The following is a 121,896-nucleotide window of genomic DNA, read 5'->3' as shown; positions in this document are numbered from 1 at the left end:
AACTTCTTTTTTCCTTTAGAATATTGAGGTCACTGGTAAATTTCAATGTTGTCATCAAGAATAAAATGCAAGGACCTTGCAATAATTTTCAATGTAAGGTACATAATGAGTTGGATTGTATGAACCTCGTTTGAAGGAAGGCATTGAACAGAAGCTGGTAAGGGATGGTAAAATGGCTTGATAATGTACTTTCCCAAGGCTTGATACAGTGGTCATAGTTTGATTATTCTCCTAGATTAGAGACCCCAATAAAGGAAATGTTGGGGATGTAGATGATTTTTGATGTCGATGGTCTTCCCACCTCCATTCCCAATAGATGAACATTTTTGTTGCTTGTTAGATTTATTTTTACAGCTTATCACGCATTCTCTGTTCTTTAGTAACAGCCCATCTTTTGGCCTTTGGAAGGAAATCCTCCTTAACTTAGTCCATAAAGTTTATGTAGGATTGAACCTACTCACTGTACCAGCAGTAATCCTATGACTAAGGCATGTCCAATCAGAGCATTTCTTTTACCTGGATACCACGTGTGGTTCAGGAATGTACACAAGCCAGACCAATAAGACACAACTTTAAGATTCTGATGAAATCATCATGAAAAAAGAAATTCTTTTTATGGTGGGGTTGCTATTCTAATAGGATGTATATCTAGAACTGCTGGAGGCCATTTTGCTATGATGACTCAAGAGCCTGACCAAAGCTGAAATAGAATAAAGCAAAGAGAAGAGACAAAGGTAAATGCCTAATGAAAAAGTCTGAGCACCTGAATTCAGCCATGCCTGAAGATGACTCTGAACTTTTCCGTTACATCAGCCAATAAATTATCACTGAAAATAGTTTGAGTCATACTTTTGTCTTTTGAAACTGCCAGCATACTGACAAATATAAAACATGGCTGTCTGATCATCACTGGCCCAACTTTTGGAATCCAGGAATAGGCCAGGCAATTCTCACATTAAGTGCTCTAAGCAAGGATTTCCATGCTGTTCACCCAGCGCCAAGGGATTTTTCAGGAAGATCTATTAAGAAATTAGCCTTTTAAAAAAGATCTAGTCTTGTAAGAGAGCACTAACAGGACACTGTCTATTTTCCTTCTGGTTGTATTCTTGGTAGACATTCAAAAGAAAAATGTAAGTTTAGAAGTAGTAGTTTTCCAGTCCATGTTCAATTCTATTTATTTTCTTTGCTTTTTTTTTCCCCTGAATTTCTGCTGTAGGTTCAAGTCAACCTTGCCAGAAGGCCAGATTGGAATATTGATTTAGCACACAGATAACTTTTTGCCAGCATGGCCAAAGCACCATCTGTGGCAAATGAAATCTGATTGCTTTGCACAGTCTTCTGGATCCCAGTTGCAGACAAGATACAGAGCCTGTGAGGGTGAAAATGAATCCAGAAGCTTGTCTCTCCTTAAATCACCCACATTCTTGGGACAATGAGGAAAAGGGAAGAAAAAGTCCACCTACAAGTGACAAATGATCAACACTGCTTGCTTGCTAAGTGAAGCTGACTAATCTATTACCTCTGAAATGATTTCAAGGTATTACAAAATGAGCTTGCCTATATTTCACATTTGCTAGGACATAAGGCAATAAATTTCTAAGCATGCTTCATTGCCCTGTAATAAGTAACTCACATCATCTTCACTCTAGTTGATTACTGATCAAATCATCAGGTGACCATGATTGAGACTGCAAGCACACTTTTGCCAAAGCATATATACTGCAAAATGTTTTCATAGCATTTTGAAATGCATGGGAATGCATCTTCTTTGCATGGGAAGATGCAAGGAAATTCTTATTTAGAAGTTCCTGAACTCTGATTTCAGTTGAATAACAACGCTTGATTTATTCAATCATAGCACATTATTTGCAACCTGTGTAATTTGCATGTACTTATTTCTAAGGAATCCAAGAACATTCACATTGTAACTTCATTTATCTCCATAGTTTCCCTAGGTAGAAAAAGGACGGGATTGGTTGGCAAACCTGACCCAAATCATCATGTTTTGCAAATGAAGACCTCACACGGTAAAAAGTTGGATTTGTTTACCCCAGGGTACTCACACACAAAATCTAAATTATCAAGGCTATATTGATTTGTCTCTCTCATCATTGGGTCTCAAAGACCCAGAAGTAGAAAATGAAACTAAACCTATTGGTCATGGTGGTAATTACCAAGCAACCCCTCTCCCTTCACTCCACATGTAACCTTTTTGCTCAGAGATCTCTCAACAGTGCAGTTAACTCAACACACAGGATTTCTCACTATCCCCGTGCCTCTATCTGGAAGATGAATGTACGGGGACTCCTGCCCTCCAGAACCTCTTAATCTGATGCGAGACAGAGTTAAACATATCAACACTTCGGTACTATATCAAACACTGTCTCTTCCTCATTGATTTAAGAAACAAAAACGAATGAATGAAAAGCTAGCAACCTCCATCTACTCACCTAATTCTAAACCCTGAAGCAATAATGTAAACAAAACTGGTATGGCATCTTCCCATTTTTTTCTTTTGGCTTATCAACAACAGAAATTTATTTTTTCCAGCTCTGGAAGCTGGAAGTCTGAGATCAGGGTTGGATGAGGACCTTCTTTTGGGGGGCAGATTTCTCACCGTGTCCTCACATGGTGAAAGGCCCCCACCATTTTTTTATGCTTGTGTAAACTTACACAAACCTATGTGGGCTTTTTTATTTTCCAGATGGAATCATACTACATAACATACACTGCAACTTGTGCTTTTTTGGTTTAGTAATATCATATATATGCTTTTAAGCATATATGGAGAAATCTAACTTTGTAAAACAACTGCGTAGTATTCTATTTATGGATATGCCACACCTTATTCAACTATCCCATAATTGGTGGACATTTCACGTTAAATTTTTTCCAGTGATTTTTCTCCTCTTTCCTCCTTTCTCCTCCCCTCCTCCTCCTCTTCTGAAGGAAAGAGTCACAAAAATGGGATTTCCAGGACAAGAAAAGTTTTAATGTCAGTATATACAATTGTTACTTCATCTGAAGTCTTTTGTACTTTTGTTAAAGTAGTCACATTGTAGTCAACCTATTTGCTTATATTTATATCTCTTCTTTATTGAATGATTTTTATGATAATAGGGGCCTGTTGTAACAGTCCTGTGATTTTTTAAATTATGCTTATTAGCCTAGTAACTCCATCAGCACAGATGCTGTTCTAAAAGCTTTATTTCTGTCAACTCATCTGACCTTACAACAATCTATGTGCCATTAGGGTCCCCAGTTTACAGAGAAGGAAACTGAGGCAGAGAAAGGCTAACTCATGTGCTGATGGTTACACAGTTCCAAGGGGAAGGGCTAGGATTTGATAGCAGGAAGTCTGGCTGGAGCCCAAATGCCTGTCCACCACCTTTCAGTGAGCAAAGAAGGGCCTGGGAACTAGAAGGCAGATGACTTGGGTTCAACTGTTGACTCTGTTACTGATAGTCTCAGAGCCTGGAGAGACTACTTGTTGTTTCTGAATCTCTGTTTTCTCATCTTTAAAATGGGTCTAATATCAAAGTCTTGGAAGGGGCGTCATGAGAACCAACTGAAGTAATGAGATAGAGTGTCTGGCATACAGTTCACTAAGTCTTTCTCTTCACCCCTCTTTCCCTTTCCTTTCCTTCATTTTTTCATTTTATTCTTTCTTTGTATTTCTAGCCACTCGTTAATTGTCTGGCCTGCAATATTCTCTTCTTTCTTTCTCTTCCTTGTTCACATCTGCTCAACCTACTGCTTTTTCACTTAAAAGATATTCAATAATTGAAGGTTGAAGTTAGCAAACTTTGGTCTAGCATTGAAATCCACTTGGACATTTAAAAAATATGTATTTATGTACATATATAGAGAGAGAGGCACATACCCCAACCCTTGAGAGTTGATTGAGTCTGAGCATCAAGGAATTTAAAATTTCCCCAGGTGATTCCAACGTGCAGCCAGAACTGAGATCCACTGGTCTAATAGGAAAGCCTGAACTCTTGGCCAATTTGATGTATCAATGACTCAAACTTGAGACGCATCAGAATTACTCACCTGGAGAGCTTATTAGAACACAGATTGCTGGGTCCCTTCCCCAGAGTTTCTGATTCAGTAGGTCTGGAGGAGGACGCAGACTTTGCATTTACAAAAGTTTCCAGTGAGGCTTATGATGCTGATTAGCGGATCATATTTTGAAAACCCCTGTGCTATACTTTTGTCTTCCAGGAACTCTGTGTTTAAATCCCAAATTGGGCTATGAGCCTATTCTATGCTTCCACAGCACCCAAGACATACCTACCTTGTGCTTCCATCATAACACTTGGCATATTTGTTTCCCTAACTAGACTCTTCTCCAGTGTTGAAACCATGATTTTTTTTCATTCCTGTAACTCCCCAGGGTTAGTCTAGCCCTTGACACACAGTAGGCACTCATCAAATGTTGAATGAATGGAAGACTTCTACCTAAGAGTAGAAGCAGTAAAGGAAGTTCTTAATTAATCATCAAATAGTACCTCACTTGCATGGCATTAAACTCATTGAACATTAGAGAGGCAAACGAAGTGGGTAAAATAGAAGTACTTCATTCCACATCACATCCACCCAATTGCTAGTTTTCCTGGAATAGAGGCGTAGATAGACAACTCTGGCTGGGCTTTTCATATAATGAAAATCAATTTCACATCCCCACAATGGTAACATTCAACTACTCCATATTCCTTGCTTCTGCCACCCACCTCATTTTAATTTAGCAGGTGTTTAATAGTACAGAATTATATCTCACTACTGTTTGGGATAGAGAAATCAGAAATCCAATTTGCATTTTAAGAATAATTTGAAAAAAAAAAAAAGAATAATTTGGACACATAAAAGCTAATTATCTAAGATCAGATTTGTCCAAATAGAATAAGCTGGTTCTCATTTGATATTTATCTGAATAAATTCAAGAATTGGGCATGAACCCATTTATAAATTGATGGGTTTTAGGTAATATTCTTAGTAGGGGTCACTTCATTTTTTGCCTGCCCATTCTATGTCTATTTTTTGCAGGGGCGGGGATCCTCTCTCCCCATTTTTATGCAGTCTTGGTAGTAGGATAATCCTAAGGGTTGTCTCTTCCTAGGGAAGCTAGCGTGGGAAAAAAATACTTTATTTTCTTGGCATGAGAAAGGGACTTACTTGTGAATAAAACTGCACAATCAGGCACTCCCTCCCAGGACTTTAACAACTGATAAAAAGAGAGACGAAAATGTTGCTGGCATCTTCAACCAGGTCATTCCAGATATACTAACGTTCCTGTAGCCTTGGTTCTGGGTCATTCCCAAGCCTAGTGTACCAGTTTCCTTTTAATTCTGTGGGTCTTCCAACTCTATGGCTCCACACTGTTCTAATAAATTCTCTGTGGTTTACATTTGCCATTTTCGGTTGCTGTTGCGTGCAACCATACAGCTCCTGAACAGATTGGCCCTAGCACAAATATATATTTTTTTAGTTGCTTCCTGCTCACTAACCTAGTCGAGCTTATTTTTGGCATTAGCTGGAACTTTGTTTTCAACACTCAAGTTCAAATTAAATATTTCAGTTCTTCCATAGCTTTTTCCTTTTAAATGAAATCCCCCACCCAGAATTCCGGAGATTTTTATTAGCTACATTACTACATAGAAGAGTTAAGGGTTATATTCAAGCCCCGTGAACCACAGTACGTTTTAATGAGAGTATCTTTGTCCTTAAGTATATCCTGTGTTCTGTAAGAAATAAGTTTCTTATTTCTACAAAGAAAACTCTATGGAAAAATATCTGTGTCACCAGAATTTAGCAATGCTCAGGAAATGCTTAATCTTTGAGTGACTAAATATTATTTCAAACAAGGATACTTGAAGGGATATTAAGTTCAATGAGATCAACCTTTTACTTACTCATTTAGAAACAGAGATGAGGAATTGTTGATTTGCTTGTTCAGGGACACCCAAAGCCCAGCTATCATGATCTCTTAGACTTCATGTTCAGACATATATGGGCACTACACACATCACTTAAAATCTTAGATATTCTATTCCCTCAAATATATAATGAGGATAAATAACATCCATCACTTTTAAGGTACAAAGGTTTAGTAGAGCCAATCCCATAATGAGTGCTAAATAAATAGTACCATTATCATTGCTGCAATTAAAGTTTTAATCTTTCCAACATTTGATACCCCAGCTAAGAGTCCTTAATGCCACTGCTGAATTTTTCAAAGTGAGAATTTATTATTTCATTATTGATGTCTTAATTAAAGAATTCTTTATAGGAGTGTTGGTAGTTCTTGGAAATATGGAAGGATTGCATGCCAAGGAAAATCAAGGCAAACTTGGCAATTTCAGAATAGTACAATGAGCTGAGTTACTTTAAAAGACGGTATTAAAAGACACAAAGATGACAGGCTACTGATCAAATTTGAGTAGGTAGATATGGAAGGTATACATTTTTCAGGTTGGGGGATAAAACAAATATCTTCTGCTTTATATGAAATATATAAAATAGATCAGACGTCAGCCGAGTACAGTCCGTGGGCCAAATCTGGCCTAGCACCTGCTGTTGTAAATAAAGTTTTACTGGAACACAGCTGCACCCACCTACTTGTGTGTTGTCTGTGGCTGTTTTCCTGCTACAATGGCAGAGTAGAGTAGGTGGAACAGAGACTATGTGGCCTCTAAAATACGCATTAGCTGTCCCTTTACTGGAAAAGTTTGAAGATCTTTGAGCTAGATGATGTGCCGCCCCTCCCTTACTGGTTGAGTGAAATTCCAATAGCTGCAAAATTCGATTTCTGTGAAATATTTCCAGGCCTGATTGAAATGCGTGCCTTTTCCTTAGGTCTGCCTTCTGTCTTCTACACAGCATGTACACAAGCTCACTCTCACCTACAGTTAATCTGCCTTCTGATTTATATCTATATTTACAGTTCCACATGCCTGTTGAAACACCCCATAATGATGGCTGGAGAAAAAGAAGTCGATTTGCAAAAAGAAATAAGTAGAGAATGCCTTTGGTTTGGGGATACTTCTCTAATAGAAAATGTTGGTCAAAGTCATCATACACATGTAACACAAAACTCTGAGAGTGGAAAAAGCCAGGTCTCAGAAGAACTGGGCAAATCAGATAAACCAATCTTATGTCCACCTCAGGCTGTGTGTGTTTCAAGAGGGCTATGGCCATTTCACAATAGTTGCACGCACAGACCATTCACTGAAAGGAATTATCTGGATGCTAATTACAAGGGTGTGATAGTTGGAAAGGGGACTCTTTCCTGCTTCTCCTGGAGTGAAAGAGAAAAGACCTTGCACGATACCAACATGGAGCGAAGAGGGGTTTTTTGTTTTGTTTTTTAATTTATTTATTTTTAATTTATTTATTTTTGGCTCTGTTGGGTCTTCACTGCTGCGTGTGGGTTTTCTCTAGTTGCGGCGAGCAGGGGCTACTCTTTGTTGCGGTGCGCGGGCTTCTCATTGCGGTGGCTTCTCTTGTTGCGGAGCATGGGCTCTAGGCGCGCAGGCTTCAGTAGTTGTGGCTCACGGGCTCAGTAGTTGTGGCTCGCGGGGTCTAGAGCGCAGGCTCAGTAGTTGTGACACACGGGCTTAGTTGCTCCGTGGCATGTGGGATATTCCCGGACCAGGGCTTGAACCCGGGTCTCCTGGATTGGCAGGTGGATTCTTAACCACTGCACCACCAGGGAAGTCCCAGAGAAGAGTTTTAACAGGAGAAGCAGCAACCAGATGACAGAGGAAATGGGACACGCCAGAAGTGGGGAAAGGGGACAACTTCAGGTCCATAACACTGAAAATCAATTTGCCAAACATTCAACTTGCTGAATGACCAACCTGTGCCAAACTAGGAGAAGAAATCACAAGATAACTTCGGTAGTATTTACAGCAGCTCTTTCGACAAAGAACCTAGAGTAGGGGGGACCACTCTTCCCGTCCACCCTGTGGGAGTGAGTTCAGAGAGCGGGGAGAGCGGGGTAGGGAGTTCTCAGGAGAGTCCTAGGGCCTCTCAGTTATCTGTGGGCATGTCCACGGTGATCACGTGGAAGGCAAGTCCAGGAGTTTGTTCCCTAGTGTTCACGAGGACTGAGCCGAAGTGCAGTTGTGAGGGCAGGTACACTGTGGTAGGAGGTACCCACCACTCACAGACAGCAGCCCCGTGCCCACTGTGGAGAAACTACGGCACACCCACGGCAGAACACACCACTTTAGGGGAAAAAACAAACGGGGCTAAAACCATCCTGTATGACACAAATTGCCATGAACTTTAATTAATAATAGAAACACATTTTGGCAGCTGAGAACTACTTCCAAAGCAGGACAGCCAAGGCCGCCATTCATGAGGAGGGCGGGAGATTCCACCGAGCTCCTGGGACCCTGAGTGAGTGACGTGGAGTGGGAATCCCAGCAATTCTGCAGGTGGAAGCTGACCTTGGGAGCAGAGTTTCTAAAGCTTCGTGACTGTGCCTACTTGCTCGACGAGATGCATTCCTTGGCAAATCACATTGGAGAGAGCTTCTTAAAGGCCTCCATCAGTCCATCCCTCTTTGGCTCAAACACCAGTTTTATCCTACTTTTGGTTGAGTGCCTGTATGGCCATGCAAACATCTATTTGTTGGAGTGTGGGCAAATGATTCAGCTCCCGGGCTCTGCAGCTCTAAGCAAACAAATGGCCAGCCCAGCTTCAAGGATGTGAGTCAAGAGCTGTAGTGCAAAAACTCTGAGAGGCTATTAAGCAGCCAGATGGCTGCAACATTTTACAGAGACCTTGAGTGTCTGTAGTCGGCCACGGTGACCTTCACTCCTTTGTATACCCCCTTGATGAATATACCCCTTTGTAAACCCCTTTGATGGGTTGATAAGGCCCAGCCGATGCTTATCAACATAAGGTACACAGAACTCACAAGCCTCCTCTGTTTCCAAGCCTCCCTAAAGTCAGTGGTCCTTTTGATAGGGGTTGAGTAGGATAATCAAATATTATTTGGGGTTTATTATTTCAGCTTAGAAACCCCATTAGGGGATTGTAGGTAGAGAGGGAACTTTAAGGGGGCTTTGAGAGACCGCAGTAAGATTAATGATCGCTCAAGAAAGTAATGGGAAAATCCTGAAACAACGTGGGCTTGCGTGACTCACAAAGCAGAACAAGCTGCTTAGCATCAAAGCCAGATTGGCTTGCTTAACAACAATATCAAGCTAACCTGATTAGCAACAAAATCATGCAACAGAAGCACGAGACATGCCCCAAAACAATAACACAATGATTGCATGAGACCTACATCCTGCCCAGTGAGCTCAATAAGTTAATGACTCCAAAAAACACACTCTTTGACCCCTAGGACATGCTCTTGGCACAATGCCCTAAAAACAATGAATCAATAGTGGAGAATAAGACCTACAACCTGCCCAGTGGTGTTATCAAGTTAATGACCCCCAGGACATGCTCTGTGCACACAAAAAAACAATCACTTATGGAAAGGTGACATTTCAAAGTGAAAGACCCTCATTGTCTGAGATCTGAAATAATTTTTCCAAAGTGCCCTGACAATCCTGACCTGACCGTGAAGGGACAAAAAACCCAAGCTGGAGGAGGAACTGATGATGAAAGCGTGACGTCCAGTCAAGAAAGACCAAGGTCTTCTCCCCCTCCCTTCTCTTCCTTTGATTATAAAAATGTAACCCACTCAGTACTCGGGGCAGAGGAATGCTTGCCTACCCGCTTGTAAGCCTCACAAGCGTCCTATCCTAATAAATCACTTCTTATCTATCACTTTGCCTCTTGCTGAATTCTTTCTGCACTGAGACATAAAGCACCCGGCTCCTCAGAGCCCCCCAAAACGACACCTAACAGTTTCACTCTAGCTAAAGCTGGCTATGCTAGGCGTGTGGGAAATGGATACAGGCTGCATATTCCACTCTACCGAAACCATCGGAACATAACTGACAAATTTATTCCAGTAACCATTTGACCTGGTGGACACCATAGTCCAGGTTTGGTCCATGAGATCTCCACGATGCCTTCTTCCCACCCAAGCTCAATTTCAACACACAGGCTTCCAATGAACAAACATTCCCTGCGTGTCAGGCACTGTGCTGTTTCTTACATGTATTACACTTACTGAGTCTTTACAACAATGCTACAAGTTAGTTAAGTACTATCAACATCCCCATTTTACAGATGAGGAGACTGAGTTTAGGTAGGTTAAATAACTGACCCAAGGTCACACGACTTATAAAGGGCAACAGCAAGGAAATAGTGCTGCTCTAACCCCAGTGAAGGGGTCCTGACAACTATACAACACTCAGCCTCCATAATAGTTTTTGACAAAAGGCTAACCAATGAATACCACCATCCTGGGATTGGCAAACTATGGGTTGTGGGCCAAATCTGGGTTTCTACCTGATACAGCTCAGGAGTTAAGAAAGCATGTTTATTTTACATTTTAAATGGTTGGGGGAAAAGAAATCAAAAGAAGAACGTGACACATGTAAATGATATGAAATTGAAATTTCAGCAACCATAAATAAAGTTTTACTGGAATACATGCTCATTCATTTACTTATTGTCTGTGGCTGTTTTGTGAGGCCATAGCAGACTGGAGGAATTTTGACAGAGACCGTCTGGCCAGCAATGCATCAAATATTTACCCTCTGGCTCTTGCAGAAAGTGTGCGGACCCGTGCCTGCATCTGATCTGTGGAGGACAGTAAGCCGCCGTAAACTGCTTACAACAATCAGAACTTTGTGAAATAAAAGGTCAAAAATGATTAAAAACAAAGACCGTGTGTTTTGTCCTTCTTAGACTCAAAAATCATAACAGCTGTAGGTGCCTATTGTTTGAGGCAGAGCTGGAGTTGCCATTTTCTCGCTTTAGGTTTAAAAATATCACTCGCTTCTGTTCAGAGCCAAGATAGACAGCAAGGCTGCCATTCCCTGCTCCTCCTCTCCGAGGTCTGCTGCGTGAGTAGACGCTACGTCCACACTGTTGCTGCTGAATTTCAGCCCAGCAGCGCAGTTAGGAGAGAAACATAATGAACTGCCACAGTAATGAGCCCGACTCATTCAACAGCAACAGTGGCCCCAACGATAGATGCAGCTGCTGGGCACGATATTGATCATTTCCGATATATGAGCGTAAAAATATATCTTAAAAATTATCTTCCAGCCCGGAATTGCAGTTTTTCTTTTTTTTCTCATCTTGTGTTTCCATGGATAAGACTGCTTAACACATAGAGTCTTAATCCCTTAAGAAAGTTATCCCTTTAAGAGCGACTGAGATAAAGGCTGACACATCCCACGAGGAGCATCCCTTTCCCACACTCCCTACTTCCATCTCTTCTTACATCATGCCCATTAACCAACGTGCCAGAGCGAAGTCTCATTACCCAGCACTTGGCTAAGTGAATTACCACTGATAAGCTAAGCAGATTGGAGCTCAGGCTCTAATGAGTAGGAGTTGATGGGTTACCTTTTCCAGATAACTGTTCTCTCTGTTGAATTTGCATTACTTCAATAACCAGGACTCTCCTTTATTCCTGTTTTATTTTATGTCCCTCTGAAAAGTTTTGCTTTCTTAAAAATTTGGTCCTGCATTTAAAAAAATGTATTCCCAGGTGTGTGTGCTTGTGTGTGTGTGTGTGTGTGTGTGTGTGTATAAATATATATATATATATTTTTTATTACTGCGAATGTGACCTTATATTGCATCATATTTTCTAACTGATGATTTTTTTAGCACGTGGAAAAGCTACTGATTTTTTTGCAAATTTATTTTACTGGCCATCTTTGGAACTAACTTATTTTAAGTTTGTTTGTTTGTTTTTTCACTTGGATTTTTAGGAAGAGAAAGAATGAATCTGAATATAATTATAATTTTATCTTCTACATTCTAATACTTATAAACTGTACTCTTTTTCTTGTCCTATTGCAAATGTGGACATCCTGAAAATTGATCTTTATTATATGAAGCCTACATGTATGAACTTTTGGTAGTGACCTATGTTCTTTCTTAAAAGTTAAGTCATATATAAACAAATTCATACATTCTGATCTGCAGAGTCATTTTGCAGAAGTTATTTTTCCGTGTCTCAGATTCCTCATCTGTGAACTGGAAATGAAAATTTCTGATGCTCTTATTTCACAGGATTATTGGGTAAGTAAAATAAAATAATACATATAGCTTTGCTTAATAAAGTTATCAAAACACTAATTCTATAGGAAAGTGTGACATTTATGAATATTAAAATGAGGCTATTGAGGTGATATCATTAAGATGGTGACATAGGTCATTCCTGACTTCAGTCCCCCTCATAAGAAGACCAGCTAGTAACTATCCATAGACAAGACGCCATTGTGCAAATCCCAGAACCTGGGGATGAGGCTAAAGTACCCCTGGTAGACCTAGAAGAACCACAGTACGAGGCTCAGACGAACAGCTACACTCTGACTACATTGCCCCCCGACCCCCAGGCTGGCATAGCATTGCACCTAGAGGGGCCCCCTGGAACTAGTTTTCTCCTGTGGGAGAAGAGAGACCAAGGTGGACATCCAGCTCCCCCAATGTGGCAGGCCACTTCCTGGGAGGCCCCCTCTATGGTCCTGCCCAACTGCTGACCACAGCCTGCAGTTGTGCCCAATCATGGAGCGTAGCCTATAGCCCCACCCAATAAGGTAGCCAGGACAGCAACGCCACCCTACTTTGGAAAATCGTCTCTAGCCCCACCCAACTGTAGGATATAGCGGGAGCCCTCTGGACCAGAAAGCCCAGCCAGCAAACTTGTCCAACAGCAGATCACAACCAGCGGCTTACGTAACTATAAAGCCTAGCTTGTGGCCCTACCCAACTCCGCAGCCTAGCCTGTGACCCCACCTGATCACAGAGCGTGGCCTGGGGCCCTGTGCAACCACGGAACCCTGCGTCTTGCCCTGCCTAGACCTGGAGTCCAGCCAGCAGCACCGTCCAGTTGGGAAGCACAGCCTGAGTCTCCATCCGATGAGCAGAAAGTGAGGAGACAGTTGTTTTGGCTTTCCCAGGTTCTTTGTATTTCCATATACATTTTCTAACAGATGGTCAATTTCTACTCCCCCCCCCCCAAAAAAAGTCTGCTGGAATTTTGATTGGGATTGCATTTAATGTATAGATAAATCTTAGAGAATGTTCATCTTAACTATATTTAGCCTTCCCATCCATGAACCTGGTATACCTATTCCCCATTTAGATGCTCTCTAATTTCTCTCCGCATTGTTTTGTGTACAAGTCTTGCATATCTTCCGGACATGAAGAGTACCTATTGTATGATTCTATTGGTACAAAGTTCTAGAACAGCCAAGACTCATCTATGGTGATGGAAGTCAGATAGTGGATGCTCTTGGCAGATAAAAGTGGGAGGGCAGTGACTGACTGGGAAGGGGCACAGGGATACTTTTTGGGGTGATAGAAATAGTCCAGATTCTAGATAAATTGATAGGTTTGTGGGTTATATGAATGTATGTATTGAATTTTACACTTAAGATCTGTGCATTTTATAATATAGTCTATTAAAAAATAACTCATGTAGTTGCATAAATGTAACATATACTTCCTAGGTGTCGGCTACTATTGTTAATGATGATGCAGTCTCTTGCTAATACACACATATATAATACGTAATAGATACATAGGGTACCTATTATATACATTATTTATAATAGTTTATATATTACACTAAGTTAATTTAATCGCATTTAACCCTTTAAAATATATGGATTGTTACTTTATGTTACTAACATTGCCTAAGTTCACCAGCAGCCTGCATAGTTTTGCTCAGCTTTACACACACTGAAGAAAATACCTAATATCGTATGAAAGACATATGCATTGAAATGCAATTCATGCCATACAGTTTTCCATAAGATCAACAGAATCCTGTTTATCTAGCTCTTAACTGAATATTCCTTTTGCAAAATCCTATCAGTTAATTTAATGTCAGATACGTGTTATTCCATATTTTAGCATCAGTGCGGTCCACTTTTTAGTAGTGGCTTGGATGCTAAGGCCAGACCAGAGGCCTGGAGCAAAGAGCTCCGTCATCAATTAAGGATGCAGCCACCGGCACGTGGGCAGGGCCAGGGCCCACAGTATGCCTGAAGGGAGCAGTTGGCATCCTGGACTTAAATAGTTCAAACTTAGGAAATAATTCAAATACATGTGCAAAATACTAAACATATACTCAACTGAATTTAATCTCTCTTTGATGATTGAAAAGAAATGTAAAGATACTTTAAGACAGCAGGTTCATCATTATGAAAATTCATTGCTGGACTAACTACAAATTTTTTGTTTGGCTGCAGTCTGGGTAAGCAATCATTTATTGTATATCGAATGGCTGTGTGTTTAAATAAAAGTACCTTTAATTGAGAAAGCATATACAGAGGAAAACATCACCCCTATTTTAGACAGTGCTCTTTTATGAGATTTTGGTAACATGAGGCAATACTTCCACAAGATAGGCATTCTCACAGTCAAACTGAATCCCTGGACATCACTCTAAGCCTTAATGAGCATTACTTTATCTGCCGGAACAGCAGGAGAATAGCTTTCTTACTCCCCGCATTCACAACAGTTTGAATTCCAGATGTTGGGGGCTGCTCAGCAGGGCTCTGGCAGCTCCACACATTTCTTAACAGGTAGTTCTACTTTCACTACCTGGGGAAAAAAAAATGAGTTGGCAAATTTGCAATGCCATCTTTTCAAAAGAAATAAGAAGGAAAAATGACCTGCATATTTACTAAGCTGTTGGTTACATTTTTCACCATCTTTGCTCTGTTTTCAGGACCATGCATCACTGGGGAGAGAAAAGAAGAGAGGGGCTGAATCCACAAAGCCCCAACAAAAATCTTGCATTTGGTTTCCTGATTTCAAGCCATCAAATGTAAAACTACACTATTGTATGGCTCTTCAGAGAGAAATCAGAGCTCGTTGTTTATCTGGAGGGGCCACATGTCTACTGTAATAAAGCCACATGCCTGCTTTATCAGAGCGCTATTTCACTTTTCTTTTCAGAAACTCATCCCAATACAAAGCGGGGTTTGGCGCATTCATAAAATCCCACCTCCTCGCCCTCTCTTTTCTCTACCTGGCTCACCATTTGGGAATAAAATTATAGATAGAAAATCTTCTTTTCTTTCAAACACAGCTTTGTGCAGCATTAAGACGCTGCTGAAAAATGATCAAATATCGTTGTACCTAAAATCCCTGGATGTGAAAGATCATAAAGTAAACCTTCTTCGTGGGTGATGGGGAAGAAGACACACAAACTTGAAAGACAAGCCAGCTGGTTATAGACTTGATTCTGACACCGATTTAATGAACCAAAGATACATCATAGGTTCATATTCGGGGCTCTGGAATCAGAGACCCTGGGATAAGAGCCCAGCTCTGTCACATCAGCTCTGTGAGCTAATCCATAGTTTCTTCCTCTGTGAATTAGGAATACGCTATGCCTACTTCCAAGGATTTTCACAAGGATTAAAGAAGATCACACCTGGGAAGTGCTCGCACAGTGGCTGGCCCAGAGTCAATAGTGAGTAAATGTTAGCCACTGTTTCTAGAAATTGAGTAAATTATTTCTCCTTTCAGGGCTTCGTTGTGTGTGTGTGCGTGTATGAATATACACAAATGTCAATATTCTTTCCAAATGTGTCTTGACGATGTCTAGGGACCCTGTTGAACGTCTTAATGGCTAGTAAGGTTGGGGGTATGGTGCATGGGGATGTGAGACTCCCAAAAGGAAGGGACACTTCTGATTGAGAGAATCTGGGACAAATTCACGATGGAGGTGACGTTACAAGTGCCCATGATTAATAATAATACATAACAACAATCACTGAGGGCTTACTATTGTGCCAGACACTGAGCTTCGTGCTTTACATAAATTATCTTGTTTAATTCTCCAAGAACTTAATCACTAACCTCAACATAAGCATTTAGAAAAGGGGGCACCACTGCTCTAAGTGGGGAGGTAGTGTTTGAGCAAAGTCACCAGCTCTGTGTCTGGATCGTAGTTACTCAGGTATACAGGCTCAAGGCAGCCTGACTTTGACATGCGAAGACCAGATTCACCGTTCTCAATGCACATTTCTGTTCACGTTTTCTACCTCAGAAATCGGGATGCATCTTACATTCAATGGCATGCCATAGATTTCTTGGCAGCATTTTTCTTTCCTGGTGGCACAAATAATGGTGCACCATAGATGTCAAAGGCATTTCCGATTTGATGAAATGGGAAGACATTTTGGTAGGAAGCTAAGGAAGTGGGACACCCCAGAGAGAGGAACCGGCATGTAGAGAAGTACAGGGGCAAGAGCTGGCATGCTGTACTCAGGGAGCAATGAACTGACTTAGGGGATTAGTGGGCAACAGTAGGAGTTGAAGCTGCAAATGCGGAATTGGGCTACAATGGGGCTTCTTGGCAAGCATTGGTGCTTTCCTGGAGGAAACTGTGGAAATACATAAGGGCATTTCTCAGTTGTCCTGGTAATGGGGGTTCTATACACATTTAGTGAAGACAGGAGGCAGCTTCAGATACAAGTGTCTTGCAATGCACAAGACAGTCCTGCCCAAGGAAGAACTGTCTTACCTTCTGCCTAACTTTCAAATGCCATTCAAAAGTGAAAGACCTGTTTACAATGAACTGAGATTAGAACCTAAACTTCATTTACATAGGAAAACAATGTAGTTTTGTGGGATTCTAATATTCAGTGACTTTCCCAAATATAAAACTATTGTGTCAATCAAGAGAAGCCTGTACTCTGTTTTGTTGGAACTTTACTAACTTTTCCTCTTTTGTAAAATCCTATCTATCCCCTGATAATCATGGTATCTGAATTGCTGTCCACACACCTGAATTAACCTGTATTGGAAGCTGCCAAATCCATGAGGCTTCTATCTATGGTACAAGCATCAAGGAATTTCATTGTGACCTAAGTTCAAGCGTTTAAACTTTAAAATGCATGTTATTTTATCAAGATTTATTTTGCTTTTATTTCTCCCTTATTATAGTTACAGCATTGAATTTATCTTCTGTGTATAGTTAGATTATATTATTTATGAATTTAATTTCACAATAATGAAGAGGATTTTACAAATATTTGTTCTAAAAAGGTGGGAAGAAGCTTGGGTCTGCACGGTTGAGATCAAGTTTTGGACATTTGACGAAGATTCAAAGCTGAGGGGTAATGAGAAGGAATCAAAGAAATTTTGACAGATTTTAGAAATTTTGAAAAGTACAGAAAAAATTTTGGGAATAAAATAAGAATCATCCATAAGTTAAGCATCCAGAAATAAGTACTGTTAAAATTTTTGTCCCACTTTTCCTACCCATGTATATTTTCTTTTTTTTTTTTTTTTTAAAAAGTTGGGATTATATTGTTTTTAGAATTTTTTTCCTACACAATGATCCATGTCATTAATTATTCTTTTAAAACCCCTCTTTTAGTGGCTCCATAATATCTCATCAAAAGTAATTTTATCCGGGCTTCCCTGGTGGCGCAGTGGTTGAGAGTCTGCCTGCCAATGCAGGGGACACGGGTTCGAGCCCTGGTCTGGGAAGATCCCACATGCCGCGTGAGCCACAACTACTGAGCCTGAGCGTCTGGAGCCTGTGCTCCGCAACAAGAGAGGCCGCGATAGTGAGAGGCCCGCGCACCGCGATGAAGAGTGGCCCCCGCTTGCCGCAATTAGAGAAAGCCCTCGCACAGAAACGAAGACCCAACACAGCCATAAATAAATAAATAAAAGAACGTGAATTTCTTAAAAAAAAAAAAAAAAAGAAAAGTTTCACTGCCCTAATAATCTTCTGTGCTCTACCTATTCATCCCTCCCCACCCCCCGTGCCCCCAACTCCTGGCAACCACTTATCTTTAAAAAAAAAAAAAAAAAAAAGTAATTTTATCTATTTATTTTTGGATGCATTCAGCAGGGCTGGTTAATTTCCCAATATGTTTTGTAAATTGTATATAATAACAGAATTTTCGTGATAAAAGGGGCTTTCGAGTTTGCCAGATTTTCTCCATATAAAACAGATGAGAAAATGGAGGCACAGAAGAGAACAAGTCACGGAGTCACTTGCTGCACAGCGAGAGCTAGAATCCTGGGTCTCCTGATTCTCAGACTAATGTTTTCTTTGTATTATTCCAGAGCTGTCTTCCTCACTGCCCCCTGTTTAACGAATTGAGCCATGGCTGGCATCTCCATGCTGTATTTAGTCACTTGTTGTAACTATTTTGGCTTTCCACCCAAACAAGAGCTGGACCTTTCCAGCGTGTGCAGCTAAAAGGCATTGCTTGCTGCACCAGAAGCAGAACATATACAGATAAACAAGTCACCCTCTCATTCTCAGTGCCCAGCAGGCCACAGCAGGAATTCTTCACCGTGGAGACTGAAATACTATATGACTCCAAGAAAGCTTATTACCAGAAACATGTGGGAGGACGGATTTAATGCCAGATCATTTTGAGCTATAATAAAGATGATAAATAGCTTGACTTCAGACATGATATGTAAACATATGATTCTGCAAATTACAGTCAGCTTACCTGTTCAATGTAATGAATCCCGTCATGCACATGTATGATGCAGATTCAAAACAGAATATTGACGGCATTACATTTAACTGTGGGATATGTACATATAGTCCACTAAGCAGATGCAAAAAAAGACCTGTTCTGGAAATGGTCAAGGGTAGCTCTCAGTAAGGGATAAATACACAGCCCAAGTCACATGCTGGGAATTGGGTGGGGGTGGGGAGAGGCAGGAAGTGAGGCCAAAGGAAAGGGGCAATTAGTATTATCTCAGGCAGAAGTGAGAATGATTCCTGGTAATGGCAGTCAACAAACCCAGGAAAAGTCTGGGGCACTGGTTGCAGGTCAAGCCTTCTAACACCATCGTATCTGCCTTAGTGACTGCAATAGAGTCCCTGCTGCCACCCTTGGCCCCCAGAACAGTATGCATGGTCCTATTAAAACCTAAGGCATGGTCCTTGGCGTTGGGTTGGGGTGAAAGTAGAAGTGATGTATACAGCCTCCAGGCCAATGCGGTTCCAAGCCAGTGTGCCCCCTCCATCTCCCTCTTTCTCTGCCTCAGCCACCTTGGAACCCTATGATCCGGATGGAGGAGGGCTGCCTGACCAGCATTAGACTGTGACACGAGTAACACATAAACTTGCATTTCGTTAAGTCACTGACATTTGGGATGGGGAGTGTTTGTTACTCTAGCATAACATAGCCTGTCTTGACTAATACAACTATTATTTTAATAAAGTCATAGAAAGCCTTGCTGAAAAAGATAGTCACATCTCACAAGGAAAGCTGAATTTATTTTTCAATTTATATTTTGTTCTGTAAGAAATTAAATGCATTGGGACTTCCCTGGTGGTCCAGTGGTTAAGAATCTGCCTTCCAACACAGGGGATGCGGGTTCCATCCCTGGTTGGGGAACGAAGATCCCACATGCCGTGGGGCAGCTAGGCCCACACGCCGCAACTACTGAGCCCACATGCCACAACTAGAGAAAAGCCCGTGCGCCGCAATGAAGATCCCAAGGGCTGCAACTAAGACCCGATGCAGCCAAGAATAAAATAAGTAAATAAATAAATATTCTTTTTTAAAAAAAGAAGTTAAATGCATTATGTACAATCCGAGGAGCTGAAGTCAATCACCGCATCTCCCCAAACACATTATTCGTCTTGGCGATCTTGTAGATACTCATTCAAAGTCCCTTTGAAATGCAGCTTTGAAGGATAAGTGACTTTCATTAGACTGTTTCATTAAGCGCTTTCCCCCTCTAGGAATTAAAAAGAGAGTCCAAAGATGCAGGTCTGTGAGATACTTTACATAATTACTGATGGGTGCAGTCGAGGCCAGGATCAAACAAATGAGCTCAGCTCTGCTGACAGAGAAAATAGCTCACTGAAAAACAAAACAGAAACTTCTCTACAAATCTTAACGTGCATTGGCTATGAGCACCGGGTGATCTCAACTCCGGTGAAAAATTTGTGTTTAGATGTGCTCACGGTTAGGGCAGCGCTGATACCGTTGAGAGACTGGTGACTGAGAAATGGGTCAGGCTGGGCATCTGCCAGGATCGAAAAGTGGAAATAAAGATGATGACAGTTTTCAGTTTAGGAAGAACAGATATAACAGTCACGTCACCACATTAATGAGAGTTTGGCATCACAGTAAGAGAAATGTCATGTCGAAAAGGAACAGAGTCTGTGAAAATGGAATCTGATCCGCAACAGGAGTGGAGGGTACAGGGGTGTCAGGAAAGATTTCCTTGAGGAAGTGATGCTTGAGGTGAGATGTTTGAGTGATGCTGAAGGGTCAGGAAGGGGAAGAGTGCTCTGACAGAGGGAAGATGGTGTGTAAACACCCAGAAGTACAGGGGAGCATGCAGCATTTGAAGAACTAAAAGAAAAGCACTTAGGAAGTCATGGGATTTGTAGCAAGAGGTGTGGGTGGAGATTCAGGAGTGGGGGGAACAGGACACGCGGGGCCTTGAGGCCGTGTTAAGAAATGTGATTGCTGTTCTCAGAGCGACAGGAAACAATGTAAGGGCTTCAAGGGGCAACAGGAAGGGGAAGGGCCTGGCTGTGCTGCTGATGCCAGGCTTTCAGTCCGAGCTACTTCTGGCCTAAAGTCCAGGCAAAACGGGTGGACACAGGAGGGTCATGCTTGTATTTTATTTCATTTTTTAATATAAAATTAACCATTTTATTTTATTGACAATAAATTTTTTATTATTACAACTTTTCAATTTAATGTTTGTGTGTGTGTGTGTGTGTGTATATATATATATATATATATATATATACATACACATACATACATCAAAATGGTGATCCTTTTTATTGAAGTATCGTTGATATACAATATTATATGTTACAGGTGTACAATATAGTGATCCACAATTTTTAAAGGTTGTACTCCATTTATAGTTATTATAAAATATTGGCTATATTCCCGTGTTGTACAATATATCCTTGTTGCTCATTTTATACCTAACAGTTTGTACCTCTTAATCCCCTACCGCTGTCTTGCCCCTCCCCGCTTCCCTCTCCCCACTGGTAACCACTAGTTTGTCCTCTATACCTGTGAGTCTGCTTCTTTTTTGTTATATTCACTAGTTTGTTGTATTTTTTAGATTCCACATATAAGTGATATCATACAGTATTTGTCTTTCTCCATCTGACTTATTTCACCAAGCACAATGCTCTCCAAGTCCAACCATGCTGTTGCAAATGGCAAAAATCTCATTCTTTTTTATGGCTGAGTAGTATTCCATTGTATATATTACCACATCTTCTTTATCCATTCATCTGTTGATGGACACTTAGGTTGCTTCTGTATACTGGCAACTGTAAATAATGCTGCCATGAACGTTGGGGTGCATGTATGTTTTCAAACTAGTGTTTTTGGGTTTTTTTTCCAGATATATACCCAGGAGTGGAATTGCTTGTTCATATGGTAGTTCTATTTTTAGTTTTTTGGGGAAACCTCCATACTGTGTTCCACAGTGGCTGCACCAATTTACATCCAGGAGGGTCATGCTTTTAAATGGGATGGTTCTGAAGTCCGTAGTGAGAGGCACTATCTGAATAAAGACCTGAAGCAAATGAAGAGAAGAGCCATGCAGATATTTGGAGGGGAAAAAAAAGACATTTTGAGGAAAAAAATCGAAGAAGAGAAGTATTTGTTATAAGGATGAGATCTGGAAATGGTACCTGTTCTAAGGATGAGATCTGGAAATCTTGGACGGTATTTGTGCTAAGGATGAGATCTGGAAATCTCGGATGGCTCTTGGAGAGGGTGAGGGGCAGACAATATACATTTGTGTGTGTGCACTGGCCGTGGGATGCAGTGGTTACAGAGCTGACCAATGGCAATGTGGCCTTAGGAGAGGTGGTTACCTGCAGGGGCTTAGGAATCAGACAGCCTTAAATCTGAGTCACGACGCTGCCACTCTTGTGCAGATCACAGCAATCCCCAGTCTTGGTTTATCTGTCTGTAAAATGGTGGAAATACAACGAACCTCATAGTCACTGGGAAGATGAAGGAAGGTGATGTTGGAAAGGAGCCGAGCAGGTACCACCCAAGCCCCACCCACGTCACCCCAGCTACTCCACAGGCCAGCGAAGGCTACTGCAATCCACACCTACAGCTGACTGTCTTCTCTCTGCCGGATGGAGGTCATCTGCTCCATCTGTGCTTAGCGTGCACAAGACAGAGCAGGACTAGGGAGGGATTCCCCAGGAACGACCCTCAAACAATACCTCTGCTTCCTGGCCTCTCGGGGCACAGCCTTGGGTTGTGTTCTGCATAGTCTCCCACGGGGTCCCAGCAGAATCGGACCCCAGTGGCCCACAATGGTAACCGCCCTTCAATGCACAGGTCACACCCTCTCCTGCCTTCCCGGTCTCACGTCACCACTGTCTTGCAGAACTTCCCAGGAGAGCTCCCAAAGGAAGTGCTTGCACGCCACTGTTTCCCTCAGGAGTAAGTAAGTCTGTGCCTGTGCAGAGAGCCTGGCCAACAAAGCATTCAAGCAACGTGGGTATTTACAAGTATAGTTATAGGGGTGAACAGAATTGGCGAAACTGCCCTCAGAATTATGAGGCCAGAGAAAGGAGAGCCTAGTTCAGGGCAGATTCTAGAATCTAGAGACCTTCCAGGTGCTGTCTCAGTAAACTCGCCTACACCAGGCTTGAGCACGACAGAAATGATCTTGCCAATGGAGATGGAAAGGAGTGCTGATCTGACAAGGGGGATGGCAAACCACCCAAAAGGCAGAATCTGTAAGAATCATTGGGAAAACAAATTTATTTATTTATCTTATAAATTTATTTATTTTATTTATTTTTGGCTGTGTTGGGTCTTTGTTGCAGCGCACAGGCTTTCTCTAGTTGTGGCGAGCGGGGTCTACTCTTTGTTGCGGTGCGCGGGCTTCTCATTGCGGTGGCTTCTCTTGTTGTGGAACACGGGCTCTAGGCGCGCGGGCTGCAGTAGTTGTGGCACAAGGGCTCAGTAGTTGTGGCGAGCAGGGTCTACTCTTCGTTGCGGTGCACGGGCTTCTCATTGTGGTGGCTTCTCTTGTTGTGGAACACGGGCTCTAGGTGCACGGGCTTCAGTAGTTGTGGCACAAGGGTTCAGTAGTTGTGGCTCACGGGCTCTAGAGCTCAGGCTCAGTAGTTGTGGCACACAGGCTTAGTTGCTCCGCGGCATGTGGAATCTTCCCAGACCAGGGCTCAACCCGTGTCCCCTGCATTGGCAGGCAGATTCTTAACCACTGTGCCACCAGGGAAGCCCTGGGAAGACAAATTTAATACGAAACACTATCTTCATCATTTAACTCCTCTATAAAAAAACTATCTACCAACGTTCTCTCTCGATATACAGTAAATAGATGGCACCATCACAACATGTGCACGTGTGTTTAGTGTATATTCAGGCACTGACACAACAAATATTAATTGAGCATCTACTATGGGCCAGGCAAAAAGGAAATCATTAAAAACTTCTGACCTCATAGAACTTGCAGTCTCTACTGTGGAGACAAACAATAAACAAAATAATGAAGTGAAAATTTGAGAATGTCCATTGAGACAAGTTTTGGAAACAAATTACAAAAGGAGGGTTGCACTTTTATTTTATTTTTTAATATTTATTTATTTAATTAGTTATTTATTTGGCTGCACTAGGTCGTTTTTTTTTCTAATACATCTTTACTGGAATATAATTGCTTCACAATGCTGTTAGTTTCTGCTGTATAACAAAATGAATCACCCATATGGATACCTATATGCCCACATCCCCTCCCTCTTGAGCCTCCCTCCCACCCTCCCTACCCCACCCCTCTAGGTCATCGCAAAGCACCGAGCTGATCTCCCTGTGCTATGCTGCTGCTTCCCACTAGCTATCTATTTTACATTTGGTAGTGTATGTATGTCGATGCTCCTCTCACTTCGCCCCAGCTTCCCCCTCCCACCCCCATGTCCTCAAGTCCATTCTCTATGTCTGCGTATTTATTCCTGCCCTGCCACTAGGTTCATCCGTACCATTTTTTTTTAGATTCCATATATATGTGTTAACATACAGTATTTGTTTTTCTCTTTCTGACTTACTTCACTCTGTATGACAGACTCTAGGTCCATCCACCTCACTACAAATAACTCAATTTCATTTCTTTTTATGGCTGAGTAATACTCCATTGTATATATGTGCCACATCTTCTTTATCCATTCATCTGTTGATGGACACTTAGGTTGCTTCCACATCCTGGCTATTGTAAATAGTGCTGCAATGAACATTGTGGTACATGACTCTTTGAATTATGGTTTTCTCAGGGTATATGCCCAGTAGTGGGATTGCTGGGTCATATGCTAGTTCTATTTTTAGTTTTTTAAAGAACCTCCATACTGTTCTCCATAGTGGCTATATCAATTTACATTCCCACCAACAGTGCAGGAGGGTTCCCTTTTCTCCACACCCTCTCCAGCATTTTTAAAGAGGATGATTCACAAGGGCTTAGGGAGAAGGTGATATCTGAATAAAGACCTAAAGCAAATGAGGAGGAAAAGCATGAAGACGTTTGCTGGAAAAAAAATAATAACATTTTAAGCCAATGGAGGAGTAATGCCAAGGCCCTGAGCAGAGGGCATGCAAGGATCAAAGAAGAGCCCCGAGGAGAACGTGGCTGAAGCTGCACGGTGTCTGGGCAGGAGAGGAGGGTGACCTCTGAGTGGTGTCGTGGCAGATACGGGGCAGGGGTCTGCACTTTTTTTTTTTTCTGTAAAGAGCCAGACAGTAAATACTTCTGGCTATACTGGGCTATTCAGTCTGTATTAACAGCTACTCAACTCTGCTACTGTAGCACCAAAGCAGCCACAGAAAACATGTAAGTGAATGGGTATGGCTGTGTTTAAATAAATCTTTATGGACTTTGAAATGTGAATTTCATATAACTTTCACATGCCCACCAAATATTATTCTTTTTCAACCACTTGAAGATGTAAAAAAAAAAAAAGCAAAGAAACCAACATTTTTAGCTCACTGGCTGTAGAAAAATAGGAATGGGCTCAGTTTGGCTCTCAGGTATAGTTCGCCAACCCCTATCATAGGGCCTTGTGGATCTTAAGAAACCACTGGCTTTTACTCTGAGATGAGAAGGGGTGTGAACAGAAGAGTAGCATGACCTGACTTACACTGGAGCAGAAATGGCTCTGCCTGCTGTGTTGAGAGCAGGTGACAAAGGTACAAGAGTTTAAAGAGGGGACTGAAGCACAGAGACTTGTTAAGAGGCTTGGCACAGAAATAATAACTCTATTTTTAATTAAGATTGTTGTGTATTATATATAGAATGGATAAACAACAACATCCTACTGTAGAGCACAGAGAACTATATTCAATATCCTGTGATAAACCATAATGGCAAAGAACATGAAAAAGAATGCATAGGTATGTATAACTGAATCACTTAGCTGTACAGTAGAAATTAACACAACACTGTAAATCAACTATACTTCAATAAAATAAATTTTTTTAAAAAGACTGTGTGGTTGGAATTATCATTTGTAATTCCAAATCCATACTTGCAATTTCCACTCATGGACGATGAGTCCTTGTGTTTTCAACCCATTATTTCATAGAACGTTATTACCCATTATTAAAATAAACATGTGCTATCAAGAAACACATCAATAGATCAAATGAGCTATAGGGTAAAAATTTCATTTATACTTTCAATCGTCCCTCCGTATCCCCCGGGGAATTGGTTCCAGGGCCCTCCTCGGATACCAAAATACACAGATGCTCAAGTTCCTTATATAAAATGGCTTAGCACAGTTGGCCCTCCAGGTCCAAGGGTGCAGAACCTGCAGTTCAGCCAACCACGGATCGTAAACAGGCTCCACGGCTGGTTGAATCCGCGCATGCGGAACCCACGGATACCAAGAGCCAACCATAAATTGCACAGCATTGAGCGGTGTTATCAGTGAGAAAAGGAGCTCATCTCTTATTTCGCATGTGCTTTTTACCTCTGACTTCAAAGGCAATGCTCTTTGGTTATGTTTTTAATATCATCATGCTTGCCTTTAACTCAAAATCAAAGCTGACGCAAAAGCTCCAGATTCATTGAAAATGCATCCCCCAGCCACCTCACTCTCTCCCGAGTGCCTTCTTGATTCTGGATTTTGTATTGAAAACAGGGAGAACTGTTACAAACACGGATGATCTATAACTGAATGACTGCAGTCTGAAAACAGATTTTACCAGAGAGCTATAAAAATGGAACTATTAGGGCAGGCTGTCAAGAAATGATTAATACTTGGAACTGGCCACCATTTCTTTTCGTCTTTGTACTAGAGTAGGCCATTAATCTGAAATTGCTACCACCACCATGTGTCACTTCCCCTGTTTGTCCACAGGGACGAAGATGTCTTCTTCACAAAGGAGAAGGATCAGATGAAGGTTCAGGCTTAGGTTTCTGCTTCGGTATACAGGTAACGTGCGTGTGTATGTGGGTGTGTGATGTTCCATGGGCGAGCATGGGGCCATTTCTGGGCAATTTAGTGATGTAACATTTTGTTAGTGCACTGTTGTGGTAAATGATTTCTATTTCTGTTCCACTGGACCATGAATTGAAAAATACCCATAAAAACTAAGCCTGGGGTCATAAACATTATTTTTAAATCCACTGTGAGTTAAGAAAAAAGATCAGTTTGTCTAAATATTTATGCTTACTTCCATTAAGAACTTGATTAACAAGGATTTATATTAAAGACTTAACCCAAATATGAAATTAAGAAAAGCAAGCACTGTTTTTTCACCCTCCCCATGTTTTTAATTTTTGTGGTGTGTGTGGTACTTTTTAGGGGTTACAGCCAAAGAACTATCATCATCACACTACTACTGAATGTCTCAGAGGCATAATCCCCACAGCAGACACTATGACGAGGAATAAACTGACAAAGACGTGTACGCACCTGAAGAAACGTCAAACTTACAACAGTTCTAATCCAAACGCAAGAAAGTTCATAGAGAAAAAAATGTCTAAGGTAAACCAATTTCCTTACTGAAATATAATAAAAATGATAACAACAATGACATAATAAAATTAGGTTCCATGTTTGTTTTTACCACCATGAACTTTGATTTTTTTTAATGCTGTATATTTGAATGGCTTCTCAATGATGCAGAAATGAGTGTATGTGATCCAGGATATTTGCTGAAAAGAATCACATCTTCATCATCTCTGACAATAGAGCAGGAAGAATCAGCCGATTCTCAGCTCTGTGCTGACAGGCACACGCTGGACTGAAGTTCAAGAAGGGAAGATGCAAAAAGCATGGTGATCTCACTGAGCTGAGAAGATAGAGATTGAAGTTCAGGGAGGCTGAGGCTGCTAGAAGACACAGGGTAGAGTTCCAGAAAAGAAACAGCTATGGGGAAAAGAACTCCAGATATCTGCACAGGGGTCCCAGTCGTCTCTTCTGAATAATAAGCTGTGCGAGCGTACAGCAAAACTCCACAAGGCTGAGCAAAGAATGACCAGGAGCTGTAGGATGAACAATGCTAAAAGCCAACTCAAGAGGCCCTACACACACCTCTGCTCTTTCTAGGAGTCCTGCCTCCATGATGTGAACAAGCCTGGGCCAGCACCAGCAGATGAGACATGACATTAAAGAGAACCCAACTGTTCTGGCCAATGCCATTCTGGACCAACAAACCTCTCTACAGCTGACAGAGTCCATCTAATCAGCAGAGCCACTGACTTGGTCTGTAGTTGACACAGCAATAAGTTCTGCTGAAATCAGACAAATCCTACACGGATCAGAACCACCCCTCTGGGGACTTCCCTGGTGGCGCAGTGGTTAAGAATCCACCTGCCAATGCAGGGGGCACGGGTTTGAGCCCTAGTCCGGGAATATCCCACATGCCGTGGAGCAACTAAGCCCGTGCGCCACAACTACTGAGCCTGCGCTCTAGAGCCCGTGAGCCACAACTACTGAGCGCGGGTGCCACAACTACTGAAGCCCGTGCACCTAGAGCCCATGCTCCGCAACAAGACAAGCCACCGCAATGAGAAGCTGGCTCACTGCAACGAAGAGTAGCCCCCACTTGCCACAACTAGAGAAAGCCCGCACGCAGCAATGAAGACCCAACACAGCCATAAATAAATAAATAAAATTTATTTTAAAAAAAAAGAACCACCCCTCTGACCCACAGACTCATAATCAATAATAAATGCTCATTGAGTCACTGCGTTTGGGGGAGGAGAGTTGTTACACAACAATAGCTAACTGATAATATAATTGATACTTAATGAATTCTAATGAAATGATTTTAATATGACATATTTACTTAAATATAAAAAGTTTTCTTAACTACCCAAAAGAAGTGAGGGGAGATATGACTGTTAGGGTGAATCTTTCCAATTATTTTCTTTTCCATGACATTTAATAACATTAACAAATGATGCTTGGAAATTACCTCCTTTCTCTCCCTCCTGGCTATTTGCATAACATTGTAAGCAATCTTCCTTGTGTCTGGGGAATGGTGTGACTGACATAGTATAAATGCTTCAAAGTCTTCCAAGTTTAGGCCTGAAAACTTGGCATCTTGCATCACAACCAACACTTACTAGACCAAGATGTTTTTTCTGAATAGCAACTCCGAGAAATGCTTTCTTACTTGGAGCGCGTTGCTACGACAACAGTCCCACATGGTTCTTTAGCTCAAGCTCATTCTTTCAATTAGCAGACTGAGATTCCTCCTCCTCCCCAACCTCTTCCCCTAGGAAAATTTCCCAAACTTCTCTGGCTCTTCTCTTTCCTTTGGGAGTTTGCATGACGCCAGGAGGAATTTGCTAATTAGAAAATCTTAGTGGTTGGTGATGGCTTTTGTAATGTTGAGAAAGCTTTTGTAGGGTAGATTTTTCCTAAGAGGTACTTTTTCCCCCAAAGGGATAATCCCATGGTGTGTATCTGTACAACTCTCATTTCTGCAAAGAGGGAATTAGGAGTAGGTCTCTGATAGGGTGTCAGGTATTTATGTTGGCAAGATGCGGTTAAGAATGTAGACTCATCCTGAACTGGGATTCTTCCTTAACTTTGCAAGACCTTTATTAATTCATCTAACAATTTTTTGAGCATATCCCAGATATATCACCAGGTATAATGGGGATGAATTATGATGAACTCTGATGAGACCGGGATGAACAAGGCCCCCTCTTCATGCAGTTTAAACTATGAACTATAGAATGTGATACCTTCTAGGAAGACGGTATACAGAAAAACTAACTTACCCATCTAGATTTCCTTTTTCTGACCTCTAGAATGGGTATAATCTCACTATATCCATCTCTCTGCATTATGTGAGATTTCAGTGAGGAAATGCATGTAAATGTCAGTTGGGATTGCCTCCAGCTATGAGTACAGAGAGCCTAAATTGAAGTTTATGGTTCTTAGGTAACCAGAAGTCTGGAACTAGACAGTTGCTGGTGTTATTCCAGTGGCTCCACATGATAAAGTCTCTTGGCTTTTCCCTCAGACTCAAAATACAGCTGCTGTGATTCCAGCTATTACCCCTCTATTCACAGCAAGAAGTGGGAAATGGCCAGACTAAGATATCAGTTTCATTAATAAAGCAATGGGTGTTCCAGAACCCATCCAAAATGACTTCAGATTAGGTCTGATGGGCCAGCCTGCAGCACAGGGTCACAGCTAGCTGGAGGGGAAGCTGTGAATGTGGGTACTTAGCTTTCCCAGCCACTAAAGAGGAGTAGGTTGGAAATAGGTACTGGATCCATCAGCCCTGAGAGCTGGCCACAAACACTTAACTCAAGTATGGGGTAGAATGAGAACTCAGTGCCTGGTCATTATCTGCCTCTTCGTGTTCTCCTGAAGTTCTAGACACAAAAGGATTTTCTAGATGAAGTGGGCTGATGTAGCCAGCCAGGAAAATGAATTTTCTTTGACCCAGTCAATTTAGAGTCAGCCAGAAATTTCCTGGGTCTGAGTATAACTGCGCAGAGAATTTTAAGTAAAAAGGCAGCTATATCCAGGTGGCATCAGAAAATGGAATTTACAAGAGAAGGAGTAATACTCTATAGAGAGTAACAGTTTACAAACTGCAGACTGAGGAACTCTGGGGAAACCTTGAGAATACGCTGGGATGCTGAGAATGACCCCAAGTGATCTTTTAAATTTCATGTTTTCATTTAAATAATAACACCCCCTCCAAGTTAACATCAGGGCATTCTGGATTATGTGGATGATTCCCACATTAATCGAGTTAGATTAAGTTATGTTGTTATAATGAACAACTTCTAAAGCTCGGTGATTAACACAATCAGGGCCTATTTCTCACTGCAGGACCATGGGTTGGCTGAGTGATGGAGGCTGCTTCAGATGGATGGAAATATCAAAACGTGACTAAAGCTGGGAAAGAGCACTTGGAGTGCTGTGCGCCGGCTCTTACTGTGTCCACTCACTTTTCCTTGGCCAAAGCATGCCCATCGCTACACCTAGCTTCATGCAAATGGGAACATGTAATCTTCCTGTATGTTTCAGAAAGGGGGGAAGGGATTGAGAACGTAGCAGTAATATCTATACTCGTTTTTGTGCCTCTGAGGATTGTCACTCCTTTTCACTATGAAAAGTATGAGTGTATGATTGAGTTGAGGTCATTATGCTACTATAATTTAACTTCTCCTTTACAAAGAGAAGAATAGAAGTGAACCTGATGGTAAATGATTCATTCATACCAATGGATGGTATAAATGCCACAGTCCACCAAAGAAATGAGCAGATCAACAAATAGAGAAAAAATGGTAGGAGAAGATTACCTGGCAGGAACTACTATAACCAAACAAAACTGAAAAAAAACCTTGGGTCTAGCAGCTAGTACATTTTTACCTTGTGAGCAAAAATTTGGATTCAGCAACCTAATGACATCTATTATGTTGATGTTTTCAACTTCAGCTTCATTGGTTTTAGAGTTTCATTTGAAATTAACTTGTAAATCTGTTGTGGTTTTATGGTTGTATATGAGAAATTAGAATAAGAAGACTGTCGTAGTTTGGCTTGTTTATTAAATAACATTATAATAGAAGCAATTTAAGCCAACACAGGGGGTCTGCAAGAATGTTTTTCCTTTAAATAGTTCCTGAACTTTATAAAAGTTGGAGACATACTGTGTAAATTGTTAGAAAATCACTCAAAATCACCTGACCAAAATCTTCTGGATTACAGTGAAATCCCTGTCTGATTATACAATATAAGGTCACAGGCTGTGTACTGTGTACCAAGCTCTGAGGATAAAAACTGTTTAAATGCTGGCAACTCCATCTATTAACTATGGAAACTATGGAAAATGTTACACCTTCTCTGAGCACAAATTTTCTCATTCCTAAAATGGGGTATCAACATAGTACCTACCTCGTGTTGGGGCAAAGATTAAATGAGATGACACACATAACCACTGGCATATTGTGAACACTATATAAATGGTCGCAGTTATTATGATTATTGTTGTTGCTATTGTTACAAGTCTCAGAGAAGGGTAAAGCCTATCAGTGAGCTTTCCCTCGAATGAACTGAAAGAGCAGCCTTCTAAATGGCTGAATCCCATACCCTCAAACCTCAGAAACACATCATCTGGTTTTAACCAAATAGATGAACTTGGCCGGAAGTGAGTTGGAAATCTGGCAGTTTTCTGAGGTACTTAATTAAAGGAGTGAGTCACGTCAGATAATTAACATGCAACATTCATAAGCAATAATCATTACAGGAGTGGAAATATTAGCCCCAGGAATTACACGGAAAGCATAACAGCCATTTTGATGTTTCTGAAAGTTGGTTTTCAGATCAGATCTTCATGACACTGTGCATAATATATTACTGAGCAAAGCTATGGTAGTTGAAGACTTTAATTTCACTGCTATCTTAAAATTTGCTTTGTCCACTTCTACTTTCTGGGGGTTTCCTGGAGCTGTGAAAGGAAAATGCTACAGAGCAAAAACTCATTTCAAAGGACTGATTCATGATAGTGGTTTTTTGGTTGCTGGTGGTGGTTTTGTTTTGTGTTTGCTGGGAACATTCTTCTTTTCTATGTATCTACCTTACAGAGCCACTAAGAGACTTATTTCCACTTAGGTATATAAATATTTATAATCCAATGTGCAGAGCACAGCAATAATAAAATGTAGGAACATTTTTTAAAACATTGATGACTTTAATTTGGTGTTGGCAATTAGAATTTTCAAAACACAGAGGCTATGAATATATGAGTACCTAAATTGATCTCCAACGAACCATCTTTCATAAACATATGCATCTTTTACGCTTTATAGACACCAAAGGCCTTGAAAAGCAATTGCTCCACGAATAATTTTTTAATGCCACTTTCTCCTTACAACAGCCCAAAGTCATAAGGTAAATTGTCAACTAATGAATTTCTTCCACAGGTTACAATTTGAAATGAAACTTCCCAGGAATTTCGCTCATGACATTGAAATTCAAAGAGTGTAATGCATAAGTACAGGCTTCAAAAAGTAATTGGTAATAAATGGAGAAAAGGCCTTGCATCAATCCCAGCCTGATTTTCAGATTTGATTTTCCGAATGTAAAACTCAAGGCAAAACAATAACCAATCATGCAGCTAACTGCTATGAAATACAAAGGCATCTTTCCACCAATCTATTTTGTAATATGGTTTGGTTTTATTTACCTCTGATGCACTCAAAACATTACAACTTGTTTATTCTTATGAAAGTTAACAGTAAACAGAGTCTTAATTGGGGAACCGGGAACTGGAGAGTCAGTCTTCTGGAGCTTATTTACAAAATGATCTGTCTTCCTTTTCTCGGCAGGAAATAAAATGCTTGTTCACAGGCTGAAAGAAGGCAGTAACCTCTAATGTAAGGAGGAGACCTGTCCTTGGCAATGGAGACAGGTTGTCAAGTTGCAATCACAACTGATCTTTAAGAAAAAGAGCAAGATGGATTTGACTCAGTTTTTGTATTTCCCTTGAAACTGATGAAAGTTTACCAACTAGATGTTCTCACTTTATTGTGTCTAAACTCTGTTTACTTGGTTACATGTTAAGACTCCAAATTTCTTTTTCTTTTAACTGGAGTTTCATTTTGTTTTATAATTAATTTGGAAAAATCCATTGCTAAGACTGAAACACTCATTTCTGCCAGGCTTCCTAAATGCAGACAAGAAAAAAAATTTCATCTATTTTTCTATCCGAAGTCATTTTAAAGAAGCTCTGTTGAGAGACTGCCAATCAAGTCACTCTTTAGCATTTCCCAGTTATCAAGGCCATGTTTGTGTCCAGAGGCGCACACAATTTTAAAAGGTTATGAATCTACCAATCGAGGACATGCTTCCATAAACTCATTCATTTCCACCCAAATGATGGAAAACCATCCTGAAACCAGGATCGTTTGTGTTGTCAGATGACAATGGGTTTGTTACAGCAATTATCACGTTATATTAGAGATTGTGTGTTTGTTGTGGGGTGGTATTCCTCAACGGTTTATGAGTTCTTCAGAGAAAGGACCATGCTTATTAATCTTAGTCCCCCTGGCTCCTCACCCAGCACCTGGCATAGAATGGGTAGCAAAATGTTTGCTGAATGAATGAGTCAGGTATTTTAGGGAGGTATTTAGGGAGTGCCCATTACATGTTAGGCATCATTCTAGGTTCTGGGGACATAGTAATTAACTCACAGAGCCTACATTTTGGTGGGGATGACAAACAACAGATAAATACTTAACTAAAGAAGAAAAATATCAGATAGTGATATGTCGTGCAGGGAATTAAAATCAGATAACATGGTAGAGCAGTGGTTCTCAAAGAGAGAGCTCCAGATCAGCTGCAGAAGCACCAAGGAACTTCTTAGACACGCTCCTTCTTGGGCCTCGCCCCACACCACCGGAATCTGAAACTCTGGGCATAGGGAAGGCTCTAAAAAGCTCTTCAGGTGATGGTGACATGTGCTCAGGCGTGAGGACCACTAAGCTAGAGAGGGCCAGGGTAGCTCCCTTAGAGAGACCAGTGAAGATCTCTCTAGGGGGTAGTATTTCAGGTGAGACCTGGATTTTTCTTTTTTTTTTTTTTTTTTTTTTGGCCAAGCCACAGCTTGTGGGATCTTAGTTCCCCGACCAGGGATTGAACCTGTGACCCCTGCAATGGAAACATGGAGTCCTAACCACTGGGCTGCCAGAGAATTCCCAAGAGCTGGATTTTAAAAAAAGAAAAGAGCCAGCCATAGGAAGATCAGGAGGGAGAGCACTCCAGGCAGAGAAACCAAATAGTGCAAATTCTAAGTCAAGAACAAGCTTGTTGAGTTAAAGGAAAAGGGGAAAAAAAGGCCACTGTGGCTGAAGTAGGGCAAATAACGGCTGGAGTAGAACATTGGATCTGAGAGATGAGGAGTAAAATCTCTTTTCTGAAACAAATACCGTATGCTAACACATATATATGGAATCTAAAAAAAAAAAAAAAGGTCATGAAGAACCTAGGGGCAAGACGGGAATAAAGATGCAGACCTACTAGAGAATGGACTTGAGGATACGGGGAGGAGGAAGGGTAAGCTGGGACAAAGTGAGAGAGTGGCATGGACATATATACACTACCAAACGTAAAATAGATAGCTAGTGGGAAGCAGCCGCATAGCACAGGGAGATCAGCTCAGTGCTTTGTGACCACTTAGAGGTGTGGGATAGGGAGGGTGGGAGGGAGGGAGACGCAAGAGGGAAGAGATATGGGAACATATGTATATGTATAACTGATTCACTTTGTTATAAAGCAGAAACTGACACACCATTGTAAAGCAATTATACTCCAATAAAGATGTTAAACAAAAAAAAAAAAATCTCTTTTCTGGCCTTACAGGCCATGGTGGGGACTTTGGATTTGATTGTCAAAGAGATAAGATGCCATGAAGGGTTCTGAGTAGGAGAATTGCATGGACTAAAAATATTGGACAGGGGCTTCCCTGGTGGCGCAGTGGTTGAGAATCTGCCTGCCAATGCAGGGGACACGGGTTCGAGCCCTGGTCTGGGAAGATCCCACATGCCACGGAGCAACTGGGCCCGTGAGCCACAACTGCTGAGCCTGCGCGTCTGGAGCCTGTGCTCCGCAACAAGAGAGGCCGCGATAGTGAAGAGGCCAGCGCACCGCGATGAAGAGTGGCCCCCACTTGCCATAACTGGAGAGGGCCCTCGCACAGAAACCAAGACCCAACACAGCCATAAATAAAAAATTAAAAAAAAAAAATATTGGACAAAGAACTTAATGCCTATAATGTAAAGCAACTATACTCCAATAAAAAAAAAAGAACTTAATGCATATAATGCATATGGCATGTATATATCATATGTATATATATGCACATATATTACCTACATAAAACATGCAGAAAGCGTAACAGCCCTTTCGATGTTTATATATACATTGTATATTATATATATTATATATAATACATTATATACATAATTTACATATATATATAAATTCTCAAGCTTCTTTTGTCCAAATAAGTATTTTGTTTTTCCAAGAACTAAAACAAATTGATTTGTTAGTTTGAGATAATCAGGTTGGAAATGGTTTGGGGCTACAACTTTCCCTGCCATGAGCAGTTAACCTGCTTTGGAGCAAGTGATTTTCAGTGAAAACTCTTCCTGGGTCAGGTTCTGATTCCTTAGCTGTTGCAGGCTTTCATAAATACTGCCTGCCCAAAGTGCTTCTTACTACACTGACAGAGGAATGTAAAGTCATCGATGGATAAGGAGGAAGGAATGACGCCAAACTGAGGAAGAGTGCAAATGAGAAATCTTTTGGTTCCATCCACGTGACATTATTTGGTTGCCATAACAAATACTGGGTCTTGGCTTTTGGGGGGTTGTGGGGAGGAGATGGCGAGTAGAGTCCCATTTAGGAGACAAAAAATCCCTGATTAACAAATATCAAAACCACCAGTTTATTACTACTGCACTAGGGAAACTTTTTAAAATCACAACTAAGTCGTCAATAGGCCTAGCCTGCTATGAATGCCAAAATAACTAAACATGTATCTTAGTTGTTTGCTAAGAGCAGATTTATAACATTCAATGCCCTTACCTTCCTATGCCAAGTTGTTGCTATTCTTCAAAAATATGGCATCTCTCACACTATAAAAGACAGAAGCGTGGACAGTTCCTGAATCTAGAAATTCTAACTTTATTTGATAGTTGTGCTAATGAATAATTTACATACTAATGCTAATTAGACGAATTAATAAGTTTTCTCATGTGGCAAGATTATTACTAAAAGAGTTCATTCTTAAGGATACTGGCCCATTTCATTGCAGTTCTAACCAGAAGTGGGTTTGAGAGGCCATCAGTTTGTAACCTCTTGTCTCTTGTGTAGATCTGCTATTCACGAAAAATAAATTCCAGCCTACCGCTGTTTTTTCCTCCACACATTTGCATGTAAATTAGAGCTCTCTTTTGGTAGTAGAAAATTTCTTTCTTTTTATTCTAATTTACTGGCCTGTTAATAGGTTTCTGCATATTTGTTTTCCGATTCACAGCTCCACTCATTAAAAATAAAATCCTTTGAATGTTATTTGGTTAGAGATAACTTGAGAGAAATTTATAGAAATAGTTGAAGTTTTTAAAAGATCATTTACTTTGATTGGAAGAAACACATGGAGGAATTTCAGAACATCGTGGGTTTTTTAAAATAAAAATTCAAGAGTAAAAATTAAAACCTACCTAGTGGCATGCAAATGATTCAATTATTACCGTTACCTACTTTTTCCTTAGGACTCCATTAATTTCATTAGTATCTCACAATGTCTCATAGAGTCATCCGAAAAAGAGTTTGGTACTTTAAGACCCATCCCTCTATCAATCCTTATTTTATAATGAATAAATGATTTCTTGATTACCTACTACGGTAAAACAACAACAACAATAACCCCTGACTCTGAGTTATTTACAGTCAAATTAGGAAGATGAGATAATTTCTAAAAAGATAATGAACATCACCAAGGGGCCTGTGCTAAATATCCAATGAGCAAGAACTCTGGGATGCTGTTGATTCCTGAGCATGCCTGACCATTGGAATCAACTGGAGAGTTTCTAGAAATACAGATTCCCAAGCAATGCCTGAAGTCGCCCCCCTCCCTGAATCTACTAAATCAGACTCTGGGGGAAAAGCCAGGAAACCATATTTTTAAAGAGCTACCAGATCACCATGAGACATCCAGACGTGCCCCAGTCCAGGAGCCACTGCTTTGGAATTTCAAAGGAGGCAGAATCTCACTTCCAAAAGAAATGGTCAAGGAGGTCTTTGTAGGTGAGGCTGGATCAAGGAGGGTCTTGAGAAATATGGCAGGGCAGTGTGTAACGAGGGAGACAGTCCAGGTGGTGTGACCTGCCTGAGCAAAGCAATGATGGGAGGGGCACGCAGGAGAAGGGCAGGGCCAGGCAATGTGGCACCCCTCTGTTGGCTCAGGCTATGAAATGGGCAAGCCAGTGGGGGACTGCGCATTGCCTAGAGTTTGTAAATCCTTCAAGGGCAGATACTGTGTGAGAGGCTAGAAAATATTTTAGAAATACTAAACCCTGTTTTCTCTACCCTACAAGAATTTTCATTTTATATCTTGACTCTCCTCCAAATGTAATTACTACATCACTGGTTGCCAAGCCCAACTCACATGAAAAAAGAAATCCACGCACTTCTTTCAGTTAAAACATTTTGAGCACGTGTTTAATACAGGTATAATCATTTATTATGTATTACGTACATGTGATACTATACTATATTATATATGTCTGTTGTATGACCTGGATTAAAAATAGAACTTTGAAATGGTTTGATAAAGACTGAAGTAACAAATATCTTACTAGTTATAAGTTTAATTTCATATAGTTGTGGTAACACACCTTTTTCGTTCCAACTGAAAATTATTATTAATCCTTTGTGGGGAACAATATGACTGAATAGGCTTTATTATGTTTTAAATGCAAGTTGAACAGTGAGTCACAGACTTGGGGAAATAAATGATGAATAAAAGCACTGCTTCCTTACCCCTTAGAGTAGAAAATACTTCTTTAGATTAGAAAAAGGGAGAAATTAAAGCAGAACCAATGAGACCAGGGGTCCCTGAGAGAAAGCCCATGTTCCACTCCATGGGTAGATTTGTGGGATCCTGGGCCCTACAAAACATGATTTTCACCTTAGGTGTAGACTTCAGAACAGGCACCCCAACTAAGATGTGAATCCACTGTATTGAGATACCCAAACATTTAAGAAAATTCATGAAACTTTTTAAAAAGGTGAACTGGAAATTAATGCTTAATCCTTTCCTATATGCCACACCGAATTCCAGGATTTGCAAAGCATGCACTTCAAGAGGTGTTCAAAACATATTTGTTGAATTGTCACCAATTAAACCATGTCTAATTTGAGTCATTTTGCTCCTCTAAGAGTCCCGTATTCAGAAAATCGGTAGCATGGAAAATCCACAATAAAAATAATCTGTGCAGAGAAGATGAAACACTGAACAAAAAGGACTACTAATTTGCATTGGCTTGGGTTTGGTTTTTTTAATTTACAATAAAAATGGAAGGTAATGGGTATTAGACTGAGGTCTTCCGACTTTTTTGCTATAAAAACAAAAACGATTACTCGAGTTCGGCCAGTTAAAAGTGTGAACATGTGATGCACGTTCAGTACACTGGTCTCGTAGAAATTTTGGAAATGCTATTCAGCTTGCAATGCGTTTTCTTTACTAATCTATCCTAGTTGTGCCTTCGACCATGTAGCTAAATCGCCTGTGGACATGTATAATCACAAGACCCACCTGTGAAGACTGTAGGTTAATCGTGTTCTGTCCCCCGCATGGTCAGCTACTCAAATGCGGGAGGGCGTGGTTGCAAAACTGAAAGCATCCAACCCAAGAAAAACGAGAGGATATAAACATGAACTCCTCTGGACAAATGTATTCTGTATCGCCAGGACAAATCATGAGACAAAGAGAAAATTTTTAAATATCTTGCACCTTTGCTAGAAGATAACTGCAATGACCTAGCTGCAAAGATGTTCTGTAATTGTTGCTACCGAGAAGCTTCTACAAGGTCCAATAATACCTTCTTAAAGCACATCAGAGAGGGAAGATAAACGCCATCTGGCCTGTTTTCCAAAACAGGTGGTCATCACAGTAGATGTTAATGCTAACACTCGTTTCTTCTGAAATGAGGTGCGGGCTCTATTCAGTGGTCTCTAAAGATGTCCTTCAACTCTGGCACTTACCTCCTGAAAAGGTCTTTTTCTGTTGCTGTTAAAGTTTGTTTTGTTTAAACATAGTAATAACTTTAGTGTGTTTCTAAGCACAAAGTACTTCATGCTCATTAAAAAAAAAAAAAAAACAGATAACAAAGGAAAGTATAAAGAAATGAGTGAAAATTACCCATAATCTCAACACTCAGGAAAAATAACTATTCATAATCTGTTTTATATGTATATCTACAGGATATATTTATCTTTCTAATTTAAATAAAAATAAAATTATATTTACCTTTTGTTGACTTTACTTACTACTAAATATCATGGATTTTCTTCCATGTCAATAAATAACTGTATCAGTGATTGTTATGGCTGTATAATGGGAGTGTCTGAATGGACCAGAGTGTATTAACCAATTCATATTGATGAACATTAGATTATATTTAATATTTTGCTACATCAGGCATTCCTTTCTATAAAAAAATCAGCTCTTTTAAGGTATAAATTACATGAGATAAAATCTACTAGTTTTAAGCACAGAATTTACGGAGTTTTAGAAATGTAAGTGAACATTCTTATATATATATATTTGTGCATGTGGAAAATTATTTCCTTAGCTTAAATTCCTAGAAATGGAATCTTGGGCCTAAAGTAGGCATGTGTTTCAGATTTTTTTATACAAATTGCTTAAATGCTGTCTAAAAATACAGTACTAGGAAATACTTCTTTCTGATTCTTATGTTACTCAGCCAAACATTTTTTAAAGGAAATAGTTGTTAAGGCAACTTTGGAAAGATATTCAGATGAGTCAGTAAGTCCCCTCCTGATGTGGCCCTGCCTACTTCTCTGGCCCAGTCCTATGCCTGTCCCCGTGTGTCATGACACTTCTCAAACATGGTAGCTCTCTCTCACTTGGGGTGTTTGCCAGACTCTTTGCACTGCTGGGCTATCCTTTGTTGCACTGTTCTACGCCAGCGACCAGCATGGTGGACTTTGCATCATTCAAGTCTCAGCTCCTCAGAGAGTCTTTCCGTAATCAACTCACCTAAATTCAAAACACACCCATTATTCACTATCCATGCACCATGTGTGTTTCCTCCAAGGTGCTTACCCAACTTATGAAGTCATTTATTTACTTCTTTCTTTCTTTTTGTCTTGCCCAATAGAATGTAAGTTCCAGGAAGACAGGGAAACTATGTGTCTTTTTCACCTCTGTAACATCAAGCACCTACTATGCAACCTGTGTAAGGAATGCTCTCTATATATTTGTTTTAAAAAATTAAAGAATTAAACTAAAGATATTTACTAGTGTGGTTCCTGTATATATGAAATCAGCTGAAAAATTTTTTGATTAATTTAAATGAAATCATACTGTTTTTGTTTGTTCTTATTTATTTATTATAAGTGTCTCAAATCCATAAGTGTCAAACATGACTGATATAAGAAAGTCTAGAGCACCGAAGAATGACAAAAGAAGACTATTCATTTCTAAGTAAACTTTCCTTCATTTTCTCTTCAAATGATGTGCATCTGGGTTCCAGATCTAAGACTCCACAGAGACTGTTTTGTCATGTTCACTGATGTTTCCCATGTTGCGAAAGCCACTGGACCTTCTCCACACTTCAGCGTAACTGACCCAGTGGGCCCACTCCATCCTTCCTAAATCTCCTTTCTTCACTTCTGTTTTCTTGCTACATCTCTGGCTTCTCCTCCTCCACCTGACCTCCAAACATGGCAGTGCCCCAAGAATTCATCATCAACCCTCTTCTTCAGCTTTCTAGCCAGAAACATCTCATCCAATGCATATCCCTAAATATTATCTATAGGATACGACTTTCAAATATTGATCTCTTGCCCAAGTCACTCCTCTGAACTCCAAATACAGCCATACATCCCAATTGCCTACCTGACATCCAACTACCATCTTACACTTCGTATATCGAATGCAGAATTTCTGTTTCCGGCCCTCACTGCGTCCCACATGACGTGTACTCTCAAGGTGGTTTTCTCCCCAGACTTTATCACTTTATTAAATGAAACTTCCATTCACATACCAGCTCAAGCTTTACATTTGAGTCATTCTTGATTCCTTTCTATCACTCACCTCAAAGATCTATAAATATGTATTCAAAATCCTTCTGCTTCTCTCCATCTCTACTGCTATCCTATAATTCAAACCACCATCATTTCTCACATGGCTTAGAGTGATAATCTTCTAATTCTCAGTGCTTTTATTCTTGCCCACCTACAGTGCATTTTTCCACAGAGAAATCAGAGGCATCTTTGAAAAATGCAAATGAGATCACGCCATTCCCCTGCTAAGGGGTAGAAGCATCCCTTAATTCTTTGGAAAACATCCACACTTTTTATAGGCAGGGACAAAATAATTGCAATAGATGTTTCCATTCAAAAAGTGGAGAATGAAGGGCACGTAACACTTACCAGTCCATAATGATTCTAAAATCCAGTTGATCACATGTTGTGAGGGCTCCTCACTCAGGAGAGGGGATGCCCTAGCTTAGGGCCCATTTACACTCCCCAGGTGTGGTTCCCCGATGCACTGTTCTCGTCTGCCTTTGGCTCTTTTAAATTCTCACAGATCATTCCTGGTTCCTGCCATGGCATTTGAAATACCTTATCGTGAAATATTTTCATAAGTGAACCTGCCTTGTAAGCAGGGACTATCATTCATCCTTGTATTCCTGACCCAGCATGGAATATAAAGACTTTAGCAGATACCCAATAACTATCTGTTGTATTACTGTTTTTACAAAGAGACCAGAAATATCCAAACAAGAGCTATATGTGACTTGGAAAACCAATGCTAGGCCATAAGTTAGCATTTAGAAAAGAGAAAAAACATCAGTCTCAAGTTTTGGTAAATAAATCAGGAAAATGTGTCTCCATCCATAAAATTTTTAAACTACTGTCTCAGAACCCTAACTCCTTTAATTCAATACCAGAGAGAAGCTCTCTGAGGAATGGGTATTTGTCTTATAATTAAGAGACTGAAACATTGCTTTTTCCTCTTGGCCAACATATAGACATACACAACTTGATGATGTTCAGATTGTAGAGGTTATATTCAACAGACCCCTGCAATCCTTCTCTACCTACTGTGAAGTGTTCTCATTATACCTCTGCATGGTTATTAAATAACAACAATTATGAGATCTACAACCATCATCATCATCTGTGTAGATTTCCAATATGCTATGGACAAAATGTCTGTGCCCTCCTCCCCAAATTCATATGTTTAAGGCTGTCTTAGTCCTTTCAGGCTGCTGTAACAAAAAGCCACAGACTGAGTGGCGTATAAACAATGGAAATTTACTGCTCCCAGTTCTGGAGGCTGAAGTGCAAGATTAAGGCACCATCATGGTCCATTCTCTGGTGAGGCCCTCTTGCTGGTTCACAGCTGGCACCTTCACCTGGTGGAAGGGGCTGGGAAGCTCTGTGGGATCTCTTTTATAAGAGCACTAATCCCACTCATGAGGGCTCCACCCTCAGGACCTAATCACTTCTGAAAGGCCCCACCTACTAATACCATCACCTTTGGGGGTTAGGATTTCAACATATGGATTTTATTTTATTTTTTAGATTTTTTAAATATTTATTTTATTTATCATTATTTATTTTTGGCTTCTTTGGGTCTTTGTTGCTGCACACAGGCGTTCTCTAGTTGCGGCGACTGGGGGCTACTCTTTGTCGTGGTGTGCTTGCTTCTCATTGCGGCGCCTTCTCTTGTTGCGGAGCATGGGCTCTAGGTGCACAAGCTTCAGTAGTTGTGGCTCACGGGCTCAGTAGTTGTGGCTCGCGGGCTCTAGAGCACTGGCTCAGTAGTTGTGGCACACGGCTTAGTTGCTCCACGGCATGGCATGTGGGATCTTCCTGGACCAGGGCTCGAACCCGTGTAAGGACACAAATATTCAGAACACAGAAAAGCCTTAATCCCCAGTGTGATGGTGTTTGGACTTTGGGAGGTAATTAGAGTTAGATGAGGTCATGGGGATGGAGCCCTCATGATGGGATTAGTGCCCTCATAAGAAGAGACACCAGAGAACTTGTGTTCTCTCTCCTCACCCCCTACCCCCCAGCCATGTACACACACCTAGGAAAGGCTATGTGAACACACAGAGGGAGGGTGGGCATCTACAACTCAAGAAGAAAGCCTTGACCAAAATCTGACCACATCAGCACTCTGCTCTTAGACTTCCAGCCCCCAGAAATGTTGTTTAAGCCACCCAGTCTATGGTATTTTTGTTACAGCAGCCCAAGCTGACAGATACACCATACGTTATTTTATTTGATCTTGAGTTAGCTATATGAATAGGTATTATTATTGGCATCTCAGGTACACATGATAAATTAAGGATCGAAAAGATTAAGAAGCTGCCCAAGTTCACTCTAAGCCAAAGTTGCTCAACATCAGCACTACAGACACTTGGGGAAGGATGTCCCTCTTTGTTGTGGGGGTGTCTGTCCTGTGCATTGTAGGACGGTCAGCAGCATCCATGCTCTCTAGCGATTAGACTCCAGTTAATACACCCTCCCCAAATTGTGACAAACAAAAATGTCTCCACACATTGCCATGTGTTCCCAGGTGGTGAAAATCATACTAGATTGAGAACCACTGATCTAGACTCTTTTGTGTCCTGGTACCACTCACACTGGGGAACACCAATGCAATTAATGTTTTTTTGGCACTAACTCATGTGAACAGTCACCATTTCAATGGAAGGTGCGACCAGAGAACGATGTTCTTTGTAATTCAGTTGTTTCCAGTCTGATGCAGCAAATATACAGGCAGCCTATCCTTGCTGACAGCAGACTTCAAACTCAAAGAAACCCATATGTTGCACCGTGCCCTGTCACTAGTGCCCTTAAGCAAAAGAAAATTTAGACTGGTGGCATTTTGTGACAGCCTCTAGAACATCTGATTTCATATATTTTTAAAAATGATTCAGTCAGAGTGGACTCAAAGTTAGCAAATAATTATAAGGTTACTGTTGCTACTCCTGAAAAATATGACAGCTTCCATTGTACGGATTATCTTTGACTATTTAAGAACTACATATAGTAGGGATTGTAGCTATTTTTGTCAATTTCACATTCAGAAAAAGCCAAATATAGAGCCCAGATTTGCAGTTGGATGTTACAGAGTTCCCTAAAATCATAAAACTCTCTCTATAAGCAAAGGCCTATCTTCTTGATGGGGGCAAGATTTTACAGATTTGATCACAATAGGTGAGGTTATTTAGTCTTCTACACCACCATCTATTCTTAGTTACATTTCATTAATCTATTGGTAGTGCTATTATGGGGACCTCCACAAATCCTTGGAAGATGGAACATGTAAATGTGAAGACTTAAATACACCTGAAAAACTGCAGTTTCATTTCACATGGTCTCCAACATACACTGGAAGAGCCATTTCTGAATTGAAGAGCAGTGCCAAGTTCCTGAAAGTATTTCAGTCTTCCATCTCCATTCTGACTGCCGTTAGCTGAAGTTATTAGGACTTGCTCCTTGAAGGACTAGACTCTGATTACAAATCAACAACACCCAATTTTGTTCTCAGTAGCCTCAGAGAAGAGGAAAATCTTGGATCAGATACGGAGATAACAGATTACGTTCCCTCCAAACATTTTACAATTGGCAACAGTAAACCAAATGTTGAACCAAACCTTGGTAATGACCCTTCTGAAAATATATGCCTGCTTTAGGGGGCACGGGGTTTGTTAAGGTCTTTATAAAAATGTCTTTATAAGCTTTTAGAGGGTGAATATATTCCCCTTTTCCTTTTATTAAAAAAAAACAATGAAAGGCAATGAATGCTGCTTACAAAAAAACAAAAACAAAAAAACCTGCAAAAATTAACGAAGGTAAAAGTTCACAACCCAGCTTCAACTAACCAACTCAGAGGAAACCACTGTTAAAATGTGCCGCATTCAGATTTTTTAAAAAACGGAAATAGCATATTTGTGTACATATATTCACTTTTACAACCCAGGAAATATACTATCCTATTGCTGTTCATCTTGGTGTTTTCAGGCAACTATAAAACACAGAAATATTCTTATAGCTCTAATCTCATTATTTTATTGAATGGGTATGCTGTAATTTTTTAAAAATTACTCTCCTGATAGACATATAGGTACTTTATAAATCCTGTCGTCTCTACCTACAGGTATATCCAGTTCTGGCCATTTCTCTCCATCTCCACTTCTTCTATCCTGGTCTAAGCTGCCATTCTGTCTCTGCTGGATGTTTACAATGGCCCCTCACTGGTCGCTCAGCTGTGGCCCTTGCCTCCAAGCAGTCTAGTCCCCACTCAGCAGCCAGAGTGATCTGATTAAAACACAAGTCAGACATGCACCCCAATGTTCATAGCTGCACTATTTACAATAGCCAGGACATGGAAGCAACCTAAATGTCCATCAACAGAGGAATGGATAAAGAAGATGTGGTACATATATACAATGGAATATTACTCAGCCATAAAAAGCAACAAAACTGGATCATTTGTAGAGACATGGATGGACCTAGAGAGTGTCATACAGAGTGAAGTAAGCCAGAAAGAGAAAAACAAATACCGTATATTAACGCATATACGTGGAATCTAGAAAAATGGTATTGATGACCTTATATGCAAAGCAGAAATAGAGACACAGAGGTAGTGAACAAATGTATGGATACCAAGGGGGAAAGGGGTGGGGTGGGAGGAATTGGGAGATTGGGATTGACACGTAAACACTATTGATACTGTGTATAAAATAGACAACTGGGGGGAACATACTGTATAGCACAGGGAATTCTACTTAATGCAGTGTGGTGTCCTAAACGGGAGGGAAATCCAAAAGGGAGGGGATATATGTACATGTATGGCTGACTCATTTTGCTGTGCAGTAGAAGCTAACACAATATTGTAAAGCAATTATACTCCAATAAAAATTAATTTAAAAAAATAAATAAATAAAAATTAAACACAAGTCAGATCATGTCACTCCTCCACTCAGAACCATCGCCTTCTCTCCTGCGTCACTCAAGTAAAAGCTAAGGTCATCCCAATGGCCAACCAGTCCCTGTGCTCTCTGTTCCCGCTGCCACACCTGTCACTTCTCTGACCTCACTCACCTCTGTTCCAGCCACCCAGGCCTCTCCGCTGTTCCTTGAACATGCCAGGCACTGTCCTACCTCAGGGACTCTGCACTTGCTGTCTCCTCTGCCTCGATCACTCTGCCCCGAGATGTCCGCCTGAGCCCCTTCCTCACCTCCTTCTGGTCTTTACTCAAATCTCAATCCTCAGGAAGGCCTTTCCTTCAACCACATTTGAAATTACACATACACCCTCTGCAAATCTCCCATTCCCTTGTCATAATTTAATATTATCTATTTTAATTATGTGTTCTGCTTATCATCTTTCCCAACAGGAACATAACCTCTATGAGGAAAGAAAAACAAATTTAAATATGTGTTTATAGCTGATCCCGGAAGTCTTGAACGTAGCAAATACTCAAAAAATATGTATGGAATGAACAAATGAGTTACAAATAATGACATGGATGTCCTTATGGTTTACCCTACTATTTTGGGGGGAAAAAAGTCTGTAGAATAGATTCTTAGAAAAGGAACTACTAGGGGACTTCCCTGGTGCTCCAGTGGTTAGGGGCTCCACACTTCCACTGCAGGGGGCACGGGTTTGATCCCTGGTCAGAGAACTAAGATCCCTCAAGCCATGCGGTACGGCCAGAAAGAAAAAAGAAAAGAAAAGGAACTACTCCTTCAAAGGGCAGACAGATACATGTTTATAGAATATGAGGTCTCCAAGGAATCAATATCAGAGAGATCTAAAGTATTTAAAAACAGAATGAACAGGAGAAATATATTTGGTCTTAGGAAGTGCCAAGAATGCTCATTGAGGTGGGCCCCACGCTGTCCCCTGCATCAGGCAATCATATCAGATGATGCAGCAGAGTTCTTGGCAAGGTGTGGACATGACGAGGTTAACAACTAGAGTCATTTCTGGTGTTTGGCGTCCCTGGATTCACCCATCATCAGATGACTGGGCCAAAAAATAAGCCAGAAAAATCAAATGGTAAAAAAGGGTAGCAATGAAGGAAACTAAGGTCTGCATGGTCCTGAGTCCAGTGCTTTCCCAGCCCAGTGGCGCTGTGATCACTGACCCTTAAGCGTCCAGGGAGGTTCCACCAGAAAGTCCTCACGGCTGCAGGGAAGGCCGTGCTCATCAGCTACTGTTTACACCCCAGTCCTGTCAAGCCAGGAAAAAGCACCCCACCCATCACACCATCCGTTTCAAACTAGACTCGGTGCTGACTCCAGAGCCACGCAATTAAATATCATCGGGAGGGGTTCAACTCGAAGGCAATTCCAATGTCAAGCTTGCCAAATGCCATTGCATCTGACAGCGTAATTGCACAGTGAAGGTTGCTTCCGGTCTGTGACACAGATACACACACTCACACACACATACCCACAGTGAACACACATGCACACACTAGGATCTTTCCCTAATTTTGCTGGGCAGCCTATAGATTTGTTTCTCTCTCAAGGCCTTTTCTAGTGAATGCCTGAAGAAAGCTACAATAATAACATCCCAGCAACGTGATCAGAGCAGATGGGTTTCTCATGACGACCTGTCTTCTCTGAGAATTAGTTCTTGGTGAAAACATCGATACACTTTTTACTGTTTTTGCCTGGGCAATTTTCCCAATGCGATTATGTGCCGTTTATGTTATGTGAATAATCGAATGCACACACTGGTGACCTGAGAACCCATTCTTGTCCTGAGAACCCATTCTTGTGATGTCAGCAAAGAGGGGAAAATGCAATGAAAGGGCCAACTCAGCTTAAAATGCGGATTACGGAAGAAACAGTCTAGGAGAGCTTTCTCGATACAGCAGGCGTGTGTTGTGTCCTAATATATGTCAGACACTCTTCTAGGACTAGGTTACCAAGTGGGCTTCAGAATTCAACCCAATTTGGCTACCCACTACTTGTGAGAATTTACTTCAGTTCTTTCTGACAGTGTTTTCTCATTTCTAAATGTTCTCATCTTTAAATATCTCCCTTCCACACAGTTTTTGGAAGGATTATTCCAATTATAATTAGCTCTCATTTACTGGACGCATGTTTGTTGGTCACTGTGCTGAGTGTTTTGGAGGATTTATCCTTTTGTATTCTCACAACAATCCCCTCAGCAGATACCATGACTGTTCCCATTTTAAATAAAGCGTAAAATGCAGAAAGAAAAATACACTGCCTAGACTCACACAGCCAGTAGGTGTTGCAACTCCAGACCCTAAGTTCCTCATTTTGCTCAGTATGTAAAACAGTGCCCATACTTAATAAATAATAACTATTATTATTATTATTACCCAGAATTAATTTTCTCTGCCTACCTCACAGGGTTGTTTTACCATCTAATGAAAAAATTCTGCATAACTGCGATGAGCTCTTCTTATTTTTAGTGAAATAAAAATAAGGCCAATTAGGATCTTTGTCACCAATCAGTGCACTGGAATTTTTGAAAATGACTCATTGAAAACATTCCAAAGCAGGGTATTCGCTCGAAGCATTTTCATCAGACTGCCAATTCTCTGACATGATCCCGCAGCCTGGCAAACGCGTTCCGGGAAGAGTAACAGGTGTAGGGCTCCCCGAAATGATCCTGTTACCCAGTTCTCACTGCCAAACTGGTCACTTGACTTAACCCTTCTTCAGACTCCGAAAATAATTTTATAAATCCCTTATCATCAAGAATGGTTAACTCTGACCGAGTCTGAAAAAAGTCACGTATTTTTAACACTGAAAACCCAAAGCGGGCTTTCTCCATTTCGGCTCTAGGGACCATTCTTCCTTGTGCGCTGTCCTGTGCACGGTAGGATGTTCAGCAGCATCCTTGACCTTTACCCCCTAAAAGCCAGTAGCGCACCCGGCCACCCCCAAACCCACAGCTGGGACAACCAGAAATGACTCCAAATAATTGTTGAGTGCTCCAGGGGGCGGGGGGAGGGGCAGGGGACACAACTGTCCCTGGTTAAGAACCATTGACCCAAAGCAACACCCTGAAATAATTATTTATAAGGCACTCTGTGAGACACGCTACGAACTATCGCCATGCTGGCGGGCGCGAGGGTGGCAGGCAGGGATTTACTGACAACGTAATACAGAGCCACATTTTCATTTTGCACTCAATGCCTGTACTTACAATTTTTATACAAAATTTACATTGCAGAGCATCCTGCTACGTACTACTCTACCTGGGATTGATCCAGTTTGAACCCATTTGATACACAGTTTATAGTCATAATATTAATATTTATTGAACGCTTACTACCTGCCAGGTACTATGCAAAGGTATTTCACATACACTGTCTTCACCAATCATTGCGTGAAATCTTTTGTAGCTCTCACTGTCTCCACTGTGGAGATGAGGAGAGTCAGGCTTAGAAGAACTCAGTAACTTGCACAGATGAGACAGAGCCGACCCTGGGCTCACCTCTCAAGGCTCTCTGACTCCAAGGCCATTGTTAACTATCACACTATATTACTGAGTCATGGTGTAACGTAGCCATGACACGCAACTCCATACATAAATACCCGGGTCAAGTGTTCAGAGCTGAAGCAACCTCTCTGAACATATCTATTTGATCCTTAAACACACAGCTACTGAGCACTCACTATGTGTCAACTGTTCTCCTAGGCCTGGAAGTGCACAGGTAGGCAATATGGAGAAGATTTAACACCATCGTTCAGATTTGCTTTTTTCCGTCATCTACCTTGTCTACATTGCAACCCAACTCTGTGTCAATTTTGTGAAGCTCAAATTATTCCTGTAAGTGCAAAGATAAGACTGTATCTTACCGTAATACCCATCACCATTAGGATTCTGAAAATGTGCACATTATCATTTAATATAATGAGTGTACAAGACACTAAAGGAAACCTTGCCCAAGTTGCATCGTGCAAACCTTAGAACACGGTCCTCTTGGACCTGAAGTGCAAGCTGTGAGCAATCGGTTTGACTCTCCTCCCCAAGGTTTTTTTTTTCCTGTTCTATCTCCAACTTCAGCTTTGGATGGAAACATCACTGCACTTCTAAATGCTGGTGGATGTATAGAACGTTTTTTGCCTGAGATTCACTTGGACACAGAAGTCTGGAGAAAACCAGAACACTTCATACATAAAAAAACAGGACTTCAATCTTCTTCAGGCAAAACTCCTGTGAGGTCAGTGGTAGGCTGGGAACAAAGGGTTAAACTGTGGGTTACACATGTCAATGGCACAGAATGAGACTGACTCAGTTCTGTGCTTGGCATGCCGGTAATTAAATGAGTTTCAATGTGTCCATCCAGCGGCAAGACTTCCAAGAAATAAGAAATAGGGAAAAGGAGAGAAAGAGGGAGCAGGGAAGGAAGGATGGAGAGAGGGAAGAAGTATGGGAGGGGGAAGAGAAAGAATTAGAGAGAGACAGAGACAGAGAGACAGAGAGACAAAGAAAGAAGGAGGAGGAGGGGGGGTGAGGGGAGGGGAGAGGGAGGAGAGGGAGGAGAAGAGAGCACACTTGCTCTCCATCCAAATTCCCTGGGAATATGGTTAACAGATTGCTAGCACACAAAAGAAAAAGTCAGCTAGCTGGCTGGAAAAAGCTTTGTCAACAGATTCAAACCTGTTTAGGGCCTCTGAGGTGGTGAAAGAGGGGGAACGATGCCCTAGCCATATTTGGAGAAAATGTGTATTTGCATATTTATTGCTACAGGAATTAAAATTTCTTTTTATGGTATTTCCTAACATTTACAGACCGAGCATAAGTGTGAACAGTGGGGAGGCAATTTGTTTCTCCCTCACAGACTGCAAGTCAATTTGGGGGAAAAAAAAAAAGTCCAGCTTTCAAGAGCAACCAGATTAAATTCACAGTTCACCATGGCTGCTCTGGGCAAGTTGGATTGTTTGCTGTGATCACTTCCTGTGCCGCTTGACAAGTGGATGGTAAAAGAGCTATGTCATCACTTTGCAGTGTTTTCTGAATAGCCCTGACCCCATGATAATGTGTCCATTGGTCAAAAAAGTTAGAAAACTCTGCCTATATGATTTTCCTCTGGAAAGTCACAATGGATGCTTGTATGTTAAAGGCTCTGAAAAGTCCTGCAATAAAGACAGTACTTTGAATGTTGTGAATCAAAAATTTCCCAATCCTGTTTGAACACAAAACATTTTCCTAATGACTCATTTTATTACATCTTATGGCAGGGGTATACTCTAGAAACATTTTAGGAAACTGGGGGTTATATGATTTGCTGTGGTTTCAGATCACAACTATTGTATTCATATGAACCAAATCCTCTAGACAGATTAAACAAACACATCATTAAGCTGCTTTAAATGTATTATAGAGTATTTGCTGTCATGAGTAGAAATGAGTCAGTCACGTAAATATGTTAGTTGTCAATAATAGTAGTTACAGTTTATTGCGTACTCTCTACGTGCAGGGAATAGGCACATCAAGTACCTCAACGGAGCCTAACAATCACAGTAAGAAATCGGTTTTTTTTGTCCTGTTTTCTAGATGAAGAAACCAAGGCTCTGAGAAATTAAGTCCCTTGCCTGCAGCCACATAGCTAGCATGTGGCAGATTCCAGATTTGAATTCAAGTCTCAGTTTAAGTCCTCGCTCACAGCAATCTTGCCTCTGTCTCCTCTGCCTGGCATAGTCATTCAAAAAGAAGGCAGGAATGGAAGGGAACTTACGTTTCTTGAATGCTTGACACACTCTCAGCCAGGAGGTCTGCACACAGCAGTTCTCATTGGATACATCTTTCACACCTGGAATTACAACAGATTTTACAAGGATACACAGGTCTGCAGGATTCCGGGAGCTCATATTCTTTCTATGGCATTATAAAATCTCAACCCAAGTCGCTTTTGAGGAGGAATGTGATTAAAATACAGACCCAAATTTCAACACTTTAATTTCCTATTTTCATTAGGTAGAAATAAAAGAGCGATTCCATAACCACCCCTCATCAATGTAATATACTATCGGAGTTAATAGAATAACTACGTGTACCTTTGAACAACTTAATTCTAAACTTTAAGAAATTTGTTTCTAAAATTTGCATTATAACTATATTGTACTAACTGGGTCTGTAAATACATCGATGAAAGGAAAAGACTCTAAAAGTCTACCTTTTTTCTCCCACTGATGGGGGTGTTAGGTTTTTCAACTGCCTGAGGAATAAAGTAAGACTTGGCCAACACAGCGAGCACTGCATTGAAAAAAGAAACCAATTTTATAGCAAGAAGCAAAACCTAGCGAAGGGACTCCTACAAGTGAAAAGAAAGCTTCCCAGGCAAAATGGAATGAAATGTATTTTGCATTATGACTCTAGGCACCTATTAATCACTTATCATCTTGGATGCCATACAAGAGAACTATACATCTGCCCCTTGGGAGATTATAATATATGAAAGATCTTCCTAGAGAACACTGCCAGTGGTCAAATAATTTTTACATTGTCGACTAAACAAATCAATTATCATCCAAGAGAAATCTCATGCTGTTTTTGCTACTTAGGATGCCCTTCTGGCAAAAGCATATTGAGTCTGCTTTGCAGTGAGCACCTCTTCTCTGCTGCAGAGAGTATGAGAGAAATAGCAATATCCTGCCTTCCCTGAATAAGGATGGGTCTATGACCCAACACAAGCTTATTAGATACTTTTTCCTTTGAGCATGGAAGCTTGAAGGAAATGATTCTGAAAAAAAAAGAAGAGCAAATGTGGGCTGATGAAGTTCACTGGTGGCATCCTAAAGAAAGAGCTCACCAATTCTGACCACGATTCCCCTAGCCCCAGAAACCTTCTTAACTCCTGGTCCTTTTCAAAACCTGATTCCACAACTTTCCCTTGGAACCTGTTAGATTCCTTATTTTCTTTGGATGAATTATTTTTCTGCTTACAACTATAAGATACACTTTCTGTTGCTTGCAACCAAAGAGCCATAACGTACATAGTTCCAGATCGGGAACTTCCTAACAGTGTAAAAATGAACTGGACAAAAGAACAGAGACTGAAATAAAACAAAGATGATCCCATAGTCATTCTAATAAACATCACAGCCTTCCCACAATTAAACAAAAAGGTCAGGAAATCAACATTCAGATCGAACAAGGAGGAATTAGGTCATGAGTTCGTTCTATCTTCCTAGCTCTGCAGCTATCAGGGTCTCTCTTATCCCTTTCAGATCCCTTCACATGTGACAAAATTCCAGGGAGGGAATGTGTTGAAAGAAAGAAGAGGCATAAATGAAGATAAGGGAGGACTCTGAGTCCTCATTTTTAACATTTTCACTTTTTGCGCTTTAAATAGAAGTACACATAATAAAAAAAAATTAGAAGAGAAACCTTTACAATGACAGGTAAAAGCCTGCCTCTCTATTCAATTACTCCTTGTATTTTGCTAGGGTTGCCACGACAAAGTATCACAGACTAGGTGGCTTAAACAACAGGCATTTATTTTCTCACAGCTCTGGAGAAACCGGAAGTCTGAGTTTCAGGTTGATTTCTTCTGAGGGCCGTGAGAGAAGGATCTGTTTCAGGCCTCTCTCCTTGGCTTGCAGACGGTCCTCTTCTTGCCTTCACATTGTCCTCTTTGTATGTTTCTTTGTCCAAATTTCCTCTTCTTACAAGGACACCAGTCATACTGGATTAGGGTCCACTTGAATAACCTCATTTTAGTTTAATTACCCCTGCAAAGACCCCCCTCCCATCTCCAAACATAGCTGCATTCTGAGGCGCGGGGGGTGGAGGGGAATTAGGGCTTCAACGTGTGAATTTGGGGAAGGGACACAATTCAGCCCATAACACTCCCGTTGCCCATCGCCTACGCACGTCTTCTAAAGGTCGCCACTATTCAGCAGGTTTTTTCCTTTCCATTTAGAAGCTGTATATATGTGCCCACAAACATACATACGTATGTGATTTTGAAAAAATATACAAATAAAACCATACTATACACATTTTATACACCTCTGTTTTTTCACTCAAAGCTCTATTTTGGAGATTTTTTTCATCTGAGCACATGCAGACCCATGCTATTCTTTCCGAAGGTTTAGTCTACTTTTTGACTCCACCCTTGAGATTAGAACTGTGAAAAGGTCTTGATCCAGCGCAATCCCTCTTATTTTTTCTGCTGGAAAAGGAATGTAGCAGTGAAGATCCTTTGAACGCAAGTAACGGGAGATCACTCTAGCAACCTAAGCAAAAGACTCACTGACTCACTCCTCTCGGGAGGCTGGACTCCTTGTAGAGGACTTTGCAACAACTGAGGAAGCTCTGAAGGATCCGGAAGCAGAACCTGCTGTTATGACGCTCGTAGAAGGTACCGTTTGATCCGGGAGCTGCTGCGGAAATGAATGAACTCAGCCGTGCACTTTTCAATATAACACAGTAACGCTGCCACACGTGGCAACTGCGCATTGAAATGTGGCTTGTCTGAAAAGAGCTGTGCTGTAGGTGTACCATACACACCAGATTTCAAAGAATTAGCGCCAGAAAAATAAAACACTTTGTGAATAATTTTTATAATAATTACATGTTGAAATGATGATATTTGGGATATAATGGGTCAAATAAAATATATAATTAAAATTCATTTAACCTGTTCCTTTTAACTTATTTTTAGTAACTATTAGAAAATTTTAAATTATACATGTAGCTTGCATTTGTGACTTGAATTATATTCTCTTGGCCCATGTGCATTAACCATTTCTTCTTTCCTTGCTGAAAAGCCAAAACCCTGGTATGAACAGTCCAACTGGCCAAGCTCAGGTCACGTGCCTGGTCTCCTGGCAGCACCAATGTGGACCTGGCGTCCAGGTTTACTGCCCCGGCAGGACTGCACACACCTGGGAGAAGGAATGCCTGCAGGGAAATTGGGGTGCTCAGAAAGAAGAAACTGATGCTGGGTGACAAAACACGCTAAACACCTAATAGAAGCGATTAATGCCTGGCACATACTAGGCAATTAAAATGTAACTGTTGAAATGAATGACTAAATGATTGAGTGACCACACATGACACAGTTGTGACTACTCTCTCCTCTCACTGTGACCTTCTTCATCTGGTCCCCACTTCCATCCTGGACCCAGAAGAAGGCATACTTCAAGTTATAAATAACTCCATGTTGCTGCTTTCATAAATGACATATTTAGTGCTCTTTATCTGAGTTATTTTGTGGAGAAGTATACTAATCACTATCATGACTCATTCATTTTGTTCATCAACTCAAGTTTTACTGAGCTAGTCACAAATTCAATTCTGAGACGTCTTCTTTATCTACACTCACGCCATTAGTGATCTCATCCAGTCTCACAGCTTTAAATACCATATATCATATGATACTCAGATTTAAATACTATATATATCAATAACTTCCAAATTCCTGTGAGAGTCCAGAACTCTCTCTCAAATTTTAGACTCTGCCAAATATCCAGCTGCCTACTTGGCATCTCTGCTTGGATGACTAAAGACATCTCAAACTCATCTTGTCCAAAAAGGAAATGAAGCCACTCTCTCATCTCAGGAAACGGCAGCTCCATCCTTCCATTGCTCAGGTCAAAACCCTGGAGCTATCCCTGTCTCCTTTCTATCAGAGTCCACACATAATTTGCAGGAAATCCTGTTGGCTCTACATTCACCATCTCCAGCACCCAACCTAGTCCAAACACCCTCATTTCTCCAAGATTGCTGCAATAGCTTCCTAGTTGGTCTTTCTGCTTCAGCCTTTACCTACTAACAATGTATTGATATTTTCAAACAGCTTCCAGGGGATTCCTTTTTTTTCAAGTTTTATTAAAATATAATTGGCATATAACGGTGTATTAGTTTTGGGTATACAGCATAATGACTTGATGTGTGTATATATTGGAAAATGATTAGCACAAGTTTAGTTAACATCCATTACCTCACTCAGTTACCACTTTTTTTCCTTTCAATGAGAACTTTTAAGAGCTACTCTCTTAACAAATATACAATATATTGTTAACTACAGTCACCATGCCGTACATTATACATCTGAAGAACTTATTTACCTTATGACTGGAAGTTTGTACCTTTTGACCTTTTGACCACCTTCATCCATTCCCCCCCACAACCCCCGCCACTGGCAACCACCAATCTGCTCTCTGTTTCCATACTTTCGGTTTTCTATATTCCACATATAAATGAGATCATACGGTACTGGTCTTTCTCTGTCTAATTTATGTCACTTAGCACAATACCCTCAAAGTCCATCCATGTTGTTGCAAATGTCAGGATTCCCTTCTTTTCTATATATCACATCTTCTTTATCCATTCATCCATCCATGGACACTTAGGTTGTTTCCACGTTTTAGCTGTTGTAAATAATGCTGTGATGAACATGAGGTTGCAGGTATCTTTTTGAGAGAGTTCCTTTTTAATCATAAGTGATGTCATGTCATTTCCCCATTTAAAACCCTCCAAGGCACCCTATTTCCCTCAAAGTAAAATCCAAAGCCCTGGCAATGGCTTTCCGCATCCTCAATGATCCAGGACCACCTGCCCATCAGCTCTCGGCTTCCCTCTCCTTCTCTCCCGTTCGTTCACACCTCTACAACCATCCTGGCCTCCCTGCTGACCCTCAACCATGCCAGGCACACGCCCACCTCCACCTCCACCTCCATGTCCTTGCACTGGCTCTTCCTTCTCCCTGGAATTCTCTTCACCCAGGTATGTATGTCTATTGTTCATCCCCTTCAAGTCACTGATCAAATACCGCCTTCTCTGGGAGGACCTCCCTAACTACCATGTTCATTTCTTTACATTTTAGAAAAACAGTCGTTGACATGGAGAATTTTCATGACAAGTGAAAGGAAGTGATAATGCTGTGTATTCATCAAGAATCTATCATTGTTTAAAATACCAACATATGTATGTGTATGCATCGTCAAATAAAGATCCACAAGATACATATTAACAGGGATTATTCCTAGGGGGCCTCACTCCTCACCTCAGCACTCATCCTTGATTGCATCTAGCCTGCTTTGCTTTTCTTCTTCCTATTGCACTTTTCACTTTCAAATATACGATTTTACTTAAAATAACATACTGATTTACTTATCTATTTTATTTATTGTTTTTGCCTGGCTTATCCTACTCCCATTTAAGTTCCATAAAGAAAGAGACTTTTCCCCCTATTCTAAGTGTCTACAGAAATGCCTGGCACATAGTAGGTATTCACTAATTATTTGTTGGATGAATGAATGAATGAATGAATGAATGACTCGAAAGGAAAGACCAAGAATCTGCCCTCAAGGAATTTGCAATCTAAACATTTGTCTTCTTAGAATTGATCCTCTTATGAAAATTACCTTTTGCTAATAATGAATGTCCACTCTCATCTCTGGTGAAGTGTACCTTACTCATCACAAGAAAGAAATCGGTCAAGGTCATTTGAAGGAGAGAATAAGAAATATATATTTATAATAAATATAAATATATATTTATTTTACCAAAAGGAGATCTGTTGGCTGTTCTCAACCCCTTCCCTATTTTCAAGAGCCAAGTTAAAGTACCTGATCTCCGTAGAAACTAGATAATGACCTAGAATGTTATCGTGACTAAACTGCTAGATCTCTAATGTGGAGAAAATGCGTTTGCATTTTATGATGCTGAATACTCACTCATTTCATGACCTTACCATCTGTTTCCATCTGTGAAATATTTCAAACGACCAAATAGCATTAAAATCACCTAAAAGAGTTTCTTTATTAGTGATAAACTTTTACCATTCAATTTAAAAAGTTTATAGCCCTTAACGCTGCAAGGACTGCCATTTTCCAAAGCACCACCTTGCTCTTTATCGCTGGGATCTGACAGCAGCTCTGACCTTTTCTAACATCTTTACTGAAAGGAGAAGATGTGAAAAACATAATAAATGACCAAGGCTTTATTGATATTATAATCTGTAACAGTTAAAACAGGTTATGGTGATTAGATCATGGGAAGTGATGCCTTATTACATAATTATCTGTTCCCCGTAGGTTGGTTTCTTTTACTGACAAAACATCTTTTATGAGTTTTAAAACTTGCAAAGCCAATAAAATTGTGCAGGAACAAGCTGGATTGCATTCTGCTCAACACATCATCATCAGAATTGTCAGCCCAATTCAAACACTAGACCTGGTAGAGCTGCTGCTGATGTTGGTACAGAAGAGCACAGCTGGTGCTTTAGCTCCCAGAGTACTTCGGGGGGCGGGGCTCCCTCTAGGGGGGGAAAAAAAAAATCTATGATGCCAAATCAGGTTCATCTTCTACAGACAGTGATAAAGGGAGTAGCAGCCTAAGGATGTGTCCAAGGACATCTTTATTGATTCAAAATCAAGAATCATAACTAATGGAGGAAATAGAGGGAGTTTCCCCTACTCCTCCCAAGTCACAGCAAATCTAATTGGTATCAACACCACTCCTTGGTATGGACAAGCTTGGTTCTTCTTATACATCTGAGAACTAATGCCAAGAATAAGGGGAAAGGTAACAGACAGCTCAACTATCCACTGCCTCTAAATCTTTCCTGCTCTATCCACATTCTCTAACCCCCATACGTCTCTTTCTACTCCTTACAGCCCCTGAGACATGACTCAAACGAAAGAACTACTTTGGAAAGTTTAACCATTAAGCTATTAGGTTTCACCATTTAATTACTATACCTTGTAATAAGTATTGATACCAGGTAAGAGAAAGGTTTCCTTCTTTTTTATTCTTTCTCCAATGGTTTTGGATCGTTTTTTCCATTCTTCCAAATACATTTTATACTACATGTTTTAGGTTCACTGAAAAATCCTGTTCAGTGAGATTCCAAGTAAAACGTCAATTAATAGATTAATTTGGGGGAATTAGCGCCCTTACAACACTGAGCTTTCTCATATACAAACATGGTCTACCTCCACTGAATTCAGGTGAATAGAGCTATTAATTATCTCACTATATCTAACAACTAAATTCTGTTATCACAGATTATAACATAGAATTCAGAAACATGTACTATACAATGCACTAATAAAGTCAATACAGGAATTGTCAAAGGAAGCTTTGTTGCACAGAGATCTTACTATGCTGATATGTTTTGCGGGCTCTGAGTTGTAACAATTTAACTCCACCTGTGAGAGTAGCACGGACATATATACACATATAAAATAGTTGGCTGGTGGGAAGCAGCAGTATAGCACAGGGAGATCAGCTTGGTGCTTTGCAATGACCTAGAGGAGTGGGATAGGGAGGGTGGGAGGGAGGCTCAAGCGGGAGGGGATATGGGGACATGTGTATGCATATGGCTGATTCGCTCTGCTGTACAACAGAAACTAACACAGTATTGTGAAGCAATTATACTCCAATAAAGATCTATTTTTTAAAAAAAGGTTTTTAGCCAAGATGTCTAGACTTCTTTGGCAGTAAACGTATGTATAAATATAAATAAGTATAGTGCTTGGCAACTGCTGCTTTAAAATACAAGAAAATGTGTGGCTAAGGGATGATGGTTTTATTAAATTAATTTGAAAATGACTCTAGATTCTACAAATGGCAAGATTCTGTGTGGGAATGCAAAGTCATTCTTGTTATTTTTCTGAGAAGATAAACTGTAAATTCATTTGTTAATCTTATTGGCAGCTGAGAACATACTTTTTTTTTTTAAAACCAGCCTGTTTATCTCTTGGAGCAGTGAATGTTTTGAATCTGTGGTGAAGGGCAATTTACATACGGCATCTCCAGAAAAAGTTTATTGGAGCAAATAATCTCTGAAATAGATCTCCAATTCCAGAATCTCATAGAAGTTGAGATTTATATCTGTAGTTCAGTAAGCAATGGCATTTTCATTTTGTTTACTAGCCTTGTTCACCAAAAGGAAGAAAATACAAAATTTAATATTGGGATGATCTACATTTTTTTAATAAACAAAAAAATCTAAAGCCATAATATCACCAAATATAAAAAATGCAAGATAAAGCAATGAATAAATTTACAGATATATTCCTGGATTTGTATTTTTAAATTGTATTATGTAACAACATAAAAATCAGTAAAACAAATACCCTGGTTTGAAAACTAACCTTCCTTATGCTTTTCTGAATTTTACAAAAACAATGCTAGCTACTGTATTACAAATGATGACTGACAAATTATAGCTAGAAAGATGCATAAATATACAGAGAGAGAGAGAAGAAAAAAGAGAGAGAGAGGAGAGAGAAATAAATAATTAACAAGGTTTGGGAAGTATCTTATAAAAACTGGTTGGAGTAGTGGATCTATTTCTTTAAAAACTGCTGACGGATGTATGTAGAACCTAGAAAAATGGTACAGATGAACCGGTTTGCAGGGCAGAAGATGAGACACAGATGTAGAAAACAAACGTATGGACACCAAGGGGGGAAAACCGCGGTGGGGTGGGGATGGTGGTGTGCTGAATTGGGCGATTGGGATTGACATGTATACACTGATGTGTATAAAATTGATGACTGATTTAAAAAAAAATTGCTGTAAAAAAAAAAAAGCTATCCTTTGCAAAAATTAACAATCCTTTTTGATACTTTTGGTGGGACCCTGTAGCACCATATGGACATAAGATCAGAAAGATCAATAAAAGGAAAGAAAAATATTAAAAAAACAAAAAACAACAAAAAACAAAAAGAACTGCTGACGGATATAGGAACTTAAAAAAAAAAATGGTCCTGCTGGAACCTTTAGTAGGAAAAGAAGTCAAGTGTAGATACGAACACGAGCCATAAGACCCGTCACTTACAGAACTATTGCTGCAAGCACAGACACTTTCCCCAGAACACAGAATGGGTCCTGTGGCGTGCTGGAGCTGGTCTTTTCTCTATCTTAAGAACAGTGACTTCCACTGATTTCTGGGTTGTACATATTTGCATTTACATTTTTGGAATACATTAATCTTTTGTCTCCTTCCGCCCCCTCCTAAATTATGCATGAGGGTGAGAGGACAGGGCTCTTAAAGGGTCTTTCTCCATCCAATGTCTTTACCCCACACCCTTGAGGAAGTTACTCATCAACCTCATCCGAGGAAAGGATTTACAAGTGACTTTCACCCCATGAAACCAACATCTGTATTTGAAATCTTGACATTAATAAATACTTTATTTCACTCTTCCCAGATCACTCCTTTCTTTGCTCACTAGAATTATTTAGATACATTTATTTCCTCAATTATACTGCCAGCGCCTTTGAATGTGGCAATTACGGATTCGTTTTTTATCTCTTCCCTCAGCATGGTCCCTTGTATTGATTGTAGGGACGCAAGCGGCATTTATTAAATCAACCCCTCCTACCCATGAGCATATTTTGCTGCAGACACTCGACCTACAATTATGAATGAGAGGTGCCCAAATTTCCCAAACTTGTTTCCACTATAACACCCTCACTCTGGTTCCCTGTGCTCAGAAGAATCGTCCCTCCATATGGTCCAGTGGGTGTTTCCATCACACATGAGGTCTCCGCTCCAAAGTCATCTCCTTAAACAGGTCCTCCCGGAACTTCCCTAGTGGTCCAGTGACTAGGGCTCCACACTCCCGATGCAGGGGGCCCGAGTTCAATCCCTGGTTGGGGAACAAGATCCCACAAGCCACAGCTAAAGATTCCACATGCTGCAGCTGAGACCCGGCACAGCCAAATAAATAAATTAATAATTTTTTTAAAGTCTTCCCTAACCCCCTCACCCCCTAACCCCATACCCAGAGGTGCTCCCCCGAGCCCTGCCCCAGGCCTACCACATCCCTTACAGCTATTTTACTTTCCTCCCTCCTATTCATTACTGCCTGAAATTCTGTGATTTACTTACCGGCACCCTTGTTTTACTGTCCTCCCCCACCCCTGTAAGGAAAGCTCTAGGAGGTCAGGGATTTAATCTGCTCAATCACCTGGGGCACAGCAGGTAAGCACTGGACAATGGCTGAATAAAGGCTGGGGACGCACGTCACTGCAGGTTTTATTTGGCTGGTCTCTCTCAACGGATTGTGAGCCTGAGAGCGACACCCATGGCACTGCTTCCCCTTCTACGTCAGCCACAAACCTCGGGGCTTTACACATTTACATGCAAGTTTCTCAGTCTTCACGACAACCCCATGAGGTACAAATTGGTAGTCACATATCACAGATGAGGAAACTCAGACCAACAGGAGAGAGACAGCTCCTTAGAAGCAATGCCGGAATTAGAAGTCCACCCATTATCATTCTTCACATTAACAATTCCACTTCTCCTGAAAAGCTCACTCCCTCCTCTAAGACCAATTCCCTAAGAGAAATACCAAAATAATTTGGAACAAACCTACCATTGTTCAAATAAGCAGGACAAACTGCATAAAGGGTGAGTCCCGATGCAAAATGAAAATATAGGGTTCCTTTTTTTTAAAAAAGTATTAAAAATTTGACAGTGGTCACAAGAGAGCATTAAACTAAGCACTGAGTCATGCACCAGGCCCTTCTGAGCAAGGGCCCTGCGTGGTAGCCCAAGTCACACTCCCAAGAAGACAGCCCTGGAGACAGGAGTATTGCCCTTCATGGTGGCTAATTTGGACGGGATGATGCTCTTATTAGTTTGGGAATCTCCATCAAAACATAAGCAAGTGTCTCTTATAACACTCTGCACCGTATTTCTCCTTTAGGCCTATGGCCATGTTGGCAAAACTTAGCAGCCATTTCAGACGTACCGTTTTCATGGTAATTAGGCGCTTCGAATTCCATTTGGTCTCCGGTTTGTAAGAGGAAGCAGGGAAATCTGATTATGGGCTCCTCAGGCCTGAACAGGTGTCAACATAATTTTTCCAAACCAGGAGGTAAAGCTTTCGGACAAGCCAACTCTCTCAGCGCCTGTGCTAACGCTCTTGGCTGTTGGAATGATCTCTGCCCGAGGACACAGAGGCGATGGGCCCTTGGCACTGAAATGAGGGATGTGAGTGCATGGATTTACCTCTGCCCAGTGTTCCTCTTTTGCGTGGTTGAGGCTCACCAGAGTGCCATCCTCAGGCCCCCTTCCTGGAATTTTCTGCCGTGTCCTCGTGCAGAGGCTCAGATGCCTTGGCTGTCATCCAGAGGCGGTGGGCACCCACTCTATCACTCCAAACTCCATCTCTAAGTTTCGAACATCTTTACTGAATGTTCCTGGGGAACCTGAAAACAGGAATGTATACCCAGCTCCCTCCTAACCTCAGTACACGACAGGTCCTGGAGAGATGTCTGTGGAATAAAACTGAAACCCGAAATGCCCACCTCCACTGATTTTCCCGCTCATTCCTTCAAAATACATTTGTCGCACTCCTATGTGACACCGTGGTGGGTTGGACAGGGGTCTCCCGCAAAGACGTACCCTCAAAACCCGTACATGGGACGCTCTTTGGAAAAAGGGTCTTTGAAGATGTGATTAGGTTAAAGATCTCAAGATGAGATCATCCTGGATTAGGGCTGGCGCCAAGGCCAGGGACAGGTGTCCTCGTAAGAGGCAGAAAAGAAGATGATATGCAGAGATACAGGGAAGAAGGCCACGTGAAGAGGAAGGCAAAGACTGGCGTGATGTGGTCACAAGCCGTGGAGTGCCTGACAAGAGACACCGAAAGCGGGACGGGCCCAGGGGAGACTCTCTAGAGTCTAAGGATAGAACATGGCCCTGCGGACGTCTCAATTTCAGACTGCTGGCCTCCAGAACTGCGAGAGAATACGTTTTTGCTGTTTTCAACAACCGAGTTTGCAGTAATGTGTCTTGACAACTCTATGAAACTAATACAGCCCGGCTCTCTTAGGATGAGGCCAACAGTAAAATAAATAAGCAGATAAATATATCATAATCAATATAATGCCTGGTTGTACTAAGGGTTGTGAAGAGGGTTGCCAAATAAAATTCAGGGCACCAGTTAAATGTGAATGTCAGATAAACAACAAATAATTTTTAGTCAGAGTATGTCCCAAGTACGACGGCACATACTTTGACTAAAAAATGATTTTCTTTTTTCTTTATCCGAAATGCAAAGTTAGCTAGGTATCTTGTATTTCTATTTGCTAAATCTATCAAACCTAGTTAGAAAGAAAGATAGGGCAGGGGCCAAGTTCAAGGGCAGGCCTGAATGGGTGGTTATGGAAGGCCTCTCTGATGAGGGATGTTTGAACAGAGAACTGGATGAAATAAAAGGGTGGGTCATGTAGCCATCAGGGCAATAGTGTTCCAGGCCCAGGAAACAGGAAGGGCAAAAGCGTGAGATGGGAATATGCTGGCCATTTTTAGCTTTATTCAATGATTCTGACAGCAAGAGAGCAAATCTCATTCTCTCCTGAAATCCAAAATGTTCCTAAACTTAAAAACACGAAATCTGTGTTAAAGTATTCAGCAAGCTATTGATCTCAACTTTTAATGAGCTGGACTTAGATTATTTAGATGTCAAGCAAGTCTGGTATCCAAGTTTTATGGTCCTCTTAAATAACCACAGGCAGTCCAGCAAGTAATAAAATAAAGCAAGGCAGCATACAGTTGTCACAGGAGGGCATGTGGACATATAATTAAAGCAGAGCCCAATTTTTATGTGCCTTTCTCTGCAACAGATTCGTTAACAATAGCTTAAGCTATTTCACTGACTTTTAAATTGCTGGTGCTCCTGGCATCCATTCAGAAAGGGAGGTTTTATTTAACTTTTAAAGTTTTTTTTTCCCAATTACAAAAATGCATGCACATCCACACAAACACCTGCATGGGAATGTTCACAGCAGCATCATTCATGAGCCAAAAAGTGGAAACTTCAAATGTAAAGTTGCTACATTTAGTAAGTAAAAACACAAGATGTTTGGTTACATTCACATTTCCGATAAACAATGAAACATTTTTTTAGCATAAGTATATCCTACATTACTTGGGACAAATTAAATTGGGCATTCTTTAATCTGGCAACCCCACCCAAATGTCCATTAACTGGGGACTGGATAAACAAAATGTACTAGATCCAGACAATGGAATACTCTTCGGCCATAAAAAGGAATGAAGTACTGATATGTGGTCCATCAACGTGGATGAACCTCAAAAACATGCGAAGTGAAAGAAGCCAGACACAAAAGACCATATACTGGGGCTTCCCTGGTGGCGCAGTGGTTGAGAATCTGCCTGCCAATGCAGGGGACACGGGTTCGAGCCCTGGTCTGGGAAGATCCCACATGCCGCGGAGCAACTAGGCCCGTGAGCCACAACTACTGAGCCTGTGCATCTGGAGCCTGTGCTCCGCAACGGGAGAGGCCGCGATAGTGAGAGGCCCGCGCACCGCGATGAAGAGTGGCCCCCGCTTGCCGCAAATGGAGAAAGCCCTTGCACAGAAACGAAGACCCAACACAGCCAAAAATAAATAAATAAAATTTAAAAAAAAAGACCATCTACTGTATGATTTCATTTATATGAAATATCCAGAAAAGGCAAATCTATAGAGAAAGAAAGTAGATTAGTGGCTGCTTGGGGCAGAGGGTAGGAATGAGGGAGGATTAACTGTAATTGGGCCCGAGGCTTTTTGTTGGGATGATGACATGTCTTAGAACCAGATTATGGAAGTAGTTGCACAGTGTGGAAAATTTACTAAACATTTCTTTTTTTTAATTTTTATTTATTTATTTATGGCTGTGTTGGGTCTTCGTTTCTGTGTGAGGGCTTTCTCTAGTTGTGGCAAGCGGGGGCCACTCTTCATCGCGGTGCGCGGGCCTCTCACTATCGCGGCCTCTCTTGTTGCGGGGCACAGGCTCCAGACGCGCAGGCTCAGTAATTGTGGCTCACGGGCCTAGTTGCTCCGCGGCATGTGGGATCTTCCCAGACCAGGGTTCGAACCCGTGTCCCCTGCATTGGCAGGCGGATTCTCGACCACTGCGCCACCAGGGAAGCCCTACTAAACATTTTTTAATTGTACACTTCGATGGTTGAGTTTTATGATAAATTATATCTTGGTAACACTCACTGCAACAAGTCAAATAGCTCAGACATATGTAAAAACATTAAATGCATCTGTCTCCTTCCTCCTTGAGGTAACCAATGTTATTACACAGTTTGGTGTCTTTCCTTCCACACATCTTTTTTTTTAGCTTATACAAACAAAAGCAAATATTTTTGCACATCTTAGAGATACTACTCTGCAATTTGCACTTGCCATTTACTATATCAGGCACATACCTTCAGGTGAATCTATAGAGATCTACATCATTCTTTTAAATACTTGCATAATATTCCATATAAAGATATCTTACTGTTTATTCAAACATCTTTTCATTTATTGATGAAGATTCAGATTTTCTCTTCCTTTCCCTTCCCTCCCTTCCCTCCCTCCAAACATTAGAGGCACCAGTCAATTTCCAAAACCACCAATTATGATGGGTATAACTACAAAGAAAATTATTACAAATGCATGGGCTGTTACTACTACGTCGTCTCCAAGTAGTGTTCCAGGCTGGCCTAGTTCAGCACAAATTAGGCCAGTACCCACTATCCCGGCTCAGGCACCAAAGAGTAAGTATAAAGTACCGATGTCTTTGTGGTTGGTTGAGAATAATCAGCGGTTTATGAACATAGGTAAAATGGCTGAGTAAGCATTCCCTCCCTTCCCTTCCTTCCTCCCTCCCTTCCTTCTTTCCTCCCTCCCTTCCTTCCTCCCCTCCTTCCTTCCTTCCCCTTTTTGCCCCTTCAAATTCTGCTTCAATAAACATTCGTGAACGTATATTAAAGAGAGTCACTTAAAATTAGCACAAGATTTCAGGATGACTAAAGAATGTTAAGACACCAAAGCACCATTAAAGGTCAAAAATTTTACCTCATGTTGATATTGTGCTCTTAGCTTAATTTAGACTTCACATCAAATGGTGAAAAGGTTAAATTATGCATCCACTATCACAAACATTTGTTCTTTACTTTAAACATACTAATATGCATTTGTATCCTAGATACTAGACAAGGCATATTTCTCAAATATAACAGGCATATTGAGATTCAAGTTCTAAAATACAATGTCAGTGGGCTGTGGGATTCTAATTCTTTCATCAACAGCTAGATACAGAGATAAGCAGAAGATTAAAAAGTATGGAATTGTTGATCATATCTCTGAGCACATATGTAAACACCTGGGGGAAAGCTAATGAATTATGAATGATGACAGAATTTATCATCAACTAGGCAATTTATGTGCATCATTATGTCATTTAAATACATAAGAGGTACATACTACTGTTGTATCCATTTTCCCAATAAGGGAACTGAGTCTTGTGGTTCAACATCACATAAACAGTGGACTCAGAATTGGAACACAGGCTCCAAATATCAAGGTCTTAGTGACTATTCACTACTACTGCTCACGGAAGAAATATTTTGGCTAAATATTTCTAACAGTCTGCTCTGCTCACGGATATAATGGGAATCTTGGGACACCAGGTTAAAATAGAACATCATTCCTATCCTCAAGGAGCAGAGCCAGTGAGAAAAACAGGCACATAAACAGAAAATCACAGCCAGTGTGGTAAGGCAATGGGGAGTACCAGGTACTCAGAGTAGGGCTACCCTAACCTGGATCACGAAAGGCTCTTAAGGTGACTCTTGAGTTGTTTTCAAAGAGCCTAGCCATGTGCAACAGGAGGAAGGAGGATGGCATTCCAGGCAGAGGAAGCCACATGAGAAAAGGCTCGGAAGCAAGAAATATGCTGAAGAGCAAGACAAATAACAGCTAGATGATCTCCTGGAGGGTAAACCATGAAGCAAGAAGAGACAGGAGATTAGTGAATCACTGGGGATGCTTTCAGCTGCAAGTAAGAGAACACTCTAAATAAGGAGCATACACGGTAGGGGATTTATTATTTTACTGAACAAGAAGTCTGGAGGGAGGGCAGCTCCAGGAATGGTTAATTGGGAGTTCCAAAACTATCTTTAGAGCCTGTTTCTTACCGTCTTTCTGTATTACCATCCTCAGGATATTGGTTCTCAGGCCTTAGAGTTCCAGGTCTCGAGATGGCTGCCACAGTTTCTGGCATTTCTTCCTTTCGTAGATATATCTAAAGGAAAATAAGAAAACTTCTCTAAATTGACAAGAACCACTCAAGCAGACTAACCCTTGTGTCTTTCGAGTAGAATGGGGTCACATGCTACTGCCTAAAACCAGTCATTCAGCAAAAGGAGTGAGACCATCATATTACAACTGGTTTAGACCAATCAAGCTTCATTCAGCTTCCCCTAATGGGCTTGGCTAATTGGTGAAGGGAAAAACGGGGTTCTGTTACCAAGGAAGAAGGTGGGGAGTAGCTTTGCCACAACGAAGTTAGAGAAATAACCAAGAACTAAAAATAAAGGACCTAGACATTACCTTATAGCTCAGTTTTCCCAAGTGTCAGTCACATGAACACTGTCTTCACAGCTTTTTGCTATACTCATACATTACTAAATTTCATATTTACCTCCATTATAACTTTTGCTAGATCTCTAAACTATCTGTAATATTGTTTACTTGATATTTCTTTTTAAATTACCACATTTTATACATAATAGGTTTGAAAAGAAAATTTTATTTCACTCTCCAAAGGAAAGCCCATATATAACCTGCCATAAATCTAAGGCAAACATATATATTTTTATTTATACCATAAATAATTTATATTAAATATTAATTTATATTGATAATTATTTATATAAGATATTTATATTTATTATCATATTAATTATATTACTATATTAAGATAAATATATAATGTAATGACTATAATATATATTTTAATATATGGTATAATACAAAATGTGATATATATATAAATTGTGATAATCTCTAAGAAAACTCAGTAGAGCCTAAAAATGTACATAGCCAATCTATTACAGCTTTGGGTGCTTTATTCCTTCTGTGCAAATGTCTCTAGAATAATGGGTTCTGCTTTATCCCCAGGGCATGAAAAAATATTAATAACTAGTAGAGAGGCCAAGGCATAAAATATGCATCATCTTCATTCCCCTTTTATATTGGATTTAAATCTTAACCAAGGAAGTAAAGGGGTTCCTTAGTTGTTGATCTGGTCCTTTCAGACAAAAGGAAAATGTTGTGAATGGTTTAATTCCACAGAAGCTTCTCCCCTGTATTTATCTACCACCACAAGGTGGAGAATTAATTTAATATCTTTAGTCTTGAGCTTTCTGAAGATTCTGAGCCCTACGGCCACCATCATCTTGCAATATATTTTGACCTCTATATTTTCCGATACCTCAAGCTCAACAGGTTCAAAACCAAATGAATAATTATCCTTGCAAAATAGCCCTTCATTTCCTGCTGATATGACTTCTCATTCAATAACAACAATTAGGATACCACTAGACTGTATGTAATAATAACATGTCATCACCTATTCTGTGCAAGATTCTGTAATAAATGTTTGACACTCATTGTCTCAGTTAACCATGACAGACTCACTGTGGAACATACCATCTCATAGAACACTGACATTTAGAAAAACCTGTAGAAAAGAAACTCATCCTATTGAGACCATATACATGGTAAGTAGTAAAATATGTGACTCAAAGCTTGAATCTAATGGAGTTTGTCTTTTTTTTTTTTTTTTTTTTTTTTTAGCTTTCATTTCTCTGTTTGGGGAATATTCCTACCTTATGATTCAGAGCTTTCTTTTCATTATAGAAACTGAAAATACCAAATACGTTCTTTCCAAGATTCTGTTGCAACTAAGACATCCTAGGACACATGTTCTAAGCTCTGACTTAGACACATCCACCCCAGACTTTGAATCAAAATAGGCGTATAAGGAAGGTGTTAGGAACACAAGGAAGGCAAGTAAGCTAAAGAGTAGTAGTTACATCCATTCTCCAGGGGCCAGCAACAGGTTGTTTTAGCAGCACCATCCCAGGGCCACCAGTGGTGACACTGATGGTATAAACTATGGTATCCCTACCCAAGCAGCTATGAGAGCTATGTCTCCAAAGGACTAGTCTGGGGCATTGTTTTTGGCTGCATAATCTCCAAGCTTGTTTATCTGTCTCTTCTAGGGAAACTCTAAGCTACCCAGTATCCCCTAATAAACCCTTCTCTGTTAAAACAAATAAGTGATGATTTCCGTTGCTTGCAACTAAAAACCCTGAGTGATAAAAGCTTTTAATATTTGTTCCAGATCATTTGAGGGGTACCCCTATTAACTTCTCCCTATCTTCTAACATCTATTTAAAATGCAACTCCCTGGTGGTCCAGTGAAAGGACTCGGTGCTTTCACTGCCGGGGCCTGGGTTCGATCCTTGGTCGGGGAACTAAGATTCCCCAAGCTGCGCGGCACAGCCAAATAAAAAAATAAAATAAAATGTATTTTTGTAGAAAAAGAAACAGAAATGGTAAACATTTAGGTCAATATAACAGACTATTCTTTTCCTCTCAGGCTCTCTAAAATACATTTGAATGATGAGAGCAAAAACTGTAACCTTGTCTGATAAGAGTTTTCAGTGTATGTAAATGTTATGCACAAGGCAACTTAACGTAAAGGTGTATGGTTTCTATATTTCATATGAGGTGGTAAAAACTGATTCTAAGTAGACTTGAAAGTTATATGCATACATATACATTGCAATTCATAGATCAACCACTAAAAAATTACAAAGAATTTTGTCCAGACTTGGGCTTTGCTGATTAGGTTTTATTTTCTTTTACCTAATAATTTACTATATATATATATATATATATGTGTGTGTGTGTGTATATATATATATATATATATATATATATATATATATATATACACACACACACACATATATATATATATACACACACACTGCACCAAGACTTTCTTGTTGTATGTGCTACAAGGGGAAACAATTTTATGCTCCTTAACATTCAAATATTTCTTTTCTCAGCAGCTGGTTGAAGGAATTAAGCCATCTGCTATTTGGGGAAAAAAGTGAAAATCACTGAAAATAGTTTTCAATGGTTGGTGATGAATTCATCCTTATTACTACACATTTTCTTGCCTCTCTTACTAATATTTCTGATAACACACAGAAATAGTCATTGAATCACGATACATAATCATTTTAAAACATAAGTATGACTCAAATCAAAACAAGTGCCAAGTTGTTGATATTTATCTCCTATGCCTACCTTCTAAATTTGAGCTAATTGAACGGTTTGAGGTACGGTTTGTGCCTGACGAGAAAATACAAAATCAAAAAAATTGATGACATCATGGATAGCCTAAAATAACTAAATCAGGAGGCTTGTATATCAAAAAACTTCCACACTCATAAAGTAATTATTGCATATGAGAGGACTTTGGGATAGAACAAATACGATCGCTAGAATTAGACTCCAAGAGTTCACATAGGAAAAACATTATTCCCTTAGTTTGACACTTGAAAAATTATCTGATATACAGTTTGGCAATATGTTCCCAAAGCTGTAAAAATGAACAAACCCTTTCAATTTTATTTTACCCAGCAGGTCTAAACAAATGGGCAATTTTCTTACTATGTGTCTAGCACTATTTGATGGATGTGGCAGGAAATAAGACAGACGAGGTCCCTCCATACTTAGTTCTTATGAGAATCTAACATCTAACACTTTATCCTAAGGAAACTCTATGAATATTTATCTCAAATATTTAGCGATGAGAAGATACATGACTGCAGTATATTTAATGATGAAAATCTGAGGAAAACCTAATAATCCAAAACCATAATAGGAGACTGATAAATAAAATAAGAGAAATGAAATTAAAAATAACATTACAGAAGAATATTAAATAACATACAAATATGATTTAAATATCTTAACTAAAATAAATAAGCTACAAAACAATATACCCTATACAATATAATCTCATTCTCAGTTTTAAAATCTATATGTATGGATAATTTCCTGTGGCTGCCATAATATTCAATAAATTACTACAAACTGGGTAAAACAACTGGCTTAAAACAACAGATATGTATTCTCTCACAGTTCTGGAGGCCAGAAGTATGAAGTCAGGTGTCAGCAAGGCTGGCTTTTTCTGGAGGCTCTGAGGGAGAATCAGTTGCTTCTGTCCTGGCTTCTGGCGGTTGCCTTGGCAATCCTTGGTGCTCCTTGGTTTGTAGGTGCATCAGTCCAATCTCTGCCTTCATCTTCACACAGTATTCTCTCTGTGTGCCTTCTCCTACTCTTATAAGGACATCATTCATGGAACTTGGGGCTGATCTTCATCAAGCATGACCTCATCTTAAGTAATGAAGTCCTCTGCAAAGACTATGTCCAAATAAGGTCACATTCTGAGGTTCCAGTGGACATGAATTTGGGGGGAACACTATTCAACACAAGACAGATAAATAGATGATAGACAGAAGAAATAATTGGATGGGCACACTCTAAAATGTTAACTCTAATTGTTTGTGAAGGTGGAAATATAAGTAATTTTTATTTCCTCTTCTGCTTTTCTACATTTCCTAATTTGTTAAACAATCAACATATTCATTTGAGATAAAGACAAAAGCATTTTAGAAATTATTCTCATGATAATATTGCAGGATGGAAGGTGTAATAGTCTGGGTTCCCTAGAGAAATAGAATCAATAGGAGATCTATCTTATCTATTACAAGGATATTTATATACAATATATATATTGTATGGAATTGGTTCACACAATTATGGAGGCTGAGAAGCCCAGCAAGCTGGAGGCCCAGGGGAGCTGATGCTATAGCTCTAGTCCAAGTCCTAAGGCCTGAGAACCAGGGGAGCCAATGGTGTGCACTCCAGTTCGAGTCTGAGTCCAAAGGCAAGAGAACACTGATGTCCCAGCTCAAAAAGAGTCAGGCAGAGAGAGATAATTCTTTTGCATTTTTGTTTTATTCAGGCCTTTAACAGATTGATGAGGTCCATCCACGTTGCTGAGGGCCATCTGCTTTACTCAGTCTATCGATTCAAATGTTAATCTCATCCTGAAACACCCTCACAGACACACCAGAATAATGTTTGACCAAACATCTGGGCACCTTCTGGCCCAGTTAAGTTGACCCATAAAATTCACCATCACAGAAAGTCTTGAGTCATTTTCAAAAACTACTAGCTTATTTATGAGGGAAATTTTGAATCACCATTGTGAAACGAAAACAAAGGTCTCATCATAAGAGAAGTTTTTTAAAAAATTAAAATTAAACACTTCATCTAAAAAGAATTTTGTTAACCATCCGTGGTAAATTTACTAACTTATGATGTAGGAACTATTATTATTCTATTTTACCGGTGAGTAAAGGGCATTAAAAAAGGCATAATACCAACCCCCAAAATTCATCTGAGATGAAGACAGTATTGAAAGTGAAAACTAACTTTAGACCCAAGCCTTGGATCACTACATAATCAAAGCAGAGTTTTAGGGAAACAAACTGAGCCTCAAAACAAACTGGATGGAAAGAGAGAGAGAAATAGGAAGCAAGGAAGAAAAGGCGTGAGATGGGATGGTAGAATGAAAAGGAGAAAAAAATCTAGAAATCTAGATGTTACGGGCTGAATTGTGTACCCCTAAAATTCGTATGTTGAAGTGGTAACCCCCAGTACCTCAGAATGTAACTGCATTTGGAGATAGGGCCTTTAGAGAGATGATTAAGTAAAAATAAGGTCATTAGAGTGGGCTTTAATCCAATATGATGGTATTCTTATAAGAAGAGGAGAGTAGGACACAGACACACACAGAGGGAGGACCACGGGGAGAAGACGGCTGTCTGCAAACAAAGGAGAGAGGCCTCAGAAGAAACCAACCCTGCAGCCCCCTTGATCTCAGAGTTCCAGCCTCCAGAAGCATGAGAAAATTAATTTCTGTTGTTTAAGCCACCCAGTTTGCAGTACTTTATTATGGCAGCCCTCACTAACTAATACACTAGGAGTACTAACTATTCTGAGGAACATCAAGATTTAGAAATGCATTTGCCAAGCAGGATACTGCAGCAGGGGTGAAAAAGGGAGGTGTCTGAAAGAACTCTGAAATTTAAGGACTTCTCCCTCCAGACAGGGCCTTCTAACTAAACATAGGAGCAATGAGACATTTTAGAACCACCAGCTGCTTTTCTTTATGATTACTCCTAATTTCTTTTTTTTTTTTCAAATATTTGCAAAGTCTTTTCATCCCTTTTTTTTTTTTTCTTAATTTTACTTATTTATTTATTTATTTATTTTTGGCTGTGTTGGGTCTTCGTCTCTGTGCGAGAGCTTTCTCTAGTTGTGGCGAGCGGGGGCCACTCTTCATCGCGGTGCGCAGGCCTCTCACTATCGTGGCCTCTCTCGTTGCAGAGCACAGGCTCCAGACGCGCTCAGCAGTTGTGGCTCACGGGCTTAGTTGCCCCGCGGCATGAGGGATCCTCCCAGACCAGGGCTCGAACCCGTGTCCCCTGCATTGGCAGGCAGACTCCCAACCACTGTGCCCCCAGGGAAGCCCCTACTCCTAATTTCTAATCCCTGCTGGGCCAGAAATTATTTTTAAGGCTGACGTAAAATTCAGTAGTTTACAGAACATTCTTTCATGTTACAACTGCAATTATTATTAAGTTGGGGAGTAAACTGTCTACTTTTCAGAAGTTCTGAAATGATAGTGGGTGTTAGTCTTCCAACATTCACAGAATTCTACTGCAAATTTCTGCTCATTTTTAAAGTTTTAATTATAAACATGTTAAGCATTCAGAAAATAATTTTGCGACACTACACATACCACCAATATTTAATCATAGTTAATAAATTTTTACATTTTCTTTAACTCTCTTTTTATTTTATTTTATTTATTTATTTTTGGCTGTGCTGGGTCTTCGGTTCGTGCGAGGGCTTTCTCTAGTTGCGGCAAGCGGGGGCCACTCTTCATCGCGGTGCGGGGACCGCTCTTCATCGCGGTGCGCGGGCCTTTCACTATCGCGGCCCCTCCCGTTGCGGGGCACAGGCTCCAGACGCGCAGGCTCAGCAGCTGTGGCTCACAGGCCTAGCTGCTCCGTGGCATGTGGGATCTTCCCAGACCAGGGCTTGAACCCGTGTCTCCTGCATTAGCAGGCAGATTCTCAACCACTGCGCCACCAGGGAAGCCCCCTAACTCTCTTTCTATCTTTCTCTTTTAAAGAAAATAAATTATAGATTTGACTTAAGCTTATTTCTTACACCTTTTCTCTGCCTCCTTCCTGAGATACTCTATATATTTTTAGACTTTAATATGTATATACACATATATACAGACATATATATACATATACATATGTACACACACACAAATATATACATATATGTATATATATACACACACGCATATATATTTCCTTATAATATATCCTTAAGCAACATATTATATAGTGTCCTGTTCTTTGAAAACATAGATAAATGGTGAACCTTTTTTTTGGCTCAACATTATGTTGTTGAAATTTATCCTTGTTATAAATGTAGAATTCATGTAGATCTGCCGAGGCATAATCCACTGCATGAATAAACCGCAGGTTATTTATCAGTCACCCTGTTGATGGAAAATTAGGCTGCTTCACTTTTTCAGCTCTGATAAACGGCAGCAACGAACATCTCTGCATTCGTCTCCTTATGCCAAGCAACTTTCTCTTTTTCTCTCTCCTCGGCTCAGTTCACAAACCTCCCCTCTGGCCTCGACTGGGGATACCTCAGCCTCCTCCACCCCAGAGGCAGTGTCAACTCTTCGATGAATTTGCTGATATGGGCTAAACAGAAACAATTAAATCCTCTTTTATTTGTAACTTTGGCTCAGATTTGAATCCAAGTCTCCAGATGTCGGGCAGCACGCATCATTTAGTGGGAAATCGTATTAAAAGGACGGTACTGTGTCCTTGGTAAATGGGTTAATAATACGAGAAGGCAGTTAAACACTCCATTAATCATTACATTGCTTGAGGGAGAAAATATTAAACTTTGCTTCCTTACCTACTCTCAAAAGGAGTCACGAATCCTGACTCCATTAATGAAGGAAAACTTGTTCTAAGGAATGAATCTGGTTGGGGAAGTACCGTGAGATTTCCCATCAAACTCACCTAAGCTGCAATCATCTCTTGTTAAAGAAGTTGATTATGGGGATAAGAGTTAATGTCTTTAAATTATAGTGTTATTACAACATTTTTAGGGTTTTTTTTTAACCTTTGTGTTAAAATTCAGGACTTCCACTTTGAAAGAAAGCAGTGCCATGGAAGCTGTTCCCTTCCCACCTGAAGGGAAGTGGCATCATGACAATGATGTGGTTGATTTAACCAGGTGTTCACTGAAGCAAATATTCAACATTTATTATAATATGGCTGTCTATTATTTTGAGTGTTTATGATATGATGCAGTGACACTCACTTCACATACATTAACTTACTGAATATTCAAAATCATCTAACAAGATAGGAATTGTTATCCCCATTGTAGCGACGAGGACATTCAAGCACAGAGAAGTTCAGCAACTCACCAAAGTTCACAGAGCAAAACTGGACTGGAATCCAAGTCTGACTCAAGACCCTATGCTTTTACCTCTTCTTTGGGACGACACTGTATGTTCCAGAGATACAAAGATGAACCAGGCATAGACACTCCCCTTGACAGGCTCAGAATCAAGTGACAGAGAGAAGATGACCTTCATGAGGAAAGGGGTCAGGTCTACCTGATTTCCCAGTGTCCTCAGCACTTCCCAGGGCACAGAATATAACAGGTACTTATGAGTTAATTAATGAAGGAATGACTCCACCAATGAACGCAAGCGTGGCGTAGGCTTCACTAAAGAGGGGAAATGTGAGTCAGTGCTTGCAAAAAGATGATGTGTCCAGGAAAATCACTCTTGGTGGGGGAAATGGCATGTGCAAAGAGACAGCTGTCAGAAGGCACAGCTTGATGGGAGCAATGAGAAGTCACAGTGACAGTAGACTGTTTCCTCTTCTGACTTTGACACCCTGATTTTTCCTGAGGAACGAGCTCTTCCACACTCATCCTAAGTGATTCAGGTGGTTATCAGTGCCCCACTGCTCAGCTCACATGTAGGACAAGGGCCCAGGCCTGGTCCATCAGTATATTCCATTCTCCTGAACTTGTGGAATGGTTAAGGGATGAGTCTTGGTTAAGGTCATGATACTTGCATGACCCAAGCAAGTATCTCAGAGTCATCCCAGAACTTCTGTTTGAACTATTGAGAAAGGGAAGTTCTCTTTTCTCTCCTCCATCTCCTCCATCTCCAGTTATTGAGCTCAGCCAATATAAACCTGGAACTGTCACTTAAAGAAGACCTTCTTGAGAATGAAGCCAAAGCAGATGGAGAAAGAGATGAAGTTCTAATCACATCCTTTGAGCCCTGGATCCAGCCATGCCTGAAGCCAGAACTATCCCTTCATTATCCAGATACATGATTCAACAAATTCTTTTTTGAAATACTTAATGTCGATATAGCACAGCGGTTCCAAGTCCAACCTCTGGGGTTAGATGGTTAATTTCAAGTCCCCCCTCTGTCATTACTAGCTGCAAGACCTCAGGATGACATGACACATATAAAGTGTTAGAACAGTGCCTGTTCTAACAGGCACAAAGAACAGGTGAATGTTCTTTGTTGACATGAAGCAAAGAGACTGCCAGATATTTCACTTCATGTAACTAACCTCAGTGTATGTTAGCCATTATTATGAAGGCAGTTTTATTAGCTGTCTTGTGACTTACAACCAAAATATCCCGTGGTGGTTAGTTTCATGTGTCAACTTGGCTGTGTCATAGTTCCCAGTTATTCAACGAAAGATTAATCTAAGTGTTGCTATGAAGATATTTTGTAGATGTGGTTAACATTTCCAATCAGTTGACTTCAAGCAAAGGACATTATCTTTGATAATCTGAGTGAACCTCATCCAGTTGAAACGTTAAGAGCAAAACTGAGGTTTCCCTGCAGAAGAAGTTCTGCCTCAAGACTCAAGACATCAGCCTAGAATTTTCAGCCTGCTGGCCTGCTGTACAAATTTCAGACTTGACAGACTTCATAATCATGTAAGCCAATTACTTAAAATAAATCTCTATCTGTCTATCTATCATCTATCTATCTATCTATCTACCTATCATCCATCTATAATCTGCTCCCACTGGTTCTATTTCTCTGGCAAGTGCTGACCAATACAGATCCTTACTAATACCATTTTTTTAAAACTATATAAGAGAAACTAAGTAATTAATTTGGAGCCCAAATGATCTACCCTGATAAGCTAGGGTGCTCCAAATAAAGACTGTTAGCAAACTATCTTAAGACTACCACTTTTTTCCCTTAAATTTAACAAGAAATGATGCAGAAGGTGAGAAGCAGGGAAGGCAAATAAAATCTGAAATAAAATCATTGTTAGGGTTTAAGTTGACATATTGTATGATAGGAGTTGGAAGGCACGTTGTGTTTTTCTGGGCCCTTGATAATTTTCTTGGTGCCAGAAAACTGTTCATGTTTTTTAAACACTGCAAAGTGTCTGCCTTTTCCCTTCAGCACATGGGAAATATCATCACATAAATGATCTAACTACATATAACTATACCAGAGAGATTGGGATTTATATTCATGAAGAACCCACAGACACGTAATTCATCAGCAGTGCTGACGTAAGTGAGTAGTCAAAGGGCCTCGGTGGGCCATAGATCAATTCTAAATCTTCGATATATTTAGTACACTGTTAAGTTATACAGCTCTTCATCTTGGAAACTGTCATCGAGGAGACTGCACTCTGGGCTTGCAACTGCTGAACTATGGGGGCTGCATTTCATAGACTTGCATGTGGTCTGTGTTTCATTATATCCAAACACTATGTTTTCCCAATAATTCTGTAGTGACCTCAGTACTTAGGGCTTTATGTTGATTTATGGGGCATTACAGATTCCAGGAGGAAACTTCCCAATCCCAGAAGGACCTGACTGAATGGACATACTATTTTGCTGTTAACGTGAGTGGGCATAAATCTCTTCTCTCTTGTGTAGAAGCTTATTAGGGTGCCATTAAGCTAGTTACTGCCCCCACAGACTCAATATTGCCAAGTATTTTGAGAGAAGAAAAACAGGTGAGTAATTCATGTTCATATCACTGAGAAGATGGGGCCCTCTATCTCATCCCTATGTAGAATGCCATTGAATGAGCTAAGGATAAAAGCCACATCTAGGCATTAAAAAAGAATAACTTCTTTATTACTAAATTATTAAATGGATCCTCCCAAACTTAAAACTTAAGTGGAGACTTTGAGGGAATATCTCTCACTCACTCCCCATTCATCCCACCATCCCTGCCTACTTTGTTCTCTGCCCCTGAGGCCCTAATAAGATACATAATAATAATTTAATGTAGATCTTCAACGTTTTTCTTAATTAAAAATCAATCTGTGAAAAATATAAACTTCAACAAGCACACACAGGAGGAGACTACCGCTACTCAAGTCTAATAATCTAACCATTCGGCAATAAATGAGAATCGTTTTCTGATTGTATAATAAAATTAGTAAGAAGTGTGTTTTGCTATTGGAGGAGATCACTGGCTGGGCCGTTCCAAATTAGTTTTTGAAAATAAGATCGACATTTAATATGTATGCTAATTGATGTCAGACATTTCACAGGCATATATCACTACTTCCTGCAATAATGTCCAAAAAATACTTTAAACTAAGACCCTTTCTAGGGGGTGTGTGATTGGAGCTAAGTGGGTTAGAGGGCTATTTTTAAATCACCTTTTGGAATATCTGGATGGCACATGTCATACCCCCCGTCTCTGTGAAGAGCCATGTAACCAAAGGAGTGAATCACTGTGGCCATATTTATAATCAAAGAGCCTGATCTCCTGGCAACAGCCAATTGGTCCAGGAGTAGACCCCACATCAAAGCTGTACCTACCAGATTCTCCCTCTTGAGAATCTGGAATGGGGCCTTGGAATGTTGGTCAATTTCAAGGCAAGAGCCGGAAATGATTTCACTTCAGGGCAAGGGCAGCCATCTCTCTTTGTGTAAAAAGAAGCAAAGAAAACTAAAAGAAGGAAATGAAGCCAAAACGCACAGCTATCAGACATGTAACAATAAGAAGAAGGAGAACGAGAGACAAGCATCCTCCCTGCTTCCTGATGGTCTTCTGGTTCCTGATTCTTGTTCCTCAGGAGACATGGCTTTACCTTTTCTCTTGAAGTCTGAGACAGCTGAATGTTCTTTGTTGACATGAAGCAAAGAGACTGGCAGATATTTCTCCAGGAAAGATGGATATATTCAGGATCAGAAGAGAATTGCAATTCGGGGTCTGCAACCATGGCAAGTCATGTGCAAGTCCCTGGAGGGCACGAGAAGGAGAACGCTTCTATAGGGAGTGAAAGGAAGTTGGGAGGGCTGTAAACAAAGAGCCCATAGTTTTCATTGGCTGAGTCCTTGCCAAAAAAGAAGAGGAATCTTTCTTCTTCCTGCTGGGCTCTGTTATCGTCACAGAGCATGACAACTCCCCCTCAGGTCTCCCAACTCTATTTAATTCAAATGTCTCTTTATTAATTTTTTACCACCTACCACAAATTCACTTTTTTTCTCTAAGCTAATTTAAAATGATTTGTTACTTTCAAATGCACAAGACCAAATCCAAAACAGAGAAGAATAGGGATGACTTTCATGCCAATCAAAAAGAAATCACTGCCTGCACAAAGAAAAAGAATCATACTTTTATTTAAAGCCTTCAAAGAGGTGTGGACACCAAGAAATCTAGAAGTAAAAAATCCAGAGAGATAAGCTCCTCCTAGGTGAGCAAGGATGTTTTCATTTCAGAATGTCTAGTATTTTCGAGGTCTACCAGATTCAAGGTGTAGAATTCATGTGGTACCTGGTTGTGTTCTACTCAGGAGGGGCTTAAACTCAGCTTCAAAGTGTTTGAACCCCGAGGTGAACTCAGTTTAACTGAACTCAACTTCTGATAAGATCACAGATATCAGCACTCGGGCTGTCCAAGAAGTTGAGTGCCAGGCTCAAAAGCAAAGAAGCCACCTCACACTTATTAGGATGGTTACTATCAAACAAACAGAAAATAGCAAAGATGTGGAGAAGCTGGAACATCTGTGCACTGCTGGTGGGAATGTAAAGTGGTGCAGCCACAGTGGAAAGCATTATGGCGGTTCCTCAAAAAATTAAAAATAGAATTACCATATGATCCAACAATTTCCCTTCTAGGTATATATATATCCAAATATATATCCAAAAGAATCGAAAGCAGGAACTTGAAGAGATATTTGTGTACCCACATTCATAGAAACATTATTCACAGTAGCCTAAAGGTGAAAGTAACACAAGTATCCATCAACAGATGAATGGATAAACACAATGGGGTATAATATATGTACAATGGGATATTATTCAGCCTTAAAAAGGAAGGAAATTCTGACACATGCTACAACATGGATGAGCCTTGAGGATGTTATACTAAGTGACATAAGCCAGTCACAAAAAAGACAAATACTGTATGATTCTACACATATGAGATACTAGAGTAGTCAAAATCTTAGAGACGGGAAGCAGAATGATTATTAGGGGCTGGGGTTGGGGTGGGGAACTGGGGAGTTATTGTTTAATGGGTAGAGTTTCAGTTTTGCAAGATAAAGAGAGTTCTGGAGACTGGTTGCACAGCAATGAGAGTATCCTTAACACTACCGAATTGTACACTTAAAAATAGTTAAGATGGTAAATTTTATGTTATTTGTATTTTATCACATTTTTTTTTAAAAAAAGCAAAGGTACTCTGATTCCAGATATTTCACATCTAAGATGTTATTAAATGATTAAAGTCAGAAACCTTCCCTAAATCTGCTCAACCCCTGATTTGATCAAACTGATGAAACAGTTCATATTAGCTGACTAAGGAAGGAAAGAGCATTCTCTTTCAGCCTCCACTGTTCTTCTAGGTTCAGTATCCCAAACACAATTTTAAAAATTACAAGATAAGCCAAGAAGTGAGAGGGGACGCTTAGTCAAGAGAAAATTCAGTCAATAGAAAGAGATCCACAACTCTCAGCCAGAAGCAGACATCCTGGAGGTTCCAGGACCCTCCTTCTTAGGAACGACAATATCTTTTGGGTCTACAAGAAACTCTGATCTGATCTTTTGCTCAGATTTGCAAACCACATCAGTGATGTTGAGTGTGAAGAAGAGACCATGGATGGTCTATGGTAGACGGCTCTTCAGTTGAATTAATATTTAAGATGAGTTATTTTCTAATCCTTGTCAATCCAACTTGTTTTATTGGACACTTGTTATACACCAGCATGCCAGTAGCTAGGGATGGGTACAGTTGACAAGATTTGGAACTGCTCTTGGGAAGCTTGTATGCGTTTCTCATGGGTTTTACAATGATAACTGGTACCATTTCTTCCAGTCATTCTGACAATTATTAGATAAGGAAAGACATCAATTTTCAGCACTATTACATGTCAGTTTACAGCATCATATTTCACCCCCCACACCAGTATAATGAAAGTAGGTAATAATTATTCCCTTTTTATAGATAAAGAAACTGAGGTCTCAGGAGGATAAACAACTTGGCAAAGGTCATTTATGTAGGAAGTGAAAGAACTCTGATTCAAATCCTGGTTGGCAGGTATACTAAATCATGGTCTTCAATTGCTTTTTGTTCCCTAACCTTCTTCAGATTTTTGAAAATCTCTTATCTACCATGACATATTAAGCTAACACCTACATCTTTTCATCTTAAGTTGAAAAGGATGTAATTTCTGTAATATTGAAAGCACCGACTCTTAAAAAGTAAGATCACTCTTTATATTTATGTGAAGGAACATAAATATCATTCCAACTTGACACCCACAGGCATCCGTTTCAAAAATAAAAGAACAAGTATGTTCCTTCAGCAGTCAGAAATTTTAAATGGCTTGCCTTTTCCCTTGAAATTGTTTTGCTATTCCACATCTACCGTAGAATTTTATTCTAAAATAAGATATTTTTACGCTTAAAAATATAAGAATATCAACCTACTTCTCTGTAACAAAGATATGTAAGGCAAACTAAAATGTTAAACTTTTGTTTACATTTCCTATAACCATAAGCCCTGTGGCATTAAAATGTTTCACTCAATTGATTTGTAACTACAATTATTATTAACTCATGACCAAGCCAAACAATATATATGTCTGGCAAATGTTAGTAGGAAATTTATTACAAGTGCATCTCTTTAATGAGATGGATGGCTGGACACAGGGTGAGGGTGGTTTGCCCTGACTTGATTAAAGGCTGCTTCCCTTGTACCCAATTTTCCCACTTTGTCTTTATCCCTTTTATTCGTTTGTTTTTTAAGAACTGTGGAATTTTAGTCTTCAGGGCAATACACAAGAACAAGATTCTGGTTGAGATAGACCTTTCTTTGGTAAACTGGGAAGAAGGCCATTTTAAAAGAGAAACAAGAAAGGAGAATGAGCATGATGCTTTAATCAAGGCACCTTCTCAGTTGTAGGAAAGAGAACAAATGAACATGGAGGTTCTTGAAAAAGATTTCCTTAAAACAAACCATGCATACAAACTCCTTGTGAAGCCCCTCTTTGGGACTTTTTCTTCAAATGACCTCATTCTTTTGCAAGGTTTCTCAGCACTGTCTGCCCAATTATAACCACTGAGAGAAATTAAAGTACTCCTGTCTAACCTCCACGAGCACCAAAGACTATAATTAATAGATCAGAAGTAAGGCTCAAGCATTGGTATTATATTTCCCAGATGAACGTAATGTGAATCCAGAGAACCACTGTCTAAAGCCTTCCTTCCTATTAAACTGAGGTTAGAGTCTAAAGTTTTCAGTTACACTCTCCAAAATGGTACCCACTAGCCACATATGGCTACTGAGCAGTTGATCAGTGGCCAGTCCAACCTGAGAGATGCTGTACATGTAAAATACATACAAACTGGATTCTAAAGGCTTAGTATGAAAAAAAAAAAGAATGTAAACTATCTCGATAATTTTTATTGTGATTGCTTGTTGAAATTATGCTACACTGAATATACTGAGTTAAATCAAATCAAATAAATACATATTTTTATTTTAGTATATTTAATTTCATATGGTTAATTTAATTATTAATATTTAACATTAATTTTATGTAATAAAATAATATAATAAAATAGATCATTAAAATTGATTTCACTTATTTATTTTTACTGTTTTTTATTGTCTCCTAGAAAATGTAAAATTACATAAATTGTTTACATTATATTTCTTTGGGATAGTACTAATCTAGAGCACAGAAAAAAATAACCCTAAATTACCCCTTAAATCACCCATAAGATACAGCATTCTTCCTTATATAGTAATTTTTATGCTCAAAGAACAAGAGGAAACATTGCAGATGTCTGGGTATTTACACTATTCTGCTTTTTTTTTTTTAACTTGTGGGTCAAGCATCATGCTGGATATATATTCATTTATTCTTAAATCAATCCTGGAAAGCCATATAGTCCCATCTGCTATTCACAGGTTTAGATGAGGTAATATATGCAAAATGATTAATGTGGTTTTGGGGATACTCAAAACTATCAGCTACACCATTCTGCTTTTAAGGTAACTAAAAAAAACCCTGAGTAAATTTAAAAAGTGGTGGAAAATTATAAAGTGTCTGCTTGTCAACCAGTTTGCACATCTGGCTTAAAATCCAGCTTAATACATATTAATAGTTTGTAAAACTATTTTGGGAAAGACTAGATGAGCATTAGGAGGGGGTTGAGGCAGCTGCCAAATTAATGGGCACATGAGATGGCTTTTCTTTTTTTTTTTGAGATGGCTTTTCTTTTTCTATTTTTTTTTAACTTTATTTTATATTGGAGTATAGTTGATGAACAATGTTATGTTAGTTTCAGGTGCACAACAAAGTGATTCAGTTATACATATACATGTATCTATTCTTTTTCAAATTCTTTTCACATTTAGGTTGTTACAGAATTTTGAGCAGAATTCCCTGTGCTCTACAGTAGGTCCTTGTTGGTAGACGGCTTTTCTTAATGGCACAGAGCACAAGGTAAGTTCTGACATAGCTGGTTTTGTTCAAGGGTATTCACAAATCTGGGAGATGAGGGAGCACTGTCTTCAAAAGGTGTCCGGACTGCAAGCACTTCTCCCCAACGGCAACCTCCACACATGGTCACCATCATCTTCCTCCTGGGCTAATGCAAGACTATTGTTCCATCTACTGACCTGCTCAATTCATCCCTCCTTGATTCCCTATTACGCGTTTTTTGTCCAGCATCCGCGTTGATCCTTTAAAACCTAAGTCAGATGGTGTCACTTCTCTGCTCAAAATCCTCCAGTGTCTTCTCCTATCATTCATACTAAAATTCAAAATCCTTATGGTGAAAAAACACAAAAAGTCCCATGATCTTGCCTCTGGTTGCCTTTCCTACCCCCCGTCCCATCGGTCACTCAGTTCAAGTCACACTGCAGTCCCTCCATTCCCCAAACACATCAAGGATCCTCCTACCTCAGGATCTGGCACCTCCCGTCCCTTTGCCTTAAGTACGCTTCCTCCGGTGTTCTACGCGGCCCGATACCATCCGTCCTTCAGATCTGCCCTCAACAGGGCAGAGCGCCCTAACTTCTGACCTGAAGTGGCACACCCTGAGACCCTGCTAGTCTCTCCTCACAGCACTTATCACCACCTGCCGTGTAGCATGTCTGTGTGTTTATTTTATGTGTCCCCCACTAAAACGTAAAGGTCATGAGTGAGGGGACCTTGTCTTTCTTGGTCAATCTCTGCATCCCCATCTCCTAGAACAGTAGGGGCCACATAGGCATCAATAAATATTTGTGAATGAACATCATATATGAGAAGACAGAGACTTGGAGATGTTTAAATAAATTGTCCAAGATCTTTTAATTTGAAACAAAATCTTATGATTCTAGGTTTAATTAACCTAAGGTAAACTGGAGGATTTATTACAGCAGCAAATGGAAAGATGGATGGTTCATGAATAACTGCATCTTTTGATCATATCCACACCTATTGGGTCCATGTACAGATGGCACAAATTACCTACAGATAATTCAACAAATTTCACATTCAATGATTCAGAAAATACATTTTCAAATATTAGATGTAGGAAAATTTTGAGACAGTCCGATAACAACTCTAGCAATGATCTACCACCTCTCTAGAAAAATCGGAGAGCTTCTTGGATGCGCACCAATTGAGAATGCAGAAAAGTACACAATTGCCAATGCATTCCAGAGAAAACTAGAGTGATTGTTTTCTGTCTTATTCTCCCTGCCAGAATTACATACTTGTTTTTCTGAGCCCGCACATTAATTATTTAGAATAATGGTTTCTACTAGGTCGAGGGTTGGTGCATTTCAAGGGCAGTTAAAAGCTCATTTGCTAGTAACCAGTTTGGTCTTAGATACCTATAAGCCATATTTCTTCTTGGTTGTATTTATTTATTTATTTCCAATTTAAGGATCCTTAAAATTGTAATACGCTATACAATTCATTTCACAAGAAACTTGAGGTAGCTAGCCTCCAAGATCGTCCTCAGTGATTCCCGCCCTCTAGTATGGCATTTCCTCTCTCACTGAATAGGACTAACTACGATACTGCAGAAAGGACAGAGTGTGACTTCCAAAGCAAGGCCATAAGTAACACTGTGACTACCATTTTGCTTTCTTGGCTCACTGGCTCTGGGGGAAGCCAGCTGCAATACCACAAGAATACTTAAGCAGCCTGTGGAGAGGTCCTTGCATTGAGGAACTGGGTCCTCCCACCAACAACGAGCACCACACAAATGAACCTTCTTGGAATTGGATCTCCCAGCCCTGGTCAAGCCTTCAGGTGATGCAACCCCAGCTGACATGGTGAGTGCAACCTCAAGAGAGACTCCCAACCAGAACCACCAGCTAAGCTGATCCTGAATTCCTGACTCAAGAAACCAGGTGAGACAAGCAATGATGCTGTTCTCAGCCATTTTGGAGTGACTTGTTAGGTAGCAATGGATAACTAATACGCTGTAAACATCTTAGAAGAGAGGCACATGCCTTCACTCTCTGTGTGACCTGGGCCAAATTCTGGTTGCTAACTACAACGTAGCTACAATCTCAACAACATTTAAGAATATTGTTTTTCAAGCATTTCAAGATAGTCAAACCAAAAATTATAGACTTGATTGATATTGAAAAGTTAGGCTTGGCTTGGCTGCTGTGATGCTTCCAAAGCATGGTTTGAATAAAATAAATCATTCTCTAGGCTGATTTATTTAGTAATCTATAAAAACCCAGTAGCCAAAAGTCAATATTTCACTAAGCCTAAGTATTAACCCACAGCCCACTTTTTGTTTACGCACATGAATTAGCCCTCTTTCCTAGATAATTTTGACCTTCATGGCAAGTTCTATTATTGGATTTTGAAAGGAATGATCTGCTTTGGTGCGATTCCTTTTTTAAGTCTTCAAATTGCAAGACATTAAAATTATACTTTATTAGAAGAACAAGTGTGGTTAATACCTGATCACATTTTCCTACTGCGAGCTGTGAACAAAGGAGAAATGCTACTTTGTCACAGTAGATCCATATTGAGTGGATATACGCATTTTCTCTTGGAGGAAAAAATGTCCTACAGGACTAGAAATTAATTGGATTAATATGTTCCTATTGACAAAATTCTTTACTTATATCAGTCTAAACAGATGTTAAGAAAAAGAATCAAAAGAAGAGATTCAATTATGTCATCACTTCTTATAGGAAAATCTAATAAAACCTGTGTCTATAAAATCGACTTTATGTAAGTTAACATGAATATTTGCATCCTATCAGATTTAATTATCATTATGGAGTTGAGTACTTACAAATAGGAAAGAGAATATAATTTAGATATTTCAAATCAATAAGTTTATCTGAGATATTTTTAAAACATTATATTTGATTTCAGCTTTTAAAGTCAAGAGCTCTAATCCAATCTCTTTCTGCTTTAAAATTCCCTGCTATCCTTTCTTTTCAAATCCTTTGTTTAGGCTTGGTCTAAAAATATTATTCCCAAATATTAAATTGCAATTCCTTGTCTCATATCCTCTTTGAGTTTTTCAACAAAGTGTAACCCTTCTAAAAAACCTTTTGGGAAGTATTATTGTCCAAAACAACTTATCCTAATACTCAAAACAGCTGGAATTCTGAAAAAAATTCATTTGTTCACAGCTGTGTCCCTGTCCCCAGTACAATGCCTGGCACAATTAGTCAAGAAAAAGAAATAAAAGACTTCCAAATTGGAAAGGAAGGAATAAATTGACTCTGTGTACAGATGATATAATGTTATATATATAGAAAATCCTAAAAACTCCACCAAAAACCCTATTAGAACAAATTCAGTAAAGTTGCAAGATACAAAATGAACATGCAGAAATCCATTGCACTTCTATTCACTAACAATAAAATATCTAAAAAAGAAATAAAGAAAACAACTCCTTTTGTGGTAGCATCGAAAACTTAGGAATAAATTACTTAGGAATAAATTTAACTTAGGAAATACTTAGGAATAAATTTAACCTAGGAGGTGAAAGATCTGTACACTGAAAACTATAAGAGTTTGATGAAAGAAACTGAAGAAGACAAATAAATGGAGAGATACCCCATGTTCATGGATCAGAAGAATTAATACCCAAAACCATCTATTGATTCAATACGATTCCCATCAATATTCTAATGGCATTTTTCATGGAAACAGAAAAACAATCCTAAAATTCCTATGGAACCACAGAAGACCCCAAATAGCCAAAATAGTTCTGATAAAGAACAAAGCTAGAGTCATCACAATTCCTGATTTCCAACTATATTACAAAGCTATGATAGACCAATGGAACAGAACTGAGAGCTCAGAAACCAAACCATGCATATACAGTCAATTAATATTTGACAAGGGAGCCAAGAATATTCAATGCGGCAAGGATAATGTCTCTAATGAATGAGAAAACTGGATAATCACATAGAGAAGAATGAAATTGGACCCCTGTCTTACACCACTCACAAAAATTAGCTCAAAATGAACTAAAGAGTTAAATTTAAGACTTAAAACCTCAAAACTCAAAAAAAAAAAAAAAAAAAAACCTCAGAACTCCTACAAAAAAGATAAGGAAAAAGCTCCTTGCCATTGGTCTTGGCAACAACTTTTTTGGAAGAACATAACACCAAAAGCACAAGCAACCAAGCAAAAATAAACAAGTGGGACTACATCAAACTAAAAAGCTTCTGCACAGCAAAAGAAGCAATCAACAAAATGAAAAGCCAACTTACTGAGTGGGAGAAAATATTTGCAAGCCATCTATGGGATAAGGAGTTAATACCCAAAACATATAAGGAACCCATACAACTAAATAGCAAAAAAAGGGAAAAAAATCCAATTAGAAAATGGGCAGAGAACCTGAATAGACATTTTTCCAAAGAAGACATACAAACGGTAACAAGTACATGAAAAAATGCTCAACATCACTAATCATCAGGAAAATGCAAATTATATAATAATATAATTATAAAACCACAATGAGATATCACCTCACACCTGTTAGAATGGCTATTATCAAAAAGACAAGAGATAAGAAGTGCTGGTGAGGGTGTGGAGAAAAGGGAACATTTGTGCACTGTTGGCGGGAATGTCTTTTTGTACAGCCACTATGGAAAACAGTATAGATATCTGGGTATACACTCCGCCCTCTGTATCCATGTATGCAGAACCTATGGATACAGGTGTCTGTTCTTTGGATTCTTCTTTGAATGAGCTGTAACTTCTTTATTTGTTCCATAATTAATTAATAAGTGAAATAAAATCTTTGACACATCTTCATTTAATATTTGTATGAGAATAAAGATTTTGCCTTTTCAGGGGACTTCCCTGGTGGTCCAGTGGTTAAGAATCCACCTTCCAATGCAGGGGACGTGGGTTCGATCCCTGGTCAGGGAAATAAGATCCCACATGCTGCAGGGCAACTAAGCAACTAGAGAGAAGCCCATGCGCTGCAACGAAAGATCCTGCGTGCTGCAACGAAAGATCCTGCGTGCCGCAACTAAGACCCAACGCAGCCAAAAATAAAATAAGATTTTGCCTTTTCCAAACATTGTCCTTGAACAGCAATAAACACCCTCCATGGTAGCATGATATGCTCCAAGCGTTCAACCTGTCACCCAACTTCAACATCCATTTGTTGGGTTAATTAAACCAATTGCCATAAAGCTAACCCTATAACCTTGCACACAAACAACCTCAGAAAGCAATCTCTAAACCGATATTTGTAAGGTCTGAACTACAGAACAAAGCTGCAACAATTCCACGTTATCCTCTTTTATAGAAGATGCTTTATGCCTACAAACCACTACTGAATCATTTCTCACTGTCCACACCCAGGATGACACACCCCCAATCTCGCCTGCTCTCTCTAAGCGATCTTAGCGGAATATAGGAAAGGCACACCTAGAACAAAGGTGTGCAAACTACCGGAGAACAGCACATAGGGAGGAGGGTCATGCAGAAGGCTGTTTACATACAAACACCCAAGCTTCCTTTTCTCAGTTTTTAGAGAAGAAAAAAAGGCATGAATAAAATGTGCTTAGTACATTTTGATAACTAGAGTCCGCCTCTCTGCTTCACTGTCACCTGACCTTGCATCTCTTTGCTCATGGCCTCTCTAAACAGCATCTGCAAAATGTAAATTTCCCTGCTGAGGAAGGACAATTTTCAAGTTTTAACCTTTTTAGAGATGACTTCAGAAGCACCTAGACATGCAGCAGACATTGGTCTAGCCTCCAAGGACGTTAAAATTCCCATGAGAACTTTTTAGTGTGTTTTACAACTACAGGGTCTGCTAGAACTTCTGAAGGTAGGTCACCCATATAGCCTAAGTATATTCAGAGCTCTAAGGAAGTGTAGATTACAGCCAATTACAAACCTATTTATTTAAAATGTGCTAAGAGTAATGATATTCAGCAAAGATATGTTTGAATCACAGTTGGCCCCTCTGCACTTCTGGGTACTTTCAAGACCTTCTCCTGAATCAAGTCAGCACAAGGCGGGCTGTGTGACCTCATCGCATTCCATTATTTCCTCTCTGGCCCCCCACTTCCACCGCAGACTGTTATACTAAATTGGATTTACGATCTCCACAGGTATTTAAGAGAGAACCACAGGTATTTAAGTGAAATTTTCTGTATTCTTCTACTAGAAAAAGAGATGTAAAAATTCCCCCAAGAACATGGTATATCTTTTGAGCACTGGATAATTTTTAAATTAAGGTTAAGTAATTTGTTTCAATTTTCTCATTACCTGCTGGAAGCTCAGAGCCAAATCTGTACCTCGGCTACAAATGTGTAAAACGGTATGGATCAATAATAATAAATGAATAAGAGTATAGATCAGTATGTTCTAGGGCTTTTTTTTGCATTTTTTCCCTGGCTTCTTCTTACCACAGACTTTTAGGTTTTGCTATTTTTCTTCACCCTTATACCTTAAATCTTTTCTGTAATACGATAGTGTCTTAGGAAAACAGGTAGGGAGGGAAATAGTTAAAATATTAAGTAAACTGACAAGTTCATCAGCTGTATTAAGCAATAACCTTGATTCTGCTTGCACTACATAATCCTGAAGGCATACGTTGTTATTTTCATTATTAATGAAAGATATAAGTGTATTATTTAAATTAAGATTTCAGATGGATTTTTTTTTAATGACGTAAGTATACATTCTAGCCACATATATGCAACACCTTTTTTCTCCTGTAAATTTCACTTTTCAGACTGAATTAGATAACTTCAATGTTAAAAATGACAAAAGCAGATTATGTTGCGAAAATGTACTAATAAGGACTCCTGATGGCAAGTAACAGAAATCCTGCTCAAAATGGCCTAAGAAAAATCTGGACTATATTGGCTCATGTAGTAAGAAATAACCAGCTTCAGGTATAGTTGTATCCACAGGCTTAATTATGTCAACCAGTGTTATCAATCTCAAGGCTCTGCTTTGCTTGTACTGGCTTCATTCTCAAGAAGGCTTTTTCTGTCTAAAAATAATGTTTGCCAGCAATTTCAGGTTTATATCTCATCCACTGGTTTAACAACCCCAGTTCTAAACACCAAATTACTAGTAGTAGAACACATTTATAGAATCCTCATAAATTAAAGTAACTCTATTAGAGAAAGCGATGGTCTTATTGTCATTAAATAGTTTTACGATTGTTAAATGAATATTTAGCAGATTAACAGACAAAAAAGCATCCATATTTCCAAAATCAAAGTCTCGATGGAGAAGAAGCTTCTTTTGAAAGGCAAATTATCTCCGCAGAAGTTCTACACAAATGAGGTAGGACTTCTTTTTTCTTTAGTCAGTTTCACTTAACCTCTGGGCGTTTGGCCACCTCTACACAATCAGTGTTTTTGTTTCTCTTATGTTTTCAGTTTCAAGTCACTGAGCCAAAGCCCATGATGAATGACTATTCCATGACTTCCTGGCTTCAACTTTGGGGAGATAAACAATACTAGGATTTATAGTTAATATATTTAAGATACTATAGGAAAGCACAACAGTGTAATAAGGAGGGCCAGTGAGTTCTGACAGTAAGAGATGAAAGAACTTGGCAAGTTCTTTGGGTCTTGGCTAGGAGGTATTTGGCTCTGAGTAGGGCTCATACCTGCCAGGCTAAATCAGGGCAATCACAGTGATGCATTTATAACAGCAAAAGCAGTTTCAATTCACAGAACAAAATCTGGGATAATACACATTGCCCCTGACAACAATTATTTTATAATTTTCACTTTTACCAGGTAACTATGGAAGGAAAAAAAGATTTGTATGTATGTATACATCCATATACACATATTATATCTATACCTATATTATATCTACATCCATATTTATTCCATTTTCTCTTGGCATTGAGGTAAAAACAGTAGATTGGAGGTAGGGCGAGAAAGGATCTAAAACCATGTATTCTCTGAATTTCGACCACATCTCCCAAATCTGAACATGCCTGCTTCTTATCGAGACCCCAGCAAAAATATTCTTATTTTGGAGAATATGAAGTGAGGGGAAGAGAAAAGAGGGAGAACGCAAAGGTGGGAAAGAGTCAACAAAATTGTTTGCGCTTCTCAAAAAGAGGGGAGTGGAACTGAAGATGCCCCAAGCAGCAGTAAGCAGGTATACCGCGGGTATTTTTTGAGCACTTACTATTATATATATATCTGGCTTTGTAAGCTTGATCTGATCGGATCCTCATGGCAACATGTAACGGACATTGCTGGTGCCCCATGTCACATCCCTTTGGCTTCTGATTACACCTGCAGCTGCAGTGGCCAGTTCTATGCAGGCTCAGGTTCACCTTGTTCCAACAGAGTCCAGCCTCAGGGACATCAGAGTCTTTGCTTCTGCCCCCTGGAAGCATACTCAGCACAAGCCATTGCAGAAGAATCAACGCTACTGGGGACATCCTTCAACCAGTGGGGACCCTGCCTCCCATCCTCCCACTGGACAATTCTGGGAGGTATTCCCTACGCTTCTCAGGAGGTCCTTCATCAAAGACCCTTATAATGACTTTTCTTACTCTTCCCACCACCTCATTCCCAATATCAAGGATCCACCCACAGGGATTTCCCTGGTGGCGCAGAGGTTAAGAATCCGCCTGCCAATGCAGGGGGCACGGGTTTGAGCCCTGGTCCGGGAAGATCCCACATGCCGCGGAGCAACTAAGCCTGTGCGCCACAACTACTGAGCCTGCACTCTAGAGCCCGCGAGCCACAACTACTGAGCCCGCGGGTCTAGAGCCCGAGCTCCGCAACAAGAGAAGCCACGGCGATGAGAAGCCCGCGCACCGCAATGAAGAGTAGCCCCTGCTCGCCGCAACTAAAGAAAGCCCACACACAGCAACAAAGACCCAATGCAGCCAAAAATAAATAATAAATTAACTAATTAATTTTTAAAAAAAAAGGGATCCACCCCCACTTAAACTACCTCCACCCCTGTCCTAGTGTCTCAGGCTCTGTTTTCAAGGGAATCCAAGCTAAGACATAATCTTATTACAACCTCCACTGGACAGTTAGGGAAACTGAGGCCCAGAGAAATTCAGTCCAGTGTTACAAAGCTGGTAGGAAACACAGCCAGGATTCAAGCCTTGATCCGGGAGGGCTCAAAACCCCTGTGTTCACCCCTACCCAATGCTGCCTTCTGAGACACAGTTAACCCTGTGCTTCCCCTCTTCCTCTTCCTCTACGAATCGTCAAAAAGATAATAATTCATCAGGCCTCTGTGCTACAACACTTCCTCTCTACGTCTTTGAGGAGCTCTGTGAGAACCCACTTGCCCTGCTGGAAAAATCCAGCTCAGTGCTGGCTTCTATAGAGCTAACGACGTTGGGAAATTCAGATCCATTCAGTGGGTCAATCAATATTTATTAAGAGCTCACAACGTGCTCTCTGCCACGGGGCAGCTGCTAAGTGAGGGTAAATCAACGAAGGGCGGCCCCACCTCTCAAGGAGATTGCAATAGGGGAACAGACATATGTACGTCAACAATGCTGAGCGTGACTACTGCATGAAGCAAGCAACTAATGCAGCTGGAGAAAGCTGGCGGTGAGGGGGGGAGAGGTCATCAGGAAAGATTTCTAGAGCAGCGCTTCCCGAACTTTCATGTACATTCGGATCACCTGGGGATCACGTCCACCTGCAGTAAGTCTGGGCCAGCAGCTGAGCTTCTGCATTTCTAACGTGCTCCCCGCCGATGCCGACGCTGGTGTTCCTGAGCCTGGACCACACCTGGAAGAGCAAGGTTTCAAACGCCCCCTGGACTGTGACATTAAGAGATTATGTTTTCTTAAGGAAATCTAGTTAATTGTGGTTTTCAGGAAGAGCCATCCTATCGTCAAAAACACTGGGTAGAATGAGATTAAAATCTGTGAGAACTTAATTCAAATAGTTCATGATTGGGTATTAGCTTGGAAATAAATTTACAAGGAAGATAATAAAAATCTAAATATGACGCTCATGCTAAGCACTTCTTCACAAGAAAGAAACACATGAAACAGAGGGGCATGAACTGCATCTTTCCTTTTCTTGTAGTGATAACTCAAACTGATTTGCAAGGGGAAAATTTCTCAGAGTAGCCGGCAGGCTTTAAGTCCATGAGTCCAGAGGCCATGTATATTTTGTTCCCTGCCTGATGTCAAACACAGGGATGTTGTTCCATAAATATTGATAATTAAAAGAATAATGGCACCTATTTTTTTCAGGGCTTACTATGTACTAGCACTTTATATATAGTACATCATTTAATCCACACAATCCTACTAGTTAAATGCTATAATCATCCTCATTCTACAAAGAAACAGAGGCTCATACTTAGGTAGACTGGAGCTAGGTAACTACGTCTATCTAAGTAAATGGTAGAGCAGACAACTAGCTTTGAATCCAGGCAATTAGACTCAAGAGTTTATGTTAGCATTCAAGGATAACTTAAAAGGAGATATAATCATGACATACAGTTAAAAAGTAAACAAGTGTCAAAGATTTTACTTATTAATGAGAGAACCAATAGCTTTTACAATGGTTCAAAAAGAATCAAAGTGCCACATTTTTATAATCAGATAAGGAAAGCTAGTCACAAAACTAGCAAAACCGTTCTATATCCACAGCCTAATAATCAACTGCATTCTACCAAACACAATTTGCTTTTCTATGGACAGGAGTGCTTTGAATTACTATCAGCTTTCTTAGCTGATACGAGTTGTGAAATGGATGAGACAAAGACACACAAAGGCAGGGAGAAGCTTTATGGATGAGCTAGTTGGGACACCCATGAAATTTCAAAGTCTTTCACAATATTCCTTATACTAGTAATCATGTTGCTATATTCTGTCTCTCTACATAAGAGAATGAAAACTAAGTGGCAAATATTTAGAGGGCAGAGCTCAGGGTTCTGATGGGAACAGTAATTTCTAACACTGTCTTCCAGTGCGTGGTGAAACTGTATAAAGCAACCTGAGATCTAAGTAAATACTGGTTGATGTTGCTTTGTTAATTCAGAGACCAACTGACCAACTGCCCCAGGCTATAATCTCTCCGTCCTTGGCCCTGGGATGGGGTATAAGAAAACGGTAATTGTGATGACAGAAAAACTGTGCATAATTGGCAATTTCACAAGTATTTTTGGCCCAAATATTAACTCGTGGCAAATTTCTAATTAATTATTCTAGGTGACACATTCTGCTCATAACAAAACTCCCAATTTAACTTAGGTCTGTCAGTTATATTTACTTTTTACATCTTGTTAGAGTACAAAGAACTTGGTCCAGTGAACCACTGAAGGTCAGACTTTGGTGTCACCCCAGTGGACAGTCACCTGCACTGTGATTGTGGCAAGTGGTCTTCAGAGTTAAGGGGCCACATTGCAACAACGTCCCTTGGAAAGCCTTTGTTTCCTTGGCCCATTTCAAAGATATGGGCAATCTGACCTGTTAGAAGCCTCACCCCCCTTTCCCGGATCTCACAGAGAACAGCTTTCTTTCCATGAAGGTATTCCTTTCCACACACACAAACAAACACGGTGCATAGAAGTCAGGTGTTTTTAGAACACGGATCTCCCAAGACTGGAACAAAAAGATTCAGGAGGCTCTCAACCTTCCCAGACATTGCTTAGTAATGTTTCCCATTAAGTACACCATCATTGGACACGGTCGTTAGATTTTGTAATTAGTATTTTAAAATGCCTAACTAGGTGACAAATTACCTAGCTCAAATGCTCTTCATTTACAACCCACATTAACTATTTAGCCACAAACAGATGCAACACAACTCGACGGTGCCAGCTAACTACTGCCCCCCACACGGTTTCAGATGACATTTGCATGGTCCAACTGTCAAGAATTAACTCCAATACTCACACCGAAAGTAAGAAATATTCACCAACACAAATGCCAGTTTATGTTGTCCTGGAATTTACAAACTATAACGATTGAGTCACTAAAACATATGACAAAACAGTACATTAAAAGGTAGAAGCTAAGGGGAAAATATTTCAGAATTCTAGCTCAGGCTAAGGAAACAGAATCCAAGGCTAACAGAGATCTTCTAATCTAGTCATTCTTTTGATGCATATGTTCCTTCCCAGATGGGTGCTTGGGAGGCTGGACGTAGGAAGTGAGTAGTTGCGCAATGAGTATGGATGTGTGTATTGGGAGGTGTGAAGGGGAATACCCCGTACTTAAGTTGGGGAAGCTCCACACACTCTGCAGTGCAGTTATTTAGATTCTCTACTGCTCAGCTCCCTGGAGCGTTGAAAATGCGAACAGATTGTGAAAATCTCAAAGAACAACCAGGGGATCAAGTATTTCCCAGACTAGATTGGTCATTTGTTGGAATCATTCATTAACTTTCTTCTCCTGGAATGAGTGTCCTTTGGAACACATTTTAGAAAATGATCCCTCAATATGCCCAATAAGAGGAAACAGGTAAGGACTGTTAAAATATGATATATGGTTAGACATCATAGAAATCTCCAAAGTGCCCTCCAAAATGGGGCTGTCAATTTACAGTCTCACCGCCAGAATATGACTACCTGTTTCCCAAACCCTCATCAACACGACAACTGTATATCTTCCAAGAGAGTGAATCGCCCACCATAAGAACTCGACCCACCATTTTCACATCACCTTCATTTTTCTCAGCTCATCAGGCGAATCTGTTTTTCACTGAAATAAACATGACAATTAAAAATTAACCTAGCCACCTGGTGAGCTGCTGCTCATGTGTCTTTCTGACAAGAACAGACTAGCAGAACTCATCTGGGAAGAGAGAGAGTGCAGTTTATCAGAAATGATAAGTGGCGCTTAACTGGCTATGAAGAGAATGGAGACTTTATTCCCTGTTCCATGATGGTGATGTCTAAGGGAGAGAACTCTATTGGCTTTCAGACAAATTTAACCAAACCAAAGTATGATCAAAACATAATAAAATTTAGGTTCTATTTTATATGTCGTCCCCACCAATTTATTACTAACTAACAGAATAAAACAGACTGTGGTTGAGTAAAAACAGCCACACTTTCTTTTCTGTAATCTTTTTTTTTTCATTTTTATTGGCATATAGTTGCTTTACAATGTTGTGTTGGTTTCTTGCTATACAGCAAAGTGAATCAGTCATACATACACATATATCCCCTCTTTTTTAGATTTCCTTCCCATTTAGGTCACCACAGAGCACTGAGTAGAGTTCCCTGTGCTATACAGTAAGTTCTCATTAGTTATCTATTTTATGCATAGTAGTGTACATATGTCAATCCCAATCTCCCAATTCATCCCATCCCCTCTTCCCTCCTTGGTATCTATAAGTTTGTTCTCTACATCTGTGACTCTATTTCTCCTTTGCAAATAAGTTCACCTCTACCATTTTTCTAGATTTCACATATAAGCGATATTATACGATATTTATTTTTCTCTTTCTGACTTACTTCGCTCTGTATGACAATCTCTAGGTCCATCCAAGTCTCTGCAAATGGCACTATTTTGTTCCTTTTTATGACTAAGTAATATTCCATTGTATATATGTACCACATCTTCTTTATCCATTCCTCTGTTGATGGACATTTAGATGCTTCCACCTCCTGGCTATTGTACATAGTGCTGCAGTGAACATCGGGGTGCACGCATCCTTTCGAATTATGGTTTTCTCCGGATATATGCCTGGGAGTGGGATAAAGCAGCCACATAAAGCAGCCACATTCCTTTGTAGTTCCTCTCATTAAGACACAGAAGCTATTTCCTCACTGCCTTGTACATGACTGGCCTCATGACTTGCTTTAACCAACAGAATACAGTTGACATGTAACTGCCTGATTCCGGAGCCAAGGCTCCAGGAAGCGTTACAGCTTCTGCTCTCATTTCCTTGCAATACGGTTGCTACACGAACAAGTACAAGATGACCATTGGAGAGGCAACACACAGGAGCATGGGGAGCCCCAGCCAGCTACCAGAGTGTGAACGAGGCCATCGGGGTGCAGGCAGCCCCCAGTTTACCTGCAAACTAAATGCAAGTAAGTGCCCGACTGAGCCAAACCAACGCCATGTGGAACAGAGAAGAACCATTCCAGCCGAGCCCAGCCCCAACTGCTAGCCCACAGAATAGGGAGGGGAAGAAATTGCTGCTTTAAACCACTAAGTTTTGGGTTGGTTGGTTATGCAGCAAAAAATAACTGATATAAAGTGGATTTTAAGTAAATTTCAATATAATCCCACTAAGGGTTCTCCTCTCTGAAGTTTCAAATACTATTATGACAGAAATGTTTCTAAACATTTTGCACCTGATTCTTCTCAATTACTTGTAATTGAGAGAAACACTCATTTCAATAAAAATGTTAAGTCACTGAGTCACGTCCAGGTTGTTGCCACACATATGTATTTTTTTCCTCTAAGTTTCAGCTAGGTAGGGCCATCCATGTAGAAATTTCATTTAATTCTTACAGCACGAAAATTCAATTTATTTTAGGAGATTTTGTCTTTTCTCTCAACTGCTATAATCCCAGCACCCTTGCCTGGTACAAAGTAAGCACTCAATAAATGTTTATTGAATAAATGTGACAACGCACTAATACTTGAATAAAGGACATGAAATTACCATTTTCACAGCAAATCCAGTCAATTTTTTGGTCTCTGAAGTAAATGATAAAACAATATTCAATCTGTTCAAGAAATTTCATTTGTTTCATGAGAGAGTGATTATAAGTTCTTCTGCAGGTAGTTATCCTAATAACCTGAGGAGTTAAGTATAATTAAGGTATATCACTCTGGGGAGCAAAGCTAATATCTTTTTCTATCTCTGCATTTATGTTCTATTCATTAAAACCTTACAGTCCATGAGCCCATTAATAACCACAGAGTGTATAAAAACGGTGATGTATGGGTGATTCGGTATTCCATATTACTTTCCTGGTGAAAGCATTTAGTTAGCAAAGGGACACAAGATGTAGCCACTACAACAGCAGAACGTTTGCTTAAAAAGAAAGTTAAAAAGTAGGCTTAAAGTTAGTGATTACTGGTATGCTATTGCACTCAGGAAAATAATAATATGTAATTAAAAGATGTGATCAAGAACCAAAATAGAGTCATATTCGGCTTCCTTATTTGTTGTTGTTACAATAAACACAAAGCTACGTGATGAATATTATATAGCTATATAATAAATGTTCCAGGATACATAAATTTTTGCATTGTTTGGGGGATATTTTATAGGATATTCCAAGAAATACAAATTTGGGACATTTTCAGTTTTAACAGCTAATGCCAAGTACCATCCCTGAAGGATTTATTAACTTGCACTCAGTACTACAGAATATCACACAACCACTAAAAAGGTCCTCTCCATCTATCATCTATTTAAATACCAAGAAGTCTGAAGCTAAGTGGATCTAGGGTTTGTTTGGAGCAGGCTCCTCTGCTCCCTGTTCTGAGCAATTTAATCTCTGAGTCTCAGTTTCCTCATCTGTATGATGGGAATCCTAAAGAAACTTACTCCAGTGGACTGTTAAAAGATTAAATGAGATATCTAAGATGTGTTAGATAAATAATCAGCAATCTGCTAACTTTTTGTGTGTGTTATGTCCTGGAAATTTATTATCAAGATGGCTCTGTACTGCGTGAAACAAAGACTCTGAAAGCTAAGGAATGATTTTTGGCATTCTAGCCGTCTGAAATCCCAGTCTTAGCAATTTCCCATGAAACGCATCTAGAGCACAGTACCATTTCATCTCTCTTTATAGAGAAAACAACAGCCCTTATCCATCAGAGGCAATTATTTGGGTGGCAATACCAATCAGATCTTCTTGATAGATTTTAATAAACGCTTAACTGTTTAATCTGCCCAGCGCTATTCTTCAGCTCTGGCCTCCATCTGCAAGCTGCCCCTTTGCCTCTTTCTGAAGTGATTTCTTCCTCAAACCACCATCTGTATGACTGTAATAGGAACAGCTGTGCTATAGTAACCCATCCTCTGTTCATTGGTCCAGAGGTGGGCTCCTGATCCAGACCACACCAGGAAGGACCTCCTGGGCAAACTGAGAACTGTAACTAAGAAAGAAGCCGGACACACATTCTAGACTAGAGGCTCTAAAGCCCAGAAAAGCTCCTCGAGACCTGGAAATGGCCAGGGTTACCAGTAAAGGAGCAACCAAGAGAAAACTAAAGTCGATGAACCAGATGTACAGAGAGAAGCAGGACAGAAGACCAAAGAGCGTAACATCTACAGCGTATGAGTCTCTGATTCTAGGTACCCCTGAGGCAGAGCCACACGCTTGTCCTGAGACTGTGGGAGAAACACCTCAGGATCCTTACCATGCATTCCTCTTTGTGCTCAAGCTCATTCACGATCACATTCTGTCATTTACAACCCAGAGAGACACCCAAGCTGTTGGAAGTCTCAGCCCTATTATTTCCCATTAAATACATCTGTAGGGCTTCCCTGGTGGTGCAGTGGTTGAGAATCTGCCTGCCAGTGCAGGGGACACGGGTTCGAGCCCTGGTCTGGGAGGATCCCACATGCCGCGGAGCGACTGGGCCCGTGAGCCACAGCTGCTGAGCCTGCGCGTCTGGAGCCTGTGCTCCGCAACGGGAGAGGCCACGATAGTGAGAGGCCCGCGCACCGCGATGAAGAGTGGACCCCGCTCGCCGCAACTGGAGAAAGCCCTCGCACAGAAACGAAGACCCAACACAGCCAAAAATAAAATATAAAAAAAAATTAAAAAAAAAAATACATCTGTACATCAGTGGCATTCCATTTCTCTTTATAGAGGAACAGCAGCTGCCATCTGCTAGAGGCGATATACTTTAGGCAGGACTTCAGAACACAAATTAATTCTTCTTGGTAGATATATTCAGTGTGAGAGAGAGATTTAAAGCTATCTTGGTATCGTCATAAAAATCAACAGCTACATAAGCTCGTTACTTTCCAAAACACATGCTGGTATTTGGATGCTTGGGTTTAGCACGTGAAAAATTGGGAGACAGACTGTGTGTGTGTGTGTGTGTGTGTGTGTGTGTGTGTGTGTGTGTGTTGGGAGTTGAGGGGAAAGGTGGTCAGTTCAATGCCAGGTCCAGCTCATTGATTATTTAGATGATAGTACCAAGGTTAAAGGTAAAACAACCCTAAGGAAGGTTAGGAGCAAACAGAGGTAGAGAAGACTAACTTCATTCACTCACTCAGGACACATTCATTGAGGGCCTTCCCCATCTCGGGCGCTGTACTATAGCTTAGGTACATCCATATCCTCTTCTTCAACAAACATTGTTGACCTCTTTGCATATGTAAGATGACCGTGTAAGTCACTTTGGAAAATAAAAGCTTTGGAAGGTAGAACCTCAAGGGTGTGAGCAGGAGGAGAATTCAGAAGAGTTATAACTAGCATTACCGTACACTGAACACATAGCATAATAGCTCTCCCTCCTTAATGAAAAACTGTAGCAAGGAAACAAAAGCTTCCGTGTATGAAGTCCCCACCCAGGTTTCTCTGCTCCTCGGTAGAAGGGCAGGGTGGCATAACAAGCTAAGAACATGGGCTGTTATTATTATTTACAGTTTACAGTTATTTTCAGTCATTTATTGGCTGTCTGCAATTAGGCTAGTTATTTGACTTCTCTGAGCCTCAGTTTCCTCATCTGCAAAATGGAGATAAATAGCAATAGAGTTGACCTCTTGTGAAACTAAGAACTCGTTGTGAAAACTAAAGGAGTTCCTCCATATAAAGCAATTGAAGCGTTGCCTAGAATACTGCTGGCCCTTACATAACATATGCTAATTATCTAGTGGTGTTGTTACCATGATAAATGCTCAGACCAGGTACAGTGCCAATTATTTCACATACACATTTCATTTAATCTTAACAATCCAGGACCGGGGCTGGGGGTGGGGGGAGGGGCAGAGATTATCCCTTCTCAGAGACACTGACCTGCCCGGTAACACACAGCTGCTAACTGCAGAGCAGAGATACAAACCCAGATCATCCTAAACCCAAAGAACACACGCTTCTCCTGTGCAAACACATGAATCACAGAAACAACCAATGCTACCAGACAACAGACAAGAAGCATGAGCTCATTTGTTCTAAGACCCTAAGTGGATCTCTGAATCACCTAGAACACCTAATTTAGGAATTCCTAATCCCCACCCAAACACCTGAGTTTGCACATCATATTAAGTGAGCTGCAGAACTGTATGATTTTAACAAGCATCTCAGGACTTTTGTTGAAGGGGGTCTGCAATCAGATTGATCCGGATTCAGATGTCAGGTTCAAGGTTGGCCTGGCCCTGGGGTTTTTTGGAGGTAGCAATGCCCAACTCCATCCTGAAGGGAGGATGGACCTAGATAATGGAGAAGGTGGAATATTTCAGGCAGGACCCATACCCTGAGCAGAAGTGAGAGATACAAATGCATGAGGTCACCAAGGAGGAGTATCAAGTGATCTTCATCCACTGCAGTGGTGAGACGAAGCAGAAAATCAAGCTGGGGAAAAAGGGAGGGATCAAACAGTTGAGAGACCTCAGGCCATAATGAGGTTTATCCAGTAGGATAATCATGCTCAGCTTCCAGGCAGCTGTTTCCATGCTTGGGGCCCCATCATTTACTATTGTGATAATGCATTAGCTTCCTAAATGCTCCTCCCACTTCACTTCTTGATCCTCTATGTCCATCACCCAAACAATAGCGCCAAAGTCAATATAAATAACCTAAACCAAATCATATCCCTGCCCTGTGATGGCCCCACACTGCCCTAGGACCAAAATCCAAACTCTTCACCATAGTCCGCATGCCCAGATTCCTGCTATCCAGCCCCCCTCATCATTCAACACCCACCCGTGTCAACAGGCTCCAGTCTTCCTTTTCCCCAGTCGTTCCTTCCCCTGTCAAGCCCTTCATTCAGTTCATCACTGCGGTCTCAGTTTAAATGTCACTTCCTCAGAGAGTGGGTATGCAACCTGCTAGCCTAAAGAGGATGGTTTAATAATGATGGTTTAATAAAATGAATGTTTATTCACACACCTCCCAGGCCCTCTGTATCACATCACCTGTTTTTTTTTTCCTTCATAGCATTTAGCACCACCCATAATTGTCTTGTTTATCTGTTTCATAGTCTGCCCCCCACACCAGGATGTAAGTGTCATGTGAGGTGAGGCCTTGAATATTTCACTCACTGCTCTAACCCCAACACCTAGAACAGTGCCTAAACCCAGCACCTGCTTAATAAATATTTGTTACATGGACAAGCGATGACAGTGACAGCAAATGCACTGGAGAAGTGATGGAAGCTGCGGATTAAAAAAGAGGAACTTCCATACTTCCTAGTTGCTATTTTAACGACCATGATTCTCCCTATTAGGATCCTTTTTAAAATTGAAGATGCAAACTCTGTTTTGTTATGTTAATGGAATTTAATTAAACTAATGAGGTATGACTTCCAACTATCTCAGGCCAGTCTACTAACCTTTTCCCGGCAGTTCAAATAACTCTAAAATATGAGAACACATTTACGATGATTCTGGCAAAAAGAGTTAATTAAGAGCAAACTTAATCACACTTTTTGAGCTCTAATATATCAGTGTTGGATGTCATTTTCATTAATATGCTCCCATATTTATATTTCTTAGGACTGAAAGAATGTTGCTAATGGGATAGAGAGGAAGAGATCATTTTCTTGCTGAACAATGTCCATATGATTAAGTACTCAGACTGCGGTAAAAAATGAATGCGGCAACCCTTAAATCCTTTCCATGTAGACAAATGAATGTATTTTTTCACAATAATGTTGCTGCAACTCAAGGCAGCCTAGTGGATCACAGAGATTTCACCTGTGAATAGTAGATTTACCTCGCAAGGCACCAAGTGAGGAGAGATGCTATGACATGCTGATAAACAAACTAAAATAATATCATTTGCACTGTATCACATGGACCCTGGAAGCCTACAGATCACTCCAAAAATTACCCCGGGTAAATCCATTATAAGCTTGAAAGGAGCTGCTATCAGGACACTGAATTCTGGTTTCACCTGATTCTGGTTAGTAATGTGTAACAGAGGGTTTTCCAGACTCAACATTGAAAGAGGAAAACCCCATTTCCGATTCCGATGGGAGGTGTTCAATTTTCAATCTGTCACCAGTGTTGCAGTTTCATCCTAGTTGCAAATTTTCTTGCAGTTTATTTTGCTTAAGTCTTAATTGCATGTTTAATCCCAGGAATTGCAAACTACACATGCGGCAAGGCAGACAGAACAATTGGTGAGCACTGAAAGTGTCCAAGAGGGACAAACAGAAATTCAGCATCTCTTTGGAAATGCAGAGAAGATGAAAAGCTGGGACCAATAAGGAAAAAAGAGAAAGACCGAAGCCATTTGGGTGCCCCCCCCTTACACACACACACAGCTCATTGTGATTGCTACCATTTCTTCTGCATTGCTTCTTATCTAAAGACTCCTAAACCAACTTTATACTGAAGTTATGCACAAATGAAATTACATTCAGGTGAAAGTTATTTAAGCAGAAGGCCATTTGTTTCCCCAGCAGGCAAATTTACCAAAGTTTATAACCACCTAGAAAAAGAATCAGATTTTTAATGATTTAAAAAAAAAAATCCCTCAAACAGCAGGAATCTTATCTCTCAGCTCTCTGAACCTAAGCTTCTAAAATTTCTAAAATGTTCCAAGTCTAGGGTAGATCTGAGCTGGGACCAAAATTAAACAAAACCAAACCAAAAAACGGAACATGAAAGTTTCCTCTAAACCATAATTAAGCAAGACAACTGCATGTCTCTTATATTTACCCTTTCAATAGACATTTATTGAGTCCCTATTTACCAGGCACTGAAGCTATAACAGTTAACAACACAAATCAAAACCTCTACCTTTGTGAAACTTATGTTTTAGAAGGAGATAGACAATAAACATAAGTAATGAATAAATAAATGTCAGAAGAGGCCAAGTTCTATAGACCAAGAAAGAAAGGAAGAGAGAGAGGGAGCCAGAGAGATGGTAAGAAAAGAAAAAAAGCAGAGGAGGGAGGCTGGGAGTGTCAAGGGCAAAAGCAGGTGCAGTTTGCAATGGCTGGTAAAGTATCTACTGCTGTGTAACAACCTACCCCCAAACTCAGCAACTTAAAACAACAAGCACATATTACTCTACAAGCAGCTTTGCTGGATGTTTCTGGCTCAGGATCTCTCACACGGTAGTTGTCAAGCTGTCAGAGAGACTACAGTCATCTCAAGGCTCAAATGGGACCAGAAAATCTGCTTCCAAGTTCACTGACATTTTTGGTGGGGGGGGTGGTGCACAGTTATTTGCTGGCTCTTGGCCAAAGAATTTGTACAGTAGGATTATTATTGGTCTCTTACACACTATCTTTTTCAGTAACTGACTCATAACACAAAGGTGAACTTTCACAGTGAACTAAGCACATGTTTTCAAGAAAGTTGACACACTCAGGGTGTAGCCTAGGATCACAGTCCAAACCAAGGATGGACGGCGGCAGCTGTCATTTTGACGGCTCACTACTGGCTAAACACTGAACAAGTCATGTATTAGCTCTAGCGAACGTGACCACAGAAGCCTTCCACAGAGAACAATTATTTCACTTTAAAGTTAAGCAAACTGAGACTTAAAGATGTGAAGCTTAGTTGCCAATGTCACATGGCAAATAAATGTTGGCACTGGAACTCCAAAACCATTGTAACATACCTCCTTAAAAGAAATGTATCTGGTTTCCATGGGATGTGACTGCTTTTTCCTTAAGTAATTTACCCCAACAGAGGCTTTTAGCCAACCAATAGTTAAAATAAAAGCAGTGGCAAAATAAAATTTCCACAATTAATACATACATATATACATAAATATAAATTATATATTTAATAATATATAATTTATAACACTTGTTTAATATACTAATATGATACACTGCTAGATATTAGATATTAATAATATATTAATTACACATATACATAAAATCAGCAAAGATTCAAGGAGATGAAGCAAGATATTAGAATATCCTGGAGATGATACAAGTCCTGCAACAAGAATTTCAAATTAAAAAGGCTCAAGCTTAAAAGAAATTGAGCTCATAATTCATTGTGAAAGAAGAGAGATGAAACCTTGTAGCATTTGTAAAGAACACTTTTTGGGTGACAAGTACAATTTAAAGGATCTTATCAATGATAAATTATTCTTGTTGACAACTAAACCTGCCTTTCTAAACAGTTGGCTGGGGCATGGTACCCACATTAGGTGACTGATTTAATTGTGAAATGCATCTGGGTTCAATGCAGCAAGAGGAAACACAAAATGGGCCCAACTATGGAGACATCTTATTTCTATTCTTTATCGATACCTCTCCATAAATCACGCGTTGCTCTGCTCAGCTGCACCGTTCCTGACTCATGAGAGAATCAATAACTTGTGGAGATAAATCATTTCTTAGCACAACTCCCATTGTACATACGATGTTTATGCAACAAAGGCTGCAGATAAATAACCAGTTTGGGCCTCCTGAGGCAACTTTTCCTTTAAATCATTTCTTAGTAGTTACCAATCAAAGACAGAATTTATGTCAGTGCAAAGATAGCAATAGAAAACCTTGAATTCACAAGGAAGGTAGTGCCGGGGAATCATATGTCACACTTGTGTCAATCATCAGACCACTTGGAAGTCTCTACAACTCAATTATATAACAAGCCCTAGACCTGATCCTAGGAGAGACACCGAGAAGTAGGAGATCAGTTCAAGTTAGCATCATGGAAAGAGAGCAAGCTTTGCCACCTGAAAGAGCTGGCTTCCATTCTGGTCCAGCCATTCACTAGCTGAGTGTAGCTTTATTAAATGACTACACTTCCCTGCGATTTCATTTCTTCATATGTAAAATGGTATTCATACAAACTACTTTACAGGGTATTTGTGAGGATTAGAAAAAAGAGAAAAAGACAGACAGAGCCTGGCCTAGAGCGTATGCTGCACAGAGGCAATCAGTGTCACAGGCCTCATCATAATCCTTGGCATCCCACATCTGGACATGCATCAAATATTTGGGGGGCACCAACTCTGTGCCAGGCAACAAGCTAGACACTGGAGAGAGTGAATCAGGCAGATAACATCTTATGTTCTAGATGGAATGCAGCTTACATTCCAGCAAGGAAGCCTTGCCTTCCACACACAGAGATGTCTACTGGAGTCCCTTGCCGTCAGCAACCTAGAATAGGAAAACTACATTTTTTTTTCTAAATCAAGAGAATAATAAGCAAAAAATTCAGAATGGTAAATAAATTAAGCAGAGGAGAAGAGATCAAAGAGGGACATACAAAGGCTCTAATGATAAAGGTAGTGCTTTACCTCTTATATTGGGTGGTAAGGTCGAGGTTATCCATTTTATTATCATGCTTCAGAATTCAAATATATTTTGCATATATGTTATTTTGTGTATTGTATCAAAGCAACAGGTGACAGCCAATAAATGATATCACCACTGCTGAGAGGTAACTGATCTTTACATATATATAGCATTTTACAATTTATGGTGGAGTCAACTCTTTAAGGTGGGTATAAACAGGAAACTATCTTTTCCCCACAATCACTCCTTTCCTCTGAGTAGTTGAAACTCTCTTTCTAAATCGCTTAACAGTTTTGTGCAGATTCAAAAAGTCTTGGTCACTTTGGCTGCTAAGACTTTGTCCAGTACCACTTGAAACCTCAATCTCACATCAATTCCAAGTTCACCTCTCCTAGTGCGCGCTAGACTTGTGGCTAGAGGCGTCTGGGGTGGGAGAAGGGCTTGCGCACCGCCTTGCACGCCTCTCCCATCTTCTCTCATCACCGTCACACTCTGGTGTCGGGGGCTGGAACAAGGACTAGGAAGAAGGGAAGCCTCTCATTACTGAACCGGCAGTCTCCATCCCCTCCTCAGTGGTGGTTGCTGCCTCTCTGACGTCCTTTACTGGCCATCAGTGCCTTCCAGGTGGCAGCACCTAAATGCCGCCTTCCGTGGCTCACAGGGAGTTTCGCAGGGTTCTGTGGGGTCTTCCCGTGCCACCCAGTCTACCTACCACTTCCCGTAGCTTCTTTGTCCAGTTGGCAGCCCTCAGGGAGACACAGCAGTGAGAAAGAGCCAGATGGGCTTCCTTACTACTTAAGAGACTTAAGAGAAACCTCCACATCTCTGCAGCATCACACACTGGACGTAAAAGACCACCCCAGGCTCAGTCCATGAGTTTTTTCCAAACCCTTCATGACCCTCTTCAGGTAGAGACACAAAACCAAAAGTTTACTGCCTGAGCAGCATCCAAACAGGAAATAAAACAAGGGACTCCTCTTAGGTGCAACCGTACCTTTCATGATTCCCTTGAAGAACTCACTTGTTCAGGTTGAGGAAAGAATAGGATGGTATATGGCAACTCTTGTTCTCACTCTGGACCTTAGACACAGTTGCAGGGAAACAGGAGAAGTCAGCTTCCCTCTCCGTAAAATGGGACATAATAAAGTCACCTTCCTTGTGGAAGTGATGTAAGTAATAAAAGAGAAGATGCCTAGAAATTTCTCATGTATAGTGAACTGGGGAGGGGGAGGAGGGGGAGGAGGGGGAGGAGGGGGAGGAGGGGGAGGAGGGGGAGGATTTGTCCAAAAGCCTAAATTCAACTCTGTTCTCTTCAAATAGCTACAGATCCCAGCTTAAAGCAGAGGTGAGGGAAATACTAATTTTCATTCCACGCCACTCCAATAACTATAAATCCTAACAGCACTTCCCCCCCTCCACTTCTTCCCTCTCTAGTGCAGTCTCCCTGACTACATGTCAATGTTCACTTTGAACTTGGGAATTGCAAGTAGAGTTAAATGGAAAAGGAGAACAACAACAAAAAATAAAAGGTAAATAAAAGTTGAGGGGTAAATATCAGAAGGAGAGGAGAAAGAGGTTTGTTGGGGATGATCTTGCCATTTGTTGGGCTGGATGCCTCATCTTTAAGGGCACCCAAATGACGTTAACCACATTAGATTAGTAAATACTACGTTTCAACTGATGGAAAACAAGGAGCGACAACACTCTTTATGAACTTCTATTTATGATGCCCACGTGCAGGGATCTCTCAGCAACTGGCTGCTTGCCGTGATTAAATAAAATGAAATGAGGTGAAATAAAAACACATGTGTCACTTTTTATCCTAAAAGCAATCTTTCCCTTTTAGCAAAATGGCATATTCAATTATCTCATTCAACAGATAAAAATGATTTCCACCTTGAAAATAAATATTTGCTTCTGAAGATCACATTACTGAAAATCAAATTACAAGCTTGTTTTTTATTATTAACAAGTATAAGTTCCAGAGCCCTTTATGCATTGTACCTGTCACTCTCCATAACCTACAATCAAATTTCCCTTTAAATCTCATCAAATAACTCCCAAAGTCATTGAAGAGGCAATAAACGAGGTTATGACACAGTGCTCACAGAGAGCTAAATGTCTTTCTTATATCTTTAAGTGGTTATTAATCTTTGAGTTAGTTTAGAATACATTAACCTTCAAGGTAAATTAGATCAATCAGGCAAATGACTCTCGCAGCAGCAGAACTGTCTTTTTCTGGTGGTGTTGTTTTTACATCCAGCTTATGTGCCAAGATGTGGCTATGGCACTGGTCCTATCAGCCACCCTAAACTGGTGGGGCTCCAAGGGAGAGGGGGGCGGTTTTGGGTCTATTTCTTCCTACGAGGTTGCCCACCTACACAGGAAGACCGGATGCACAGACATGAACACAATATCACCACCTGAGTGTAGGCAAGAGGATGTGACCACTGCCACCAGGGAACTGCTCATCTAGTCCCCCCTTACCCTTCTGAGTCGCCATTCTACAGTTCTCCACCCAATAATTGCCCAATAATGGAAGAAAACAAGAAGTAACACCTTTTAAAAAATCAAAGTAATTGCTCTTTTCTTTGATTTTATTTTTTTATTAAAGCACAGTTGATTTACAATCTTGTGCCAGCCTCTGCTGTACAACCTAAATGTCCATCGACAGATGAATGGATAAAGAAGATGCGGTAGGTATAGACGACGGAAGACTACTAAGCCATAAAGAAGAATGAAATGATGCCATTTGCAGCAACATGGATACAACTGGAGATGATCACACTCAGTGAGGTAAGCCAGGAAGAGAAGGACAAATACCGTATGATGCCACTTACAGGTGGAATCTAAAGTATGGCACAAGATGAACCTACCTACAAAACAGTAATTACTCTTTAAAAGTCCTGAAGAGAGTGAATCTGAAATCTTCAACCTTTTCTTGAGACAGAGAGAGAGAGAACCATCTCAAGAAAATAATTAGAAGTGTAGCAAAATAGCAGAAATATTGCCTGTTACTTTTCTGTACAATAGGAGCCTAATGATGGTGATCATCATTTTAGCAATTATTCGGTCTCCAGTGGACAGATATGGTTGGTTCTCAGGCTTATCGTAACTCGGGATTCTCAATTACACTGTCAGTGAACAAAAAGATACAGAAGCAAAACTGAGGCATGGGGAGGGCACCCTCCAAGCTCTTTACTTAAATGATACATTTTGACAAGACCAGGAGCCCTGAGTTTGGGATTTTGCCAGACATCTTGTTGGTGGTTTGCTCCCCTTGGGGTCCTGTAGTTACGTACTAAATTCAGAGTAGATGTAAGTCTAATGAATATTATTGTCAGGTGTCGTGTAAGCTGTTGTGTTCTCACACAACATCTCAAATATACACTGAAGATCACAACGTATCTTTCCAAAGATTTTTTTTCTCTCTTTTCTCTAAACTCTACAAAGAGAGAAATAAAATATCATGGAGACAAAAACTGCTAGAAGAATCTTTGTGGATGGTTTTTAGGACAGGGGGGAAAAAAATAACACAACTCTTTGGTCAGTGCCTCAAAGGATGACATGAAGTTATCCATTAATCCTTCAAAAAAAATACAAGATGCTGGTAAAATAAGCCTGAGGCTCATTAAGTTGCCTAAGTTTGGGAAATCTGAATTTTGGAAAGGTGACTGTGTCAATAGGTGTGATAAGACCTTCACATAAAAACGATTACTGAGATTAATTTAGAGCAGTTAAAAGAAAGAAATTTTTAAAAGAAAAAGAAAAGGAGAATGAATAAAGTTCAAGAGATATTTGAGAGAATTGGTGCTGCTTACATGCTACAATGATCAGCCTGAAAGAATCATATAATCACAATATCCAATACAGAAAAAGGCGTGGAGATAAGTCTTAAGTGGAAAGATAGTGAAGTGGGGCCATTTGTTAATCTCTTCATGAAATGTTTCTTTTTCTTTTGTAAAAATGAAGCTGCAGTTCACAAAAATGAGAGAGCAATTCAAATAGCCATATGGTAGATGAACCTCCACTTTCCAGAAGATAAGCTATCCCATTATTTTCTTTTCTCCCAGCTCCTCTCAAATTAAAGGAAATTGTGGGTTGGGGGCCTTGCCTTATTTAACAATGTATAAGACAAATAATCTTTTAATGATTTTGTTTACAATATAAATACAATGACTGACAGAGTGTACTGTAATTAAAAACAAATAGGACATTTACTTGAAATAAATCATATTTTAATTGGCACTTTAATTGAAGGGACGTAAATATAATGACACGATGTTATCCCAGATTGTACTCTTTAGGCAAATTTCATGCTACTGTTTGTTCGTTTTAACATTTGAGCCGAAGATGTTTTTACATTTGTTTTTATTCAAAAATAACTGTCAGTATTTCACATCTGAAATGGAGTCATGCACTGTAATATTAGTAAACAGGTCTTGCTGAATTATTTCCTGTGACTGTTGGGTTTCTCACTTTCTGGCATGTGAGAAGCTTTTGTTTCAGACTATCTTTTCAAGGATATTTGTACAGCAAAAGGGCTTAGAAGATAGAGACTGTAGATGCCTTGGGGGCAGAGGGCAGATTTATTTCCTCACCAGTATAATAAAGACAATTTCTCCCTCCAGGCAAAGGTTTGCTAGCAGCCCCCTTATAAAAGAATGGGGCTTCCTGGACTTCCCTGGTGACACAGTGGTTAAGAATCCGCCTGCCAATGCAGGCGACATGGGTTTGAGCCCTCGTCCAGGAAGATCCCACACGCCACGGAGCAGCTAAGCCCTGCGCTCTAGAACCCGTGAGCCACAACTACTGAGCCCACGCGCCACAACTACTGAGCCCACGCGCCACAACTACTGAAGCCCGCGCCTAAAGCCCCTGCTCTGCAACAAGAAAAGCCACCACAATGAGAAGCCCACGCACTGCAGCGAGGAGTGGCCCTCGCTCACCGCAACTAAAGAAAGCCCGCGCGCAGCAACAAAGACCCAACACAGCCAGCAATAAATAAAATAAATAAATAAAAATAAATTAAAAAAAAAAAAAGATTGAGGTTTCCTAAGCTCAGGGCTCCTCAGCTGCAATGTAACCCACCCCACCCCCAGAGTACATCATCTGCTTGGCCTGCTTCCTATCGCTCCTGTAGAACCTGGGGAAAGGGAACTTGATACGAACACGATGCTCATGCTGCCTGCTGTGCGGTAATAAACGTCCTCTGTCTCTGACCCAGCAGTCTCCTGTTTTCTGCCAGCGTCTAAGAAGTTGCTGCGGCTAAGCTGTCAGCTTGCAAGCAGAATAAAATCCCAGACTTTTCAGAGGTCTTGACAGAAATGAGAGACTTTTGCAGAAAATAAAAGGAAAAAAAAAAAAAAAGAAGAAGACATCGTTGGCTAACCTGAAAAGTTACTGTATCAAATATCCAATCTTGGGAACGAGCAGCTAAATCTCTTCAAGGCAGGCAAAAGTTATAGGATAGAATATAATTGTGTTTCTTTCTGTTTCCTTCTCTGATATCTGCAGAACACACAACCTAATTCAGCCCTCTGCAGCTGTCAGCAGAGCTATACACTATGGCAAAAAGGGCTGCTCTTGAGAGATGAAACTCTTGACACCCCAAATGGATGGGCACTACTTCCTGTTTAGAAGCACACTGGCCAAGATCAAGATGCCCATCCACTATATTCCAACTCTTTCAACCCTGCTCTGAAAATCAGCTTGGATGACATTAGTAGCTGAGATTGCCAGGTTGAATGAGGAAGCTGGAAAGAAGGAGGACGTGTAAATGAACTGATGAACTGCGAACACTCTTCCTGCAACTCTGGAGAATATAGGGGAAGATGCACAACTTGGTCTCCCATTCAGGGAAGGAGATTCCATGGATTATAAATGTCGTGTGTATTTGTCAGCATACTGGATGCTCACTGAGGCCATTTTCCAGATTTATGTGCCTCAAGGTCATGGAATCCTAAGCCATGAACCCTAACCCCTAATGAGTTTCCTCCCACTGCAAGACTTTGCCTTTCCTCCAAAAGCCATAGATTATAAATTCCACAGATGGTCAAGGTAAATTCATGCAAGGAGAGACGGGTGTTTCTCTTTACAAACCTTGACCAAGTTGCAGAAACAAGTTTCACCTCTGGCACTGGACTTTTATTTGTTTATGTATTTATGTGTTTAATTATTTATTGAAGTACAGTTGATTTACAATGTTGCATTAGTTTCTGGTGTACAGTGATTCAGAGATATATATATATATATGGCATATATATATAGTAACATATATGTATATATATTCTTTTTCATATTCTTTTCCATCATAGGTTATTACAAGATATTGACTACAGTTCCCTGTGCTATACAGTAGGACCTTGTTGTTTACCTATTTTATATATAGTAGTGTGTATCTGCTAATCCCAAACTCCTAATTTATCCCTCCCCCACCCTTTTCTCCTTTGGTAACCATAAGTTTGTTTTCTATGTCTGTGAGTCTGTTTCTGGTTTGTAAATAAGTTCATTTGTATATTTTAGATTGCACATATAAGTGATATCGTATGATGTTTGCCTTTCTCTATCTGGTTTACTGCACCTAGTATGATAATCTCTAGGTCCATCCATCTTGCTACAAATGGCATGATTTCATTCTTTTTTATGGTTGAGTAGTATTCCATTATACATATATATACCACATCTTCTTTATCCATTCGTCGATGGACATTTAGGTTGCTTCCGTGTCTTGGCTATTGTAACTAGTGCTGCTGTGAACACAGGAGTGCGTGTATCTTTTTGAATTATAGTTTTGTCCAGATATATGCCCAGTAGTGGGATTGCTGTATCATATGGTAACTCTATTTTTAGTTTTTTAAGGAACCTCCATACTGTTTTCCATAGTGGCTGTATCAATTTACATTCCCACCAACAGTGTAGAAGGGTTCCCTTTTCTCCACACCCTCTCATAGTTTCTTGGCAAGGATATTTTTAAGCCACTTGTTCATTGCTTAAAGGTTAAAATACGAGTTTAGGTATTTGGATTCATAAATCCACTTAAATAGCTCATATAAAGACTTTGATCTGTTTTGTTCCTCGTAGCTCTCCTGGTTCTAAACCAGCCAGGAAAATAATAGGTACTGAATAAAGATTTGTTAAATAAGTTTCAAAATGACTATTTTGCCTGCTGTACAGAGAATGGATTTCAGTGGAGTAGGAATACAAATACAGAGAAAAGCCAGTAGGCAATAGCCACTGTGCTGGCAAGAAATGATGGGATTTGGACTGGGTAGTTAGGATGGATAAAAACTGAAGAATTCAAGCCATGTTTTGGAAGAAGAGCCAGCAGAATTTAGTGGTGGGGAATAAGAAAGTGGGTGGTGTCAAAGAGGGCTACCAGATTCTGGCTTGAGTTACTGGTTTATAGTGGTAGCATTTGCTGAAATTTGCAAGAGTGAAGAATGAGAGGAGAATGTATATATAATCTATCACAAAATCCCAATGGTTCTATCTTAAAACTTTACCCAAAACCCATTTTTTTCTCACCAAAATCTCTGGTACCATCCTAGTTCAAAGCACCATTGTATTTCACCTGAATTTTTACTGCAGCCTCCTAATTAGTCTTCCTACTTTCACTCTGGCTCCTTATAATCTACACAGCATTTATAGGGAACATTTTTAAAGTCAGGCTTATTGAGCTCTGACTTACATACAGTAAAATTTACCATTTCCAGGTGTCCATTCCCATGAGATTTGACAAACGCGTACAGTTATGCAACTACCACGGCAATCAAGGTATAGGATATTACCATCATATCTAAAAGTACCGGATGGAGTATTTGAAAACATAAATCAGATCAACCCACTAAAAACTCAAAACCCTCTACTGGCTTCCAATCCTTCTAGGAATAAAATCCATTTCCTTTAAGGCCCAGAGTACATGGTCTTGACGCAAGGTATCTCTCTGCTCTAGACTCTTACGGCTTTTCTTCCTGAAAACTGCTTTAGTCAAACTGGCCTCTTTGTTATTCCTGGACATCTCAAGCCCATTCATACCTCAGGACCTTTGCACCACTTCCAATGATCTTCCCCCAGGTAACCTCAAGCTTTTCTCCCTGACTTCATTCTGGTTTCTGTTGAAATGTCACACACACCCATATACACACACACACCTCCATCAAGCTTTATCCCTTTAGCAAGCTTTATCTTCCTTCTTGCCATTTATTCCTACCTATATAGCATATGCTTATTATCTGTTTGTTCATTATCTCTCTCCATCCCAACCTCCACTAAAATGTAAGCACCAGGTAAACAGGACCTTGTAAATTTTATTCTCTGCTGTGTCTCCAGTACCAGGGACGTAACAGGAATTCAATTAACATGAATGAAAACATGGACAGGTGAGTGGATGGATGGATGGATGGACGGACAGACAGATGGGAGCAACAGAGCAATCAACTGCTTCGTTCATTAACAAGGCTGAATAAGCACTGCCACACTCCTCAGTCCAGTGATGGGGTCAGAGGTGCACTTTGAAACCCTTAGGCTGCTGAACAGCAAGTCTTCAGTATTATTAAGACTCACATCAAGGCTATTAGCTGGGTAACATGTAATCTAAACATAGTGTCTTCGCCGTGAAAAAAAAAGCTCATGTTCTGCAGTACCAGATATTGTAGCTGTGGAAAAAATTTATCTTTAACACGAAATGTGCTTACACTTCATTTATCTGCTCTTCACAGTAACCTCTTTTGCTTTTAAATTGATCTTCTTTTAATATTATACCTCTCGGAATTTGCACCTCCAAAAACAGGCTCCCTTAGAAAAGGGAACCCTCTTGCACTGTTGGGAATGTAAACTGATACAGCCACTATGGAGAACAGTATGGAGGTTCCTTAAAAAACTAAAAATAGAACTACCATACGACCCAGCAATCCCACTACTGGGCATATACCCCGAGTAAACCATAATTCAAAAAGAGTCAGGTACCACAACGTTCATTGCAGCTCTATTTACAATAGCCAGGGCACGGAAGCAACCTAAGTGTCCATCGACAGATGAATGGATAAAGAAGATGTGGCACATATATACAATGGAATATTACTCAGCCATAAAAAGGAACGAAATTGAGTTATTTGTAGTGAGGTGGATGGACCTAGAGTCTGTCATACAGAGTGAAGTAAGTCAGAAAGAGAAAAACAAATACCGTATGCTAACACATATATATGGAATCTAAAAAAAAAAAAAAGGGCACGAAGAACCTAGGGGCATGACTGGAATAAAGATGCAGACCTACTAGAGAATGGACTTGAGGACACGGGGATGGGGAAGGGTAAGCTGGGACAAAGTGAGAGAGTAGCATTGACATATATACACTACCAAACGTAAAACCAATAGCTAGTAGGAAGCAGGCGCATAGCACAGGGAGATCAGCTCGGTGCTTTGTGACCACCTAGAGGGGTGGGATAGGGAGGGTGGGAGGGAGACGCAAGAGGGAGGAGATATGGGGATATATGTATATGTATAGCTGATTCACTTTGTTATAAAGCAGAAACTAACACACCATTGTAAAGCAATTATACTCCAATAAAGATGTTAAAAAAACAAAAAACAAAAAACACAAAAACAAAAACAGGCTCCCTTTCCCCAAACTGCTATAATGAAGCTCATTTTATTGACTATTTTGGAAATAGCCTCCATAGCAGTCCACTTCATTAGGTCATGTGGTATAGTTTGCATTCAGCATTTCACACATTATGCCTTTTTATCTTCCCCAAAATTATTTTTGTGGCGCTTTTAAGAAAGACATTCTGTTGGCAAATGGCCGTTTGCTGACTATAATTGCCAAATTTCCCTACCGAGTGCCGCTCTGAGCAAATATGTTCAATTCTAATGTTGTTATTATTATTGGTCAGATTTATTATTTCTGGCCAGAAATGTGTAAAGTTAGGTAGATGTATTATTTGCATGAACTGTCCAATGCTCAACTATTTCAAGGAAGGGAAAATAAGTGTTATCAATAAAACTTAAACAATATGACACCTTGGAAAGAAGAAAAAGAGGAGAAATTTCTATCTACTCATTGTGAGTGGGAGAGAAGCATGTTGTTTATTCCTCATCTACCAAGCAAAGGAGTTGTCCCAGGGGAAATGTAAGGAGAAGAGAAGACAGCTGGGATTCGGGGGGGCATAAGTCTGAGCCATAACTCATGTGTTGCCAATCCAAACATCTAACCTTGAGGCCAAACCTCTGAGTTCAGTTTTTGGGGGGCTGTATTTCAGATGTTATAGAAATGGAAAGCTGTCACTTTCCTAAGACTCTTAAAACCTCTGTGCTCCAGAAGGAAATTGAAAATGTTGTTATCTTCCCCATTATCATTGAACATTTATGGAAAAGCCAACAGCCTGAATCAGGTTCCCAGCTGACATAATTACTACATCCAGATAATTAAGGCAATGTCTCTAAAAAGAAAAATCTAGTGATTTATTTGGCATTTTTTATTTTCTATGGAATAGGGTTGTTGGATTTTTTTTTAAATTTATTTAATTAATTAATTAAGTTATTTATTTATTTATTTATTTGGCTGCGTTGGGTCTTTGTTGCTGCACGTGGGCTTTCTCTAGTTAGACATAGGATATCCAATGGATATACAGTGGAGAAAAGACAGCCTCTTCAATAAGTGGTGCTGGGAAAACTGGACAGCTACATGTAAAAGAATGAAATTAGAACACTCCCTAACACCATACACAAAAATAAACTCAAAATGGATTCGAGACCTAAATTTAAGACCAGACACTATAAAACTCTTAGAGGAAAACATAGGAAGAACACTCTTTGACATAAATCACAGCAAGATCTTTTTTGATCCACCTCCTAGAGTAATGGAAATAAAAACAAAAATAAACAAATGGGACCTAATGAAATTTAAAAGCTTTTGCAAAGCAAAGGAAACTACAAACAAGACGAAAAGACAATCCTCAGAATGGGAGAAAATATTTTCAAACGAATCAACGGACAAAGGATTAATCTCCAAAATACATAAACAGCTCATGCAGCTCAATATTAAAAAAACAAACAACCCAATCAAAAAATGGGCAGAAGACCTAAATAGACATTTCTCCAAAGAAGACATACAGATGGCCAAGAAGCACATGAAAAGCTGCTCAACTAATTATTAGAGAAATGCAAATCAAAACTACAATGAGGTATCACCTCACACCAGTTAGAATGGGCATCATCAGAAAATCTACAAACAACAAATGCTGGAGAGGGTATGGAGAAAAGTGAACCCTCTTGCACTGTTGGTGGGAATGTAAACTGATACAGCCACTATGGAGAACAGTATGGAGGTTCCTTAAAAAACTAAAAATAGGGCTTCCCTGGTGGTGCAGTGGTTGAGAATCTGCCTGCCAATGCAGGGGACACGGGTTCGAGCCCTGGTCTGGGAAGATCCCACATGCCGCGGAGCAACTAGGCCTGTGAGCCACAATTACTGAGCCTGCGCGTCTGGAGCCTGTGCTCCGCAACAAGAGAGGCCGCGATAGTGAGAGGCCCGCACACCGCGATGAAGAGTGGCCCCCACTTGCCACAACAAGAGAAAGCCCTCGCACAGAAACGAAGACCCAACGCAGCCATAAATAAATAAATAAATAAATAAAAATTTTTTTAAAAAAAACCTAAAAATAGAATTAGCATATGACCCAGCAATCCCACTATTGGGCATATACCCAGAGAAAACCATAATTCAAAAAGACACATGCACACCAATGTTCACTGTGGCACTATTTACAATAGCCAGGTCATGGAAGCAACCTAAATGCCCGTTGACAGACAAATGGATAAAGAAGATGTGGTACATATATATAATGGAATATTACTCAGCCATAAAAAGGAATGAAATTGGCTCATTTGTAGAGACATGGATGAATCTAGAGACTGTCATACAGAGTGAAGTAAGTCAGAAAAAGGAAAACAAATATCGTATATTAACGCATATATGTGGAACCTATCAAAATGGTACAGATGAACCGGTTCACAGGGCAGAAATTGAGACACAGATGTAGAGAACAAACGTATGGACACCAAGGGGGTAAAGTGGCAGGGGGGTGGTGGTGGTGGGATGAATTGGGAGACTGGGATTGACATGTACATACTAATATGTGTAAAACAGATAACTAATAACAACCTGCTGTATAAAAAATAAATAAAATTCAAAAAAATGATAAAGGGGTCAATTTATCAACAGGTCATAAAATCCTAAACATTTATATACTTAGTAACAGAATTTCTAAATACATGAAGCAACAACTGATAGAACTGCAAGAAGAAATAGAAATCCACAATATGGTCAAAGATATTAATACCCTTCTCTTAATAATTGATAGAATAAGTCAACAGAAAATCAGTAAGAAAAATCCACAAATATTTTGAAATTTAATAATATACCCCAATATAACCCAAAGACCAGAGAAAAAAATCAAAAGGGAAATCAGAAAGTACTTTGAACTGAATGAAAATGAAAACACAACAAAAATATTTGTGAGATGCTGTTAAAGCAATACTTGGAGGAAAATTTATAGCACTAATTGCCTATATTTGAAAAGAAGGTAGGTCTCAAATCAATGACCACATCATGGGTGGATCTCAAAGTAATTATACTAAGTGAAAGAAGCCAGACCAAAAAAAAAAAAAAAAAAAAAAAAATATATATATATATATATATATATATATGATTGTATGAATCAAATTTTATAAAGTTATAGAAAGTACAAACTACTGGATAGTGACACAAAGCAGAAGAGTGGTTTTGGGGGCCTGCAAGGGGTGCAAGAAGAGATAATAGGTATTGATCACAAACAAGCACGAGGAAATTTTCGGGAGTGACAAATTAGTTCATTATTTTCATTTTGGTGATGGATTTACAGGATGTATCAAATTTTACACTTTAAATATGTACAAGTTTACTGTATATAAATTATACTTCAATAAAGCTGTTTATAAAAAACCATACAAATTAGATTATTAACCGGGGTCAACTAGGAATGCGGGCAGGGCTGATATCTGAGAATGAAGGACCCAAAGATCAAAGGGACAGAAAAAGTCTAAACTAACATAAAAAGGTATATGTGAAATGTTCACATGTATGGATTTATGCAAAATTATAAGTACATAGCTTTTAATGAAGAAAAACATTTTTTAACCATTTTGTTCTA

At 40.0% G+C, this 121,896-nt stretch overlaps 1 long non-coding RNA gene across 1 annotated transcript; it reads right to left on the bottom strand.

The window, feature by feature from the left end:
* Positions 1-22,927: 22,927 nt before the first annotated feature.
* On the bottom strand, positions 22,928-72,489 carry LOC130704822 (uncharacterized). Its single transcript, XR_009005305.1, has 4 exons — positions 72,351-72,489; positions 68,323-68,429; positions 52,105-52,179; positions 22,928-23,359 (listed from the first exon to the last, which is right to left on the bottom strand). It is a non-coding gene; the product is annotated as an uncharacterized LOC130704822 (long non-coding RNA).
* Between the last annotated feature and the right edge of the window lie 49,407 nt (positions 72,490-121,896).

The sequence above is a fragment of the Balaenoptera acutorostrata genome, chromosome 15 (genome assembly GCF_949987535.1).
Source record: "Balaenoptera acutorostrata chromosome 15, mBalAcu1.1, whole genome shotgun sequence".
In the NCBI taxonomy this organism is placed as follows: Eukaryota; Metazoa; Chordata; class Mammalia; order Artiodactyla; family Balaenopteridae; genus Balaenoptera; species Balaenoptera acutorostrata.
Note: the sequence above shows the minus strand (reverse complement) of the source record. Positions and strands in the feature narration are given on the sequence as shown.